This window comes from Hemicordylus capensis, chromosome 10 (assembly GCF_027244095.1).
Source record: "Hemicordylus capensis ecotype Gifberg chromosome 10, rHemCap1.1.pri, whole genome shotgun sequence".
Lineage (NCBI taxonomy): Eukaryota > Metazoa > Chordata > Lepidosauria > Squamata > Cordylidae > Hemicordylus > Hemicordylus capensis.
This window is the reverse complement of record NC_069666.1, coordinates 29,982,199-30,113,317: the sequence shown is the minus strand read 5'-3', so window position 1 is coordinate 30,113,317 and position 131,119 is coordinate 29,982,199. Positions and strand designations below refer to the sequence as shown.

Below are 131,119 nucleotides of genomic sequence, written 5' to 3'. Positions count from 1 at the left end.
CCTCCCCCAGCAGGGAGGGGGCCTGGATTAAGAAAGAAGAAATGGCCGGAGGCCAGGAGGAGGCTGGTTTCTAAAGGGAGCCATGCGCCCCCCCCCCGGTCCTCATTCTCCCCCCCCCCCGCCTCCCGTTAGTAATCTGGGCACTTCTTGCTGGGCTGCAGACAGCAATTAGTGGTTCACAGCATTGTTGACAGATGTCAGCCACGGAAACATGGAGCAGCGTTCGCTCCGATTCCACCAGGGAAGGCGTGTCAAGGGCAGAGGATTCATTGGGATCTCTTTTGTCTAATGTGAGCCAGGACTGATGAAAAGTCCCCCTCCCCACAGCCACACCGGCCGCTTGGCTTGGAAATCTCTGCGGAGGGGGGGCATCACTGCCCAGGGAGCCCCGTGCCGGGCCCTCCGGAAGGGCTGATGAGGGACGCGGGCTGCTTGGGGGGAAAGGGGCCCTTTGGCAAAAGGCCGGTGGCTGCTGCCTTTGGGAACTAAAGCCGCCACGTGCGAGATTCAAGCACCACAGCCCACCACGGGCCCTCTGGGTCTTGCACGGTGGTCCCTCCATCCTCACAGATCCAAAGTCTGGAAGCCGGGTGGGGGCCATTTTGCTCAAAGCCATGGCGGGGGGGGGCATGTTTGCCAAGAGGCCTCTCGGCTCCGAAGTGCCTTTCCTCCCCTTAGCAGCAAAAGGCCTTGGAAGACCCCCAGTGGCCCCTCCCTCCTCACTCACAGAGGACTTGTGCCCAGGAACGAGACTGACTTGGAGCCCCACCTGGCCTCTGTCAGGGTCTCGCCTCCCCCACCTTTTTAAACAGTGTGTATATTTTAGCAGTTTTACGCATGACATATACCAAGAGCGCCAATGACAATGTCAGCCAAGAGGTCAGAGTGCTGGACTCGGCCCGGGGAGACCCGAGTTCGAATCCCCATTCAGCCATGAGATTTGCTGGGTGACTTTGGGCCAGTCACTTCTCTCTCAGCCTCGCCTACTTCACAGAGTGCCTCTGTTTCTGCCACCAAAGAGGCTAGTCCAGCCTGGGCCGCCAGTCCCTCAGGGTGGCTGCTCTTCTTTGGTTTTGGAGTTTGCCAAATGCCTTGCCTTTCTCTTTACAAAACCTCAAGATGCTTTCTGTGAGCATCAGATTACAGAGAAAGGCTGCAATCAGATATACAGCATTTACTCCCAAATAGTCCCGCTCCGCCTCCCAGCCCCCCCCCCGAGTGGGCACATTTCCATGGCAGAAGAGAGGAGGACCAGTTCTCAGAAGAGGCCAGGCTGAGCTCCTCTGCACCCCTCCTGGCTGCTGCTTGCCTGGGATTTTTTGGTGGGGCGGGGAGGGGAGGAGGCCTTCTGACAACTGCCAGCCTCTCTCGGAGGCCCCGCTCCACTGACCAGCTCCACCCGCGCGCACCCCCCCACCACCACTGCTCTCCTGGCTGAAGTGTGGCGGTCAGGTGAGTGGCCGGGGGGGGGGCTGGACTCCACGTGGCGCTGGTGGCAGACCTGCAGCTTCTCAAAGGCACCATCTCCTGCCCCCATCACCCCCCCCGCCTTAGCCAGCGTCAGCCTCCCAGGAGGACTGTGGCATCCCCCCCCACACACACCTTCAGCTACAGTGGTACTGGGTACATCACAGGATTGACTGGCGAAGGGATGTGGGGCCGGGGCCCAGCCAGACGTCCTTTGCCAAGGGAGCCAAAGGCCGCAGGGCTGGCCCAGGGCACTTGGGGGTGCAGCAGCTGCTGCCTCTGCTTCCCAGGGGCATCTCTGCTTGCTTCCTTCCTGCCTGCCCTGCCCGAGAGAGAGCAGGTAGAGCTGTGCAGTTGACCACACCGCTGTGCTGCTCTCGGGCAGGGCGAGAGCCGTCTCAGCTGCTGCTGGGAAGCAGAGGCCGCCTGTGGATTTGGGGCTGGATCCGGAGGCTTCATGGGCCCCGGAAATGGCCCGGGCGTTTCTTAGCAAGGCGGCCTCTTCACAATCCGGAGGGGTCCCTCCAGAGGCCCTCGGACCACGCAGTGTCCGCAGCAAGTTGCAGCTGTGCAGCCCAGTTCTAGGCAGGTTTCCTCCGAACTCAGGCCCACTGTGATCAGTGGGGCTGACACCCGAGGAAGAGTGTGGACGGGTGCCCCTCATTTAGTCCATGAAGGGAGGAGTCTGATTGCCCCTGAGTCAAGGGGCCGGCATCCGGAGGGCCACGGTCCCAGCACAAGGCCACATGGGGGGGGGGGGGGCAGCAGCCTGGCTGGTTGCTCCCTGGGGTCTTGGGGGCTGCTGCTTTTCCCCCAGCAGAGGCTGCTGCTGCTGCTACTGCTGCTGCTGGGTGTTCCTGAAAGCCCAGCAGCCGCTGAGAGGCCGCAGTGTGGACAGAGCAGGCAGGAGCCCTCCCGGCCCCTCCCTGCTCCCCATCTCTGTTGACACAATCTCAAGATGCAGAGAAGCAGCTCTGTGTACAAAACAGCCGGGCCAGGAACAAGGAACCAAGAACAATGGCAGGCCTGAGAGGCCCCCGGAGGGTGACCTGTCCCAAAGTCACAGCGTGGCAGGACCCGGAAGGAGCATTAGGCAGGTCAGCACCTCATGGCTCCCCCAGCGGGCTGCAGCTCCGGAGGCGGAAGCGAAATCTGCCACGGAACACACACACACACCCCGTAGTCCCAGGCCCAGCTTGGCATTCTGGCCTTGGAGATGGGCTGCAGAGGCACTCTTACCCCTGGACTTCGGGGTCAAAGTCCAGGGCCCCCTCCACACCCCCTGGGGGCCCCCAAAGCCTCTTTAGTCTGCCCTGGGGGTGATGGTTGTGCCATGCCATGCGGCCAAGTGTGATTGTGACCTGCACCAGGTGCTTTAGAGATGGGGCCAGGGGAAGTGGGGAAAGAAATACCTGGGATGGGAATATGCTAAGTTGCATGTTGAGACGTTTCTGCTAATGGATATTTGCTTAAGTAAACTTGTTTTACAGCTTTACATTCAGTCCAAACAGAATATGGTGAAACAGACTGGTTCCAGATCGGCAAAGGAGTAAGACCAGGCTGTCTACTTTCTCCTTATTTATTCAATTTATATGCTGAACATATACTGAGAGAAGCTGGATTGGAAGCAGATGACCGTGGTTTTTAAGTTGGAGGAAGAAACATCAATAACCTGTTCGACGCTGATGACATCACTCTGATAGCTGAGAATGCAGATGATCTGCAAGCTGTAGTAATGAAAGTCAAGGAGCACAGTGAAAAAAATGGGACTATGACTAAACGTAAAGGAGACTAAACTAATTACAACCAGCCTCAGAAATGAGAATGAAGACATTGAAGTGGTGGATAGTTTTTGCCTTTTAGGACTGACCATCAACAGTAAAGGATCCAGCAGTCAAGAAATACACCACAGACTAGCACTTGGTAGGGTTGCAATGAAGGCCTTGGAAAGGATATTTAGATGCCGTGGTGTGTCTGTATCTACAAAGATTAGAATCGTTTGGACAGTGGTTTTTCCCGTGACACTCTATGGATGCGAAAGCTGGACTTTGAAGCAGCAAGATAGAAAACGTATTGACACATTTGAACTTTGGTGCTGGAGAAGACTTTTGAGGATACCATGGACAGCCAGGAAAACCACCAAATGGACCACAGAACAAATCCAGAATTTTCACTTGAGGCACAAATGACCAGGCTCAAACTATCATACATGGGACACATTATGCAAAAACCCAGCTCCCTTGAAAAGTCCATCATGCTGGAAAAAGTGGAAGGAAAGAGAAGAAGAGGACGGCCAGCAGCCAGGTGGATGGACTCGAAGACGACAGCAATGAATACACCACTGAGAGACCTTCAAGGCCAAGCGGAAGACAGATCATCCTGGAGAGAATCTATCAATGTGGTCGCTAAGAGTCGACACCAACTGGACGGCACTTAACCAGTTGATCAACCATGTTGGAAAACATTCCTTTTCTGTGGGGAAGGGAGGTGCGTTCTCATCACCTGGTAAACTGGGGTCCTAGTTCTTCATTGTGCTACCTGGAGTTATCATCATGAGACAGTTCTCTGTAAAATCCACCAGAGGTCACTCTGGCATCACTTTTCTGAGCTAGGTTTGAACCCAAATTCCCAGGTCAGACCTTCTGTTTGCCCACCAAATTCAGCTCATCGTCATTCTCGCCCCCTGCCCCACCCCCTCGCCACTTGTCTGGTTTCAGACAAGTTTCAGAGCCCAATTCACGGTCCTGGGGCTGGAGCCTAGCTGCTCCCGGCCATTCCAGGCGGATGATGAGGCCAAAATGGGCCTTTGGACCTCAGGGTTTGGGTCTTTGCGAGGCGGAGACAGCGGGAGGGAGACATAGGGACATAGGAAGCTGCCATAGACTGAGTCAGACCCTTGGTCCGTCTAGCTCACCATTGTCCACACAGACTGGCAGCGGCTTCTCCAGGGTTGCAGGCAGGAATCTCTCTCCACCCTCTCTTGGAGATGCTGCTGCCAGGGAGGGAACTTGGAACCTGGATGCTTTTCCCAGAGCAACTCCATCCCCTGAGGGCAATTATCTTGCAGTGCTCACACTTCTAGTCTCCCTTTCATATGCAACCAGGGCGGACCCTGCTTAGCTCAGGGGACAAGTCAGGCTTACTACCACAAAACCAGCTCTCTTCTTTGCTCCACACTTTGGGCGCCTCATTATTTTAGAGGCAGTAAGGAAGAGGCTCCTTTGCCCGTCTCGAAAGCTGGTTCGCAGGGAACAGGTGGCAGCCTCGGACCCCCAGACGCTGCTGGGGCAAAGAACTCCCTCCAGGATCCCGCAGCCGCCTCCACGGCCAAAGACGCGCCGGTGTGGTTGGGGATGGGGGCAGCTGTAGCCCAACAGTGTCTGGGTCCTGAGGCTGGCGCAAGCCCTGGGGCTCGTGAGGACAAGAAGGCCTCGCGGGGTGGTGGCCAGTCCGGGGCTGGGTGTCTGCATGAAGTCAGTGTCGGAAGTTCCCTCTCCTGAGCCAGAGGGACTGCTTGCAACTGGCCCACGTCCTGCTGCCGCCCGGTGCTGGGAGTTCCCATTTCCCTGGTGCTGCCATCCTTCCTCAGTAAGCAGCCACCTCCTGCAGCTCCAGGATCAGGCCCAGGACAGGGGAAGTGCCTCCTAACCTTCCCCACACACCACATAGCCCCACCCACCCCCACCGGCCCTCCTGGCTTGACTGGCCGTTTGCAGCGTCTGGGCAGCAGCATTAGGCCGGCTTGCAGAGCTGCCTGAACTGCTCGGTCGGGGAAGCCCCCGTCCCCCCCCCCCGCATCCCACCCCCAACCAGGTTCGGGCAACTCCTTCCTTGCACCTCAGATTTGATTGATTGATTTGATGTGATTTGTATCTCGCCCTTCCAAAACGGCTCAGGGCGGTTAGATGAGGCTGCTTTTCCCTCCCCGCCCCCGCAGGCTGAGACCAGAAAGATGCAGGCGTCAAAGGAAGAGAAGCCATTTGTGATCAGCAGCTCAGCCCCATAGAAACTCTCGCCCCCCAACTGGAGTGTTAACTTTTAAAGCCCAAAGCACTCCTGTGTGTGCACGTGTGTGTGCGCGCACACCCACCCACACCCCAGGAGCGGCTGGTCCTAGTGAGCTGGGGGTGGGGGATGCCAAAGGAAAGGAGAGCTGGTCTGGAAGTAGCAAGCATGAATTGTCCCATTTGCTAAGCAGGGCAACAACCTGGCTTGTATTTGAATGGGAGACTGCATGTGTGAGCACAGCAAGACATTTCCCTGCGGGGGTGGGGGGTGCTCTGGGAAGAGCCCCTGCCTGCCTGCTGGCGTGCAGAAGCTTCCAACTTCCCTCCCTGGTCTGGCAGCATCTCCAAGATGGGGCTGAGAGAGACGCCTGCCTGCCACCTTGGAGAAGCCGCTGCCGGTCTGTGTGGACAATAGTGAGCGAGAGGGACCAATGGCAGCTTCCTTGGTCAAGAACCTAAGAGCAGCCCGGCTGGATCAGGCCCGAGGAGGCCCATCTAGTCCAGCAGCCTGTCTCCCACAGCCGGGGCCCACCAGATGCCCTCTCTCCTGCTGCGGTCGCTCCCCTGCAACTGGTTGCCAGGTTCCCATGAGACGCAGCTGCCTCTCTCTCCTCCTCCTCCTCCTCCTGGCTGGCTCTTCTCCCCGCTAACTGCTGCGCAAAGAGGCGCCTTCTGCGCTTCTCTTTAAGGAGGAGAGCAGCAGCAGCAGCAGCAGCAGCAGACCATCCATCGTGGTGCCTCTCTGGCGTCCCCTTTGAGACTGTGAGCCCTTTGGGGACAGGGAGCCATTTCATTACATCTCGGTCAACCACTTTGCCGGAAAGCGGCATATAGATATTTGTCCCTGTCGCCGTCTCCCACTCTGCACGGCCTGCCAGCTGGTCAACTGTCAGGCAGAGCTGTGAGTGGACAGTTCAGCTCCACCGGGTGAATGGCCAGTCTGCAGACCGAGCAGTTCTCCTTGCTGCAGGGCAGGGCAGGGGAGAGAGGAGCGAGCGGAGCAGTGGAGGCAGCTGGGCCTCCTCCTGTGCCCCCCCCAGCTCCTTAGGACCAGCCGCTACACACACACACACACACACACACACACACACAGACACACACACAGGAGCTGCGTTTTCCTTGCCCGCATTTGGCTGAAATGTCATTTCTGGCCGCTAAGTCGAGAGAGCACATCCTCCTCACCACCAGGCCCGGGGGGGGGGGGGGCTGGGAAATGTCCAGAAGTGCCAATCACCGGCCGGGTTTTGTCTCCTGCCTCTGTCAAGAAGGAAGCAGCTCATCTCACCGTCAGCGGGGATTTCATGCTGAGCCTTACAGCCGATGAGGAATTCCAGGAGAATCAGCCCCGGCAGCAGGAAGCAGAAAGGGGCTCCTGGGTGCGCTGGAGGGTCGGTGTGGGGGGGAGGAAATTGGCAAGTGGAGGTGAGGATGGTGGGGGGGTGAAGGGTGGCCGGGCCAGGGTGGGGCCCAGAGGAGCTCCCTGGCCATCCCGGGGAAGAACCCTGGGCTGGGCAGCCGCCCCCGACTGGTCTGCAGAGAGAGGCTTGCCTGTGAGGCGGCTGCCTTTTGCCCGGGCGTTGGGTCCAGGGGCCAGGCGTGGCCCTCGGCGGGGGTCTCTCTCACCAGGCTCTCCCTGTGGCTGGGACCAGGGGATGGCTAAACAGGCTCGGGGGTGGCCAGCATCTGGAGGGGAGACGGCCCCAAAAGATTGAGGCGGGCTTGGAGTGGGAGAAGGAGCCGCCGCCAGACTTTGTCCCATGGAAGTGCTGGTGGCAGCAGGCCGGGGAGGGGGCTTCCCAGCAGTGCCCCATCCCGGCTCTGAGCCAGAGCAGAGGAGCTCCGCTCCGCTCCAGCAGTTCTGTGGCATCCACCCTGGAGGGGGGCTCTCCCTCACGAGGAGACCGTCTCTGCCGGGCCACATCCACCGTAGGGCCCAGCTTCCGGGGTGGAAGAGAGGGGCCCCTTCAGGACGGGAGGAGTCACCAGCTTCCTAGGGCCAGAGGGCAGCTCCAGCTTCCCCTCGCACCCCCTGGAGGGCCCCCAACCCAGCAGTCTCCCCCCCCGCACCCACAGACCTCCCAAATGGCTCAGGGGGGTCAGAGCAGAAGCAAGGGGGAGAGAAGCTCAGGAAAGGCCCAGCACGGCTTCTCTGCCCTTCCTCGGCCTCTCTCTCGAAGATGACAAGGCAGGCGGCGGGGGGGGCAGGCGGAGGGTCTCTTTCCCCAGCTGAGAGCAGGAGGGACCCTCCTCTGGGCAGCTCCGGCCTGCCTGCCCCTCCTGGGCCTCCTCTCTGTGGAGAGCTGTGGGTTGCTTGCCTGGGTGGCGCCATCTCAGCCGCTACTTGGGGTCTGGGCTGGGGCTCAGCTAGGAAGCGTGTGACTCCCCCCAGCTGGCTGTGGCAGACACAGTGTGGGTGGGGGGCTGTGGGGAGCACCTGGCAGAGAGAGGAGCCCTCTCTGCAGTGGGGAGGTGTCCCCCCCCCCCGCCTGATGGAAACACGACTCGCCTGCCTTTCCTGCTCAGAAGAAGCCGCCAACTGAGCCCTGGCCAAGAGAACTCTCAGCCATCAAGCTGGAAGGCCAAACCCAGTTGGGGCTCATGGGGATGCCCACATCTTGCTGCAGCCCCTCCAGGAATGTTGCAGTTCTGAGGAGGGGGCAGAGGGTGGGGGCACGGAGAGAGAGGCCTGCTGCTGCTGCTGCTGCTGCTGGCGGCAGCAAGAAGTCCAGGATTAAAGCCCCCCCCCCCCGTGGCAGTGAGAGGGAGAGAGAGTGTGTGGTGGGCAGGCAGGATGGGGCGGAAGGGAAATGACTGCCATGAGCCAGATGAAAAGCAGGGCACGGCATTGTCCATCACACCGTGTAAACATGCTGTCTGCATTTGGCTCTGCCGCCCCCCCCCCCCCGCCCGCCCAGCACCTGATCCACAAATAAATGACCTTCCAGCAGTTGCTCTTCTCTGGGGACATCTAATCAACTTCTCCGTGCAATGTCACTCTCGGGGAGTAGCCCGGCTCAGGGTCTGGTCTCCTCAGCTAACAATGGACTAACCCTTTCCGTCTTTGTCGTCCTCAGTGTTCTGCCTAATTTCCCTCTGACTGGAATCCAGAGCCAGATGGCAAGATTCTGTTCCTTGGCTGCATTGGGAATTTCCCTTCCTGGAACGCAAGGTTTGAAAAGCAGCGTTTCTCCCAGAAGTGGGAAGGTAGCTGCTCTCTGTCTTCATTATCTGATCTTCGCCTCCCCTGGATGTTCCTTGTCCAAAGGCAAGAGACGAGGACGTGTCGCCTTCTTCTTCTCTGGCTGCCGGTCAGGTAATCTGGCAAGGCGCCAAGGCAGAATCTTTGTGTGAGAAAGAGGAGAGGCAACCTCTCATCCAACCTGATCAAGCGGGGGGGGGGCGCAGGTGAAAGGCATTCTGGGATCAGCCTGAGTGGGGGCCGCTGCCATGCCCCCTCCCTCCCTCCCTCCCGGGAGAATGCTTCCAGTGCAACAGAGCAAGGGCCAAGGGCCGGTACTTTGCATGGGGCAAATGTGCTTGTGCAACCCCTGTAGGAAAGGGGGTCAACAGCAGAAGGGCGGCTGCCCAGGACGCTTCCCTGAGATGCTGCTGGTGGGCCCTTCTTGCTCTTCTGCAGCCAGCGAGAGGTCTCCATCTCCTCCTCCTCCCCCCCCCCCCCGCAAGGCTTTGGGGCGCTCTGGACGCCTCTCGTCCTCTTGTTGTGATGCTTCCAAGGACTCTGCAAGTCGACAAGTCAGCCGGTCTCAGTCAGCACCATGTGGCGGGTGGGGCTGAGGCTGAGAGAGAGGGGCTTGCTGCAGGGCGCCTCATGGGTCCACACAGCAAGACAGGGAAGAGCTCAGGGCTGGGAGGCTGGGGGGGGCTCCTGTGTCTAGGCTCAGCTCCACCTCCCCATCGTGGCTCCTCCGACCAAGGTGGGCCTGCCTAGTCCAGCATCCTCTGGGGGAAGCCCACCCGCGAGAGAGATGGAGCTGGGCACCCCCACCCCGCTCCCACCCTGGGCCCCCTGCCACTGCTCCTCTGAAGCAACGGCCTCTTCTGGACGTGGCAGTGCCACTTCGCCACGGAGAGTCTCCTCCTCCACGCACATGTCTGGTTATCCCCAAGCTGTTGTGGGAGACGCAGCTCCTGATGGCATCGACTCTTCGCGCCAGCAACCCTGTTGACCACGAGGGGCATTTAGGGGTAGAGAGGTGGTGAGCAAGGGAATCCCGCTTCCCCTCTCTGACCAGGCTCCCTCTCCTCTGCTCCCCCTTTGTTAGACCGTGATAGTCACTCTCAGGTTTCATGCTCTCACCTGGAGAGAGCGACTCCCCTCTTCTCCTCCCCCTCTTCCCCTCCGTAGCTAGCAGCAAGGCATGTAGGCCTGGTCTCTCTCTCTCTCCCGGACGGATTTCCTACTTGATTTGGAACGCTATGTCTCCAGACAACCTGAATGAGCAGTGCGCTCCGTACCTGTGCCCTTCTGCTGCAGCTGGGGCGGGGGGGAAGCTCCCCGCCCCCCAAGCTCCCTAGCCGTTCTGGTGTCCAATAGCTGCATCCACAGCGCTCCTTGGCTGCATTCGGCACCCGTCAGAGTCGCGATTCTGCCCCTGCGGCTCCCTGGGGAGGAGCCTTGAGGGCACCCAGAGAAAGAGGCGATGGCCACGGCCCCCACCCACCCCGCCATGGGCAGCTCTGCTTCTCCTTCAGCAGTTGCCCCGGAGGGTGTCTTGCGGAGGGCCTCTCACTGATTTGGTGCTCCAGACCTTGTGGGAAGGGCAGTTTGCACACCGTGAAGTGAACAGCTGGACTGGAGCATCGGTTCCAGACATAGACCGCCTCTTGAATGATTGGGGGTAGAGAGTCGGGTTGGCGAAGGCTTCCTTGAAAGAGCAATCATGACGAAAAAGGTCAGGATCCGATCCTTTATTTTACCAGTAGGAGATCATTGGTGTCAGAGACAAAAACTGGCAGGTAGAGACGCCCAGGGAGGAGACGTTGATCCCCACACCCCGGCCTCGTCCCTCCCAAGAGCTTTGAATGTTGCACATGCTCTCCCCCCCCCCCGCCCCAGATGCACGTGATCCTCACAACAGCCCTGCGGAGTCACAGATCGGCGGGGGGGGGAGAGACTGGTGGAGAGCTCCAGGGCCACGGGGGTGGGTGGCTGGCTGGCTGGGGCTGGAACCCAGGAGGTCTCCCTGTCCAAGACCAAGGCCGTCCACCACGGCACCAGAGGGCCTTTGTCTCTCTGTCCACAGACTGGCTGGGCCCAGCAACCCAGCAGGTGGGGATCAGGTCAGCGGGCCTCCAGCCTCCAGCAGCCTTTGGGCCTCCTGGACCGAGGGCTGCCCCTGGGGGCCTCTAAGGACAGGCTGGGCTCCTGCTCCGGGGTCCCCGCACGGCCTCCACGCACAGCTTCCTGCCCCCATTGCAGCCCAGGCACAGGAGGTGGCGGGGGGGGGGGGCATGGCCAGCCGGCATGTCCTTGCCTTGCCTGGGTTCTGCCTCTGGAAGCAAGGCTGGCCTTCGGGCCTGGCAAGCAGGGCGACCACCCACCCCGGGCCCTGCTCTCTTAACCCCCCGGAGAATTACCTGGAAGCCCCCCCCCCCGCCACTGGCTGATTGCCCCACCCAGCTCTAAGGACAGCCCTGTTTGGACGTCCCCAGCAGTGGTGGTGCCGGTGCTGCTGCAACTGATGCCAGCAATGGCCGAGCATCCTTTCTTCAGCCTTGTGATGTTGCCGCTGGTGGCGGCTGGAGCCTGAGAGGCAGCCGGCCTCTCCAAGTGGGGCAGGACAGCAGCTCCGGCTTCCCAGCAGGGCTCCTCTTCTGCCCAGCAGAGGGAATGCATTGGCTTCCCCCTGGAAGGTGGTGGAGGGCCCAGCTGGCTCTTGGGGGCAGAAGGAGCCGACTAATGAGCAATTAACCGGCCACAAAGCAGCCTGGAAGTGACCCCCCCCCAGACACACACACACACACACACAGAGCAGGTGGGGCCTGCTGCAAACCCGGGCCTGGTGCCTGCGAAGCCCCTTGGGGGGGAGGGGGGGATTGCTCTGTGCTCCCTGGCTGGGCTTGGGCAGTGAGGAGGCTGCCTGCTGGGTCTGCCTCTGCTGCACCCGCTCCTCTCCCCCTGCCGTTCCTGCTGCGTTGGCAGAGACCACCGGGGTCCCTCACCAGCAGGTGCCAAGCCTCTCCGCGCTCTTCCATGCAGGGGAGGGGGACTTGGCCGCCCATCTGTGGTGCTGCTGGGGAGAGGAGGCCATGACAACAACGACCACACGACGTGGCCTCTGCGGGCACAAAGGCATGGCTGGCCTCCAGGCTGCCCCCTGGACATCTGCTGCTGCTCTCCTGACAGCGGAAAGACTACTATGGGTGGGAGTAACATATGTCTGTGTAAAAAGGGTTGATCAAACTTTATTGGCATAAATGAGCAGTGAAAGCCACACAGAACCAGCTGTGTGTGTGTGTGTTGTTTTCTTGTTTCAGGCACCCACAAAGAAATGTATTACCAGAGTGTTCCTAGATAGCATTAAAACTGAACTGTGCATGTTTCACCTTCCTGTGTGCATGTGCAAGACTGAAGCGACACTGGACCTGTTTGAAGTGCAATGCAAAACTAGCAGTCTTTGATCACATTTTGATATGTAGATTAATATTCATAGATAATTGTTTTCTCTGCTAGGAATGTGGGCCATGCAGCAAAAACGAGCTAAGCCAGACCAATTCAAAAGGCAGGAAATATTATAACAGGCAGCTGCAATTTGGAGATGCTCAGTCAGTCGAGGGGGGAGTTCCATCTCCTCTATTGTGGACGATGTTCAGGTCCATTCGGCTCGAGCAGCTGTGATTGGTGGAGCCCCCCCCCTCTCTTCCAAAGCTGATCATTTTCAAGAAAATGAAATTACCCCTTCTTCATTTGTTCAGGAGGGAGTCGACTGGCCCGTAGGATTCGCTTTTGAGATATACACATTGATTATATCTGAGAATTTCAACGGTGCTGCCGAGTGATTTAGGATCCTTCAGCTCTGGCAAGTGCTTTTGAAAGGATCACAGAATGGTTCGCTGTATCTCATTTTAATGTGTTTTGAAATAAATGGCTTGGAGGGACGTTTTCATCCCATTTCGAAATGTGACTTGGCAATGCTATTGGATGAAAAGCCCTGTTGCCGTGAGGCCATGCCGATAGGACTGGGGGGAACTGACTTGGCATCATCGGTTCAGCTCTTCCGCTTCTGCTGGTGGCTTCCTCTGCTGGATCAGATGCAAAATGTCTCTTCTTAGCAGTTCCACTGTGTGTACACTGCTGGTCCCCCCCCCCCACAACCTGGCTGGGCCCGTTAAGTGTGGAACTGGTGCGTGGCCTTTCTGTGGCACATCCAAGATGGCACCCCAGTTGGACACCGACTGCTGGCGTCTAGAACCCACCCAGGAGAGGCGGTTGCAATCTGCCTCCTCCACCTCGGACGCCTTGTCTGCCAGGAGTCTGCTTCATCAGTGTAGTGCCTTACATTCAAAATATGTAGAGAGCACTTTTCAACTTTCAACTTTTAAATATTATTATTTAATAACAACAACAATATTCTCAGAGCGGTTCACATAGCAGAGGTATGAGAAAATGGCTCTCTGCCCCAAAGGGTCTCACAGTCGAAAGAGGAACTGCAGAGGAGGCCCCAGGAGCGACTCCCTGCTAGGCTCCCCCCCAACTAAGCAGAAGAGAGCCCCCCACCCTAGAAAAGGTTCCTTTTGGCCCAGTTGGGGGGGGGGAATAGTCAGCCTCAAGGGACCACGTGATGGTGAAGGTGTTATGGAGGAGGACGCAGAAGATGCTCTTTAGTTGGGCAGTAAAGTCGTGGGTGTTGGGTGGCACCTTCTTCTTCCTTGATGGGAAGCACTTCTACCCCACTCTTCAACCAACACGCCTCTCAGAGCAGCTGACATAAAAACCGATGCCCTCAAAAGGGCCTTTTTGCTGCTGCTGCTGCTGCTGCTGCTGCTGCTGCTGCTGCCGCCACTTGGGTTTCCTTTGCCCCTCTGGCTGCTGGGGGGCCCACTCCCCCCACCCCGCTCTGGCTCACAGGGAGAGCTGGAGGGGCCTGGAAGGTGGAGAGTGAGCGAGGGCCCCTCCTCAAAGCACCCCCCCACCTTGCCAGGAGACCTGAAGGAGGCCAAGGCGGGAGGGTTAGGGGGCCGAGGCATGCAGGCAGTCCGGGGGCGGGGGGAGAGCCAGGCAAAGGGCTTCCGGGGGGGGGGAGCATGCCCGGAGGGCTTGCAATGCGGGGGGGGGGGGCGACGACGCAGCCTTGAGGTGGGCTTGGCCATTCTCTGAATTGCTCTTTGGAGAGTGAAATTGGGAAGCAAGTCTCGCCACTCCAAGGGTCATGATGGGAAGGATCCGGCACCTGCGCTGGGCTCCAAAGGGGCTCCCTCCCTGCCCAGTGGGCTGCAGCCCCTCACTCAGCCTTGTCCTCCCTTGCAGAAGGGAAGGAGACGGGCCTGGAGGAGGCTAGCCTCAGGGGGGCCACCTCAGGAGACCCCTGGTGCTGCTTCCTTTCTAAGGGGCCGCCTGAAGAGGGAGGAGGACCGGGGGTGGGGAGGGAGGGGCTTCCGAGGAGCTCCAGCCGAGCAGCCCTGCATGGCCCGCAAGGGAGAGTCCCTCTGGGGAGACCCCGGCCCCCCTGGGAGTCCTGGGCTGGCAACGGGGCCTCCGGGGCCTCCGGCATCTGCCTGGCAGGAGGGCGGACCCGCTCCTGGGACCTTGACACACTGCAGGCGTGACTGCGAGCTGACAGGGAGGCTTTACTGTGAACTCAACCTTCTCTCCCCAAACCCGACACAAATAGTGGGGTTTTTTTTATCCCAGTATAAATTGGGCTACACATTAATGCGCAGTGAAAAGCCCAAATGGTGTGTGAACCGCTCCTCAATAACTCGCAGGGACGTTGGGGTGAATCTGGCCGAGATGTGAACTCAGCCCTTCCATTTCAGAGGGGATGCGAGTTAAAGGGCTTGAGACGCCCCTGTGAAAAACGTCCTGGTGGTGTTTCTGCCTGGATTTCTTTCCTTTGATGGTCTGGGAGATCAGCCCACGCTTCGCATCCTTCCTGTTTACATGCTCTCTTTTATAAAGATTTGTGGGGTGTTATTTATTGCTGGTTTTATGGCCAGTCAGTGTATTAGAGAGTTGTATGGCTCCCAAGGCAGATCTATAATTGAATTACTGGCTGTCTGGTGCACGTTCTGGATGGTTGACACTCCACGAGCAGAGCTGCTGTGGCAGTCGGAAAGGGTGCTGGGCCACCCGCCTGCCTTCCTGCCTTCCTTGCTGGGAAGCCGTTGGGATGTGCGCAAGGACCCCAGTGAGGTCAGCTTGCAGAAGGAGAGCCCACACCCCACACCGGGGGCATTCTGTGGAGGCTGCCCCATTGCACGCAGCCGGGGCCTCTCCTTGGGTGTCAGATCCAGCTCTGAGGAGCCCTTTGCTGAGCATTCGGGCTGCAGGGTGTGAGTGGACATCTCATCCTTTGGAATAGCAAGTGCTGCAATTCAGAACCCAACCCTGCGGACCAAAGGCACAGGATGTATCCAGTGCAACTGGAGCCTGTCCGGCTGGTGTGTTTGGTGGTCAGTGTGGAGCTGGTGCGTGGCCTTTCTGTGGCACATCCAAGATGGCACCCCAGTTGGAAACTGACTGCTGGCGTCTAGAACCCACCCAGGAGAGGCGGTTGCAATCTGCCTCCTCCGCCTTGGACGCCTTGTCTGCCAGGAGTCTGCTTCATCATTTTAGTCAACACCAGCCCCAGATGCAGCTTTTCCGTGCTTGGGGGCCTCTTCCAAAAGCACCACTCAGGCTAGTTCACACAGCCATTCACTGGGGAGGACAAGCCTCCAGTCTTGGGATGCGAGGAGGCGGGGGGGGGGCGCAGGGGTCTGAGAGGCCCCCGCTGGGTGGGGGGAGGGCTCCGTTGGACCCAGCAGCAGCAGCAGCAGCAGCAGTACCTGGAGGAGTAACAGCCCCATCCCCCCGCCCCCGCCCGCCAGAGCCTGGCAGATGACCATCACTTCCCCTGGACCTGGGCAGGAGGCCAGAGCGGACGGTGAGGAGCCAGAAGGGGGCAGAGCCGGTGTCTGTCCTGTGCCAGAGGCAGCCCCTCCCCCTGCTGCCTGCCTGCGCACACGATTCTCGATTCTCGAGGGGCTCTTTCCCAGTCTCACACTCAGACGGGGTACCAGGACTATTGTGGGATGTATGGCCAGAAATGACAAGCCGGGGCAGTGAGGTGGGGGTGGGCCCTGACTGCCTTTCCTGGGGCTTTGACTTGAGGATGCCAAGGATGAACTCCTAGCGGTCAAATCTTGTCGTATCGCATTGCATGTCAGCCATCCAAAATGGAATATTCAGAGAATGTTTGACTCACATTTGAATATTCCAAGAACGTCCCTCCCCCCCCCCCATCAAGGTCTGGCAGAGGCTCTCTTCTGGGAGCTGGTTTTGCTTCTGCTGCAGTGCAGGACTGTGGCGGATTCCCCCCCCCCCGTGAAATGCGTGAGGGTCCTTCCAGAAGGGCTGCCGTGGCCAAGGGGGTCTCTGCTGATGACGAGCTGCAGCCTCATGCAGCACCCCTCAGGATGTGGTGGTTAGAGTGCTGGACTAGGACCGGGCAGACCCGAGTTCAAATCCCCATTCAGCCTCATGAGACTTGCTGGGTGACTCTGGGCCAGTCACTTCTCTCTCAGCCTAGCCTACTTCACAGGGTTCTTGTGAAAGAGAAACTCAAGTATGTAGTACACCGCTCTGGGCTCCTTGGAGGAAGAGCAGGATATAAATGTAATAATAATAATAATAATAATGATGATGATGATGATGATGATGTCCACCATGTTCCTGCTGCTAGCCTCTCTGAGAGGAGTCCAGAAGACTGTTGCCAGTTTAGTTTGGGGGTGGGGGGGTGGGGGGGCTTGGACTTCCAGCAGGGTGATGGTTACCCAGATAATGCACCCCCTTGCGAAGAACAACCCCCTTCCTGGCTTTTATGGGAGGTAGGAGGCATTCGGCATGGCTGTGGTTTGGTTTTACAAATAGGACCAATATTTATATCCCGCTTTTCAACCAAAGTTCCCCAAGGTTTCCCAAGATATAAATAGATACATAAAGAGAATGATGACTCCCTGTGCCCAAAGGGCTCCCAATCTTAAAAGGACGCATAAGACAGGAGCCAGCAACAGCCAGTGGAGGGAGGCTGTGCAGCGACTGGAGAGGGCCACTTTTCTAGACAACCAACCTGCACCTCTCGCTGGCCATCATGAGAAGAGGGCCAAGCCAAGCCCGGGCACTCTCCGACGACCAGTGCGACAGGATGGAAGCGTGCACATGTCATCCTGTAGTTCTGCGGGTCGAAGGAAAAGGAGGAGGCGGGAGCCAGCCCGGCCCTGTCCTGACTGGGGGGCGGGGGGGGGCAGCAGTCCAAGCAGGCGGGGGGCGCAATTTCCCCTTGCGCTGCTGCCGCGTAATCTTGCCGCCTGAGCCAAAGTCCGTCTCTGGCAGCTTGCAAAGGCATTTGCCGCGGAGTGATGCCCTCTCTGGGGATTACGGAGGAGGAGGAGGAGGAGGCTCTCCCTGCTGCTGCTGCTGCTTCAGTTCTGTCCAGCTAAGGATCGGATCATGGGAAAGGGAGCTGCCTGCCTGCCTGCGCACACATTTTGCTCCACGTTTTGCGAGCTGGTGATGCTGATGAGGTTGGAAAGTTGTCTTTGGGAGTTAAGGACCAAGCGGCCTCTTCGTGATGCTGACAGCGGCTGCTTTCGGGAGGGCTGCAGAGCGGGAGGGAAGGCGCATGCATGGGTCTCCCCGCAGCCGCCGGGGGAAGAACCGATTCCCTATGAACTCCTCAGCCTTCCAGGCGAAAAAGTCAACGGAGTCGATTTCGTGTTCTTTACTAGCTGGATTGTGCTGCAACTGCAACATTGAACCATCCACAAGCCACTCGAAAGACTGGGTAGCAGCACAAACATTGCATGGTGCTCCATAAATACAGCTGATGGTGGGTGGTTTGTCCTAGGGAGCTCTGACCTAGATGCGTGGAGCGGGGCGGGGGGGGCATGAGAGGAGATTCCGCGTTGCCTTGCAGGATGTCTCTGGGCGGTGCAAGGGTTTGCCCTCCTGGGCTGCAGCCCTACACTCAGAGGAACAGAGGAAGCGGCCATATGCTGAGTCAGACCCTTGGTCCATCTAGCTCAGGATTGTCTTCACAGACTGGCAGCAGCTTCTCCAAGGTTGCAGGCAGGAGTCTCTCTCAGCCCTTTCTTGAAGATGCTGCCAGGGAGGGAACCTGGAACCTAGATGCTCTTCCCAGAGCTGCCCCATTATTCCCTGAGGGGAATATATTCCAGTGCTCACACACTTCTAGTCTCCCCTTCATATGCAACCAGGGTGGCCCCCCCTTGGCTAAGGGGACAAGTCATGCTTGCTACCACAAGACCTGCTCACAGCCCAGCCACTCACCAGGCGAGACACACCTGGTCTCTGCCAGTGGTCTCTGCTGCAGGAATCCCTGTGGCAGCAGCTCCAGGACCCAGATCAAAGGGAAGTGGGCTTTCCCAGAGAAGAAGAGGTCACCAGAGTGGGGGTGGGTGGGGGTCAAAGTCACCCACAACCTGCCCGCTGACTCAGGGCTGCTCAGCTTCAGCCCTCCTGCAGATGTCGGCCTACCGTTCCCATAGTCCCTGCTTATTGGCTACTGTGGCTGGGGATTATGGGAGCTGTAGTCCAAAATCAGCTGGGGGGGGGGCTAAATTGAGCAGGCCTGGTAGAATCAGCAACCCAGGACTGCCCATGAAAGTGGGTGAAAAGCAGTGATGGCAGCAGGCCAGATGCACGCTTAGCAGGTGGGCAAGCACTGTGTGTCTGAGAGGGAGAGAGAGAGGCCACGGGGTGATTGCTGAACCAGCTGGAAGTGATTCTCCTGCCATCCCCAATTGGCGGCCAGTAGTATCCAACAATCCCTTGCAGTTGGGTTGATGGGATATGCATTTGCCTTCAGTGGGGAGACTTGCCCCAGGAGAACAGGCAGAGATGCCACAGGTGCCCCCCTCCCCTCCGCCGCATTGCTGCCTGCTGTGTGGCAGGAGGCCAGGGGGGAACCTGCCGGAAGGAGGAGCAGCCCTTGGCGGGCCAGACCCCCCCCCCCCGCTAACTGAGCCCAGAGGCACCTTTTCCAAGCGGAGAGTCCCTTGACTGAGCTGGAGAGAGCAGCTGGCCCTCTCCACCCCCAGCCCCACATCCTCCAGCCAGGGGCTGTTGCTGGCCTCTCTCTGATCTCTCTGTTTATACTGTGAACCCTTTGAGGACGGGCAGCCATTTTATTTATTTCTATTTCTCTATCTAAACTGCTCTGGGGACCTTTCTTGAAAAGTGGTATATAACGACATGTAGTAGTAGTAGTAGCAGCAGCAGCAGCCGCCGCCATAACTCTGCAGGCATCGAGAGGCACACGGAAGCGCCCCCCCCCCAGTCCGGCCCTCCCGCTCAGTGTCCGCAGACAGGTTTGGACTGGGAGGACTGGAAGAGACAGCGGCACAGACCCCTCTTGGCTTGAAGGCCGCTCTCCGGGGAGGAGGACGCCCCCCAAGGCGGAGGGAACCTGCCCTAGAGATGTGCAGACCCCTTTGCTGCCCTGGCCTGGTGGTGTCCAAGGGAAACATCTCTCCCCCCCCCAGACGGTCACGGTCAGGTTGAGATATTTTATTGTGTACTTGGCCCCTCTGGGGGCTTCTCCGAGGCCGCAGGGGGGTCTCCCGAGGCCCCCCCCCCAGCCTCCAGTGTGTGTGAAATTGCCCTTTCCAGGCGGCCTGGGGCCCATTCCAGGCCTCACCCCTGCCGTGGCGGCCATTTTGGAGGCCGTCACGCATGCCCGGTTGGCCTCTGCCTGGCCTCGGAGACGCTCCCCGGACTAGGCGGCAAGCAAAGAAGGAGGAGGAGGAGGTTCAGGGACACACAGCCGGGAGTGAACTCGGGGGGCTCGAGGGGGCGCCCCACTGAAGTGGCCCGGTCGAGTTCGGAGCTGAGCGGAACCGGGCCCGCCGGAGCGAGGGCCTCCCCCCTAGGCTCTCCCCGCCGCGCCCCTCATGGGCGGCCAGGAAGGGGCCTCTGTGCGGGGGGGGCGGGGTGCGCGGGGCCTGCCTCGGCTGCCCCTCAGCAGCGGCGGCGGCGGCGGCGGCCTGGGAGAGCGGCCAGGCGCTTCCTGGTGGCGGGAGGCGCAGGGCGGCCCCAAGGCCTCTGCCCGCCTCAAGGCCTCTGGCCCTGCCGAGGGGTGCGGCAAGGACGCCCCCCCCGCACACCCCCCCCCTCCAGGAGCCCGAGAAACGGAGGAGGCGGCGGGGGGGGGCTGCTGCTGCCCAGAGCAGACGCCAGAGTCGGCGGGGCCAGTGGGGGGGCGGCAGCAGCAGCAGCAGCCCCCTTGGGGGGGGGTCCGCCTGGCCCTCCTGCTCGGCCCGCTCGCCGTGGGGAGGGCGGCGGCGGCTGCTTCCTGGCTCCCTCCCGCCCTCTGCACGGCAGCGCCCCGGGCGAGCGGGCCGAGCAAGAGGGCCAGGCGGACCCCTCCCCGAACTAGGCCCGGCCGGAGATGGAGGGAGCCCCCAAGCAAGGAGCGGCGCGGTCTCCTTCCAGCGCGCCCGGCCTGCGGGTGGGCCGCTGCTGGGCTCGGCGGAGCAGGGCCGGCTGGGCTGGGCAGGCGGGATGGTCGTCCGGGGAGGGCGGAGCGAGACCCCCCTCCCTCCCTCCCTCCGTCGCTCCCCCGCCCGGCCATCGCCAGGGATGCCCCGCCGGGGAGCTGCCTGCCTGGACCGACCGGCGGAGGCAGAGGCGCTGCGGCCAGCAGGAGGAGCAGCAGCAGCAGCAGCAGCAGGAGGCGACGAGGAGCTGCTGCTGCTGCTGCTGCGTCTGGGCGCCGGAGAGCTCCGCGGAGGAGGAGGAGGAGCCGCCGCCGCAGACAAGCACAGCCCGGCGGTCCCCGAGGAGGAGCTGCCGCCGCCGCCGCCGCCGCCGCCCGTTTGCCTTTCGAGGCGCGTCTCTCTCCGGAGAACTGATGGAGGCGCCTCCGGAGCAGCCTCGCCGAAGCACGTAGCCCAGCCGCCGCCCGCCCGCCCGCCCGCCCTGCCTCTCTCCAGCCAGCCGACCATCTCTCCATGGGGCCGGGCGGCGGCGGCGGCGGCGCTGCCGGTGCTGCTCGGACCTCGCCGCCGCCAGCGCTGCGCTAGAGCCCGCCCCGCCGAGACTCGCGCCTCCTCCTCCCCAGCCCGAGGGGGCCGCTTTGTCTGCCGCCGCCGCCGCCGCCCTACTTCCGAGGAGACCCGCCAGCCCGCCCAGATTTACCCGGTGAGTTCGGGGCGGAGGGCGCCCGGGGTCTGCCGCGGAGAGTCGCGGGCAGCAGCAGAGCCGGGGCGCGCGGGGGGTCGGGTTGCCCCCTGCCCGGGAGGAGCAGGCAGGCAGGCAGGCAGGCAGGCCGGGCAAGCAGAGTCTCCGCCGAGAGGCTGCGCCAGGTGAGCGCCTGCCTGCCTGCCCGCCTGCAGGCTCGGCAGGGCTGGGAAGGAGGCCTGATCTCTGCCCCCCACCCCACGGCCGGGCGAGGGCGGCGGGCGGCGGCTCCTCTGAGACCGGCAGTCGCCGGCGGGGGCCTGGGTCCCGGCCGGGCTGGCGCGGGGCGTGTGGCAGAGGCGGCCCCCCAGGAAACAGCCACTCTGCAAGGGGTAGCCCCCCCCGCCGAGCGGCAAGGAGACTCGACGGGCTAAGCGGGGGGCCGCGGGGCAGCTGGCCCTCCTCCCGCCGGCCCGAGCCAGAGGGAGTGGGGGCCACGTCGGGGCTTCAGCCGGCCGGAGTCTCGGAGGGCCAGGGCGGGCTGCGAGGCCGGGGGGGGGAGGGCTCCACGCTTCGGGCGGGAGTTCGCTGGGGCTTGGCCGGTGCTCCGGCTGTTCCCGACAGAAGCCGCCCTAACTCTCCTCCAAGGCGGGCAGAGAGAGAGAGAGAGTGCCGGGGGGGGGGGTTCCCGCTCCTCCGCCCCGTCCTGCTGCTGCTGCCCCCCCCACTCCCTTCCTCTGCGCGGTGAGCAGCAGCCGGGGGCGCGGCGGGAGGGCTCCGTGTGCAGGGCCTTCCCTGCATTTGCCCTGGGTGGCAAGTGCCCCCCCGACCCGACTCGCCCTCGGAGGCTCAGCTCCCAGCGTCGAGGGCGCCTTTGCTTTCGTCCGGGGCCGCTGCTGGCGCGCCTTCTGGGCTTCTTTCCTGCTGCTGGACCCGGCGCGCGCGGGCAGGATTCGGCGTCGCCAGCGGCGGCTCGCAGCAGCCCCACCAAATGCTCCGCGCTCTTCCTCCTCCTCTTGGATTGATGTTCTCTGCCGAACGGCAGCAAGTTCCGAAGCAGTCGGTAGAGCAGAGGACGTGAGAGCCAGCGCGGTGGAGTGGTGAGAGCGCTGGACTCGGACCCGGGAGAGCCGAGTTCCAATCCCCGTGATTCAGCCATGAGACTAGCTGGGTGACTCCGGGCCAGTCGCTTCTCTCTCAGCCTAGCCTACTTCACAGGGTGGTTGTGAAAGAGAAACTCAAGTATGGAGTACACCACTCTGGGCTCCTTGGAGGAAGAGCGGGATATAAATGTAATAATAATAATGAGGAGGAGGAGGATAACAAGCATGAATTTGGAAGATGGAGAGGCCTCCGAAGCACCCTTTAGAGTGGGCTCCAAAAGAGCATCCAGGGGAGCGAGGCCGCATGGAAACGCATCGCGCTGGCAACCGATGTATTTTTTGTCCTGACTTATTTCCCCTCCCGATGGAGCCTGGGGCCCTGGCCCCACCTAGGAGCAGGGTGGAGGGGAGAGCAGGCAGGCCAAGCAAAGGGAGGTGTGCACCAGGCCCCCAGGGCCGCAGGATGTGCTGGCAAGTGTGGGACTCCCTGCTAGGCAGTACAGCCCGCGTGTCAGAGGAGGCCTGCCTCTGCGGCCCGGCCTGCCACCGGACCTCAGGGCCCCCTTGGGCTCTGGCGCTGAGCGGCGGCTGGGCCCCAGGCGAGAGCAAGGGGCCACAGAAGAGGCACTCTGGCAGATGGGGGCCTGCCTGCGCCAGGGTGGTGGCGCGTTGCGCTGCAGGCTCCTGTTTCCGGATGACGTCTCTGGCGTGCTTGGACCAAGCACCGCTCCTGGCCACGGTGGTGGCTCTCTTGCCGGGGACCTGAGAACTTGGCTGGAGGCACAAATCCAGAGCGCAACCTGCAGCAAAGTCTGACTTTCTCTCTGTAGCGCCGGCCCAGCTGAGTCCTCCTGGATCGTGCCTGTGGCAGAAGCCCAGAAAGGTTTCCGTGAAGACGACTCTCTGGGCCTTTAACTGGGTGGGGATCCAGCCTCTGGGGAGGGGGCTGGGGCAGCTCAGCTTAGCGGGGGGGGGGGCGGCTGGGCTTCCTCCCCTGCCACTTGGAGGCACCTGGCTGATGGAGCTGCTGAGTGTGTCCGAGGAGCCCTGCAGCTGGCAGCCTGCTTGACGAGGCCCGGCCCCGAGTCCTGGGGCTCAGTGGGCAGCAGAGCAGCCCGGAGAGGCTTCTAGCCAAAAGGGTTGTCTCCGAGGCCCCCCAGACCCCTGGTGCCAGGCCCAGCCGCTTTGGCCAGTGTGGTGGGGGGATGTGGCTGCGGCTGGCCAGTGCTGCTGCTGCTGCTGCTTCTCGCCCAAGAGGCCTCTGCAGAGCCAAGCCCCATACCAGGCGGGCCCTGTGGGCACCAGCCAGCTCTTGGGGGGGCTCTGCAGCTGCCTTGAGGAGGGCTGGGGGGGGGCGAAGGAGATGGGATGGAGAGGCCGGCTGCGAGGCCAAAGGACCCGGGGCGGAGGGGCTGGGCGAAGCCTCCCTCTCAGAGAGCACCCCACATTTTTGGGTGCTCGAAACACTTTTGAGCTCTTCTGTGGCACTTCTGGCTATTAGGCAGGCAAGACAGAGGACAAGCAGGAACCAACCTCGCTTGCTTTCCCTCCGTGTGGCTCTGCCATGTCACTGTCAGGCGTGGGCATTGGAGGCAGATGGCGCCCCCCCCCCCAGGGTTGATCAGGATCCAGAGGGCCGTAGCAAGGCTGGGGAGCAAAGAAGGGGCTGGGCAGGGGGCTCAGCACCCCACGGAAGGGGCAGGGACAAGAGAAGGCCTCGGCCGGGCGGCACAGCAAGAAGCTTCCTGCTCCGGATCGCCCTCCTCTTGCTGCTCTCTTTTCCACGTGGGGAGTGCCCACCAAACCCCTTTGGCTTCGGATCTCCCCTGGTGCTCAGCTCTGCATGTCAGCACCACACTTGTGGGGTGGACTAGTTCCCCTTTCCTGGTCAGAAGGGACGTGGCCCTGCCCTGATCCAGGCCCCACCTCGTCTCCTCCTGTGCCCCCCAGAGCTCTCTCTGGCTTGCAGAGCAAGGGGGGCTCGGGGGGGGTGCGCTCTCCTCCCCGCAAAGGCCGAGAGAGGGGGCCATGGAGGAGGGCTTGTAGGGCGGCCAGGGGAGTCTTGGAGCAGCCAGGCTGGGCTGAGTCTCCAGACCTCTTCGCTGCAGACGGGATGTGCTAGTATACAAGGGTTTCTGACTCATGTCCCCAAAGCAGAGTACAAAGCATGACCCTCTCCTCAGTCGTCTGCTTCAGAACAAATAGGAGAATCCAGGCGAGGGCATACAAGAGGGGAGAGAGAAGCGGCTCCGAGCAAGGACCGGCTCCCAAAAGCGCAGCCAGCCGGCTTGTGCCCAGTGGCTGCCTGGCTGGCTTGCCCGAGAGCCGCTCTTCCCGGCCGGGGGAGCCATTGCATAACCGCCAGCCGCCGGTCCGTTGCCACAGGAATGGCTCCCTCCTTGCTCTCTCTCTCTCCCTGCATCTGACGGATGCAGAGGGCGGCAGAAGCGCTGAACGGGAGGAATGAGCAGGCAGAGGGGAGCCACGAGCAAAGCAGGCGGCCTCTGCCGAGAGCATGCAGGGATCTGGAGACTGCTGCTGGGCTGGGGGGCTTCGTTGGCTGCTTTGTGGAAAAGAAGCTGCTGCCGCCGAGTGTCCGCGCACACACAGAGGCGCTGCTGACATCTCCTGTGTGGCTCTGCAGAGCCGTTGCTTCGGAGTTGAACGTGAAGCTCCGCTCTGAAGTGAGCCCCCCTCCCCAAGCCGCAGCGTTGCCATTGGCAGCCAGAGGCGGCAGCTGCCCTCTGCGTCCTGACCTGGGAGCGGGAGCCCCTCCGTGGAGTGGGCTCTGGGGAGGAGGCCTGCTTTGGGGACTCCTCTGCTCTTTGCTGGGGCTTCCTGGACCCCGCCCTCCTCTCCACCCAGTCCCCCAAATCCTCTTCCCTTCGCTCCCTCTTCCTTCCTTCCTCTCTCCCATGAGGAGTGTGGCCATACAGAGCCACCTTGCACTGGGTCAGACAGACTGCCATGGCCAACTGCTTGCATGGACGGAGAGACGTCTCGGGGCCTCGGAGGCCGCCTCGCCCAGCCCGCTGCTCAGTGCAGGAATCTGCAGGGCGACGAGGCTCCTTCTGCAGACGGAAGCCGATCCCTCTTTTTAAAAACGGCCCGTGGCCCAAGGTCAACTGGGGAAGTTTCCAGCGCTGGGTGGGCATGTCTGGAAGGGGATGGGTTGGAGTTCGTCAGCCAAAGTCACCCCTTTCCCTGCTTTCTAGGTGCTGTGGAGAGTGATGGGGAGCAGGAGCGGAACTGGCCCCGGCTGTCGGCCTCTCTCCGGAGCGGCTTTCTAGCCTGCTGATTTGCTGCCAGATGAGACGGAAGCCGTTGGCACACACAACCTGTCAGTAGTCTCAGACGATTCATGGAATCCTACCTAAAAATTATGTTGGAAAGAAACAAATATGCTCATGGACAAAAAATGGCCGTTTTTGTGTGAAAAGGCTAATTGAAATTGCCCTCCATGGTTTCTGCTCTCTTCAAGAGCTTCATCTCGTCCTACATATATAAGATTTACAAAGGAATGTTTACAAAGAAATTGGGAAACAGTACAAAGAAGAAAGAGAGTTCCCAAAGCAAAAAGGAACAAGACACCCCCCAGGGTGGACTGCTAAAGAACCCCAAATTATCCAACACTTTGAAAAGCACGGTCAAAAAGATTGCCAAGTGCTCCTCTGCTCGCAACTTGTCAACGGAAGAAGAGGAGAGCAACCGAGAGTTTTCCTTGTCGCCAACTTTTAGCTACCGTGTCGCTATTGCAAATGGACTGCAGAAGCCCGTTTCCTTGGCAAGCCATGAGGATCCATTTCAAGACCTCTCTTCCAACGAGAGCTCCTACTCCGAGTCCTTGAGTGACACCAAGGGCCCGAATCGGAGCAAAGACTTTTCCTCACTCACGATGCCTGTGAGACGCAACCGGAAGAGTTTGAGCAGCCTGGCCCCCTCCGACGGCAGCTCCGATGGGGAACGCACCTTGCACAGCTTGAAGCTTGGCGCCTTGCGGAAGCTGCGGAAATGGAAGAAGAGCCAGGAATGCGTCTCTTCGGACTCCGAGCTCAGTACATGGAAGAAGACGTGGGGTCTGCGGAGCAAGTCTTTGGACAGGACGGCACGTCCCCAGAAGTCCAACACCCTTGAACCAGGCTTCAGTTCAACAGGCTGCATCAGTCAGACCCACGACGTCATGGAAATGATCTTCAAGGAGCTGCAGGGAATCAGCCAAATTGAAACGGAACTCTCTGAGCTCAGAGGGCACGTCAATGCCCTGAAGCAGTCCATTGACGAAATCTCCAGCAGTGTGGAAGTGGTGCAGAGTGAGATTGAACAGCTGCGGACTGGCTTCGTCCAGTCCAGAAGGGAGACGCGCGACATCCACGACTATATCAAGCAGATTGGACACGCGGGCAGCAAGGCAAGTCTGAGGTTCCTAAATGTGCCTGAGGAGAAGTTTGAGAATACCGAGCACGTGGTGCACAGAACTTTAGTCGAGAAAATGGGGTTCTCAGAGGCACACCATTCTGTCAGGCTTGAGTTTGCACACCGTGTGGGGCAGCACAGGGACTGCCCCAATGCCAAACCCCGGGCCATCCTTGTGTACTTTGAAACACCCCAGCAAAGAGATTTAGTTTTAAAAAAATCTTATAAACTCAAAGGAACTGGCATTGGCATTTCAACTGACATTCTTTCTCATGACTCAAAAGAAAGAAAAGACAAAAGTTTGCCTTCATCACAGACGTACGAAAGCATGGACATGAAACTGCTGGCTGCTGATCTAAAGGCTAAAAAGTGTGACTGGGAGTCCCCCGACAGTAGCGATAAAGAACCAGAACCGGATCTCAATCGGAACAGTTATGCAAAAATATCCAAGTCAGCCCCGCAAATGAAAAGAAGTTCTACCAAGGGGAGAGAGGAGTCTTCAAACATCCGGGTCCTTAAAGGAGCTGCAGATGGCAACAGTTTCCCAAATAAAATCAATTATGATGAAGAATCGCCAGGAGCAGAGAGCCTGCAGAGAGAATCAAAGGCGAGTGTCTACTCCGATGTGACCCCTCTCTGGCAATCACAGGCTGATTTTGCAACACTCAAGCTCAGCCGTTCGGAATCTGATTTTTCGAAACTCTGCCAGTCGTACTCTGAAGACTTCTCAGAGAATCATCAGTACTTCAACAGAACCAATGGCAGCTCTCTCTTATCTTCCTCCGATCGAGAACTATGGCAGAGAACGCACGATGACCCATCCAGCTGGTGTGGTGGTTCACAAGATCAGACATACCATCAAGAGGATCACCCTTACAGAGCTGAAAACGAAACTGAGAACACAGAAACGGTTGACAGTGGAGTCAGCAATGGGATCGTGTGTGTATCGGGAGACAGGAGTCATTATAGCAATTCCCAAGTCTCTTTGCAAGAGGATCTGTCTCCGTGGAAGGACTGGAATCAGCTAGATCAAAACACAGACCTGGGGCTTGACTCCTCAATGCAAGAAGTTTTGGCTTATGATCTGAGCAGCTCTTCTGACCAACAGATCGACTACGGCCAGATCTCTGACCTCCAGTATGACACAGAAAGCTATGACTTCACACTGGACGGTCACTCTCCCTCCAGCCCTGGGCACAATAGTGAAACCCAGGACCAGTGGAGTGGCCAGTACAATGACTACCAGGAGGCCAACGCCAACACGCTGTATCAGAACCAGAACAGGAAGCCTGGGATGTACCGAAGCCAGAGCGAGCTGCCGAGTGGCGACTCGGAGGAAGAGCCTCCCAAATCCTGGCACAGCAGGCTGAGCATCGACCTTTCCGACAAGACGTTCAGCTTCCCTAAGTTTGGGAATACTCTGCAGCGGGCCAGATCCGCCTTGGAAGTGGTGTGGAACAAAAGCACCCAGAGCTTAAGTGGCTGTGAGGACAGCGGGTCGTCTTTCATGGACCGATTCCGGACTTTGTCCCAGTCAACTGCTAATGAATCCAGCACAACCCTGGACTCGGATGTTTACACAGAGCCTTACTATTACAAAGCCGAGGATGAGGAAGACTACAGTGAGCCCGTTGGCGAGAATGGAACGGATTATGTGGAGGTGATGGAGCAAGTTCTTGCCAAATTGGAGAACAGAACAAGTGCCGCTGAAATGGAGGAGCAGCAGGCCCAGGAGTACGAGCAGGAGGAGATGATGACTCCCTACGAAAGTCCATATGCCGTTTCACAGGATGACACTCCTGATGGATATTTCGATGGTGAGGTGACTGGCAGCGACGTGCTGGAGCTGGTGGATGATACCGTGGTTGAGAGCGAAGTAGAAGTTCAGGAAGATGAAAACCAAAACATCCCAGAAGTCCCTGTTCAGGTGCCTGTAAAAAAAAGAGTCCGACCCTCTTTCAGAGAAGCTGCTTTCAAGGCCTACAAGAAGCAGATGAGCGAGTTGGAAGAGAAGATCCTGGCTGGAGGTAGGACATTTTCAGCCCTTCCATGTCAGCAGAAAAATGCAACAAGAAAGCTCTGGTGGTGGTGGTGGTGGTGGTGGGGCTTTCCCTCCTGGAATTCAGGGCCCCCAAATCCCTTTCCAACTTCCGGAGGGCGGGCGCTGGATACTACGGGGGAACTTGTGGCTGGAACTCAAGCCTGCGCTGCTGTCTTCGGCAGCCAAAAGGCTTGCAGCGATGAGGCCTCCTCCTCAATGGTCCGTAGCGCAAATGGGCTCCAGTCCAGCTCCTGTGGCTTGACTGCCCTGGAGATGGAGCTGTTAGAAAAGACAGTTGCCTGACAGGCTCTTCAGTCAGACACAGGAGCTGAAGTGTTTCTGGCTTTCAGCTTCGCCAAGTATTTGTTAAAGCAACAAAGCTTCCCTACAACAGGTACCCAGCGCGGGTCTGATATGGTGCTGGGGCCAAATACGAGTAGTATCGATCAGCAGCCTTTTATGTAGAGACCCGCTGTGGGGCCTGACATGCTGTTGTCAAGCTCTTTCTGGCCTGCCCCATCTGTAGCAGAGGCTGCGGGGGCTCCGTTGCAAATCAGGGGTGCAGATGCTGCCTTGGCATGCCACCAAGGGGCAGAAAGGGGTGGGTTGGCCTCTGGCCCTGCGGAAACCGAGGTGGCTTTGACTTCTCGGCCCTCTTTGAGCTCTCCCTGAGTATCTGGCCATGCTAAGAGGCTGTCTGTTCCCATGGGACCTCCTTCCAGAGGGCACGCGGGGCAGACACATGCATGGGCGCATGGATCATGTCTGATCTGCCAGTACATTCTGAGGCTGAGGTGGCTCACAGAAATTAGGGGTTTCCTGTCTCTTTTTCCTTTCCGGAATTCCGTGTCCTCTATTTGCTGTCCGGAGACATTGACGGCTGCCTTTGGCTATCCACCCAAGAGGCCCTCTTTCATGGGGCTTTTCTGTCTGGCTCTCGCACTCGCAACCCTCTGGTCCTGTCCCCCCCCGCCCCCGCCATTGTCACCGTGATGGGATCTTTGCTGCATTCCGACGACTGCCGGGCAGAAGCGTCTGCTCTCTTGGCTGGAGGTGAGGAGGGCTGAGCCAGGCTGGCCTTCGGAGCAAGCAGACCCTGTGGCCGGACCCAGAGGCAAATGGTGTGGGACGTGGCCCTGCATTGGCGCATCTTCTGAGGCGGAGGAAGCCCTTCGGGGAGGCAGGCGAGAGCTGAGCCTCCTTCCCGCTGAGGCAGGGCAGCTGTCCCAAGCAAGCAGGGCCTGCGGGCACCTCACCGCAGCTTCTTCCCAAAGGTGTCTCTCTAGAGCTCGCCCCAGAAGGCTTCACCCGCCACCTGCACTCGCCCAGGCCTGGCAACCAACCCCCCGGCTGTGTTCCTTTGGGGGCCAGCTGCTTTCCCCAGGAGTGGGGTGGGCCCAGAGCGTCCCCCCCGCCCGAGAGGGCTGCGTCTGAGACTCCGCAGTCACTGGGCTCCCGAGGCGGCTGTCCCAGCCTCCCGCGCAGGGCAAGGCAGCTCCCGGGGCTCTGGACATCTCTCCAGGTGAGGGGGCCCAAGAGCTGGGCGGCCGCTGCCCTGTTCTTGCCTCCCCAGGCAGCAGAATTGGGTCCACGGCTGGTGCTGCTCCAAACGGTGGAGGCCTCTGGTTGACTAGATTGGAATATCCATTCACCGGAGCGGAGAGCAGCCCGGGCACAAATGTCCGCGTCAAGGGCATGTCTGGGCTGGCTCTGGAGAAGAGCCCCTGCTCAGCCTGTCATGCCTGGGGGAAGCCGCCTCCTCTCCGGAGTGGCCCAGTCGGGAAGGGGCAGAGCCAGGCCCCCCTCCCAGCCCCGCCTTGTGCAGAAGCAGCAGACGCCGCCGGAGGCTTCTCCGCTCCCCCCCGACTGCCCTGCTGGCTTGACTGTGGTGTCTCTTGCTGGGGAGACGCTGGCCAGCCCCGAGTGGGCGGTTGGGAGCCCCCCTGAGCAGCCTTGCCTGGAGAGGTGGGGTGCAAAGGTCTGGAAGAGCAAACCAAAGAGAGGCATCTCCGCCCCCCCCCCCCGCAGGGGCCCGGCTAGGCGCTGCAAAGAGCTGGGCCCAGCGCCTCCCCTTGCAGTTCTGACCATTAACCCTTGGGGTGCTCTCGGAAGGCGTCCAGCCCTCGCTGCCCCACTCGCTGGCTTCCCAGCATCTCCTCTGCCTCCTGCCGAAGAGTTCTCCTGCAGTCAATATCCCGCCCAGTTGAGAGCCGGAGTGGACTAGTGGCTCGCCTGTTAAGACTAGGACTGGGGAGAGGCCGGTCGAAGCCTCTCCTCACTTCGCCAGGCAGCTCGCTGGCAGTGGCTGCTCTCTCCCCACACGATGGCTGTGAGCATCCAAGGGGGCAGGAAGAGCCACATGCCTGACAGGGCACAAGTGCCATCAGGCCACCCAGAACACAGGCATAGTGGTGTGGCCTCTTCGCCACATGCCCTCCCACCCTAAGCATGGAAACTCCACAGCGTGTTCAAAGAGGTGTACGTGGTATGTGGTGTCACCCCAGTTTCTTAGGAATTAAGGCTAAGGCAGCCTTTAAAGCAGATTTCTCATGATTTGATCGGCAGAGTCTTGTTCCGAAGCAAGTAAATAAAAGCAGACGGCAGAATAATGTATTGTGGCGAGGGGGAAATGCTTCATTTTCTATTTTTTGAAGAAGAGTGAAGCCACTTTGAAGGTTCTGGGAGTATCCCCCCCCCCACTACTAGCTTATAAATATAAATATATAAATGTATTTATGTATGAGCTACTGTTACAAGCACAAAGCAAAATAAGAGTCGCTAAGAGAAGAGGAGAGCTGGTCTGGTGGGAGCCAGCCTGACTTGTCCCCTTAGCTAAGCAGGGTCCACCCTGGTTGCATATGAAAGGGAGGCTAGAAGTGTGAGCAGCACTGGAAGAGATTCCTCTTAGTGGGGGATGGAGCCCCACTCTGGGAAGAGCATCTAGGGTCCAAGTCCCTCCCCGCCTTGCAGCATCTCCTAGAGAGGGCTGAGAGAGACTCCCGCCTGCAACCTTGGAGAAGCTACTGCCAGTCTGTGAAGACAATACTGAGCTAGGTAGACTCAGTATATGGCAGCTTCCTATGTCCCTATGTTAGGAGAGCTTTGGGGGGGCAAAACATGTCCCCACATCTTAAAGTGGTGTATAATAATATATCTGGGGAAATCCCCATCAGGCCAGTTTAGAACAAGCAAAAGATCTATGACTCTTCACTTCCCCACTCCCCATGAGCCAGAATTGTAAGCCATTTGAGAGCAGGGAATCCATTTTTTCTCAAATATTTTGCTATGTAAGCCATTCTGAGTCTGTTTTGTTGGTAAAAAAAGAACACAATCCACACTCGGGCCAGGATACTGAGGACCTGCTCTGCCCACCCCCCCTCCCATGGGGACTAAAAAACAGATCGGTCTTGCGACAGCATTTCTTCTCCTCTCTTTTCTTCTTTTTGGCGCTTTTGATGCTTCTGTAGTACCTAATTTCCTCACAAGAAAGTATTTTTGTGGCGGGGGTCTTAAATGCTTGTACTATAACAGCTTTGGTTTAACCTCGTTGGCCCCTTGGACTGTTTTGAAAATAACTCCAACCAAATAAGAGCAGTAACCAAGATCCCCCCCACCATCACCCCCCCCTTAGGGCTTTGGTGTCACAGAAGAAACCGTTTAAAAATCAAGCCAGACCATAAACACAAGTGTACCTTCTAAGGCTGGCTCACACACACACACACACACACACACACACACACACACACACACACAGCCCTCTCCTCCTCCTCCTCCTCCTCTTCCTCCTCCCCCTTGGGTGTGCTGCTTTGTGGCTTGCTTCTGCTGGATCCCATGCAAACTTGGCATCCTCTCCCACTGCTGAATTGCCTCCCAGACTCTGTGGAAGCCCTGGCACCCGGCAGCTGGGCTGCCCACGGGGGGGACTGGTGGGCAGGAGCACCCAAGTGTGGGTCGGAGTTGCAGGGGCTGTTCTGGGAGGGCAAAGGGCCCCCGGAGGCGAAGCTGCTGATGCTGCGCTCCGTCCCCAGGCGAAGGGGGACCAGCATGAGCGAGAGGGGAAGGGAACCGGTCTGGATGCTTGTTCACGGGGAGGCTGCAGATGACGAAGCCCTCCTGCCAAATATGGCCGCTGCCGCCCCGCCAGGACTGCACCGGGACAGGACCTGAGACGTCACCAGGTGCCAGATGGGCCGCACCTGCCTCGGGGTGGCACGCTCCGCAAGCCGCTCTGCCCGTGGCATGGCCAGGCTGGGGAGAGGCGGCCCTGGGCCTGGCGCTCTCTCCTGGGAGGCACGAGCCAGGCCCCAGCAGGCGTCAAGGGGAGCCAGCTCTGCCCGAGGGCCGCGGACCCCTGGTCTTCCCGCCGGCGCCTTGAGGGCCCGAGGTCTGGTGGCCCAGCAGTTGCGGGGGAGCCTTCCGGATTCCCAGCCAGAGAGCATGCCGCCTGGGAGGAGCTGGGGGGCTTTGCGCCCCAGTCACCTGCAGCTGGACGTGCAGGAAGCAGGGTGTGTGCGTGTGCGCATGCGCACGCACTCCGGTCCAGCTTTGGCGTGGCATGATGCTCTGTGGCCCGTGGTCTCGTGCAAGGGGGGGAGAGTCAGAACGCCAGCAAGGCCTGGAGCTGAGTGGGCATCTTGGGCGGGGGAGGTGCCTTCCCGGAGGGGATCCCGCCTTGCTCTTGATCCTCTTTCTTGTCACAGCCCTCTAATGATGGCCTCAGATGTGCTGGAGGGTCTGGAAAGGGGGGCGGGTTTGTGCTACTCGGTGCCTGCCTCTCGGCTCCTGCCTTTTCCGAGAGCCACAGGGGTCTCCACAGCCGGCCTTGGGCAGACTGGAGCCCAGCCCCTCCTCCTGGCGGGCAAGCCCCACGGAAGCCGCCACTGCCGTTGGGGACTTGTCTGGGTCTTCCTGCCCCCCTAGCCCTGCTTCCTTGCTGAGGAGGGGTCTGCACAGGAGAGGGCGTGTCTCTGGGGCTGGGCCTGCCCATGAGGAGAGCCCAGCTGGAGCAGTGCGGCCTGGCTTCGCCTTCACTCAGCAGAAGGCCGTGGAGAGCCGGGCAAGGCACCTCGCCACGCCTAGGCCTGGCCGGGGGGGGGGCCTGCTCCCTCCCCTCGCCCCTCCCCTCCGCTGAGGTGGAGCTGCCCGAATCCCCCCCGCACAGCTGGCTGCTCCGGCCAGCTCCCCGCTCCGTGCTGCTCTCCAGCAAAGGAAGGTCTCCGAGTGGTTTCCGCACACGGGGGGAGGCGGAGGAGCTGGTCCCCGAGGGGCCCGGAGTCTGAAAGGAGGCAGAAGGGAGACCCCCCCCCGACACCGCCACGGGAGGGGGGCCGGGGGGCCAGGAAGGGCAGAGCCCCACGGAAAGGGCCTCGGGGGAGGGAGAGGGCGGAGGAGCCTGGCTCAGCTCTGCGGGGGACTCCTTCAGGCCTCGTGGCCAGGAGATGCCCTGGAGCCGGGGTGGCCTCTCCCAGACCGCTGGGCCTGGCTGCTGGCTGCCACGCACAGCCGGGCAGGCGTCCTCCTCCGCCCTGCTGCCTCCCGAGTCCTGCCCCGCTCCCAGCCTCCCGCCTGGGCTGGGCTGGGCTGCCCCCCCCCCAGCGCCGCCACCCTCTCTAAGCAACAAGCGGATCCCGCCCTTGATGAGCCATTTACATAATCCTGGCAGCTCATGCTCAGATCACATATATATATATATATCTCTATACTCGACAGCGAACACAGAAAGAATGTGGGAGCGCAAGAAGCTGCTTGGTAGAGCAGCTGCAGTGGGAGGAGGGGGCGGCACGAGGGCCAGGGATGAGCCCAGTGGGCCCCATCCACCAGGGCTTGGACGGAGCCGGGCCGCACCGCGCGAGAGGACGGCTCCTCTGCTCTGCTCTGCTCCGCTGCACCTCAGTGGGCTCTGGGCGAGGGAGCGCCCTGCTGCGGGCGGGGGCCCCAGGGCTGCTGGGCAGGCCTTCTGCTCTGCGGGGGCTCCTTCCTCCCCCCAGAGCGGCTCCAGAGGAGCCCAGCGTGGGCAGCAGTGCCTGGCACACACCCCCACCCCGGCAGCCTCCTGCCCAGGAGACAGGCTGGTTCTCCTGGCTGGGGCTGCAGGGGCTTTGCCGGGACCCTGCCTGGGGGGGGGGCTGGGGGCAAGGCTTGCCTCTTCTGACTTGGCCGGGGGGGGGGGTTGGCCTTGCCGGCAGTCTGGTGGCTGGTGGGAGAGCCTTGTGCTGAAGTCGGGCACCATCCAAGGCTCGGCAGAGCTGGGGGGGGGAGCCCAAAGCCCTGGTGCCTGTGCAACCGCTGCTGCCCCCCCCCACACCGCTGGTGCACCTTCCCAATGCTCCCTCTGTTCTTGCTTCAGAGATGGGGGGGGCAGGGGGGCAGGGGGGCAGGGGCAGATTGAGCCTTTTGCCGCCCAAAGGCAGAGAGGCACCTCCTCTCTGGGGGCGGCAGCTGCGGGGCACATTGGGGGGGTGAGGGGAAAGCCCCCCCTTTGTCTCTAAAGCAATGAGCAAATGTGGAGAAAGGCCCATCACTGGCTGCTGCAGACGGGCCATGCAGCGGCGGACTCCATCCCCCGAGAGGGGTGGCAGAATTTGCCACTCCTCAGTCTTTGCTGCCGAAGGCCAGTGCCTGCTGTGCCTCTCCTTGAACCCGCCACTGGGGCGGGGGGGGGGGCTTCCCAGGGCTGCCTCTGGCTGACAGAGACTGGCGGCCTTTGTGGAGAGCGCAGGGCTCGAGCCAGAGCAGCAGTGGCCTCTCTCGGTTTTTTCCATCTGTGCGAGGAATGAACTTGGTTCTGGGGGGCAGGATCAAGGCAGTGCGCGCATGCGCAGGCGTATTCAGAGTGGAGCCTTCCTGAGCCAACCTGAGCGGGCTCTGCAACGAACTGAGTGGAGCTCGAAGGACTGGGAGCGCATGCACACGCGCCCGCCTTGGCAGGGACGCCCCCCCGACTCCCTTCCCTGCTTGTGAGCAGCAGCCCCCCCCCCCGGCTCTCCTCCCGCCCCGTCATCCGCTTCCCCTTCGCCCTCCCCTGCTCTGACCGGGGCGCCTCCCGTCCTGCTCCAGGCTGCAGAGCATCCCTGAGGAGGCAGAAGCGCTTGCCTCTCGCGCCTGCCTTGCTCCCTCGTTTGGGCTCCCTTGGGCCAGTCGGGCACCAGTTCGGGCCCACGGCTTCCTCTGAGCCAGCTCTCTCCCAAGGCCCCCCCCCCGCAGCTGTGCTGGGACCTGGCTCTGCTGCAACAGGCCTCAAACAGGCCCCCGCTGGCTCCAAGCAGCTCTGGCCACTCACAGCCTGGCCGGTCCCCGTGCCGGGAGTTGGGCAGGCAGAGAGCTTGCTGTGGAGGGCGGGGGGCCCTGGGCACTCCCTCGCCCGCCTGGCTTCTCCCACAGCTCTCCTGGCTGCCAGCCATGGTGGGGCACTGCTTCTGCCCACCCCACCCCACCCCTGCAGCCTATGACGGAGGGGGGCGGTATCTGGAGGGGTCTTGGCTGTGAGCTGCTGCTGCTGCCTGGAGATCTTCCACTTGATGTCAGGCAGGCTGGGCAGGGGCCGGGCCGGAGCAGGCAGCTCATTTGCTGGGTGCTGCATCCCCTCCACCCCCCCCCCTCCACACAGAGCTCCGTGCTCACAGGGGCTGGTAGCAGCCAGGCTGCTCCAGTTCCGTCAAAGGTGTCTGTTGTATTCTATCCAGTGCCTTTTATATTTGGTTGTTTGGAAGTTCGTCAAAATGGGGATCCTGTAGAGAATTGGGGGGGGGTGTTGGAGTCAGAAAGGAAAAGGATCATTTCGTGTTTGTGAGGGAAATAGCAATAAAACTTTTGGCGGCAGGATTTGAACCTGCAAAGCGTGTGAATGTCCCTGCAAGCGCATTCCGTGGCATCCCTGGGCTTTCACCCCTGCACTGCTTTCTGCTGTTGCTGCTGCGGACTCTTTTCTCCAGCTTCTTGACTTGCACAACCCCGGAAGGTAATTTTCCCTTCCCAGTCCTGGACTCTGTTGTCCACTGGCCGCCCACTGCAGCAGGGCTCCGATCCCCCCCCCCCCCCGGAGAACCTGCTCTTCCCTGGAAACAACGGGGCTCCTGTTTCTGCAATTAGCTCCTCACCGTACAGAGCCCGGATTTTACTCCAGCAAAGCAAAAGGCTCTATTGCTTCGCGGCCTGAAGGCCAGAGAATGTACAACCATCTGCCCTTTCCTGCCCACTTGGAAGGGGATGCCAATTCTTAGGAAGCTGCTCTTCAAGCCGTAGATGCGCATTTCAGCCCTACTTTGAATGTTACCACTTCTATTCTAGATCCCAACTGCCTGGTGAATCTATTGATCAGTATGTCACAGCATTAAGTGTAACCTGTGAGTCTGCCAACTTTACTGATCAGGGATCAGATTGTTATGAAAACAAATGGCTTCCAACTGTGTGAAAAACTGCTATTAGAGCAGAAACTTAAGTTATGGAGATGGCTAGGAGGGTGGGAAATGCTCTCCACTGTGGCAAACCACGCTCTTTGGTGCCTCAAACCCAGCTTCCTGAAATCCAGACTGATTAGTCCAAATCCTGCCAAACCCCAGAAAGTGGCAGCACAATAGAGGAGGAGCTGCCAGTGCTACCCATGTGGAGACTTTGCCCACACAGCTGAGTCATTGCTCACCGTCCGGCCAGAAGGTCACTTGCAACAGGTGCAAAAAAGGGGACACTTGGCTAAGAGTGGCAAGTCTGCTGTCCTCTCCACTGCTGAGTCACCGTATGAGGAGGATGAGGCCGCTGAACCACTTCCGGGCCGCATTTTGACAGAATCAGAGCCTGCTTCTCCACATTGTCAAGTCAGACTTAATGGCCATGAAGTGTGGATGCTGGCGGATTCTGGTTCTCCTTACACTATCATTTCCCATCTGCTTTACAAGAAACTTCTTACTGCGTCAGATCTGCACCTGCAGCCTTCAGACATCCACCCAGGGGGATATGGAGGTTTCCCTCTTGCAGTGGTTCCCAAACTGGGAGCCTCCAGATGTTGCTGAACTACAACTCCCATCAGCCCTAGCCACAATTTATTGTGGTATCCATAAATGAATACTTCACTGCTGACCTGGAATACACAGGACATATTGCAGAAGGGAAAGTGTGTGTGTGTCAGAAAAAGGAGTCTCTATATTGGGCTGGAACATCAGAAAGATCTACGGATCGTGTTAGACCCAAGTAGCACGGAACCTGTGTTACAGGTGATGAAGCATCCATATGCTGATATGATGGCTGATTGTTTGGATGTTTTTGCTGATACTCCTGGCACTGCCATACATTTGAAACATAAAATTCAGATGGAGGGAAATGCAATACCTGTACAAGACAAAGTGAGGAACATACCCATAACTTTGTGCCAACCACTTAGAGAGGAGCTCTTAAGCCTACAGCATGCTGACGTCATAGACATAATCAGAATGGGTCTCTCCCATTGTGAGGGAATCAAACGGTACACTTGGCATGTGTGTAGATTTAAGAGATGTGTACTCCAACATGGTAGTGGATTGTTGTCTGTTACCCAGTATCAGTGAAATGCTGCTTACTCTGAAAGAGGTCTCTGTGGTCACAACTTGGGACTTGTCTTTGACCTATCATCAAATTCCTCTGCTCAGAAGTTCTCACAAATACACAGCCTTCATTACCCCAGAGGGTCTTTTTCCGTTCAAAAGGCTGGCCTTTGAATTAGCCTCTGCAGCTTCAGTATTTCAAAGAACGATGCATGCAATTTTTGGGACTACAGATGAAATCACTTACTTTCACGATGATATCTTAGTGTATGGCAAAACCATCAAGGACCATGATGCTAAACTCACAGGAGTCTTAAAAAACTTCAACAGCACGGACTTACTATCTCTGCAGAGAAATGTCAGTTTTGTACACACTTGGTGATGTGCTTGGAACACACAATATCTCAGAGTAGCGTACATCCCAAACAGACTTGGTGAAAGCTATTCAGGAAGCACCAGAGTCACACAATAAGGATGCACTTTGCTCATTGTTAGGACTCTGTATTACTCTAAATTTGTTAGTTTGCCTCCAAAGTTGGTCCATTGCGTCTTCTTTTTAAAAAGAATGTAGCATTTCACTGGGATGCATCCTGCAAGGCTAGTTTTCAGACTAACAAATCAGCCATTGACACCAACAGCCACACTATTGTAACCCCTGATGCTTCTGGATATGGTTTGCGTGCTGTCTTGACTCAGCAAAAAGGGGATGGGGAAGTTATAGTTGCTTTTGCTTTCAAAGTGCTTACTGCATCAGACTAGATGTATTCTGTCATTGAAAAAAAGCTCTAGCATGTTTCTGGGCTGTGAGGCACTTCAGGATGTACTTGTGGGGCAGAAAATTCACTTTATGGTCAGACCATAAATCTTTATCTGCTTCATTTACTACTTGGGGATCAAGCCAAGCAACCCCCAGAATAGCCAAATGGCTATTATGGATTTTGATTTCCAGGCGGGATATCTTCCAGGTCTTCGGAATACAACTGCAGATTGTTTATCTCGACTTCCACTTCCAGGCCACTTCCATAGCTTCGTCCACTCATGGAGTGATCACGTCTTCTGAATGGAAAGCAGCCCGTGCTGATCAAGTGCTTACTGAACTTAAACCGTACCTAACTAATGGATGGCCATTCAAAAACAAGGCACAGCACCTGAACCTTTTCAACCGTACATGCATGTAGCAAGTGAGCCGTCCCTTCTCAATGAGCTGGTGCTGAGGACTGATTGGTGGTGCCAACCTCCTTACAAGCAAAAGTGATCAGAATTGCCCATGAAGGTCACCTGGGCAAGAGCTTGACTAAAAGGTGAATCAGAGAAAGTTTTTGGTGGCCAGGTATGGACAAACACAGTGATCAGGCACTGTGTATGGCTTGTGCTGTATCTGACAAGTCTCGGAAGACTTTTTTTGTCACCTCCTTCACTCCAGTAGAATATCCCAACGGTCCCTGGGAAAAACTTGCTCTGGATATAATGGGGCCTTTTGATAATGAAACCACAAATCAAAGATTTGTTATAGTGATGGTGGATTACTATTCTGAGTGGCCAGAAGTTTCATTTGCTGACAATATTAGTACAAACAAGGTGATCCAATTCATGGCTGCAGTTTTTGCAAGAGAAGGTCTTCCTGAAGAACTGATGACTGACTATGGGACACAGCTTACTTCATTTGAAATGGAGCAATATTTGCATAACCATGGGATAAAATACAAGACTATTTCCTTGTACCATCTTCAAGGGAACGACTTAGTGGAAAGAATGAACAGATTAGTGAAAGAAAGTTTACAACTGGCTACTCACCTTAAGTGGCGCAGTGAGGAAATGCTTGACTAACAAGCAGAAGGTTGCCGGTTCAAATCCCCGCTGTTACTATATCGAGGAGCAACGATATAGGAAGATGCTGAAAGGCGGCATCTCATACTGTGCAGGAGGAGGCAATGGTCAACCCCTCCTGTATTCCACCAAAGAAAACCACAGGGCTCTGTGGGGGCCAGGAGTTGAAATCGACTTGATGGCACACTTTACCTTTACTGTGCAACAACAATTCTGGTAAGAGGCAATCCATGAAATTTTATTTGCTTATTGAACTACTCCTCATTCCACTACAGGAAGATCACCTTTTGAACTGCTGATGCACAATGGCAACAACTGATAAGGCTTTCCATGGCATCTCACCCTGAGGATGCAGAGATCTGTGATTGGGTAAGGGAGAAGCAACAAAAATACACATTGTATGTGGATCAGAAATGGAGTGGGAAACAGCAAACTTTTTTTTTTGGTGGGGGTGGGGAGACTTTGTCTGTGTACAGCTGCCTTATCAAGGGATGTTCCCGATACTCTGGGCCAAAAATTCTGAGGAACTTCTGTCATATTGGATGACGGAAAGAAATGGATCCGTCCGAGCCTTCAGCTCCTGTACCAGAAAACCCAATAACTGGGAGAAGTGTGTGTGGCAGGAGACCCCCTAGAAGACTTCAAGACTATGTCATGGAATTTAGATCAGTTGAATTCTGGTTGTTCTACAGAGGAGGGATGTGCTGCATTTGATCCAGTATCTTTTATGTTTTCCTATTTAGAAGTCTGTCCCGGTGAGGATCCTGTAGAGAGTGTGCAGGGGAGAGTCAGAAAGGAAAAGCGAGGGGAAGGAGGAGGAAATGGAGTCATTTCTCAATAAACTCCTAGTTAAATCTATGTAAGGTAACTTTGTGAGGGAAGCAGCTATAAATCAGTTTCCGGAGGCGGGGAGAGCGCTTCGATGTGTGTCCTCAATTAAAGCATGTAATTTGTAGTGTAATGATTCTGTGTACAGAAGCCTGGAGAATGTTTTCCAAATGCTGCAAGATGCCTGCTAAACTCCTTATCACGCGGCCTCGCTCACCACACCCTGTTTTGTTGAAGGATCAGTTGTGTGAGCCTTTATTAGGGGTCTCCCCCCACCAAAGGGCGCAGCAGGGAAATGACTTGCCTAGTGAGTGAGAGGTTGCTGGTTCGAATCCCTACTGGCATGTTTCCCAGACTACTATGGGGAACTCCTCTATCGGGCAGCAGCAGCGATATTGGAAGATGCTGAAAGGTGTCGTCTCATACTGTGAGGGAGGAGGCAAGGGTCAACCCCTCCTGTATTCTACCAAAGACAACCGCAGGGCTCTGTGAGCGCCAGGAGTCGACACTGACTCGGGGCACAACTTACCCACCTTTCTTAATTGTGGGCAGACACTTTCACCCCTTCTTGGATTAATTAAACTGTTGCAATTGAATGGGCTTGTTCCCGTGGCCAGGAGAAAGCGTTTAATTCCTGCAATACATCTGGATGACTTATATGGGTCGTTTTGCCCTTTATTGATAATTGCTTTATTAAAAGCCTGGAACTTGGGAAAAGCAGAACATCCCCTCGGGCTCCTGCAAGAAGACCTTCCCTCGGACCTCTTCTCTTTCGAAAGTGCCCACCCTTGTACAGCACAGGGTCTGAGGGGAGGGGGCACAGCCCCCCGCAAGTGCATGCATGCCCCACTGCAGAGACCCCACACATCTGCGCTGCCCCTCCAGGGCTTCTGGCTCCAGCCTGCTCCCCTTGAGACAGGGCGCCTCTCTCCTGCTCCAAACCAGTTGTGGAGGAAGGCCAGCTGAGTCCCGTCCTCCAGCAAGGGCTCCTCTGGCCACGGCCGCTGCTCTCCTGGAGCTCCCCTCTCCTCCAGCAAGAGGAGCCAGAGAATCCTGGAGTGGGAGGTGGCCTGCGAGGTCCAACATGACCTCCTGCAGGCAAGCCAGAGCTGAGGGAGGCCCAGCAGACGGCTGTCCAGCCGAGGGGAGTCCCCAGCCCACTGAGGCCACTCAGGGCCCCATTTCAGAGCCGCTCTTGCCTGAGTCTCTCCTAATCGGCCCTCCTGGGATTTCCGCCCATTTGGTCTTGCCGCCCCCCCCCCCCCGGCTTGCCACCAGTCAGGTGCCCAGTGGCTTGTGTTCCCCAGGTCTGTTGACTTCGCAGCCGAGGAATCATTGGAGGCGGGGAAGGGCTGGAGGTTGCGGAGGCAGCTGAGCCGTCTCCGCTGAAAGGGCTGCAGCCAGTCCCCCCTCAGGCTCCACGTTGCCAGGGGGTGGCCGGGACGGCTTTCTGGCGGCTTGGAGACTGGCTGGCAAGTCACTGGGAGGGGAGGGCACACGTGCCCAGAGAAGCTGCGGGTTGCCTTTTGGTCCTGGGAGTCATACTGGCGAGGTGGGATTGGTCAGGCATGGGGGTCTCTCCCAGGCTGCAGAGCCACCCCGGACGGAGGGTGCTGGGCCTCTCCCTCCACTCTTTCTCCGAGTCCCAGGCCTGCTTGGAGGGGAGGGGGGCACCGGGAGCCCTGGCCGCCGGGGCGGTTAGCTGGACCACCCACCACCACGAGATGGAAGTGCTTTGCTCAGACTGCAGAATGTGGTCGGCGCTAGAAATGGCTCTGGCTTGGTTTTGCGAAGGCCCACCTACTCCCCGACCCACCTTGGTCCCTGCAGATTAATAAAGCCATCTCTCAGAGAGAACCATCTCGCCTCTTGGGGGCGGGGGGTGCTCAGAGACTCTGGAGGGGCTCCCCGTGCGCTGGCTGAACTACTTGTAAGAGGGAAACATAGCAGAACAGCCAGCCCGGGCGGCAGAGGCCAGGCCAGGAGACGGCTGCTGGAGAGAGCCTGCCGTGCTTCCGGCTCGGGCCGCTGGCCTCCCGCCTTTGGGGCTCTTGGGTGGCCCCCGGGCTGGAGCAGGTGCCGCGGCTGTGCTGAGGGGCCTCCTCTGCCTCGTGCTGCCAGAGCAGCACCTGGGAGGGATGGGCCTGCCCGAGGGGCCTCCTGGGAGCCAGCCGGCTCTGCCCATCTTCGCCTCGGCCCACCGGCGGGGGCGGGGGGCCTTTGGGATGGCCGGGGTCTCGCGGCTGGCAGCATCTGGAGTGTGTTGTGTGCCCTGAGGTCGCTTTGGGGGTCGAACCCAAGGAGGGCCCTCTCTGCATCGGAGGAGGGATGGAGGAGCTGGGGGCTTTTGGCAGGAAGTCTTTGCCGAGCGTGGCGGCTGCTGCGGCTGCATTACAAAACTGGCAGTGCAAAGCACATCTCCCCCCCCCCCCGGCCCCCGTGGTGGAATCGGGCATGTGTGCGGCTCGTCCTCGCGGTGTCCCCTCGTGTGCTGGGCGTGCAGCCTCCCACAAGCCTCCCTTCCAGCCCTGGTGGGGACTCCGCCCGAGGGGCAGGCGGCAAGAGGAACCTGTCCCTCCGCTGCCCGCAAGGCCTCTCTTGCTTTTGCCTGGTGGCCCATCATTCCATGGCCGTCTTTCCGAGGAACGAAGCAAAGCTTCTTCAGGCGACTTCAGGGGCCTGAGGCTCCTTCCCCTCCAGACATCCACCCGCATCCGGATCAATAGCCCTTGTTTCTTCTGCAGAGAGGGATCCCGTTTCAGAGCAGCGTGGCCATTTTCAGCCTGACGGTGGCTTTGGACAATGTTGCATCTGTGGAACATTGATGAGTTTACATGGAACTCACTTTACAATGTTAGCGAGAAGGCCCCACTCGAAAGGCAGCCCACTCATGGTGTACTGTCTCTTTTGCAAGTTTTCTGAGCAGCAGATCCGTTGAAGCAGAATTCAGTTTGGGAGTCTTAATGATGCCAAACAACCCCCCCCCCCCGCAAGCCAGCAAGCCAAGGCTCCCCCTCCCCCACCAGACCTACAGGCATGTTCAGCCCCAGTGGTGCTGAGAACAGCTCGAGGCCTGCTCAGGATGGCAGCCCCTGCTCTGAAGCTCTGTGGGCAACCTCTGCACCCCTTGGGCTACCTGTCCAGCTGAAGGCCTAATTAGGCCCTTGGGCAGGTGGCAGCGGGGCTGATTCCATGGTAGCCAAAAGGCCCTTTGAAGAATAGGAGGGTTGGGCTGCTAGCGGGTTGCCCAGCACCTGAGAAGCCCCTGTGGCCACCACTTGCAGCCCTCCTGGGAAACGGCCACTTCGACAGTGGCAGCAGAAGGGGCCAGGGTGGGGGGAGAATGGAGCCCCCCTGTGCTTGCAGGAATTGCCCTTCCCAGCGGGGCGGGGGGGGCCACGTGGTTTGCCCTCTGGTGTCCCCGTGCAGTAGTGGTGCCCGGCTGCTGTGAGCGCACCATGGACTCCCATGCTCTTCATCCAGGAGTGGCCTGCTCTGGGCATCCTCCGTGCTAAGGAGGAGTACGGATGTGCCCATCCTGCAAGCGAGGCCAAGCCAGCGTTCCAGGCCAGCCTGTCAGTGGGCATCAGCACGCACACAGAGACCCACGTTTCTGAGAAGGGCCCTTTGGCTCTGCCAGAGCTGGACAGGGTGCTGCAGGATGCCGCCTCGTTTCCAGGGCATCCTGAGGGCTGCCTCGGGCAGGCCTGGGTCAGAATCCCTTTGGCAAGCGCCAGGCCAGGCCGGTCCGTCTACCGCCCCCCGGCCAAATCCCGCCACAGTCGCCTCCAGAGTTGGGTCCGTCAAGCGGGATGCAGAGGGGGTGCGGGACGTGAGGAGGGCAGGGAGCCCCTCCTGGTCTGCTTCCTAGCCAGAAGCACATGGCGGGGGGAAGCCCCTGCCTGGCGCCCTGGGGGGGGCTGTGTCTGAGCTGTGCATGCGGCCGCCTTGGGGCCTCTTCCGTCTAACCTCTATTCCCGGTTCTCTTTCAGATAGCAGTTCTGTGGATGAAAAGGTTCCAAACTCACATATTTCCTTCAAGGGTGGTGTCTTTTGTGTTTGTGACTCAGTTTCCCTGTTTTTGGTACCTCCATTTGAGTTGTGAGACCTGCATGTCCCCAGCTGCTCAATGCTTCCTCCCTCCCTCCCTCCGCCCCGTGTTGATGTCTCCCAAATTACTTCCATTGCAGGAGCGGCTGGCCCTATGGGGCCTGGCAGCTGGGGGGGGGCACCCAAGGAGGCAGCTGCTGCCGCCGCTCTCGCCCCGCCCAAGAGCCAAGCTGCCTGCAGGCTGGTTAACTCCACAGCTCTACCTGTTGAATGGCCAGCCTGCAGGCAGCCCAGCTCTCAGGTGGGCAGGAGCGACTAGCGCTGTTGCCGGAAAGCAGAGGCGCCCCCCCCCCCACCCCGGCTCTTTAAGACCAGCTGCTTCTGCCCCATTGATCTGCAGGGCAACCCCCCCCCCCCGGTGGCTCCCTTCTGTCCTACCTTGTGCCAGCTCAGGGGTCTGCCAGCTCCCTCCCAACCGGCTTTCCGGTTTTGCTGCCCTGTGGCAACCGGCCGCCTCCGCCGCCCGCTTGCACTCCAGGATTTAAAGGGAAACCGCCAGCGGGGTGGGGGGGGGGGGGCGGCGGCAGGGTTTCTCTCTCAATGCGGACTCTGGCTCGGTGGCCTTTTCCGACGAGAAGGACGGCGCAGCTTTGGCCTGGAGCTGGCTCGGCTTGGCATTCTCATCGTGGGTGTTCTGTGTGTGGCGCACGGGGTCCTCTGCCTGCGGCCCCGTGACGGAGCTTCTCCTTCCTTCCTTCCTCCCCTCCCTTCCAGGCTCGCATCGTCGCTGGAGGCTCGCTGGAGGCTTCCAAGCTCGCCATCCAGGCCTTTGCCGGGTAAGTACCTCTCCTGGGCACCCCGTGCTCTGCTCTGCGGCTCCGGTTCCCTCCCAGGGCACTGCTGAGGGAGGGGGGGGCGGCCCCCGGGGCAGGCCTTGTTTGGGGGGGGGTTGCTGCTGCTAGTGCAGAGGCGGGCCAGGTGAGGCCAGGGGTTGGGGGGCCCTTGACGGCACTCCTGGGTCTTGGGAGGGAGGGGAGAAGGCGGTGAGGATGTGCCAGTCAGTGGGAGAAGGTGACCCCGGGCTCCACTGCTTCCTCATGGCTGATGCAGGCTGCAGCCGGCAGCCACCGTTAGTGGTCACCCCACTTGCAGCTGCCAACTGAGCCTGGTTCGCCTGAAGTCAACTGACTCACCTGCCCCCATCGGCTGGCCCCACCCTGCGGATGGCCGTGAGCCTCTTGCAGAGGTGGGAGGCCCTCCCAGCCCTCGTGACTCTGCAGGCTCCCAGGAGGCGTTCTGGCCCCACAAGCGGGGAGACAGAGGCGCGCGGGGGGGGGGGAGCCACTGGTTGGTCCTGCAGGGAGGGGAGGGGAGGGAAGTGGCCAGGAGGGGGCAGCAGTGAGGGCTGCAGTGTGGCAGAGGTCAGGAGGAGCATCCTTCGTGGTACGGTGGCAGGAGACCCAGGCTGTGACCCTTGAGAGGTGGCCATCCAGTTAAAGGGTGGCAGTGATGTCTGTGAAAGAGCCGGCTTCCCTCTGGAAGTAACACCCATGTCTCTTATTTTCATTGGGCAGCATTGGCCAATGATTGGTTTGGCATTTTTGCCCAGAGGCAGCTTAGAAGGCTGCTGTTTGGGGGGGTGTCTCAAGAACTGTGTTGCCGCACCGATCGCAGAGCATGGATAATAATAGAGAGAGACGATTTTGCTAGCTAGGATTTGAGATCTACTATCAGGAGGTAGTTTTCTTGAGACACATGACAAGATAATCCCTGTTTTCTAGTGTGTGGAGGTGTCCTTTAAGCAAGGTTCTTTCGTTCTTTAACCCAACAGTGAGGTGTGTTGACATGAATTTGGCATTTCTGTTGACTCCAGTGAGTCCACGTAAGGAATCTCAGGGAGCAAGGGTGGGAAAGGCCTCCCGGGGGTGGGGCCTAAGCGCTACTGCCAGCCCGAGTCCAGGGCTTGATGGACTGATGGTCAGACTCCACAAAAGGCAGCTCAAGATGCTCATATCTCCATTTGTTCAAGCAGATTTTGTGAACGTGCCTTTCCCCTCCTCCTTTGTTGTTTATCTATGGTCTTGGCTTTTACCCTATTTTTGTCTCATGTTTTATGTTTAGTGATTTGCACATTTTGAACCCTTTTTCTTTTCTGGAAATTTTTATATCAAGCCCCCATTGCTGATGTGCCTCTTCTGTTTATGACTTGCTTTGGGTAGATGTGATCCCAACAACTGAGTAATGAAGTTGTCTTGCAGAGTTTTATTACTTCTCAGTCAGTACTTATTGATGATCAGGGTCTGTGTGTCTGGGCTGGGGACCCGGGGGTGGGGGCAGGGTTGGAGTTAAGTGATGAAAATGTAGGCCCTTGAAGCGATGAGGATATACTCGTAACGGCACAGTATGTAGTAACGATCCAGAGTGCTTTTGGAAACTAAAATGGCAAAATACCTATTTACCCCAAGTGAGGCAAACCATGCTGCTTGAAGGGTAACACTTTCTTCCCAGTGTACCTGAAGAGTCTAAAAGCCAAGTAAAGTACAGCAAGGGAGGCAGCATGCTGACTTTTTGCCATGACCTGGAGCCAAGGGCATAGTGGGGCTGGGCTGCTGCGGGGAAGGCAAGTCCTCTGGCTGCTCCTCTGCCCTTCAGGCTACAGAGTTGCCTGTGCAAAGTGTGTGTGCGCCCCAAGCCGCGCCCCGGCGTGTGGCGTCATACCCGGCAGAGCCTCCCTCCCCCAGTCAGTGCTTGGTGGGGTCGCTGACTGGGAGCGCCTTTCCTGCCTTCTTGAGAACCTCTTGACATCAGCCCCCCGGGGGGGGGGTCCATTCTGAGCCTCTCCCATCCCTTCCCAGTCAGTGTGTCATTGCAGAACTGGCTGGCTGGGCTCCCCCCACTCCCAGCACAGACAGTGGTGCAGTGCAACGCTGGTTGGGAGGAGAGGGGTGTACCTCAGGCCCCCAGCACTTTGTTCGCAAAAAGTTAGTATTTTGCCTTCCTGGCTGTGCACTTTACATGGCTTTTTTGCCCAGAAACTATGTTAAAAATATTTTTTCTTCTCCAAGGTAATGGATATCAGGCAATTTGTCACCCCCTCAAAAGGGCATCACAGTAAGAAAAGGGAAGTGCAGCACAGGTTGCTCAGGGTGATCTACCAAGAAACCTGAAGCATCAAGTGTATTATTATTGTGTATATAGCGGATTAAAGCTTTGCCTCAGAGCAAGCTCACATGAAGGGAAGAAAAATGCTGAAGCATCCCCACTGAGCTGCATGACTAGGCTTCTCCTAAAACCTTTCTGAATTTTTTGGTAGGTTCAAAAGGCTGCCACCACCCACTTATCAACAGAGCTTAAACACCCACCCCGCCCCTCCGAGCTTGGGGTGGAATCCCAGGGAAACTCTCTTTCCTTTGTTATTGGGAAAGTACAAAAATCTTTCACGTCAAGCCTACACATGGTGAGAAAACTGATAGCTGTTGACCACCTGAGGCATGTTTGCACCAGAGTAAACCCCCTTTTCAGCCCGCCCCCTTTCTTCTCCTGAGTTAAAAACCCACTCGGAGAGTCTTGTAAAAGAAAAGAACAAAAAGAAAAACAGGTTTGTTTCCAGTACTACAGACTGCTTCCGTCTGAGGCTTTCTTAGCTTTTCTATACAGTTAAGAATACTTAGTAGGTTACAAGAATACTTCAAAAAGGCACACTGAATGATGCTGGGACAGCATGCTTTAAAAATTGTGCTTACCCAGTTGCAAGGAACAGGTAAGTAGGGAAATACAAAAGCAAACCTAAAAGCTTCCAGTCTCTTTTGCGCTGCCCTGGCTGGATGGGCGAAGGCTAGTGAGTTTAGTTAGGTAAACGATAATAAACCAGTATCTGGGATATATAAAGCGCACACCAAAGAAACGGAAAGTCTAACGCAAAGTTTGACTAAACAAACTTTTCCCTAGACTAACTTCCTGAAGCCAAAGCCCAGGCTCCCTTTTCTTGAACTCACCTGGTTGAGAACTCAAGCTCCCTGCCCTCCTGGCTTTCCAGGACCTACAGAGACATTTCTCTGCAGCCACACCTCATGGCCACATGTCCTCCTCTGCACCTCCAGCCAGCTTCTTCTAACAAAGAACTCCTTCCTCCCAGTGGCTCTCTAGGTCCCACCCACCTAGTGTGCTGATTGGCTGAGCCCTGGAGTTCATCAGCCTGTCAGTCAGGACAGAGTTCACTTCCGGTTAACTCTTTAGGGTTGGGGTGGCTGATCACTGTAGTGTAATATCATTATTGCATAATAATAACTCTTATTATATTATAATAATATAACAGTTATTATGTCCTTGGAGGAAGGATGAGTGTAAACATAAATACAAATTAAATAAAATTGTTAAATATTATTGCTTATTATTTATTGATAATTTCAAAATAAGTAATAAGTGTTTATTAATTTTGCATATAATCATATCATGTTGCTGTGTGGCTGCAGCCTCACTTAGTGAAGACAGGCCATGGCGATTGGACCTTTGCTTCCCCTAAACTGTGCCCCTGACTCGCTGCCTCCGGTACAGGGCCATCTTGACCCCTCTTCCAGTCAGGGGCAGTTATGTCAGTCATAGCAGGTATTTCCTTCTGGTGGACCTTTTTGTCACTGGGATCCTCTCAGCCAGGAGGAGGGTCTGCTCCAACCACAGGGGGCCTCTCATCTCCTGAGAAGGGCATTTGTCCAGCCATGCAGAGGCAAGGGTTTGCCCTGGAGAGGAACTCTGTATAGCCCTGAAGCTGCTTGCTGTCTCTAGTGCACCTCACTCTGGAGAGCTTTGCAGTTCCTTTGGGGAAGGAGTGACGAACAGAAAGGCAGACCTGTCCATGTGTGGTGGTCACACAAGTGCAGCAGCCTCTCTTCTGTTGGAGAGCCTGGGTGACTAGATTCAGAGTCACTCCGGATGTCTGTGGAAAGAGTAATCAACTGGTCACCTGAGGCTGCCTTCCGCCAAGTCAGACCCTGGTCCATCTAGCTTGAGGGCTGCCAGCACGGACCGGCAACAACTCTCCAGGGTGCCAGGCAAGGCTCTTTCTCAGCCCTTGTCTGGAGGTGCTGCCAGGGGCTGAACCAGGGCCCTTCTGGTGCTCTGCCGCCCAGCTATGGCTCCGCGTCCTCGTCTAGACACCCTGGGTCCACCCTGTGCCTCCCCCTTTCCTGACGACCCCCCCCCCAGATCCCTGAGCCGGGGACCCCCCCCCCTCCACCCACAGTCTTCAGGGCAAACGTGTCCCAAGTCACTCTCTAGGGGTGGGGAGCCAGGACGGGTCTGGGAAGCTGAGTGGGGCAGAGACCTGACTAGCTGGAAAGCAGAGCGGGAGGGAGGGATGCTGGGCTGGCAAGCCAAGTCCCTGTCGAGGCATCCCTGAAGAGCAGGCGTCCCGCGGGGATCATCCCGGCTTCCTTCCGCAGCTCTTCCAGGGTCCAGGCGCCCTCCCCTGGGCTTGCTGCCGTTCAGCTTGTGAGGTGTGGGTCTGCCACTGCCTTCCCCCCTCCAGCCCCCACCGGCTGCCCTGCCCCATCTTTGCCCGGTGTGTGTGGCCCCTCTTCCTCCTCCTTGGCCCTTCCTCTGAGTTGCACAGGCTGCGGCCCTGTCCTCTCTTCTCACCCAGCCAGTTCCAGGCTCCGGGGCCTCGCCCTCCTCCTCCTCCGACATGGGGCTCAGAGACTGCCCAGAGGCGGGGGTCCCTCACTCCCCAGTCCTGACCCTAGCTGCCCTCCCTCACCGTGCCCAAGAGCGGGTCTTGGCCGCTGTGCAGCGGCATCGCGGTGGCGCTCTGAGTTGCCGTGTGATTGGCCAGGCCGGCAAGAGGCCTTTCCTGCCCTGCCCTCAGCCAGCCAGTCTGGGCTTCGGGTTCGGGTTCTGTCCTTGGTGCTGAATGCCGCTCGGCTGCTGGCTGAGAGCCCTTGGGGGTCTGTGCCTGCAGAGCCCTTGGAGACTGGGAGGAGGAGGATTGCTGGCCGTGGGGCAGTTCGCCAGAGGGGGCTCTGGGCCTGTGCTCTGGCCCCGGAAACCACATCCGGGGCCAAGGAGCTGCCTTGGCCTGCTCGGGGAGCCGCCCAGGGCCACCGGACCTTCTCCAGCTCCTGCCTGAGCAGACAAGCAGGGCCCTCTCAGCATCCTGCGGGACGGTCCCAGCCAGCACCAGCTGGGGTGAGAAGAGTGCAGACGGAGGGCACCCAAGGGGGGGCTGGGGGTTTCCCACCCGCCTTCCCAGTTAAGCTGGGGGGGGGGAGCCCCGTGCCCCTGAGCGTGCCCTTTGCTCTCTGAAGGGCCAGCCTTCAAGCGGAGCCCTCCCTGCCCCGTCCGGCAGCGTCCGAGGCCGCTTCTCAGTGGAGAGGAGGCTGCACAGGAGCCAAGGCGGCTGCTGGGCTGCAGAGGAACTGAGCTGATATTTCTGGCAGCCGTTAAAGCTTCTTTAATCCCTTTGTAGAATCACTGTTAAGCCATCACTGTGGTCGCATTTTAATCTAGACTCAACTAGCAAAGGCGGTAAATTCCATCCTGTGATCTTCTGCCGGGTTCAGTGTTTTCTCCCAGTTCGGCATTAATTATATGGAGTACAGAAAGTACCCAGATAGCCCGATGATCTGGGTGGAAATCCTGACTGCTAGCTTGTTTGTGGGACTCGCTTTCTTTGCAGACCTGAGCTGCAAATTGAGCTGGAGGGGGGCATGTTTTGCAGGATATTTTATCTTCCCCATGGAACACACACACCCTAATTATTCAGGGGAGTTGAAAATGAGGAAGACAATGTTTGCCCATTCAGAGTGAGGGCAGGAAGGATTGCCTTGATTCTGATTTGGCTCCTTGATCTCATCAAATAGCCAAACCTGACTGTGCGACATCTTTAGAAAGCTTATTCAGAGTGAGGGAAATGCTCTTTATCCTCATTCTGATTGCGCTTTGTGATGTTTCCACATAGCCAAGTCTGACAGCAAATAATAGGTTTCTTTTGTAAGTTGGGATTTATTGACTTGCTGTAATTGCTACACTAATAAAAAAGTTTGGGCAGAGTTATCTGGATTTGAATTACAAAAATTGGCTATTTATTTTGGGATTTTGTTTTCATTTTCATTTTGAAAACTACTATGATTCTGACTTGGATTGGGGAGAATGCTGAGACTACCCAGCCCACCTCTGTATTTGGATGACTGGAGGGTTTGGGCCACGCTCTCCCCCCACCCCTGCCCCCTTTTCAGCCTTGGTTCCACCCATTGGTTGCAAATGGAAGTCGCCGACCTCCCTTTGCAAGGCTGGTGAGAAGGGGAGCCAGAGGAGGCCTGGAAGGCAAATGGCCGTTTGGCGATCTCCGCAAGAGCCCCCCCACCGCACGCCTTCTGGACTGGGGGGGGGTGGCGGCTTGGCTTTGGGGCTGCAGGGTCAGCTGCGCAGCCTGGAGGGGATTTTCAGGGCAACTGCGCCTACAAAGACTTCCCACCCTGCCCCCTTGGCTCTCTGTGCGCTCGTTGTTGATTGACGGTGACTGGTTGTTTCCTTCCGTGTTGAATTCCCCTTTGAGAAGAGTCAGTAGGAAGCAGAAGGAAAGCAGCCGGCCACCAGTTGCCCCACTGGGGACCAGCCGCTGGGGAACGGGCTCTGGAAGCGAAAGCCAAACACGAGACGGGCCGGCCTGTGCACCGTCCCGCCTCTGGAAAGGCTGCCGGGGGTCAGGAGCCAAGCTGGGCTTGGCCTCAGCCCCGGCAGGAAGGGCCCTCCTGCTCTCGGCGGGCCCCTTTGGCCACTGGAGGCTCCTCGTTTGGCCTCAGCAAGAAGCCTCCTTGGCTCGGGTGCGCCCCGCCCATGGCGCCTGGCCGGACCCCTGGCCAGCCCATCCCTCTAGCCAGATGGCCGGCTGGCCTCCTGAGCCGTCCTCCTGGCATTGCACCGGGGGGGGGGCAGGAGGAGGCAGAGGCAGCCGCTGCACCGCCTTTGCCCCCCCCCGCCCTTGGCCCGGGAGGAGGGGCTGCTCATCCCGAGGGGGCTGGCGCTGGTGAGCCAGGGTTCCTGCAAGCCCGTCGGCGGCTGCTTTGACCTGCCTCTCCTTTTCTCCAAAGACCGGGCAGCGCGCTCTACGGAATCGACAGCATGCCGGACCTGCGCCGTAAGAAAACCTTCCCCATCGTCCGCGATGTGGTGAGTTTCTGGCGACGCACTGAGGGCGTGCGACTCCCCGGGGAGTGGAGTGGCTGCTGTTCATGGGGGCGGGGGGGGGGGGCTGGCCCCTCTGCCTTGGGAGGAGCAGCGGGGCAGGCGGATCTGGGCCAGTCTCCAGCCAGCAGGGCCCATCGCGAGGGCCGGGTCACGACACACTCAGAGCTCTGCTTCCATGCAGCAGGCTCGTGACGTTGGGAGGAGAATCCTCTGGCTGCCTCTGGAATCAGGCCGGACAAGGCTGGGCTGGGCTGGGTCTGGAGAGGGCTGGCCGCTGGGCCACTTGCCCCCGTCACTTCCAGTGGGGACCTGCAGGCAGGGCATCGTGCAGCCCAAGAGGGGGCTGGGCCAGCACGTCCCGTGTGGGGCGGGGTCTCAGCCGGGGGGGCAGTTGCCCCCCTCCCCCAGATCCTTTGCACTTCCCCCAGCCCGTCGGGTTGAGCCCCTGGTGCTGTGGGGGGGACGCCTTTGCTCTCCCTCACATTTCCTGCCCCCCACCCCAGGGGGTGACGGGTGACCAGGGTGCTGGCTTCCATGGTGCGTTGTGTGGCCTTGTGGCACGTGGCATGGCGCGCACCTCTTCTGCTGCAGGAAGGCAGCTGGCCCGTTCGCTCGCGGAGGAATCCTCTGCCTGGAGGGGCATATTCCAGCCCCGGGGCGGGAGGGGGCTCCCCTGTGGTGCCCTCCGCTGCTTGGCACCTGGGAGGGGAGCTCCGTGCCATCAAGCGCCCAGCTTATGCCGTTTGGGGCAGAGCCACTGCAGGGCTGCCAGAGGCCCCCTCCACGCCGCCACCGCCACGCGTGGGTTGTTAGCCGCAGGAGCCACTCCTTGGCCACACGGGGGCGGTCGCCAGAGGCAGAGACGGAGGGCAGGGCCCCCCGCCCAGGGCTTGTTTCTGAGGACCCCCCCCCACTTGCCTGCCTGGACCTTCCCCAAAGGGGCGTCGTGCCGGGAGCCAGCGTGGCTTCTGTGGCACTCCAGGCCCGTCAAGGGATGCCCCCCAGAACACCTGCTGACTGACGATGCCTTCTCTCCTTCCTTCTCCCTCCACGCTGCATCGGCCAGGCCATGGTAAGCACTTTCCTGCGGCTGGGCGCTTGGGAACGGCCTCCTCAGCCTCTCGGGCGTGCAGCGGCCTTTCGCTGCCGGACGGGGCTGGCCATTGGCCCAGCGCCTCTTTTCCAAGGGGGCCGCGGCTGGCTGAGCTCCAGACGCACCAGCTGGGAGGCGGGTCCCAAGGGGCGCGGCAGGATTGGTGCCCAAGTGGGGCAGCTGGAGAGCACTGACCCGGGAGTAAGCACATTGTGCGGAGTGGGATTTCCTAGCCGTGGGGCGGTGCTCCCCCCGCCACCAGTCATGTGAGGGAGGGCTCAGCCAGGAGTGCGGAAAGGCCTCCCTGGAGAGGAGGTGCCAGCCACGGGGGGGGGGCCTGGGGTGGGGGGGGCTCTGCCGCCCATGCGCTCAGCCCCCAGCCCTGGTGGGGATCAGCACCGCGCGTCCTGGGCTGCAGCAGCTCCATCCGGCAGGCCCTGCCTCCGCCTCTCATGCTGCCAGGGGCTCAGTGGGGCCTCTTGCTGCCCTCCAGTCTGGCCCTGGAGGAGGCTGGGGGCAGCACACTCTGGCCGGGGAGGGGGCTTGCTCCTCCTGCCCCGCCCCGCCCCGCCTCGGGTCCCGCCTGAAGCCTCGGCAGTGGCCTGAGATCGCCCGGCCAGCCTCTGTGCCTCCTGACTCTAAGCAGAGGGCTCTGGGTGTGCTGCCCGGTCGGTCAGGCCCGTCCCTCAGCTCCAGGGAGCCTTGCAGCCCGCGGGGGGGGGGGCGCGGGGGGGGGTCAGCCCAGCTCTGCTGCTCCTTGAAATGCCAGCAGGCGGCTGCCTGGGCTCGAAGGCAGGGACCAGCCCCTCCCCGGGAGGGGGCAGAGGCAGGCGGCATCCCTGCCGTGGCCTGCTAGTGGGCTGCCCCGCTCCCTGCCCCCGCCCAGTCCAGGCCCAGCAGGGTGGCGCATCCGCCCAGGTGCAGGGACCCGCCATCGGCACCGCAGCCGTGAGTGGTTGGCCAGACAGGAGACCCCACTCACGCCACTGCGGGGTCTAGCTCTTTATTTATCTGTACATGCACCTGCTGCTCTTCCTCCAAGGAGCTCAGAGTGGCCGGCATGGCTGTCTTTGCCCTCACGACAACCCTGCCAGGTAGGGTAGGCTGCCAGAGAAGGGACTGGCCCAGCATCACCCAGTGAGTTCCATGGCTGGACGGGGATTTGAACTCGGGTCTCCCCAGTCCTAGTCCAACCCTCTAACCGCTACCCTGTGCTGGCCAGAAACAGAACTGGGCGGGTGTTTCCCCCTTGCCAGGGCCAGCTGCTGGGAAGGTCTTGGCCCGGCCCCTCCTGCAGAGAGGCAAGAAGGTGGCTTGGGAGCCCCCTGGCTTGGGGGTCGGAAGGGGGGAGCTCAACAGGAAGGCCTGAGCAGCTGGGGCCCGCCTGGGGCCTTTGGAGAGGCGCCCCAGCCCCAGCATCTCGCCAGCGCTTTGTCCCTGCAACGCTTTGCAAAGCAAACGCTGCTCGGCTTGTTGTCTCTGTTGAAATCCAAGAGAGAGATGGAAGCGGACAAGCCAACAGGATCGTCTCCTCATGACTGACTAGCCAAGGAAACGAATTCTGAATCAACCCCTCAAGCCAGCTAAGCTGCTGGGCGTTTGTGCAGGACCACTCGTGGGAGGCCTGTACGACCCGCTGCCCAGCCCTGACGAAGTGGCCCCCCTTGCCCAGGAGGCCCTCCCTCCACCGCGGGAGTCACATCCCTCCCCCTGCAGGGCAGCGGGGGCCCTGGATGGCGCTGCCAGGCCGCCCCCCCCCAGCGAGAGCATCAGGGCCCCAAGCAGCCCCTCGGCTCTGGGCGTCCAGACCCCCCGGCTGATGCGGTGGACGGAGCCCCTTCCTTCCATGGCGAAGGGCCTGGGGGGAAGGTCCGGCCCGCTGGCCCAGGGAGGCTGCCCTGAGGCGGAAGGGCTTCTTTCCCTCCTGAGGGGGGGGCCTGGCTGTTTGCGCGGGGGGGGTCGAGGGGGAGGGGGGTCCCGGGCACGGCCCCTCTCCACACGGGAGCAGGCCCTTGGGACCCCGCGGTTCTCGCCATCCGTGCTGCAGCAGCTTCAGCCCCCCCGCCCCCCCCGCCCTGCAGGGCACGGAGCTGGGCTTGAGTCTTTGGGATGGAGGCAGGAGCCCAGGCGAGTGGAGGGCTGCGGGGGGAGGCGCGCTTCTCCTGCAGGCTTTTTGAGCCGAGTGTCCAGAAAGATCCACCTCCAGGCTATGGCCTCGTTGTCCAGATGCGTCTCGTCCTCTCTTGCCCCGCCCAGGAGTCCTGGGATGCTCCTGGCTGTGGAGGTTTGCCGGCAGGAAGCCCGTGGGGGAATCCTGGGATTTGGCCAGCTGCCCCTCAGAGGGTTCCCTTAAGGGGTCCCCATCCCAGCGCAAGGGCTGGGGAATTGGGGGCTGTGCCGCGGAGGCCTTCCGCCTGCCCCCGGGGAGAGGCTGCCCCCCGCGGCTGCTTTCCTCCTGACACGGTGGTGCTTTTGTCTTGCGCAGACGCTGGCTGCCCGCAAGTCCGGCATCTCCTTGGCCATGGTCATCCGGACGTCCCTGAATAACGAGGAGATGGTAAGGAGAAGGTGCCTCTCGGCGGTCCTTGGTGGCAGCGGGAGCAGAGCCCGAGTCTCCGCTGCTGCTCCCTTTCTCCAGGGGCGGTGGGGCTTCATCCGAGTGGTGGAAAGTGGCTCAGAAGCGTCTGGGTCCTTGTGCCCGATGGGGAGCTTCCCCGTCTCCATGTGCGCCCTTTCTGCGGGCGAGAGGGCGGCCCTCTGGATGACGCCCGCGCCTTGGCTGTGGTCCTCATTCCTCACCCCCATGTTGGGCCCGTGAGGTCGCGCAGGAGGCACAATGACAGGGGAGGCTTCTTAAAGAGGTTTTTTTCTTGGAGGCTTTGCACAAAGCTGTAGGGAGCAAATGAAAGCTGAGAATTGCACAAACCCCAGCAGACAATTCTTTAAAAAATGGTGGTTAGAAGCTGAGAAAACTGAGAAACGCTCCCTGAGGGCACCCCCCCCCCCATGAAGCAGTCGGAGGGGCCGCTGGCGGGGGGAGGCCGCCCTGCTGGGTCTCAGACTTGGGCGGCTTTGAGGCACCAACCTCAGACCTCACCCGTGAGGCAGCCGGGGGGGGGCCTCCCACCACCCCCCCTCAGCAGAGCCCGGCCTCTCTCCATGCTGCCCCTCTTGGGCAACAGTCCCAAAACCCTGAGAACGGAGCCCCTCCGCGAGGCAGTGCTTCCCTTCAGAGCCTCCAGCAGTTGGGCCTCGCACCTCTCGGGGGGGGGAGGAAGGGAGGGGGCACGAGGGGGCCGCCCCCCCTCCACCCCCCCCGGAGAGGCCTCCAGGCCGCTCTTGCTGGCCGCTCCTGCCCCCCCCCCGGCGGGAAGCAGCGTCTTGACTGTGGCCGGCCCAGAGAGCGGCATGGCGTCGGTTGCTCTCCTTGCTCTTCCCTGGCGAAGGCGCTTTGTCAAGAGAACGCCCGCCTGCTTCTTTCTTGAACGCAGGCCTCTCCCTCCGCTCTGCCCCCGTTGCCTTCCCCCTGGCGGTTTGAGCCCTTCAAGCAGAGCAGGGCCCTTGCTCAGCACCCCCCAGCGCCACCCCCCAGCGCCCCGGGCCCCTCTGCCTGCCCCTTGCGGGGGGCTCTGGGGGGGGTGGCTGCCTCTGGATCCAGCTCTCTCTCCCACCCCATTCCGCCCGGGCATTGAGGAGAGCCCTGCTGCCTGCAGGCTGGCCATCCATCAGGTAGAGCTGCACAGACTGAGCTCTGCCTAGCAAATGGCCAGCCTCCAGGCAGCAGTGGGGGGGGGGGGGAAGAGAGGAGTCGCCCCCACGGCCAGAAACCAGAAGCAGCCCAGCCTCCCTTGAGCCCCCCCCCCCCCGCTCCTTGGTCGAAGCTGCTGCCGCCGCCTGCACATTTGGTCACCCGTGAGTGAGCACAACCCCCCCCCACCCGCCCGGCCTTGCAACAGCCCTGCCAGGGCCTCGCCCGTCTGCTCCCCCTCGGAGGGGGGGCTGGCCCAGGAGGCCTCTGCTGCCCTGAGCTCCTTGGAGGGAGGGGAGGCGAGCCCTGCAGGGGACCCTCCCTGGGCCCAGGGCTGCCCCCCCCGCGGTGGAAGGTGGCAAAACTGCCCCCCCAGTTAGTTACCTGTCAGGGGGCTCCCTCTGGAGGGAAGGGGCGGGGCGGGTGGCAGGCGGGGCGGGGCTGCCTTCCCAGGCTTCTCCCACCGGGGCTCGGCCGAGAAGTTCGCTTCTGAGTCCCTGGTGCTGGCTGGCTGGGCAGGCTTGGGAGCTGCTCTGGGGCTGCAGCTGCCCCCCAGGCCCCTTCGAGGTCCCCCCTAGCACGGGGTGGGGGTGGGGGTGCACAGCTCCAGTGGGGTCTCTGGACCCTCCTCTGGTGGAGCCTGGAGGGCTGGCAGAAGAGGGGGGCCCCCATCTCTCCATCGCAGCCCCAGCAGGCCGGGCGGGCCGGTCTCCGCCTCCCTTCAGGCACCTGCGACCTCCTCCCCGTCACGCTCATTGGCTCTCTGCTTCAACAGACTTGACCCACTTCCCAAACCTAAAAGCCAGACGTCCCTGTTGGGGCGATGCCCCCCCCCCGCTCCCCACTTGGGCTCTCCAGGGTGGTCGGACTGCAGCTGGGCGTGGCAGGCCGGCGGCCACCAGCAGGAGGGCTGCTGTGCCCTGGGAGGGGTTTCTCGGTCCTGAGGACTCCGCCGTCCAGGCAAAGGTTCCGTGAAGATGCCCCTCTGGAGCGCACGCAGCCGCTGCTCCTCGGCAGGCCTCCTGAGCCCCATCCTCGCCTCCCCACAGACGCTGCGTTTCCTCCCCAAGAGCAGCATCCCTCACGCCTCCCCACCCCCCCCCCCCGCCATTGCTCCAGGCTTCCCAGGGTTGGGGGTGGTCAGAGGGCGATTGGGGTGAAGGGGAGGGAGGCAGGAGCGGAGAGGGCAGGCAGGGGCCCCCGGGCAGAGCGCCCTCCGTCACAGAATGTGGGGTGCCATTGAGCAGGAGGGGGCTGGCCGGGCTCCGAGTCCTGCCCTGCAGAGCGGAGGGTTGCCTTCTGCCTCCGTCTTCCGTGGCCTCCACTGGTGTACAGAGTGTCAGCCGCTCGGGGCAGGGACCTGGCCTCTCCTGCACACACACACAGTGCTGTAGGAATACTTTTCCGTGTGTCCCACAGAAACATTGCCAGAGTCCTTTCGCCTCTGGAAGTATTTGTTTCCTACACTAAAGTAAGGCTCAGCGTTCACTTGGACACACGATCCGAAGAGGCTGTGCTGGGCCCTCCAGAGAGAGGCCGTCTTCCTCATTTCGGGGCTTCGGCCCTCCGTGCAGGCAGCGCCACAAGGCCCAGGGAGGCCAACTGGCTGGCCGTGGCCGGGCTCTGCACTGAAGTCCCCGCCACGGGAGGAGGGCGAGTGAGGCCGGGGCTGAGGGTGGGGCCGCCGCCGTGCCCGGCAGGCCTGGGAGCAGGAGCTTGCCGGAGCACCAAGGGGAGGTGCCAGGCGGGGTGAGTGGGAGAGGGCCCCCCCCGCGCGTCCTGTGCCCCTGCCTGACGCTCTTGTGTCCCCAGAAAATGCACGTCTTCAAGAAGACCCTGCAGGCCCTCATCTACCCCATGTCCTCCACCACCCCACACTACTTTGAGGTGTGGACGGCCACAGCCCCCACCTATTGCCACGAATGCGAGGGGCTCCTGTGGGGCATCGCCCGGCAGGGCATGAAGTGCACCGAGTGTGGGGTCAAGTGCCACGAGAAGTGCCAGGACCTGCTCAACGCCGACTGCTTGCAGCGTGAGTGGCTGGGGGGCTGCTCTTCCTCAGGGCAGGCGTGGGGAGGGGGGCCCAGGGGGCTCCGCGGAGGGTGGGGAGAGGGGAGGGCCGCTCCCGGGGCGGGGCGGCTGGGCGGGCTGTACACAAGGCAGCAGGGAGTCCGTGGCGGCCAGGGGCTTCGGAGGGGAGCTGGGCAGCCGAGGGCACCTGATCGCAGGAGGGGCCCCGATGGGAGGTCCCCCCTTGGGGCCCTTTGCTTGTCCTTGGGCAGCGGTGGGTTTAGAGCAGGCCTGCTCAACTTAGGCCCCCCCCCAGCTGTTTTTGAACTACAACTCCCATAATCCTCAGATACAGTGGCCAATAGCCAGGAATTATGGGAATTGTAGGCCAACATCTGCAGAAGGGCCGGTTGAGCAGCCCTGGTTTAGAGCCACCACCTTCCCAGGCTCTGCTTCATGATGCACCTCAGGAGGCCAGCAGCCCGATGAGGGGCCTTGCCACGGACCCCAAGGGGAGGAAAGGCCCGTAGGGGCCCCTGGCTAGATGGGGTGCCTGGGTGGGGGTCGGTGGTCTCTCCTCGTCCTCCCCGTTAAGGGGCGGCCCGGCAGGCTGACGGCCGGCTGGCCTCCATCATAGATGTGCCTGGGTAACCCAGCTGCTGCTGGCCTCGGCTCTGTCTTCTCAGGGGCAGCAGAAAAGAGCTCCAAGCACGGTGCTGAAGATAAGACCCAGAACATTATTACCGCCATGAAGGAGCAGATGAAGATCCGCGAGCGGAACCAGCCCGAGGTCTTTGAGCTGATCCAGGAAATGTTCCAGATCAGCAAGGAGGACTTTGTGCAGCACACCAAGGCGGCCAAGCAGAGCGTGCTGGACGGCACCTCCAAGTGGTCGGCCAAAATCACCATCACCGGTGAGTGGCCCGGCTGGTTGCAGGCAGCCCGTTCCCCGAGAAGAGCTCCCCTCCCTGCACAGCTCCTGCTTGCCCTCTAGGCCAGGGGCGGTGAAGGGGCATGGGTGGGGTGTGGGCTGCCGGGGGGGCTGGGGGGCCAGCGGCCTGTCCGGCAGAGTCTGGGCCGTGCACAGCAAGACCGGCAGGGCCTCTCCCTGTCTGCCGGGGGCCTTGGAGAGCAGCCGCCGGTCGGCTCTGGGCCCCCCTTCCCTGCGGGACTCGTGTGGCTGGGTGCCGGGGCGCTCCCTGCCCACAGATGGCTCCCAGACCCTGAGCGGTGGCGCCAGCAGAGCCCCCAGCAGAGTCACGAGCGAGAAACTTCTCCTTGCGGACTGCCGAGCTGGCCGGCCTCTGGCTTCCTGCTCGGGGAGGCGGAGGGCCACGCAGGAGCCCGGGGGGTCGAGCTGGAGAGGCCGGCTTGCTAGCAGCCCCCGGGGCTCAGCCCCCTTGCCTGGCTCCAGGGCTGGCAGGGAGGCTGGCTCTCTTCGCCAGGCCCATCCCCGGAAGGAAGCCCACAAGAGCTGCTGCCCCCTGGGCTCTCCTCTTCCTCCCTCTCCCGGCTCCTGACTGGGTCTCTTTCGGCCCTGCCTTTTGATCAGAGTCCCCAAAGCAGCTCACACTCGTGATAAGGTGGAGCAGAGGAGCCGCTAGGTGGCTGCCTTGAACCCAATGCCAGCGCCAGCCAACGCCAGCGCCGCCGCTGCTGGTGACTTTGCCTGCCTGCCTCTCTTCCTTGTCTGCTGGTCTGTCTGGCCCGATATGGCCTCCACAGAGGAAGAGGTGGGGAGGAAGGCTGTGTCCAGGCCGGGGGGGGGGGTCCATTTGGTGGCTCCTCCTTGCAACGCCCCACCCTCACCCAGGGGGCCCCTCTGGCGAACAGCGGGAGAAGCAGGGTCAGCAGCGTTGCTCATGAAGTCCCTTCGGCAACCATGATGTGCAAAGCGAAGGAAGTCCAGCGGAGAGGCCGGAGAAGCGGTTAGGGTTAGGGTCCCTCCCTCCCTCCGCCTCCCCATCAGATTTGCCTCGCGACCAGCCCCCCGCACAGATGGGCTGAGTCACAGACTGGGGTGGTTTCCCATCTCTCGGGTTCCACCCCTTCTCTGGACGGGCAGCTAATGAGCTGGGCTACCCCTGAGAGCAGCCAATTGCCACGTCTGGAGGCTTCCCGCGAGGCGGACTCACTAATAAGGCAAATCTCTGCTTCTGGCGGCGGGGGAGGGGGCTGCTGGCACGCAGCGGCCCCAGCAGGAGGTTGGCCCCGTTATGGACGGGGAGAGAGGAGGCCGCTGACAAGGATGTGTATTTGTGGCGGCATAAACACACATTCGCCGTCATAAACGCTGACATCTGTTTTCTGGGCTCCCGGAAAGCTGCCGCCTGCCTCTCCTGCTGCAGATTCCCATCCAGGCCACGGCTGAGCTAGGGGGCTGCAGGGGTCCGGGAGGGCGGGGTCTGGGGCTGCAAGGTGGGTCTTGTTCCCTGGCAGCACCAGGAAGTCCCTCTGAAGAGACGCCTCGTGTGGTGTGGGAGGCGATTTGCCTGGTGGGAACAGCCAGCCAGAGGGCAGGAGCTGGCAGCCGCCTTCCCTGGGGGTGGGGACGGGGAGATGGCTTTAGAGTTGCTCAGTCTTCGAGTTGCAGCGGATTCTGCGCTCTCCGGAACCGTCTTCTGAGAGGGCACAACAGCAGCCCCTCTGGAGGTGGTGCCAGAGCTCCGTGTCCTGTCCCGTTCCTCCATTTCTGGCCTTGGAAAGCTCCTCCCGAGCCCCACCGCCCGCTCAAGGGGTCATCTCTCTGCATTGTTTGCACCGAGTTGTTTCAGAAGGTCTCCATCATCGGGTTGCTGCGAGTATTTGAGGCACATGAGCCCACCATGCACCCCTCGTTTGGGTCTCCTCTGCAGAGGGCAACAAGCATACGACACCCCTGGAGATCACAAAGCGAGAGTCTACACGTGGCTTTCATCGCAGGAGGAGGAGTTCAGTGCGTCTGGCCAGCTCCCCGCCTTGGAGACCCAGCCAGAGAGTTGCCAGCCAGTGGCAGGAGATGCACCCGGTAGCCTCCGCATGCCAGTTTCCTCCTCCCACTCCTCCTGACAGATTGTTGCACACTCTGCAATATGTTCAGCCCAAACAGCCAGTCCCTTGTTCACTGCGGAGAAGGGTGCAGCTTCGCCCTGGATCCAGCCACCTAGCAGGTCTCTAGAGGAGCAAAAGCTGAGAAAGGTATCTGCTTAGTGCACCTGTCGACTGATCCCACATGGAGCTTGTGTGAGCCTCGCCCCCTCCATCGGCAGACCTTCAGAAAGCACACCCTGAGTTGCTGATATGTCTCCTCCCTTCCTTGCAGTGGTTTGCGCCCAAGGCTTGCAGGCGAAGGACAAGACGGGCTCCAGCGATCCCTACGTGACCGTGCAAGTTGGCAAAACCAAGCGCAGAACCAAGACTATTTTTGGGAACCTGAACCCAACATGGGATGAGAAGTTTTATTTGTGAGTACACCTTCTAGGTGTTGGCTGTCTACAGGTCAATGTTTGCAGTATTTCCCCCACCCCTCACCACTCCCCTCTGTGGCATCTGGCTGAACAGCTGAGAAAGAAAGAGAGATTTCTTGTTGATTACTGTGATGAGCTCCATGTCTGGCCTTGAGACCAACTTGTGCTTCACTCACTGCTCTAGTCTGCTCTGCAATCTCTTGTATTCCATCATAATGTGGCTCAAGTTGCTCTAGTTGATCTTCTGGCTATGTTTGCTGCTAAGAAAGGAAGCTGCTGTGGCAGCTGTTGCGATGCTAGGGAGTCATTATGTGAGAGAGAGCAACTTGTGCCAATAATGTTACTGCAGTGAAGGCACTGTGGCTGGCAGTGGATTCTGGGTCAGTGATTCTTTTTTGGCCATTTTTGGACTGTGTTTGAAATGCGTATTCTGGGTTGGGAAGGACAGGATTCCCTTTTACTGTGTTTTTCAAGGCAGGGTCGCAAAATGTATTGCAGATTGCAATGCAAAACCTGTGTGCAATGCACTCTGAGTGCAGGTTGTTTTGGCCATCGGGAATGGGGAAACTCGAAACACCCCGTTGTTCCCCATGGGTAGCTCCTAGGGACACCAAAGTGGGTTGGGTGGTAGGGCGTGATGGGTGCTATCTACCACCCAACCCACAAAAGAAATGGGCAAGCAAGCAATTTTTAACAAAATTTTAACCTTCCCCCCGCCCCAACCCCCTGTATTTTAACAAATTTAAAAATGTGTTTAAAATCTCCCGCTTGCCCATTTCTTTTGTAGGTTGGGTTAGGTGGCGGCTAGCACCTATTATGCCCTACCACCCAACCCACCTTGGTATCCCTAGGAGCTATTCTTGGGGGGAAACGGGGTGTTGCCCCATTGTTCTCTATGGCCCAAACACTCAAAATGTTTGGAGGTTTGTTCCGGTCGGCCGCTGTTTTGACAGAGCATTTTGGCCGTCTTCATTTTGCTTCAAGCTCGAAACAAAAGACAAACTCCATTCCGTGCACATCCCTAGGACTCTCCGCCTTGCAGGCTTGTTCTCCTCCTCCTCCTCCTCCTCCTCACAGCTGGGGGTGACGCTCCATGCTGCGCAGTCCTGAGCGTGGCTTCTCTGTTCCTGGAAAAGCTCCTTTCTGAGCGTGGGCGTTGCTGGGAAGGAGAGCCTCCGGAAGTCATCAGAGCGCTGGCGCTTTGTGTTGTAAAGCGGGAGGAGCCGCGGCTGGCTCAGCAGCTCTCCGCAGGGTCTCCATCAGAGCCTTCCAGGAAGGGCGCTGCGCCTGGAGGAAGAGAAGTGCTTTCACCCAGCAGGGATGCACTCTAGAGAACCATTTTTGCAGGAAGAAGTGCGGAGCCATTTGGGGATGAGTATCTGGGTGACTCTGGCGGGATGCTTGTGTAGAAAGTGGAAGCAGAAATCTTCTGTGTGAATCTGCCCATCTCATGGGTACCCTCGGAGAGGCCTCTGTGTGGATGCCCCCCCACTTGGGGCCCAGTGAGGGAGCGCCTTCTCAGTGGTGGCCCCGCCCTGTGGTACTCCTCCCCAAAGGATTCGGCTCCCCCCCCCCCCCCCGGCGCGCCATTAATATTCTGGCATCTTGTCAAGGCCCTCTTCCTCCAGCAAGCTCCTTTCTGGCCCCAGCTTCGGCTTCTGGGGTGTTACTCCGTGTTTCTCTTTAGAGACAATAACTGACAGATTTTTCCACAAAACACAACCAAGCAAACGTTGCGATGCAAGACACCATTTAGCGTGTCAGCTGAAAGCACTTCAATACAGAAGTCGAGAACCAAAAGCAGCAAACCGACAGGAGATCAGCCCAGGGAGGGGAGAGCAGGCGTCTTGCAGAGAAGAGACTGGCCCCACTGGCAAATACAGTCAGCCCTCACCAACCGCTCGGCTTCCGTTCTGGCAAAACCTCACCACTAGCAAATGCCCGGTTGGCGAGGCACTAAAGTCTACGGGAAATGGGGTTAGGGGACCCATGACCACAAGAAGACCTAAAAATAAAGGGGGAATTACCCCCCCCCAAAGCTTTTAAAATAATCACAAAAAACCCTGTAATATCGCCAAGAATCACCAAGAAGAAGGAGCAGACTAAACCTTGGGGGGGGGAATTGAAACCCCCCTCCCCGCAAATCACTCAAAGGCCTTTTAAATTGGCAAGGGACAGCAAGGTCAGCAAGGGTCACCAAGAGGAAGGAGCAGATCGCAATTCGGAACTCCCCCAAATCGCTGGAAAACCGCCACCCCCGGTCACGAAAAAACCTCGCCCACCGCGGATACTCAGGTCACAGTTGGCAAGACCGGTCACGATTGCCTAGTTGCATGTACTCAAAACCGCAGTTGGTAGAACTGCGGTGGGCAAGGGACGCATGTCACAGCAGACCCGAGGTTCATTTCCGTAACCTTGAGTGACATCACAGACGTGGGTCCAGCCATGGCCCGGCAACCTCTGGGTTCAGGGTGGGGGAGCTCCTCCTGCTTCCTGGCCCGCCGAGGCCACCTTGCAGCAAACTCTGCATCGTTCGCGTCGCCAGACTGTGGGCAAAGCATCAGAATGTCTACAGGGCGGCAGCCATTGGCCACGACCTCAAAGGGGGGGGGCGGGGGTGCCCAGAGCGGTTGTGCCTTTTCAGAATGGCCTGCCTGCCCACAGCAGGCAGAGGTTCTTTCCATGCCTTTAAATGACCTGTGAGCAGTTGCACCACTGCCCTCCTAAGACCCGCGGACCAAAACAGTCTTGCACGAGAACAATTCCTGGCAACGAGAGGATGCAGAGGGACCCTATTTTCCGGTTACTCCGGGGAGGGATCCGGATGACTTCCTAGGAGGAAATAGGTCTATGCGGGAGGGCAAAGGCCAAGGATGTGGCCAAGGATGCCCTTGTGATGGCAAAGCCCCCAAGCACACTCCCGCCCCCAGGCTGGCTTGCCTGCTGGGGACTCAGCCTCCCCTGAGAAAGCCAGTCCACTGGGGGCGGGCGGGCGGGAGTCCTCCTCCAGGCTGGGCCCTCAAGAGTGAGGCCATCCACATCTAGCAGGGCCCGCTTGCTTGCATGGGGCCCCTGCTCTCTCTGGTCAATCACAGGACTTGAACCCCGTGGCCACCTCCTCTCCAGGCAACCCTTTCATACACTAGCCGCCGCCGGTCCCCACCCCCCAAGCCACCCCCCGCCCCCGATGTCAGACGCAGGGGCATGGTTGAGGTGCCAGGCATGGCAGCCCGGGTCCTTCAAACCCGCTTGCACAGTGGCTGCTGCTGCGCCCCTGCTTTCATACTCCCCCAGGAGTAGCAGCCGCTCCATGTGAGACCGTGGCAAGGTCTTCACTCGCTTTCAGATTTCCTGGTTTGGACCGGCATGGCAGAGTGTGCAGATCGACTGCTGCGGGGAATGTTTCAGCATACATTTGCGGGGAGGGGAATCTGTAGTTATTTCAATATCTTTTCTGCATTAAAGAGATCAATTGAAGTTTGATTTTGGAGCAGTGCACTGCGTAGTTCATTGCGGGTATATCATCTTATTGTTCGAGGAATTATATTCCGTATGAGTTTGGTGGTTTTAAGAGTGTTGCATGGCATCTTGAATCCAGATGGAGACAGGAGGGATATCTGCCTATATAGCAAAGAAACAAAGAAGTGCTTTGCTGAGATGCTTCTGAGGGGCGGGGGGGGGGGGAGAGGCTCTGCGGCTTCCCCACTTGGACTGGAGTCCATCCACGTGACTGATGGGGCCTGGAGCCTTCCTCCTCCTCCAGGAGGCGCCTTCTGTTCTCAGGCCCTCCTCCGGGTCTTGCCTTCAATGGGGCGGGCACACGGCACGGCCTTCTTGGTGCTGGCCCCTCCCCTTCAGGCAGCCTGCCTGCCCGCCCTGCCCTCCCCACCCGCTCGCCTTTCTGGCTGGCTGTGCGACTTGGAGCTGCTGAGTAGTAGGAATGTGCCATGTGTCTCTGGGCGCGTAGCGTTTGTGGTTTGTGCTTCATGTTTGTGTATTCCTTCCGGGATGCGTTTGCGTATGCGCGGATGGGCATTCCTCCCCATGAAAAGAGTCACGAGCAAAAGCAGAGATGAGCGGAGCGGGATCATTGGCTCAAAGCACAGCCAGGTCCAGGGGGTCCTCCTTAGAGCTGCCGGGATGGGGGGGCCCGCAAGGTGCTAGCAAAGAAGCCAGCGGGCGGGGCGGGGCGGGGCGGGGTGTGTGTCCAGGCGGTGACCTGCAAGGCTGCACCCGGCTCCTCCCATCCTGTAGTTCATTGACTCCGTCTGGATGGGAAACGGGAAGCCGCTGCTGGCTGCTCGAGAGGCTCTTCCGCAGGGCCCGAGGGTGCCTTCCGGGGCTCCGCCCGCCCACCCACTGCCGCTGCGCCTTCCCTTCCCGGCGTCATGCAGGCTCTCTCCTCCGCCACGTGGAGAGCATCCTTGGCTGGGAGGATGGATGGCCGGCCCTCCGCAGGCTCTGTGGGGAGAGACTCGGCAAGACTCTCCCTTGTGCTTGGCTCTGCAAAGGCCAGTCGGGGCTGGGGTGGGCGGGCGCTTACTCGCGCTTCACAAGGACGCGGAGGCGCGTTTCCCTTTTCAGCAAAGTGATGCCAGGAGATTCAGGAGCTGCCAGAGGCACAGAAGCCCTCCTCGCTGGGCCTTGAGCCAGCCCCTTGCCCCACAGGCCTGCTGTTTTCACAGCTGTCAGCTGAGTGAGCCCCATTTAGCAGGCAGGCTTCTTTCTGTGCAGCCCAGTGGGGCGCCTGCTGGGTGGGCCTTGGGGGCTTCCTTGTTGCTGCCCAGCCCCAGAGGGAGGCACCTTTGGCTCGGCCTCCTTCCGCGGTGGCTCTGAATCTGCCCCGCGGGGGCAGCGACGGCTCCAGCCTGGGAGCTCCAGCCCAGCATATGGATGCTCCGGCATGCAGGCGCTCCTTGCCCGGCCGGGTGGCTGTTTCCCTCCGACTCCCTCGCCTGCCAGCTGGCCTCAAGCGGCCGCTTCCGCCCCGGCCGGCTGCTCCCTCCCAAACGGGCACATCAGTGTCGCTTCCCCCAGACAGCAACGCAGGCAGCGGCCCTTTCTGGAGCCCAGACGTGGCTGCTGCTGCTGCCGGGCCTCCGCTCTGGGCCAGCGGCAAGAGGGGCTTCTTCCTCCTGGCAACCACCTCCGGAGACGGGCGAAGCCGGGGAGTCAGGCCGGGAGCGGACACGGGCAGCCCCCTGCCTGCGCCTGGCCGGGCCGATGCTGGGAGGATTCCCAGGGCAGCCCGGAGGCGTGCCCGTCCCGGAAGGCCCGCGGCTGGAGGCGGAGCGCCTGGCCAGGGAGGGCTCCTGAGACCTGGCAGGCCGGCGAGGGGGCCAGGGCCGTGGAATGGGTCTCTGCGCTAGAAGGCAGGTGCCAAGACGCCACCTCTCCTCCCCGGGCTGCGCCTGGGGGCCTGTGCCCGCGGCAGGCGCTCGGGGCTTCTGCCCAGCCGGAGGCTGCCCCCCACCTCCTCGCCCTCCTCTCGGCCCCTCTGCCAGCCGCTCGCCTCCACCCCCCACACCCCAGGCTGCCGGGCTGCCTGCCTTCCTCCCTGGCCGCGTCCGCCTTCCCAGGGCCTTGGGGCTTTGGGGCTTTGCCAAAGATGGGGCTTGCACTGAGATCCCGCAGAGGGGCCAGCGTGCCCTAGTTTGTGGCATGTCCCTGAGGATGCTGCCAGACAGAGCTGGACCGCAGCTCCTTCTGCGTCCGAGTGTGGCGGCACCACCCCGGACCGACCCAGCCCTGACCCGGTGAGCCTCTGGGCTCTCCCTCCCTCCCTCCCTCCCTCCCGAGCCCCCCCCCCCCCAGTTCCCACTGGGCAGTTCAGAAGAAAGAGAGGTGGCCCCTCCGGCTGTCCCCCCGCCAGCGAAGGGGCCAGTTTCGGCCTTCCGGCTCGTGCCGTCGTGGGATTGAGACCCACCGGGACGGCTTCCGGCCACGGCTGCAGGCTGCCTGCCTCTACACGGGGCCCTGGGAGCTGAGCAGAAGTGGCCAAGGATTGCAAGAAGTAGGGCTTTGTTGTCCATTACGCAGATTGCTCCGGTGAGCCTGCCAGGGCTGGGCATAATCCTGTTTGCGTGGGGGAGGCTGGTGGTGAGCAAAGGGCCCCGCAGGCAGTGGGGGGGGTGTGTGGGGGGGGGCTGCAGCAAAGGGGTCGCGGCAGGCAAGAGGGGCTGAGCCCTTCCTTCGTTCACTCCCTAGCGCTTTTCGCCCGCCAGGGCAAGGAGTTGGGGGAGCTGCCGCAGGGGCAGCACTCAGGACCCATCCCCTGCACACCCGGCTGGCTGGCAGAATCGGTCCCCAGGGCAGGCTGGGCACGAAGAAAGCACTTCCCGGGTCACATAGAGATGGCGCCCGGGGGTGGGGTGGGGGGTTCTGTGTTCAGACCCACAGCCTTGCCCGGGTCACATCCTGTTTGGCCCTCAGTGCAACCGTGAACGTTGACAGGCGAACGCGGAGGAGGCCGTGGGACAAAGGCGCCTCCACCCCCTGGGGCTCTTTCACCCAGCAGGTTTGACCACGAATTTGCAGGGAGGCTCTACTGCGAACTCTCAGTTGTCCCACAAAACCGACACCCAGCGTTGGTTTTTTGACCCCGGATTTAAATTGGGTTACACTCTAATGCACAGCGGAGTGCTCCCCGATAACTCGCAGGGGACTTGGGGGCAAATCTGGCCGATATGTGAACGCGCACCCCCCCCCGGGCGGAAGCGAGGCGTGAAAAGCTCCCCCCTCCTGCTGCTGCTGCTGCGGCGTGGCCTTTGGTGGCCACCCTGGCTCTCTCCCAGCAGTGCTTGTGCAAAGCGAGACGCCCGAGGCTCCCTAACCCCAGGCCGTCAGAGGGAGGCGCCCACTTTGGGGCAGATGGCGGGACTGCCTTTTGCCTTGGCCCAGCGCGGCACGGAGCCTGCCAGACAGCCCGTGGGTGACCCTGCCCGGCCTGGCAGGGGCGGGCTGCAGGAGAAGACTCCGGACCCCTCTGCACAGCCGAGATGGGGGGGGGTCTTTCTCCTCTGGCGGGGCCAGTCTCTCCCATCGGCTCTGCCTTCCGGCCTGAGCTGCTGGGGGAAGCCTGACGCCTCGGTCCTCGAGAGGCCCCATGCTGGGAGGCGGCAGAGGGCAGCAGCCCCGCCCCCCCGTGAGGACCCAGCTTGCTCATCTCTGGAGGCACAAGCCCCCTTTTCTGTGGCTCAGAAATGGGTGGCGAAGGGGGGCCAGGCTGAGGTCAGCACCAGCCAGCACAGCTGGGGGGCCCTGGGGGGCGCTGGCTGCAGAGAAGCGGGGCTCCTCCAACTCCGAGGCAGCAGGCAGCTGCCAGGGTCTGACAATGCTGAATCGAGAATCCGCTGGAGACGCCCCGTTCTGTGGAGGGCGTCGCTTCGGTCCCTGCACAGCCCATGCTCTGAAATCCTCTTTGACGACCCCCCTCCCCACAGCAGTGGGGCTCCGGCAGCCAGTGCTCCGGCATAGATTTTTTGGGGGGGGGGTGCTTGGCTCCTGCATTCATCTAGCAGGGGTGGGGTGGGGGCCTTCAGCTCACCTTTGCTGCTGTGTGCGGAGTGGCAGGTGGGAGGTGCAGCCATCCCTGCAGGCAGAGCCATCACCATCAAGCATGCGAAACGGAGCAGATCCCTCCGTGTAAACAGGCCCAAAGTCTGTCTGGGAGCCGATGTGGCCTTCCCAGCGGAGGAGGCTGCGTCCAGGAGGCTGGCAAGCTCAGGGGTGGGGGTGGGGGGCGCGTGGCATAGTCGGTCTCAGGGGGGCGAGCCAAGGAGAGGAAGGGGCTGCCCCCACCGCCTGCCCGCCCAGGGCGGAGAAGAGGCAGGGGCCACCCCAGACGGCTCCCCCGCGGCCTCGGCCGCTCCCAGGCCGATGAAGGCCGCTCCCTGGCCGCCAAGGCAAGCCACCTGGGCCGCTCTGAGCAGCCTGGCCTGGCTGTGGGTGGGGGTGTGCGCGAGGCGCGTCCCCTGCTAGCCTGCCACTGGAGAGCCCGAAGAAGCCTTGCGGGTCTGGGAGCAGCAACGGGCGGCAGCATCCCCGGCAGGCCCCTCTGGGGCCCTGGAGGCACCACTCCCGCCGCCCTCCCGGGTCTGCCTCCGGGCTCCTGGGGCACAGGAGGCAGACCCCGCAGGCCAGCCGGAGTGGCCCCAAAGCGGGAGGAGGCATTTGGCCCGCGTCCCCCATCCCCCTCCACACACCCCTGGCGAGGGGCTGCGGGTGCCCTGCCCCCTTCCCCAGAAGCCCGACTCGTCTGGGAAGGACCAGGCCGGGTCTCCTGCGCGGAGGACCAGCCGGGACCCCGGCTGAGCACGTTTCCTCCTGCAGGATGCCGGGAGCGAGGGGCCAAGTCCAGCCAGCCCGGCTCACCAGAGGTGTCCACGCCAGACCTCTGTGCTCCGGTTCTGTGGAGCAGAGACTGCGAGGGGCAGATACCACCGCCCGCCCCCCCGAATTTGTGACGTAGCTGGCAATCCGCGAGAAAGTTCCTATCGAGGAGGTGCGTGGTGGGGAACCAACCATTGAGTATGAAACCTGCTCGTTACTTAGATAAGCTGACAGTAGCGAGATGCCGGCCGAGAGGCTTCATGCTCGCACCCTCTGGCGTTTCCCCTTCTGCTGTGTTTTGGAGGCAGGATTTAAAACGGCCCTTGCAAAGCCGGTGCTGCTATTGAGACATCGTCTCATGTGTTGTTATACGGGAGTTTCTCCAGGGACCGAATCAATCGTGCCCCTTCTGGCCGATTGCCCTGGCCGCCCAGGTGAATTCTCTCTCCGTCTGATAGCAATGGCAGAATTTCTCTTGCAGTCGCTAGGTTTGGCCTCGTTGCCATTTGAAGTCGAAGGCTGCATCCATATAGTTCGATTCTGTAGGGCTTCTGAATACCTGGGTTCGATGGTTTTGACTGTCTATATCCCTCTGGTCAGTGCCCGTAAACAAACAGCACTGAACTGGAACGAGGCATCGCCACAGCCGTGAATGCGGCCCACGTGAGAGGGAGACGCCTCGGGCTGGCGGCCGGGCGACAGGCATCGATGGGGGGAGGCCGGGTGGGTGGGGGTTGCTGGGGCGGGGCGGCCACGCCATACCAGCCAGGCAAAGGCTGTGGCCCCCTCAGCTTCCGTGGTTGACCCCCCCCCCGTGGCTCCGGACGTGCCAGCCGAGGGGGGCTGCGGGAGGGTCGGCGGCTCGCCTCCCACCTTCCCTGGCTCCTCTCGTCAGCTGGGCAGCCGGGTTTGAGGTTCGGGAGGGAAACGCGATTGTCAGCGGAGAAAATAGCTGCTTACGGCTGGAGAAACCCCGTTGGCGGGAACGCTGGTAGCTTCTGCAGTGACCTAGATTTGCTCCACATCTCTCTGGTGAGGCGGGGAGTGTCTCTTTCCCCAGGAACATGCCCCCCTGCACACACAGCCATGATTCTTCCCCCGTGAGAGATCCAGGCCAGGCTTGGGATTGAAACCCAGCACTTTGCTGGGCTTTTGTTCGGCTATTCTTGTCTTCTGAGTTCTGCAGTGCATTCACCTAGATATTCAGAGGAAGAAGTGGAAAGTTCGGGTCTCCTGTCTGGTCCCCAGCACACGTTAAGTCCGTCTCCGGGGAGCGGCGACTCAGAACCGAGCCTCCTCGGCCGCTTTTCCGGGGCTGTGGGATGCCCTCCTTGCTGGCCTTCAAGAGAGCCCTTAAAACCTATTCATTGGCCTGACCTTTCAGGGTTTTTAATTTGTTTTTAAGTGTTTTAAATCGTTTAATGGTTTTAAACTGTTTATTTGGTTTTGTATTGACTGGTCTTAAATGAGCGAGTTGCGGGTTTGGTTTTGTTCCTGTGCACCACCCAGAGCCTTTTGGATGGGGCGGCATAAAAATGTAATAAACAAGTAATCAATCAGTTCTAACAGATGCAGCTTGCTCAGGACGTGGCAAGTCCCTCCCACCCCGCCAGACCCCTGGAGGTCTCAGCTGTGGGTCTCCCTCTCCTCTCCCTTCTCGCTGCCGAATAGAGTCTCTCGCTCTCTGTTTCTGATGTTGGCATTCGCGTCTTCCATTCCCACATCTCTTGACACGCCTGTGGCCAGATGGTCCTGCAAAACGTCCCTCTTCTTGCCGGGCTGAGGAGTGGGGAGGAGAAGGGCGCGCCTTCCTCCCCAGGGGACGCTTGGCCCCGCCTCGCCCCCCCCCCCGGCACCTTTTGCAGCTTGCTCCTGAGGCCAACAACGTCTTCTTAGCAAAGGCAGCAGAGGTGGCCATGATGAGCCTCCGCATGGGGCGGGAGTGGGGCTGGGTTCCTTGGCCCCCTCGGCCACAGGCATGGCCCACACAGTTCCTCACCCCACCGGTTTCCTGGTGTCCCTTTGCAGCGAATGCCACAACTCCACCGACAGAATCAAAGTCCGGGTTTGGGATGAAGACGACGACATCAAATCGCGGGTGAAGCAGCATTTCAAGAAGGAGTCGGATGACTTTTTGGGGCAGACCATCATTGAAGTGAGGACCCTCAGTGGAGAAATGGACGTCTGGTATAACCTCGGTACGGGCCCCCTACCCCTCCCGGAAGGTCACGGCAGGGCGGGGGGCGCTTGCCCCTTGGGCTCCTTAGCAGGACCCCTTCCCAGAGCAAAACAAGCACTCCTGTGCTCTTGGGAACCGTTACAGGGATTTCCCTTCTGCCGAAATGGCCGCCCGCTTTCCCCTCAGCCATCACTACCACCTGGGGGGCTTTGAAGACCTGCCCCAGCGCCTCCCTCCCTGGCTTTCGGCCCGGGGCATCCCAGAAAGCCCCCGCCCCCCCCCGGTCCTTCTGTGCCGAGTGCCGCTCTCTGGCCTGCTGGCCCCTCGCTGGGTGTGCCAGACCTCCTGGCAGGTCTCCCCTTGCTCAGATCCCAGGGGGCTCCCGCAGGGTCCCCTTCAGGCCCCACCTTCTAGAGGTCCCTCTCGAGGCAGTGAGGCAGCACGGGGGCTGCCCTGTGCAGGATCGGGTCCCCTGGCCCCACGCATGTCTGGGGGCGAAGCGTTGCGCCTGCTGGGCTGGCCGGACCGGCTTCAGGAAGTCTCCAGGCCCCTCTGGTCTGCCGGCCCTCCCTCCGCCCAGCCCCGCTCCCTGGACCCCTTGGTGGCTGGCCGGCCGGCCTGCCTGCCTGGCCCGCCTTGGGAGTGGAGGTGCTGCTGGCTGCCGCCCCTCTCCTGGGGAGCCCCCCTGGCATCGGCTCCCTTGGGGGCTGCCCGGGGCTAGCTGCCGAGCTGGCTTCCGGCAGCCTCCGCCTGGCCCTCTGCAGGCCTGGAGCTGCCCACCCACCCGGGGGCTCCTTCCTTCCGCGGGAGCCGGTCTGGGCCAGCCGCCTTCCCTCGGGATGTGCAGGAGAGCGTGGGGCCTCTGGGCGGGGGGGCGCTCTGCCAGGGAGGGGGGCTCGGGCCTGGCGGCATGGCCTCTGGGGCTGCCAGGAATCCATCCTTGGCAACAGCCAACCTCTTCCTTCCCCCCCCCCTTCAAAGACAAGCGGACGGATAAATCTGCCGTCTCTGGGGCCATTCGACTGAAACTCAACGTGGAGATCAAAGGGGAGGAGAAGGTTGCCCCCTACCACATCCAGTACACCTGTTTACATGAGGTATGAGGGTGTGGGGGGGGTGGTCTCTCTGCATGTAGCCAGGGCCACACGCAGGGGCCCAAGGATGCCTCCTGAGGCTCACCCCCCGGCAGAGCAGGCCCTCCCTCTCGCCCTCTCCTGGCTGCCTGCTGAGGGGGTCGCTGCCGGGCTCCTCCAGGGTCGGGCAGAAGAGCCCCTCGAGGGCAAGGCGAGGGTGGCCCCCACCGGGCTGTGCCTCCCACCCCCCAGCGGCAGAAACTGCCCATCCTGGGGTGCTCCTTGGCTGCCCCCCCCCCGGATCTCTCAGCCCCACGTCCGCCCCAGGTGGCGGCGGCTGCAAGGGTGAGGGTCTCCCCCGGTGTTGCTGGGAGCGCCTCCCGCCTGGGATCCACAGGCTGCTCCAGCATCTCTCCGCATTGGGGGCTGAGGGGCACCCCAGAGATCCCGGAGCACGGCCAGGCTCCGCCTTGAGCTCTGCCGGCGTGTGGAGCTTCCCATGCGAGGGGCGCCATCTGTGTCCCCCTCAGAACCTCTTCCACCACTTGACCGAAGTGAAGTCGGGCGGGGCTGTGCAGATCCCTGCAGTCAGAGGAGACGACGCCTGGAAGGTCTACTTTGAGGACGCTGCGCAAGAGATCGTGGATGAGTTTGCCATGCGCTACGGAATCGAAGACATCTACCAAGCCATGACGTGGGTACCGCCCCTTTCGCCCGGCAGCGAGGGGGGGCGGCTCTGGGAGAGGCGGGCTAGGCCCCCCCCGCCTGGCTTGGCTCTCCAGAAGCTGTTCCGGGGGCCTCTGGCCAACTTGGGCAGCAGCAGGCCACGTGCCGGCGAGGCCCACAGGTGGGCCAGGAGGCCTTTGGCAGGGGCCCCGAGAGGAGCCTCTGAGCAGCCAGCTTGGCAGCTGCACGCCCAGCCCGGGTGCCCTTGAGAGCATCTGGCCCCCTTTCCACAGCAGCCCCGCTTGAGCCCGTCGGCCAGCCCCAGCCAGCCCCCTCCCTTGCCCGAATCGGCCGCTCTCCTCCTGAGCACATGCAAAGGCTCCCCAGTCCATTTGGGGCCCGTCTCGGAGGCCTGTGAGCAAGGAAGCAGCTCAGCCAGCCAAGCAGAAGGGCCCCAGGCGTCCGTGGGGTGCCTGGGAAGGGCCCCGGGCAGGGCTGGGCCTTCTCACGAGGCCTGCCAGCCCTAGAGCCCAGAGCCTCTGGGGGCCCCTCTGCTTGGCCTCGGGAGGACAGGTGCGTCCTCAGGGCCAGGGAAGGCACCCAGGCTGCTGGCAGGGCCCACGGCCTCCGTGCACCAAGCAAGGGGCCAGGCACGGCTGGGCAACGGGCGTGCCGGGAAGGTGGCACTTGCGTGGCAGGCAGGGCCCCTCTCCAGCCATGCACACAGCACTTCTGTGCGGCCACGTGGCCACGGCGGAGCTCCTGCTGCAGGAACGCTGCACCCGCCAGCCCGGGAAGGGAGAGCACCGCCCCTTCCAGACAGTTGTTTTGACACCAAGTTAATTTTATTCCAACACTGACATGCAGATGCGGGATGCTGCCCCTTCAGCTGTGCCCAGGGAGGGTGCAAGCCTTTATCGGGCTGCCAGCAGGGGGCTGTTGGCAGGCTAATGAGTGCTGCTGCTGCTGTGCCAAGAGGGCCTCCCACCCCCCAAGGCAGCCAAGGGCGAAGCCAGCCGCCGGCTCTGCGGCTGCAGAAAGCCTCTCCCAAGGGGGCAGCTGGGACTGCTCTGTGGATGCCAGTCTTCATGCCGGGGGGGGGGGGGCGGCTCACACGCAGCCTGGCTGCCTCCCTTGCAGTGCACGGAACGGGGGGGGGCGCCTCTTGAACCGTGGGGCGCTGCTGCTGCTCCTGGAGCCTCTCGACTCTGCCCTCCCCAGGATACACAAAACGAAGCTGGCCAGAAAGTGGTTTTTCCTACACCCCTTTGGAAGAGTGCCTTGCATTTTAAAAGGCCGCAGATCCGTCTGTGGCATAAGACACTCCACAATGATCTTTCAGGGAGCTGCTGCACCCCCGGTTTCTGGCCTGGGGAGCTTTGTCCTGCCAGAGGGCCCCTTCCTTTGGAAGCAGGGTGCCTAGCCTCCCTAAAGGCCTGGTGGGAAGCGAATGCCAGGGTTGCACTGAAGGTGCCTTCTGGGTGTTGGCTTGCCCGCCGCGCCCCCCGGCTGCTCTTCCTCCGCCGAGTTCTGGAGGCTGTGCGTGAGTCCCCCGCCTCCCGTTTCCTCCTTACAGCCACCCTGTGGGGTAGGTGGGGCTCCCAGAGAGTGACTGGCCCAAGGGCCCCCCAGTGAGGACGGAGTCCTCGTCTCCCCGGCCCTCGCCTAACCCCCGTCCACAGCCTCAGGCTGGCTGTCAGGGCTGTCCCTGGGTTTCAGTGGTCACAGCAGATCCTCTGATCCTTTCACCAGCCCTCAGCGTACCCGCAGATTAAAGTCTTGCTCACTTTCCCCCTTGCTTGCCCACCCGCACATGGGAGGGGCGTTAAGCAATCCTCCGTGAAAAACAGATCATAAACACAGTAAGTCCTTGGACTGTCCACCTGGCCAGCCGTTTGCTTACAAGGCCGAGTTGCGGCCTAGAGGGTCTGGATGCAAAGGGGGGATGGGGCAGGCGCCCCCAAAGCGCCCTCACCTCTCCCCACCCAGCATACCTCAAAAGGGCCTCATCCAAGGATCTCAGGGTACAGGGGGCTGTAGGTGGCCTTTCAGATCTTTCAGGAGGCCTGAAGTTTTCAAAACACAGTCCAGGCAGTGATGGTCAGAAACATCTCTGAGTGCCTCTATACAGCATCCTTTGGGGCCGGTAAGTCAATGATCATAGTCTTAGACCATGTGGCCACATTTAAGAACGCAAGAAGAGCCTTGCTGGATCAGGCCCAAGGCCTCTCTAGCCCAGCACCCTATTTCCCACAGTGGCCCTCCGGGGTGCCTTCCAGACGAGACCCTGCAACGGGGTCACGACGAATCTCTGAAGTGTGCTTCCACACTTCCTGTGTTGTGACACCGCAGTCCCTGACACCAGCAGGGTGCTGTTCGTATTCCCAATGCCTTGTTTCAAATTTAATCGCTGCGATATAATGCTATAATCTTGTATATCCGGCGTGGGCAAGTTGCTGTTTTTTGGGGTGGTTAGTTTTCCTGAGAGTGCTCCCCCTGCAGCACACTTTGCTATTTACGTTTTGAATGTGCTTTGCCTGAACGGAAGCATTTTGCCACTGTTGTTGAGTGGCTAATCTGGAATGCGCTCTGATGCCCCCGAGAAGCCCAAGAAGGCGAGAGCTGAGGGCAGGGAGACCCCCTCTCCTGCTGCTGCTCCCCTGCAACTAGTATTTGGAGGCATCTTGCCTCTAAGGCTGGAGGTGGCCTATAGCCACCAGCCGAGTCACCAGTGATAAACCTCTCCTCCAAGAATTTATCTAAGCCTCACTTAAATAGTTCCGTGTCAGCTGCAAATGTGGCTACCTTGCTACTTATCTCAACTTCTCAATACAACAAATATTTATATATCACTTTTCAAGAAAAGTTTCCAAAGTGGTTTACACAGAGAAATAACGAATAAATAAAGATGAAACCCTGTCCCCAAAGGGCTCACAATCGAAAAAGAAACACAAGATAGACACCAGCAACAGTCACTGGAGGTCCTGTGCTGGGGGTGGAGAGGGCCAGTTACTCTCCCCCGCTCAATAAAGAGAATCGCCACATTAAAAGGTGCCTCTTGGCCCAGTTAGCAGGGGCTTGGCTCTGTAAATCATTTATGAGTACATTAAAAATCACTGCCCCAATACAGAGCCCTTGGAATCTGTATTATCCACAATACAGAGCCACTTATTATTGTGAAAACTGTCCACATATTCCCACCCTCGTGTTTCCTGTCCTTCAACCAGTTACTGGTCCATGAATGAATCTGTGCCCTAGCCCCTTGACTACTAAGTTTGCTCAAGAGCCTTTGTCAAAAGCTTTTTGGAAGTCCAAGTATCCTGTGCCAACTGGCTCATCACATGCCTCTTGACACTCAAAGAACTCCAAAAGGTGCGTGAGGCAGGACTTACCTTTGCAGAAGCCATGCTTGTTATCTTTCAGCAAGGCCTGTTCTTCACTGTGTTTATCTTTAGTGGTGCTTTCCATCCATTTACCCGGAGCCAGTTAACTGGCTGGTGATCTCCTAGGTTTCCCGCCCGGTCCCTTTCTTCTGTCAAGGGGTGTTCAAGGCCCAGTCCTCTCTCACAGAGCATTGGCCCAGTCGCTTTCTGCAGAGTCCCCTCTGCTTTGAGCCACTCTCGGTCTGGTTTGCCCTGCAGGCACTTCTCCTGCCTGTCCTCGAAGTACATGTGTCCCAGCGTCCCGGCAGTCATGAGCACCTTGCTGGCCAACATCAACGCTTTCTACGCTCACACCACGGCGACAACCAACGTCTCGGCCTCTGATCGATTTGCTGCAACCAACTTTGGGGTAAGCCACGCCCCTTCCTGCTGCAGCCTGTCCTCCTTCACATCCTGTCAGGGTCCAGGGGTGGTCCAAAGGGCCAGAGGCAGCTCCAAGGCAAAGCAAAGGAGCCTCGCTGCGGAGTGGGGCAGCAGAGTCCAGCCACTGCAGAGCGGAAGAGCCAGGCCAGCCTCTGCCCAGCTGGCAAACTCTCCCAGTGATGATGGGAGTTGGGGTCCAAGAACAGTTGGAGCTCCTCAGGTTGGGCACCCCTGAGCCCAGGTTCTCACAACCACGTCCATCCTGGTTAAATGGGGCTGGCTGGCATTTGTGTGGTCGCGAGAACACACACACAGCAAGAATTCTGGCTAGGTTCTGTGTTGTTGGCCCGGATATTTCATCTAGGATCAGATCTGGGCTGGACATCTGCCCAGAGGCCCTGACCTGGATCCTGTGGACCTGTGCCCAGCACCCCTCCTGGCTATCTGCACATGCTCTGCCATTACCTGCACACTGCCCATGGACTCCCACGCAGAAAATCCCCAGTTCAGTCCCTGGGAGCATCTGCGGATCGGGCAGAGAAGGACTCCTGCCTGACAGCCCTGGTCAGTGCAGACAGTACTGAGCCTATCAAGGGCTGGGCTCTGCAGGAGGCAGCCCCCAGCTTCCAGGGTGGACCAGGCCCACCGGCACGCTAGCCTCCAGCCCACACTCCACGGCCAGGCGGCCCCAAGCCCTTCAGCCAGCCGTACTCGGCCTGGCAACGCACCACGTCGTCCGTTACTGCCGCACCAGCCCACACCTGCCTCCACAACTCCCCCCCCCCGCCTTGTAAAGGGCGATGCTCTCACACACCCCGCCGGCACCTCCTCGGCCCAGACCCGCGTCCTGGATCGTGGCCTGTGCACACAGTACCCGCTCCATGCCCCTTTGCCCGTGATCCGCAGGAGCCACCCCCCCCCAATGTGCACGCATGCAACCCACCCCCACGGACAGAGAGAGACCCGGCGAGCAACATCCCCACCCATGGATGCGACACACACACACCCCTCTGCAGGGGGCTGGCAGAACCCCACCTCTCCGGGAGCCCCTCCCTCGCAGCCTCACCAGGGAGGGCTTGGGAAGACCCTGGCCGGGGACCTTGCGGAGCGGGCCAGTCTGCACAACTTCAGCCCTCCTCCGGCGGTTCTCGGCCGACGCCTCCCTTCTGTCTCTGCCGCAGTGGACAGAAGTCAGGGATGATGGGAGTTGTAGTCCACCACCAGCTGGAGGGCCCAAGTTGTGCTGGCCAGGTGGGGGCAGTCCCCAGCGAGACAGGCTCGGGGTCGGACAAGGACTCTGCCGGTGTCCCCACGCAACGGCAACACGCGGCTGCTCTGCAGCCCCACCTGGGCTCCCCAGAGATCACCCACAGCCGTCATCTGCCAAGGGACACATAGGAACCTAGGGAGCTGCCTTACACCGAGAGTCAGGCCCTGGGTCCCTCTCGCTCAGTATTGCCTGCACAGACTGGCAGCAGCGTCTTCTCCCAGGTTGCAGGCAGGACTCTCTCTCCGCCCGCTCTTGGAGCAGCTGCTGCCAGGGAGGGAACAGGGAGACACCTTGGTTGTGCTCACAAGCCGCCCGGGAATGGGAGCCCTGTGGGGCCTGGCGGCACCCCACTGCTCCCTCCCGCCCCACGGAATTCCCTGGTGGGGTTGCTGCCGCTGGCGGAGCCTCCCTCTGGCCTCTGCTTCTGTGCAGGGCTGAGATGAGTCTTTGCCATTTGATCTGGGCTGGGGGGGGGGCGGCAGGGGCTCTGAATTGGGGGCCCCCGGATGTCGTTGGGCCAGAGCTGCAGTGGCCAGACGCACTTGTGGCGGCTGCGGGTGACGAGGGCTGCAGCTCAGCATCGCTGGGAGACCCCAGAAGACCCGGCTGGGGGGCAATCCGTGGGTCTTCTCTTTTCAACTTACTGGATGTGTCTGCTTAGATAGATTTGCTTCTTAGAAATCCCCTCCTCCTCCTCTCCCCCCCCCCCCCGATCGAGCTGCCCTACTTGCTGCCCTGGCCACGGTGTGGGGCTCTTCCACTTCACTGCTGTCGCTTCCTGGGAAACCCGAGGAGCCTTGGCGGGGGCAGAGAGGCCCCTCCCTCCCTTTGCCCCAGGTGGGAAAGCAGCCGGCTGGAAGAGGGACTCTTAATGGACCGGCAGCAGGTGGCCCTTCTCCTGCTGCCGCCCCACCCAGCACACTCTCCTCTTCCGCCCGATTGCAGCCCCCCCCCCCCCGCCACTGCCATTTTTAATTAAACATTCACGCCAGGAGATGGTTTGTCCTCCTCCTGCTCAACGCCTGGCTTGGCTTTCAGACAGCCAGGCTGAGGCTCCGAGATCTCCGCTGCTTGCTAGAAATCCTCAGGGGCCGTGACTAATGGAAGGGAGTTGGCAGCACCCGTAGTGGGATATCAAGGAAACTGGGCACCCCTCCTGCCCCCCCCCCCGCCATGCGCCTTGCTCCAACACGGACCCCCCACCAAAAAAAGGCCGGAAGTCCGAAGCGCTGGGCCTTGGCCAGGGGAGGGGGGCATTCGGCTAGATGGGCTTTTAAGTGGAAACCAGGTCAGATGCGAAATTTGGGTATGAATTACGGGAGAGCGAAAGAGGCAGAGAATGGAGATGCTTCAAGGAAATGCGAAGGAAATCCAGACAAGTCGCCCTTGTGTGGGAAGGAAGAGAACTGTGTGTCTGACCGGGGGCTGGTGGGTGGGCAGAGGAGGCTGCCCCGGCTTCCCTGGGAGACCTGGTGGGCGTCCGGAAATGGCGACTGCAAGCCAAGGGAGAGGCAGGAGCCCCCCCCGCCCCCCCCCCCCCGGTGTTTCCATCCCTCGTCCCCTTTGGCCTGTGGTCCAAAGATGTTTGTCTTCATCTTCCAAGCCAAAGTCCTCTTCCCGAAGTTAATGCTCATTTACTTTTGACGCAAATTCCCAAATCCAATTTGTGGTTGAACAGATGGATATAGTGCAAGAAAAGCCGCGCTTTGAGGCCAAACAGTCAGGCTCTTGTTTTTTTGGGGGGGAGGGGGGTTGCCCAGAGAAAAGAACCAGACCGGCGTTCTCTGGAGGGGGCAGCCTGAAGGTGGCCGGGAAGGAATCCCGCCGTGTGTGTGTCCTCCAGACGAGACTGTGCCTGAGAGAGACGGCAGGGCCTTGGGAGCGAGCGGAGGCCAGCCTGCCCCTCGGAGGGAGAAAGGGCCCCTTGCCTCAGCAAGCCCACCGGGGCCAAGGGGGGGAGGGGGCCTCTGCAGGAGGGGGCTGCTCTCCCCCCAGCACCCACCCCACCCACAGCCAGCACTTGAGCACCCACACCGTGGGCAGAGCAGAAGGGCAAGCAATGCCTCTGCCCCCCCCCCATCTCCCGCAGACCCCCAGGCCTGTTCTGCTTCCGGCCCCTTCAGGGGGCCTTCCCCACCCCCACCCCATCCCACCCTGCTTCTCTCAGCTGCACCCGCATGTCCCTCCTGCCCAAGACCAATGCAGCGAGAGGCCATCATGGGTCACGTGCAGAGGTTCTGCAGCCGTGCAGGAGGGGAGCCGGGGAGGGGCAGTGCCAGTGGGGTACTTGGCGTGTGCCCTTCAGACTTGCCTGCCCTCTTGAACAGCCCAGGCAGCTTTCTGGCCGCGAGGCTTGACTGCGAGTTTGAAATTGCACCCCCAAAGTGGCTGATTTTACCCTGGGTGTAGATCAGGCTGCACTCTGACGTGCCATGACCAACCCAAATCGCGTGTGAACGCACCCCCTCCCTTCCGGTGTGAGAAACTTCCAGGAGGGGCGGGGGAGACCCGCGAGGAGCAAATGGGCCCCCAGAGGATGGTCCGGAGGTGCACTGCCTGGCTGGCCCTCTCGGCTGCTGCCTGGGCGGGAGAAGCCCTTGGAGGCTGCTCTGTGCCCCCGGAGGGAGAGAAAAGGGTTCCCGGCCAGTGCGCCTGCCCCCCAGCAAAACCCCCCCACAAAGCCAAGCATAGCAGTCAAAATGGGCCACACGTTGCGCTGCCAGCAGGGCCTCTTCCCGCATGAAGACCTTGGGGGCTTTCCATCTGCAGAGGCTCTTCAGATGCAGCGTGGGGCTGCCGATGCGCCTCCCTTTCTGAGTTGGCCCTGAGTCCGTCTGTTCCGCCCCCCCCCGCCCCCCCGCCATGGCCCGGGTGGCAGGAGCCCGTCTGACCCTGCTCAGCCCCCCTCTGGATAGGACCCCTCCTCCTCCGTCCTCCTGTTGCGTCAGCCAGCCCGGTGCTGGGGCTTCCCCGGGAGGTCTTTGGGAAGGGAGCCTGGTCTTCATTGCAGGAGCCGCACAGGGGGGCACGGGGGGGGGCAGTAGCCCCTCCCGGGCCTGTGAGCCAGCCAGAGAAGCTGCCCGGGGCTCGGCCGCCGGGGATCTCGCTGGCAGCTCTGGGCTCTTCTGCTGCCGCTTCCGACCTCGGAACTGGGGGGGGGGGGCGGGGGGGCCTCGCGTACAAAGCAGGGCCGTCGTGGCTGGCTGCGTCTCTTGCCCCCTGAGACGTGTCTGTGTCGTTTCCATGCAGAGGGAGAAGTTCATCAAGCTGCTGGACCAGCTGCACAACTCCCTTCGGATCGACCTCTCCAAGTACAGGGTACGTCCACCCCTCCGGCTCCTCCCGGGACAGAGAGGCGCTGAGCTGAGCTGAGCTCTGCCCTGGCCAAGCCTCCTGGCCGGGTCTCCGTTCCTCAGCACCCGGCGCAAAGCCACTTTCCTCGAGGGGAGGGCAAGGGGCAGGATTTGGCCGCACGGCCGAGGGGAGGAGGCAGCCGCTGCAGGCGCCTCACACAGAGGGCGCCCGAGTGGCCTCGAGGCTTCCACGGGAGGCGAAGCCCATTTGGGAGGGGGCGTTGCAGGGCAGGGTGGGGGGCCCGTGGCCAGGGGCCCCGCCTTGGGGGCCACTTTTCTTTTTCGCCAGCAAACAGGGCGGCTGGCCAGGCAGGATCTCCCTAGAGAAGGGAGGGGCCGGGAGATCCCCACCTGGGGCGGAGGCCCCCCCTCTGTGCCTTGCAAGGCCTGGCACCTCGGCGGGGCGGGGGCCGGTTCCCTCCTCGTGCTTCCCTGCGGCAGCGGGGGGGGCGGCTTCTGCTTGCCAGCCTGAGTGGGAGTTGCTTCTTCCCAAGGGAGGCCGTCTTCCTGGGGGCCGCCTGGCTTTCCGCCCTCCCGGGCCCAGCAGGAGCTGCTTCCTTCCCCCCCAGGCCGGAGCTGTGAGCAGGGCCTCAGCCGGGCTCAGAGGCCGCCTGCAGCGGGGGGGGGGGGGGGGCTGGCCGGGCTCTGCCAGGCCACTGCCTGCTTGGCACCAGAGGCCGTCCTCTTCTCTTGCCCTGCTAGGACAACTTCCCCGCCAGCAGCCCGGAGAGGCTCCAAGACCTGAAGTCCACGGTGGACCTCCTCACAAGCATCACCTTCTTCCGCCTGAAGGTCAGTGCAGTTCCCGGCCGGCCGGGAGGGCTCTCGACTCCGGTGTGCTCTTCCCGCTCTCAAACTGTAGGCTCTCAGTGGGGTGTCGAGGGGGCTGTTCCCCCTGGCAAGGGGGGCGAGCACAGGGGCGCTTTTTAAGTGGGCCTCCCCCTCGCAGGGGGAGAGCAACTGGCCTTCGCCAACCCCAGCCCGGCTTCCCTCCAGGGGCTGATGGTCGTGTCTGCTGCGGGTTTCTTTTTCGATCGTCAGCCCTTTTAGGGAAGGGGGCCGCCTTGTTTGTTCATGATATCTTTTTCTATGTAGACCGCTTGCTGAGCGCTTGTTGACAGAGTGGTAGATACATGTTGGTTGTGGCTGTGGTCCTTGGGCTCTTCTCGCTGCTCCTGCCATAGACTGAGTCAGCCCCTTGGTCCACCTAGCTCAGTATTGTCTTCACAGACTGGCAGCGGCTTCTCCAAGGTTGCCGGCAGGAGTCTCTCTCCCAGCCCTGTCTCGTCATTGGAGATGCTGCCAGGGAGGGGACTTGGGACCGAGATGCTCTTCCCAGAGCGGCTCCGTCCCCTGAGGGGGAATCTCTTCCAGTGCTCACACTTCTAGTCTCCCGTTCCTCTGCAACCAGGGCGGACCCTGCTTAGCTAAGGGGGGGCAAGTCCTGCTTGCGACCACCAGACCAGCTCTCCTCTCCGCGATCCAACCTTTGAGCCAGGAGGCCGCTCAGGCGGCTCCTGTCTCCTGTCGTGCTGCCTGCAGGCTGGCCGTTTGTTAGTTAGAGCTGTGCAGTTAACTATGCCGCTCGACCTGAAGACTGGCCAGCCTGCAGGAGGCACAGCTCTCAGGCGAGGTGGGAAGGGGGGGGGAGCAACCGCCGCTGCCTCCTTTGGCGCCCCAGCTCATTAGGAGGGGCTGCTCCTGCTTTGGAGTTGTGGTCCAGGGTCATCTGGGGAGCCAAGGCGAGAACCCCGGCTCGGAGGCTCCAGACATCGGTGGCCTTCCCGGTTCGGCAGTGCGCATTGGGTGGCTTCCCAAGCCCCGCCGTTTTTGAAAGGGGCAGAAAGCCAAGGGGGGCCTTCTGGGTGCTGAGGGCTCCAGGTCCTTCCCAGGGGCCTTGTCCCAGTGCCCACATGGCCCCGCGGTCTGTCAGGTGCAGCAAGTGTGGGCAGGCACCCGCAGGGGCTGCTGGCGACACGCACGGACTCTGCTTTTCTGCCCGGCCAGGTCCTGGAGCTGCAGAGCCCTCCCCGGGCCAGTGCGGTCGTGAAGGACTGTGTCCGGGCCTGCTTGGACTCCACCTACAAGTACATCTTCGACAACTGCTACGAGCTCTACTCCCAGCTGATGGACCAGGTGAGCCCCTCCCCCAGTGTGGGGGACCCTCCAGCTGGCCGGGCTCCGCTTGGATGGCCGTCTCATGATGCTCCCAGAGGAGAAAGCGCCGATCTCGCAGGCGAGGGTTGCTGCCGGGGTCCCAGAGGTCGGGAGGCACACCCAGGACCTCTTGGCAGCTGCCTTCAGCTCGTGCCAGGTTCTGCTGGTGCTCAGCAGCCTTGAGGAGGGGACCTGGTCCCTTAAGGCAAGGGTTCTCCAACTTGGGTCCTCAGGTGCTGCTGGACTACAACTCCCATCATGCCCAGCCACCATGGCCTTAAGCTGTTCCTGTCCTGGGGCCCTCTTTCCTGATAGCTGAGTGGAGCCTGCATGGTCAGTGGCAGTCTCCCTTTGAACCACACAGAAGGCCCATCGCCTGTATGCCTTGAGGATGAGCCTCCAGCTACTCCCAGCTTGCACTGCGATTAGCATCAGCTTGAAACTGAACCTGCCTCCCGTTGCCTGAGGCCCAATGGGCAGAGGCGTCCGGCGTGCTTTTGCAGACCACGAAATGAGGCCAGAGACGTGTGCTTGGGGCCCTTAAACGAGCGAGGGCAAAGCAGCTCCTCCGTCCCGAGAGGCCGCCTGGGTCTCTCCCTCGCCCAACAAGAAGGGGCAGGTGGCAATCCCGTGGGCCCTTGCTGGGCCGGGGCTTCCTTCCCTGCAGGCAGCAGCCGCCGCCGCCGCCGCCTCTCTTGGCAGCTCAGAGGCCTGTTGCGGGTCCAGGAGGGAGACTCTCAACTGTCGTCATCGCAAAGGCTGGGGGCTCAGGTGCACCCCCAGAAAGCAGGCATCGAGGCATCAGCCGGTCTCTGGAGCCCCCTTCCCTCTCAGCCTGATCTCTGGGTGACACCCGCACATGTGTCCTGCGCTCGCCTCTGCCATCAGCTCGTGTCGACAGGGAACAGGCCTCCCCCAGGGACGCTCGGGCCGGCTGGCGCTTGTGCCTTGCGGGTGTTGAGCGGCGCCTGCCCCCAGTTTGGCAAGAGGGAAGCCGCATCCTGCTGGCTGGGCCGGTCTCTCCTTGGGCATGTCGGAGGCAGCTCGGAGCAGCGAGCCGCACGTGAAGCCCAGCCGTCTGCCGCGCACCGTGGCTGGAGCCTGGCAGGGCAGGGGGTGGCCGGCTCTCGAGGGAGCAGGACGGTGGCGCGAGCTCCTGGAGGCCAGCTTTGCCGGAGGGAGGGAGATGCACCCCCACCTCAGCAAGGGACTCCTCCCCCCCCCCCCGGGAGACCCACACCCTCCTGGAAGGACCAGAGACGGCGCTCTCGGGCTCACGGGCCCACTGAACTGGCTCCAGGGGACAACCCCCCCCAAGAGGCCCCCAAGAGCTCAGGTGTGGAGTGGCCGAGGCTTTGCCAGTTTGTAAAGAGGGGGGTTTGGGGTGGGGCTCGTCTGCTGAAGCCCAGCGACAGCCCTCAGGTCGGCACCAGTGGGATGGGTGGAAACTAGTGGCACGAAAGGCAGAACCCGGAGCCACCAGGGGCTGCGGCCTGTCGTGGGGCCAAGTCCTTCTGCATCCCTTCCGCTTCTAGGGAACTCCACGAAACCAGTCTGACATTTGTAGGATTAAACTTCAAACATGACGCATTCTACTGAAACATCTCCATATGCAGGTGGGCCCCGTCATCTGCCGAGGTTCCCTTCCTGCAGACTTCTGTGGGTAATGAAGCCACACCTGTCGAGGCATTGGGGTGATGGGAATCGGGGGCTAGGTTCCTGCGTCATGGGGGGAGGAGTCCAAACAACGGCAAAAATCATGGGAAGAAAATGCCACGCCCTGCTCTGTTGGTCTCCATCTGTCCAGCAGTGACCCCCAAAACCATCAAGTTGGTGAGCTTTCCACACAAAAACCAGCCCCAAAATCTTTATTCAACGGAAGAGCCACAAAATGGCTCCTTTAAACAAAATGGTGGCTGGAGGTCATGAAATGAATTTGGAGGTCATTTCTGGCCATCTAGGAACTGCGGCAACATGGGAATTAACCCTTTCTATACCCGCGTATGCCGAGGATGGGTGCCTATCTCCAGACTGCAGATATGCAGAACCACAAATAGTAAAGTCCATGTGTATGGTAAACTTGAATCCTAGTAAATCTGAACCCGGGAAAGTGCTTTTCTTGAGCATGATGTCATTTTTTAATTTTCGATCATAGATATTCAAAACAATAACCATGAAAATCTGATGCATATTCAGCATTGCTTCTAAAAATACCAAATATATACTGTATATATTTAAACCTTTTCCCCAGGGTAAAAGGTAGTGCATTGAGCTAATTTCAGTGGCAGGATTGTTCATGCAAAATTTGATACCTTTTATATCAGAAGTATGATATTCAGAATTTCTTCTTTAAAAATACCACCACCACCCGGTCAATTTTCAGTTATCACCAAACACATTCTGGTGTAAAAGGTGGTGCATTCAGCTAATTTCAGTGGCAGGATTGTATATGCAAAATTTGGTATCAGTGGGTCATTGGGAAGTATGGCTTTATTTCAAACAAGGAAAGGAAAGGTTGTGCCATCGAGTCGGGGTCGACTCCTGGCGGCCACAGACTAGCCCCGTGGTTGTCTTGGGTAGAACCCAGGAGGGGTTCCCCACGGCCCTCTCCTCCCACGCAGTCTGAGAGGGTGACGGTGCCTCTCAGCACCTTCCTAGATCGCTGGTGCTGCCGCCCGATAGAGGGGTTTCCCTTATTCTTGGAAACACACCAGCGGGGATTTGAACCCACAGCCTCCTGCTCTCTGGGCAAGTTATTTCCCCGCTACGCCAAACAAACAAACAAATTATTCAAAACCTAGCATAGAGACAAACCTTGCCAAAGAAGAATTTGCCTGGTTTCTGGAAAAGGAAGCTCCGCATTGCCAGCTTCGTAGCGCTCAAAAGGTTGGGGGGCAGGTGCAGTCCGGAAGGCACCGTATCCTTGGACAGCTTTTGGCCAAAAGGTCCCTGGCCAAGGGCTGACTTTGCAGTCTGGGCTGGTGAGGGGCCGAGGCGAGCAGAGAGGCGGGGGGCGGGCGGGGGGGCTGTCTTGAGGGAGGGGGGAGGGAGAAGAGGCTGGCTCCAAGGAGTTCAGGGTAAGGAAACCCCGGGGAGTGGTCAAGGGCTCCCCCCTGGCGACAGGGCCAGTGTACATAAGCAGCAAGCGCTTCACGTTGGAGCGAAAAGCCCCCTCTGTGCCGATGATGGGAGGAAAGAGCTCTTTGGGCTGCGGTTGGGAGCAGCATGGACGGTCCACCCCGCTCTGTCCCTGGGAGGCAGTGGCCGGTTCCACGCTGGGGACGGACCATGACAAGGGAGGCGCTGGAGTGCCAAGGCAGAGAGGTCTGTGGCACAGTCACTTCCGCAACCCCCAGGACAGACCACTTCTCCCCCCCCCAACAGGGCAAGAAGCAAGACCCTCCGCGGGAGGAAGGGCCCACGACCCAGAACCTGGATTTCTGGACTCAGCTGATCACCCTCATGATCACCATCATTGACGAAGACAGGACAGCCTACACGCCCGTCTTGAACCAGTAAGGCCCGGCGGGGGGGGGGCTGGGGGGGCAGACCGAGCCTTGGCGGCTTGAGACGCAAACGGCAGGGCCTGGAAAACACCCCTCAGAACATGGCGCAACCTCAAGGCAACCTCCTGCCTTTCAGCTGCTGCTTCCTGGGGGGCGGGGGGGGGGGGGCGGCGTGTGCTTCTTCAGAGCTTTGCATGCTTCCCCCAGCAGCGCGTTGTGCCTCTCTCTACCATCCTGCCTCCCTTCCTGAGAGAGGCACGGCCAGCAGCCTGGCCACTCATCGGGTCGCGCTGGGCAGGCTTAGCCCTCAGAGCTCTACCTGATGAGTGGCGGCTCTCGTTAATGGGGGGGGGCTGGGAGAAACAGGCCCAGTGGAGCTGCTGGACGCCCCCCGCCCCGCCCCCGGCTTCTTAGGGCCAGCTGCGGCTGATGTCCGCTCCCCACCCACCCCACGCAGCCATGAGTGCCTTTCCCAGGATCTGGGGCCCTGCCAGTTCGGGCCGGGTGAGGGGGCTTGTCATGGCCGCCTTGGCATGCTGAAGCCGCTGCTGCTGGCAGCCCCCCAGGGAAGCTCCAGGGCGCCTGGTGATCGGCCGCTGATCAGCAGCTGGAGCACAAGCGGGGTGGGGGCCGTTCCCAAGGGGGGTCGCCACGTGGGGGGTGCCTCTTTACCGCCCCCCATGCCGCTTCCTGACCCCCCCTTCCCTCACATGCTTCCCTCTCTGTGGCTACTGTCAGCTGGGGCAGGGCGGAGTCTGTGGGTCCTGGCAGATTGGGAGGAAGCATTGGAGCCCCATGATGCAGCTCAGCCCCCCGGCCCCCGGCATGGCACCTAGTTTGCCCCACTCCTAGCCAAACCCCACCCATCCGCGTAGGGAGAGAAAGAAGCCTCCCGAAACCCTCTCTTGGGGAAGGGCTTCTGAGCCCGGGTCCTCAGGGGCCCATTGGGCCCAGCACCTCAGCTCCCAGGGGGCCACCAGAGTCCAGGTCCTAGAGCCACCAAGGGCTGGCTGACCCCCCCTTGCCCCCCCCCGCCGGCTGCCGCCTCTCTCCAGTTCGGCACTGCGGATCCTTGACCTTGTTTGCAGCACAGTCAGCCTGGAGGGGGCCCCACATCTTCCGAGGGGTGCTGGGAGGGGGAGCAGCGGCCTCTTCACAAATGGCCACCCAGGAAGCGGTGCAGAGCGGCCTAGAAGCTCGCCACCCCCCTGCCCTGTGGAGTCCAGCCGGCTGGGGGCCTTCCCCCCCTTTGCCCTCCACCTTCTGCGGGAATTAAGCTCATCGTTTTGAAAACATCCGAGGGGCGTCGTGTTTGCACAAAGCAAATAATCCGGAAAGCCGATCTAGCCCGGAGAGGCAGGAAGTCCATTAAAAGCTTGCTCCTGCTCTCCGCGTGCCGCTCCGCTGCTGGTGCAATCAGACGCTGAGCACCTCCAGGCCCTGGATCTCCCACTTAGTGGATCCACACAGCCCCCCCAGCCCCCTGCACTGCGGCCAGCAGCTTTTCCTGGTGTTTGACAGGGAAACCTGATGTGTGAGCCCTGGGAGGTATTTCCCTTAAGGGGGAAAAAAAAAAGTAGCTGTTGTAGGGACATTTTCCCCGTCCTGGGGATTGTTTTCAATTCGATCCTGCCAAGCCGAAGCATTTTACCACCGTCGCAGTGGGTGATCTGGAAAGCGCCCTGCCCATCCCAGCCCCAATCCCGATTCTCGGCAGTGACGGGCACCGTCTGGCCCCCCTCACGCTGGACCCCCGGTGGGCACGTGCGGCGTCCTCTTGCTCTCAGAGGCACTTCCGTGGAGGGACGGGATGGTGCTGTGCACCCACCCACAGGGAGGGCCAGCTCGCCTTCGAAGGCTTCGGCCAGGGTGAGGAGCCCGGCTTGAATCACCCACGGCTCCAGCCACATGCTGGTGCTCCAGGGCTGCTTTTCCTGTCTGTGCCCGGGGCGGGGCGGGGCCGGGCCAGCGCTCCCCTCTGCTTCAAGGCCCTTCTGCTTGACATGCAGCCAGAGGGCACGTTCAGGCTCCGGTTCCCTCTGGGTGCGGTGTGAACGGGCGTGTCACTCTGGGTCACATCCAGCAGCCCCCCCATGCAGAATGCTGCGGCCAGCCTGCTCCCCGCCCCACTTCTCCCACGTCTTCTCCCAGGCAGCCTCCTCCACTGTCTGGCAGCAGCGGACTTTGGGGAGGGCAGCGGGAAATGGGAGGAAATAACCCGGCTGCTGAGGCTGCATTGCCCGTCCCCCAAGTGCCTGGACTTAGGCTGAGCTTCTAAAACCTGACGACATGACGAAGATGCCCCAGATTGTGATGAAAACAGGGAGAGCAAGAGCTCTGCTGTTGCCTGGAATTGTGGGGTGTGTTTGAAAGGGCAGCCGGGGGGGGGGGAGGTACAACTATGCCTGGACAAAAATGCTCACAAGGCGGGGCGGGGGGGGGAGGCAGCAAGAGGAAAAAATTAACGGGTGTCTCTTAAGTGTTTCTGACTAGATCTGTCTGGCATTTTGCCGGCTTCTAGCACTCAACAGGCAGACACTCTCTGCCAAATTTCAGACTGTTGGGGCACGTGGTCTGGCTTCCATTCGCAGCGGGGACATCCAGGGTTCCTGGCGGTGGCGTGCTGGCCAAGGCCCTGCCTGCCTGCAGAGCGAGGGCCTTCCTTCTTCCCGATGCTTCTCGCTTCCTGCCCCTCCTTGCGCCCTCTCCATGGTTAAGGGTTCTCCCCACACATGCAGCCTGCCTCCAGGTCAGACAGCGCTGCCGAGCGGGGTGCCTGGGAAGCCCTTGCTCCAGACCCTGGGGCCTGCCCAGAGCGCTGCATGCCCTCCGGCGAATTAATGGGGTCTTCCCCAGCCCCGGCGGAGCACGTGGAGCTCCCTCACTGGCCCCCGAGAGAGCCGGTGCGCCATCTTCCTGGCAAGATCCCTGGAGGGGCCTGGTGCTGGAGGGGGGTGTCCAGCCCAAAGAGTCACGGCTCCCCTCTGATTGGCTGCAGGTTCCCTCAGGAGCTGAACATGGGCAAAGTCAGTGCTGAGATTATGTGGACCCTCTTTGCGCAGGACATGAAGTATGCGCTGGAAGGTAAGGAGTGCCGGTGCTCCCTGCCGCTGCCGCTGCCGCCGCCAGGGTGGGCTCCTGCCCTGGGGAGGGGAGGGGGCTCCTGCCCTGGAGGGACCTGGGAAAGGGACAGCCCCTGCAGAGCGGAGGCGCTTGGGCCAGGCTTGTGGTCTCCTCGGTTACATTAGCCAGCACAACAACATGAGTCCTGTGAATTTGGAATTCTCTCCAAACGGGGGGGTGGGGGGAGGATGCTGAAACTCGGAGGGGGAGGACCAAACCTGCTGCCTTCAGCGCTGAGTGGTCTCTCACCAGTGATGGCAGGGGGTCTCCAAGGGCCTGGGGAACCCGTGCCAGGGTGACCGGGGGGGGGCAGGATCTCCTGCTGCTGCTGCATTTGATGTGCTCCTTGCCCCCCCCCCCACTGGGCAGTATCTCTCCGCCCTCAACCCTCCCTCTCGCTTGCCATGGCTGGGCAGGGCGGTCTTCGTTTGCAACAGGAGCTGAAGGCGGGTTCACTGAGTGGCCTCCACTTTGCAAAAGGGCGGCCCTGAAAATGCCCCAAATTCCGGCGGGGGGCGGAACCCTAACCCTAACCCTGATCTCTGGAGGCCTCTGAAGCGCCCAGCCAGGCCTCTGGCATTCGCTTGCCCAGCAGCAGCAGCAGACGGATGCATCGGAAGGACCTTGGCAGGCCCCGGAGGGCTGTGCTGGGGGACGTGGCATTGGAAGAGGCCCCGATCCCGGCTGGGAAGCAGCAGCGTGTGGCATTTGGACCACCCTGGCCTCTCAGCAGGGACCCGGCTCCACTTTCGAGCTCCAGACGTGTGGTTTGAGTGGCCAGAGGCTTTCCGAAACAGTCGGCCTCTCTGCAGAAAGAGTGTTTCCGGCCAACAGCGGCCAACGCCCATCGGGCAGGATTCCCACTGAGCTGCCCCTCTAGCCCTGCCAGCCTGCTGCAGGGGCCAAGCCCCCCCCCCCCCCCCGCCCGCCCCCCAGGCCTCCAGAAACCAGCCCCACGAGCAGGACTCTCATTTCTGGGAAAGGAGCCCAGCGGCAGCTTCCAAGCTCAGCGGATTCCAAGGTTATTCAACATGTGGAACGGCATCAAACCAACTCCTCCTGCAAGTGTGGCGTAGACGGAAAGAAGACCTTGTGCCCAGCGTCTCAAAAGCCGCCCAGGGATGCCTGGAGCAATGTGCACCACGGTCTGGAGAGTGGAGGATTTCCGCTTGGTGGGCTGGATTGTTTGTGCCCGCAATCCCATTAGGTATTAACGGATTAGCATTTGTGTAGACATCCGAGAACTGGAGCAGAACTTGGTGGCTTCGGGAGGGAGGGAGGGAGGCGCTTTGCTTCTGGTTAAGGATGTTGCTCCGCAGTTCCATGCGGGAAAAGCACGCGGAGTCAGTCCCCCCAGACACGTCCCTGTGCCACGGAATTCCTTCGGAGAGAGGCAGAGTCGCCTGCGTCCACCTTGGGGGACAAGCTCGCCCAGCAGTCGTCCTTCCGCCCTCGTGGCCTTCCTCACAGGAGGCCTGCAGGGGAGGCCGTGGCTGCCAGGCCGGCCTTGGAGGGCCCCAGCAGAAGCTCGGCTCCAGGGGCCCCGGCCAGGACGCGGCGGCAGGAGCCGGGGCTCGGAGAAGCCACGTCGGGGCGGCCGGGAGGCAGACCCCCTCGGGTGGGGCTTTGGCATTCCAGGCAGCTGAGTTTCCCGGGACCCAGCGAGCAGGAACGTGGCGGCCTAGGGAAGGCCCCGCTCTCCTGTAATCGTGGCCTAACCTATTTTTTTCTGGCGCAGATTTCACCGTATCATTATCTCCGGCTGGGAGTGCTGTGAAATCGCTTGTCTGCTGGGCCTCAGGAAGTTAATGCTGCTTTGGTGGGAGGGCGGCGGCGGCGGCAGCAGATGTTACCCCACCCCCAAGGCACATCCGGGGAGGGGGCCTGACTGCATCGTTCCAAATTGAGGGATTAGCGGGGGGGGGGTCGGTTCTAAAGACAGCCACTCGTTCCGTCAGTGAGGCTGCCGCCGCCTCGTTGATTGAAAAGGGCGGTCTTTAGAAGCCCCCGCAGCCAGTAGCAGCCCGCCCTGGTGAGCCAGGGAGGTGCCAAAGGAGGCGCAGCTGCCTCTGTTTCCCAGCGGCGGCAGCTCGGGAACCTCCTGCCTCTCCTGCCCCACCTGGGAGAGCTGCGTGGTTAACTGCCCAGCTTTACCTGATGAATGGCCAGCCTGCAGGCATTGCAGCGCTCAGGTGCAGCTCTACCTGATGAATGGCCAGCCTGCAGGCAGCACGGCTCCCAGGCAGAGCAAGAGAGAGCGGAGCAACCTGAGCCGCTGCTGGGAAGCAAAGGCAGCCGCGCTCCCCCCGCTCCTTCGGACGGACTGCGTCTCTGCACGCCAGGAGAGCGAACCGGCCTCCGTCTCTTTTGCCTGTGGGCTTCCCGGGGGGGGGGGGGCGTCTGGTGGGCTGCTGTGGGGAACAGGAGGCCGGACTAGGCAGGCCTTGGGCCTGACCCGGCAAGGCTGCTCCTGCATTCGCAGCCACAAGCCCCACCCAGCTGGGCTGACTGAAGGAGGCATCTCGGGGGGGGGGGGGGGGCTGGCTGGCTGAGGTTCCCCGGCTGCTTCCCATCATTTCCCACCAGGGAAAGGGGGGGAGACTGGGGAGGGGCCCGGCCTCGGGCAGCTCTCCCAGCAGAAGCCCCCCCCCCCCGAGCTGGGCCCAGGCAGGCAGTGGCCAGAGCTGTGGGGCTGCTGCCCAGGCACTGCGTGGATGGCCCTGCCTCTTGCTCCAAGGGGCCTGGCCCCACGTCCCAAGCGCTGGCTTCGTCTGGGCTGCCAGGCTCTCCTCTGAGTCTGCGGATGGAGGCAGTGCTGGATCCCGGGGCTCCCTGGAGATGGGCAGCTGCCACGCAGCACAAGGTGGCCGGGGGTTGGGGCCTGGGGGCCGGCGCTGCCGCTGCCGCTGCCGCTGCTCCTCTGGGGCGGGGTGGGTCAGGACCCTCGGCTGGTGGCCAGTGTGTGCAAGGAAGCGGCTTTTACGGGAGAGAGCCCTGAAGCCGTGAGCTGAACCGCAGCCGCCTGAGGAGGGCGATAGCGGCCCTTGCCTAGCTGTGCAGGTCTGCCCTCCGGGGGACCCCCCTCCTCCTCCTCCTCCTCCTCCTCCTCCTCTTTGGAGCGCAGACCCTCTGCGGGGAGCCTGCTTCTCAGGGCCATCCCGGTGTGAAGTGGCTGGAGGGGTGCTTTGGCCCCCAGGGCTGGGGCCCTTCCTCTCCGGCCCCCTCACCCTGGCGTCAGGTTCTGTTTCGCTGAGAGCCCCGGAAGGAGGGGGCCTCGTGGCCATTTCCAGGGCATTTCTTCCAGCCCGGTTTGCGCCTGACCCCTCCTCCTGAGATCCTTCCCCGAGTGACAGATTTGTGGCTGGTGCTGCCCTCGGTTGAAGCCTTCTCGCGGGGGGGGGGGGGGCGGGAACAAGCAGCAGTCACCTTGGGAGGGTGGGAAGGAAGCAGCAGCCTCTCCAGTCACCTTGAGAGTTGGCGCCAAAGACTCTCCTCCGCGGCTTTTATTCCGGAAGCTTTGAGGCTGCCTTTTCAAGGGGACTGTCAAGGGATCCTCCAAGCAATTTGGCATGGCTACCAAAGCCAGCCGCTCGGCCCTGTGTTGCGGCAGAGGGGGGCCCCTCCTCGCGCCCTGTTTGCCTGCCTAGAGGCCTTCACAGCAGAAGCCTCCTGGATAGCAGAGGGTGCCGGCCATCGTCTGGTGAGTTTCCAGGGCTCCCCATCTTTTCTCTTTCTTTTAACCCAAGGATGCTGCTTATGATGCATCTGCACATCCGAGTCCTTCACCGCGGGAGGCGGGAGGGAGCCGGGCTCCTCTCTAGCTGAGCGTCAAGGAGGAACTGGGGCTGAATGGCTGCCGTGTTCCTTTCCGTTCCAGCCACGGTGCCTTCAAACCCAGCTGGAGAAGAATCCAGTTTTGCAACACATTTGTGGTGGTGGGGGGGGTGGTCCTGGAGAAGCCTTCCTACCCCGCCCCCTCATGGCCGCCCCCAGCCCCCCTTTTAATGGGACGTGGCCTCAGTGGCGACTGGCCATGTGGTTCTGGGGCCCCACTTCTCTTTGGGGGGAGCCCCAAGAGGCAGGGCTGCATGGAGGAGCGCTCAGCCACACTGAGGCAGGATGAGACCCCTTTGAGATGGCAGAGGCAGGCAGGAAGCTCCAGCACGGGCAGCCATGTCTCGCTCCAGGCAGAATTGGTCCCCTGCCACGAAAGGTGGGGAGGGCCAGCAGCCGGGATGGCTTGCCAGTAGAGGCAGCGAGGGGAGTCCCTGCAGGACCAGCCAGGAATGGCTCCTGGCCGCTTTCCAGATGCCACGAAGCCAAAGCCGAAGCCGTCCCAAAGCCGCTGCAGGTGGGGCCTCCTCCTGGACATCTGCCCTCGGCCGCCGTCGCCCCTCCTGAAGAGCCAGTAAAGCCCCCAGTGAGGAAGAGGAGACGGCTGCCGCTCTGGAGGCCGCAGGGCATGCGGGGGGGCGGGGGGGGCTGCCCTTCACCAGCGGAGGCCTTGGAGGTGCTTTGGTGTCAGGCTGGCCTTTGAATTGGCTGCAGCAGGCAGGAAGCTGTTGCTCGGCTGCCTCAGGCCACTGTGCCGATTGGAAACGCTGCACAAGGAAAGCCGCCGCCAGGCGCTCCAGAACGCCGGCCTTGGCGCACTCGGTCCCTCCTGGGCGGTGCGGCAGTCGAACGGCTGGATGGCGCCGGCCCGTCTTGGCTTGCCAAAGCCGGGCTCTTGCCCTTTGAGTCCCTGGGGGTCCCTCAGCTGGCCCTCCCCTCCGGCAAGAGCAGCGACCGCTTTGGCCTCGGGCCCTGGCTGTGGGCAGTGGGGCTCTTGGCCTCCTCCCAGAACTCGCAGCCCAGGCTCCTCTGCTTCGTGCTGCACCGCTGAGCGGCCCAGGAGGCGGGGAAGCTAGCCCAGCGGCCCCCGCCCACTGTGGGGTGCGAAGAGGAAGGTGGCGCCCCGTCTCCCCAGGGCTCCTGGTCTAAGAAGAGGCAAGCACGAGGGCGAGGCCAGCAGCAGGCCCTGGGCGGGCGGACTGCGCAGGGCCACTTGCTCTCCCCCGCGAAAGAGAAGCGAGTCCACGCCGTGAAAAGGGCCCCTTGGCCTGCTCGGCAGAGGACTGTGCGCCCCCCCCCCCCGCCGCCCCGCTTCTGTGGCAGCCATTCAACAGCCGGGAGGCTCCTTCCTCACTCCATCTTCTTCTGCACAAACCGCTCTGAGCATTATGTGGCAAAGAGGGTCGGTCAGTAACCACCTCACTGGGGACTTCCCGCGAGAGACGCTTCAGCAGCCTGTGGGGTGCCTTGAAGAGATGCTTCGTGTGGCCCAAGAATGAGCGGCGCTGGGCTCCCTTCCTCCGGAGTGGGGCTGGCAGCAGGATTGCTGGCAAGGTTCGGGGCCGTAAACAAAGGCCTTCCAGAAAGGTGTGAGCCGCTTTGGAAGGGGTGGGGCTGAACCACTTGGCCATCTGTCTTCATCCAGCGTAGCTCTTGGCGGTTCACGTCCAGAACGGAGAAGGCTGCTCTGGCCAAAAAGAAGAAGAAGAAGAAGAAGGTCTGCCAGCACAGCCTGGAAAGGAGTCCTGGGCCGCCCTTCTTTGTATGGGGGGCTGGGTGGGAATTGGGCAGAGGAGCGTGAGGCTCATGGGCAGGGTGCTCCTCACCGACACAGTCTGGTCTCTGGTCTCGAACATTCCTCATCCCCAGAGCTCCGGGTGGGTCACAGACCTCTCTGTCCTCCTTTCCTGGAACACGCCGGAGGAAAGAGGCGCCCTCTGCTCCCTTCGCAATGAGGCCCCCTTTCAAGCGGGGGCTGCTCTCCCGTTCATTGTGGGGGAGCAGCCAGCCAGCTTCCCCGGCCACGTCCCCCCCGGCGGCTGTTGCTGGGCCCTGCTGGGTGGTTCCTTTCCCACTTGTGAGCCCCTTGGAGACAGAGAGCTGTTTTTTCGTGCTTCTGCTGCTGGGCGAACTGCTCTGAGGCCTTTTGGGCTGAGAAGCAGCCACCAGCAAACGAGCCTGCCTAGCCCCGCTTGCATTTGGGAGGCTGGCTGGCGTCCTTGAGAGCTGTGAGGTGTCTGCTTGAGCTTGAGGTCTAGCACCATGACTCGATTTCCTTCCATGCCAGGCCCCGGGGCCGGCATGTTTCCCCACAGCATGGAGGCCGTAAATCAATGAGCACAAAGCCGTTCCAAAACCTAGGCAGATAATGGCTGTCAACGTCCAGCATGATTTATTTGGCTCAGGCGGAAATGTGCAGCAGGACGTTGTGACTTTATTTACCGCTCGAGCTTCATCATATATTTTCTTTTTATTTTCCTGTGTTCCATTACAGAGCATGAAAAGCAGCGGTTATGCAAGAGCACAGATTATATGAATTTGCACTTCAAAGTGAAATGGTTTTATAATGAATACGTGAGAGAGCTCACCACGTCTGGAAATGCAGTGCCCGAATACTCTCTGTGAGTTCTGGGGAGGGGAGGACGGAACATTCGGGAGCTTTTATCCTGCTTGTTGAGCTCAGCTTTCTTTAAATATTCGTCCGGCACATCCTGGGAACCCGGGCCCATTCCGGCTGCAGAGCTCTTCCCACTAGGAAGTGCCTGGGTAGCCTCTCCTGGACTTGCATGGCAGAGAAAGGGCGATCCCTTGTCAGTTGGGTTGAGCAGAAGCATCTTGCAACACTGTGGAGAGGAGGCCCCCCAGGCGGGGAGGCAGGCCAGGCAGAAGCAGCTGCTCACAAGGGCCAGAGCCTCTCCCCTCGGCTGGACCCGTGACCCGGCTCTGCCTGCCTCTCTCACTCCCCCAGACACCGAGCACGGGCATCGCCGTCAGGCTCCGAGGCCATCGCTGGGCTTTGCTTGAGCCTCTTTGCTAGTGCCGCTGGCTGGCTTCTGGCCATGTCCTGCCCCCCCTCCCCACGACCCCACTGCCACGCACAGGCCCCTCCCACCAGCCCCACTGCCTGCCGGGGTTTCTCTCATACGGCTTCGTGGAATGTGGGCTTCTTCTCTCCTCGTGGCAACTGCAAGGAAGGGGCAGGCGGCCGCTCTTTCCTGGCTGGCTGTAAAATGGGGTCTGGGCAGGGGCTGAGCCCAGCAGGGCTGGAGGCTGAGCAGGATCTGGCCGGGAGCACAACTTGAGCAAGACTGGCGAGGAGGGAAGGCGGAGCAGAGGCCAGGCCAGGAATCGGGGCCGGCACAGGCAGCAGCAAGCAGGCTGTCCCCGGCACAGTTGGGCAGCAGCCACAGCAGGCAGGACTCTTGGGACACCCTGCAGCCTGGAGGCCCCATCACAGGACCCGGGGGGGGGGCTTGTTGGCCAGAGCAAGGACCGCGGCTCCGTGGAGGGACCAGGCAGTGCCGCCACCACCGCACCCCCTGCAGGGTCACGCATCCACCAGCCTCTGGGATTCTCTCCTGCCTGCTCCAGGGCCCATGAGACGGCAGCCCCAGTCGGGTTAATAGCCACGGGGCTCACCCCCTGCACTGCCACTGGGGGCGGAGAAGGGGCCTGAGAGGCATCCGCGTCTTCTGTCCTTAGGTGGTTTGAACCATTCGTCATGCAGTGGCTGGACGAGAACGAGGATGTCTCCATGGAGTTCCTCCACGGCGCGCTGGGAAGAGACAAGAAAGATGGGGTGAGAGGAGCGGGGGACTGGGGGCCATGGCGGGGGGACCCTCCCATGGGGGCCTTGGAGGGCCAGACCCTCTGGCCGCCAACTTGGGTGCGAACAGACAGCCGTGGCGGCCACCTGCTGCTGCTCCTGGTGGCCCTCCCGCCCCACCGGTGGCCCTGCCCCCTTCCCCCAAGGGGAGTGGGCTTTGTCTGGCTCCAGGGAGGCTGAGGAGGCCTGCTGCCCCCTCCCCAAGTGCTCCTGCTGCAGGGCGTTGCTGCCTCGCTGGGTCTTAGCGAGGCAGCCGGGAAGGGCCTTGTGAGGAGGAGACCACCAAGCTCGGCCGGCCGGCAGGGAGCGTGTCCTGGGAGACAGGCCAGGCTCAGGGCAGCCCCCTGCCCAGCCCAGAAGGGAGAGCTGGCCAGGCCCTGTGGTGTCCGCAGCCCCTTCTCCATGGGGTGTGTGTGTGTGTGTGTGTGGTGCTTCCAGTGCCCAGCACAACCCACTGAGCAGCCAGGTTGCTGCTGTTGCTGCTGCTGCTGCTTCCTGGGCCCAGCCCGGAGTGGGGGGCAGGGGGTGGGGGGAGAGCTCCAGAAGGAGCCTCTTGGAGGAAGGCAGGAAGAAAGCAGCCAAGCCGGGGGCCGGGAGGGGAGCCGAGCGGAACAGAGGCCCACCGGCTGCCCTGGCCATGCCGCTCCTCCCCACAGCAGCCCTCTCTGCCCCCCACCCCCCGCAGTTCCAGCAGACCTCCGACCATGCCCTCTTCTCCTGCTCGGTGGTGGACGTCTTCGCCCAGCTCAACCAGAGCTTTGAGATTATCAAGAAGCTGGAGTGCCCCAATCCGGAAGCGCTCTCTCATCTCATGAGGAGGTTTGCCAAGGTAGGCTGCCTGCCTCGTGGAGGCATGTGGGGCGGGGGGAGTGGCCTGCTGCCCTCGAGAGGCTCCTCTCCGTTCAGCCTTGAGCATTCAGCCCCTGAGCGGGTTCCCTTCCCGGCCCTGGCCAGACGAGGCCCTCCTTAGCTGCAGCAAGATGCAGGCATCACCTGCCTTGGGAGGGGCGAGCGCTCAGGGGCCAAACGCTTACTCTTTGGGCCGGAAGAGCTCCCCTTGACTGGCCTGGAAGGGTTCGTCCTGGGAGTTCGGCAGCGTGGAGGCTTGGCTCTTCTGCCGCCCTCTCCGCGGAGGCCTCACGGCGGCTCACAGAGGTTCCCAGCACTTTTCGGGCTAGTCCTGCTCCCCAGCGCTGCAGCAAAACGAAACGAAACAAAAGGAACCCGTTCTTTTTTCCATTCCAGACGATCCACAAAGTGCTTGTTCAGTATGCTGCAATTATAACAAATGACTTTGGCTCTTATTGTGACAAAGAAAATCTGGTGAGTAAAACGTTAATTGTTGGGCTTATTTAATGTGCTCTACTGCAGTCATCCTCTCGTCCAGGCAGCTGCCGACAGAACCAGTCCTGGGGGGGGGGGCTGCGGGGGGGCAGCTGGACTCCTCTCCAGGGCTGTGGGTGGGTGCAGCAGCTGGTGGGGCTGTCTCTGCTCCCTCCACTCTCAAGGCGCAAGGTAGGCGGCCCTGGGATGGGGGTCTCCCTTGCTGGGGCTCTTTGGTTTCTGCACTAATGACCCTTTTGTGGCTGCTGTGGAAATGGGGAGGGGCGTAACTCCCAGTGCTCCCTCCACGGCGGATGTTAATTGTTTGCCCTGAAGCTGCAATTAGCGTGGGGGGGGAGGCCGCAGGAGGAGAGAGAAAACACATACAACGCCCCCCCCCCGAGCCCAGCCCCCCCCCCCCGCACGGCTCAGGGTGACTGGCAAGCTTTGCTCCCTGCAAGTGGCACCGGAGGGAAGGGCTGGACTCTCGCGGCTCTCACCGCTGGGGCATCGGGGTCACTGCTTGGGAAGCCAGGAGGGCCCGGGCCAGCCCCATGGGCCCCTGCCTGGATGCTGAAGGCCTCCCGGGGTTCTGTCTGGGCGGGGGGGCCAGGAGGGACCTTGGTGAGGGGCTGTGTGCAGAATCAAGGCCCTCCCCTGGCCCCGTCTTCCTCGGGGCCAGTTCCACCACCCGGGGAACTCAGCTGCCGCGTCGTATTCAAGCTGCCGCCTGCCCTCCTGGATGGGCTCCGACGGACGTCTCTGGACCGCACTCCCCTCCCTGCCCCCCCCCTGGTTCTGGCCCAAAGTGCTTGCCGTGGGGGGAGGCTTTTGGCTGTCCCTTGGGGCTGTAGTTAAGCCCTGGAAACCCTGCCTGAGTGTGCGGGGGGGGGGTGATGCAACCCACGGCTACACCACAGAGTTTCCCATCAGCCTTTGCAAGAGGGGAGAAGACGCTTGTCTGTATTACTGTTCAGATCTGAGGGATGCTGTTCTGGGGATACAAAAGTGAGGGATAAACAAAATGGGAGGGACATGGCCGAGGGGGCGGCTCAGAGCTCGACTCGCCACCCAGCACCACGTGGCCTTTGGGCAGGAGGTGAGAGACGCAAAACAGCCACTTCCTTGATATAGCTGCCCCATAACCAACTGGGCGGCTTACAGAATCCGATTTCGGAACGGCCTCCCCGCCCCATCTCGGAGCTCCCCTCCACCCAGTCGCTCCTCCTGGTCTGGCCTCAGCAGCTCATCTTTTGTTTCTAGCCCTGTATCTTGATGAACAACATCCAGCAGCTGCGAGTCCAACTGGAGAAAATGTTTGAAGCCATGGGAGGGAAAGAGGTGAGTCCCGTTTGCCCAGCTGGACGCGCTGCTCTCCGCTCAAAGGAAACCCAACTAGAATGAGGCAAAGCAGGACTCGGGTGTATCCGTGGGGGGTCCGCAGACGCCTTGGGCTACTAGGGGCTGCTTCCAGGGCGACTCTGGGCTGACAGGAAGGAGAGGCAGAGGCACGCTCTGGATGTCAGGCGAGCATCACTCAGCCAGGAACTCAGAAAGGCCGCCCTGGCCGCCTGTGGAATGGCTTTCCCGGGAGAGAAGGTGGCACATTGCCGGGGCGGGGGGGGGTGTCCAGGCACACGCAAGAGCCGCCATCCCACTGGAATCGCACCCACCCCCGTTTTGTGGAGATGGACAGTTTTCTCTCCCTGGCTGAGCTCGGGGGAATCCTGTTCGCAGCTGGTTGGCTGAGTGCGGTGCTGGTTGGCTGGCTCTCTGTGACGTCATGAAGCCACTAAATCCCTACCACTCTCCAGAGCTGCACTTCAACTTCTCTATAATTTGATTTTGGTTTTTTAGAACATAATGGGAGGCTCAGATGTGCTGAACTAATGCCCATGTGGTTCATTTTACGAGCTTTTAAAAAATGGGGCGGGCATTTCCTTGGCTGAGTGGTACACCGGTCTCTGGCTGCAGTCCAAATGTGGAGGGAGAAGGAGGCCTCCCCCTGCTGGGGGATCGTGCCTCACAGCTCCTGGTATTTGGGTCCTCTGGATAGGCCTTCTCTGCACCAGGACATCCCGGAGGGGTCATTCTTTGAAGCAGCCCATGGCAGGGAAGGGGAGGTCAAGGGCTGGACTGGCCCCAGGCGGCTGGTCTGGAGTGTTCAGCTCCTGCGGATGTTGCGTCTTCCCTCCTCCTCCTCCTCCTCCTCCTCTGCCTCCTTCCATTTGCCTTCTCCTCCTTCCTCCTTCCCTGCTCCTCCTCCTCCCATTTGCCTTCTCCTCCTTCCTCCTTCCCTGCTCCTCCTCCTCCCTCACCACCACCTCCTCCACCTCCCCTCCTTCTCCCATTTGCCTTCTCCTCCTTCCTCCTTCCCTCCGCCTCCTCCCTCCTTCCCTCCTCCTCCTCCCTTCCCTCCTCCTTCACCACCACCACCTCCTCCTCATCCCCTTCCCTCCTCTTTCTCCTCCTCCTCCTCCTCCTTCTCCCATTTGCCTTCTTCTCATTCTCCTCCTCCTTCTCCCATTTGCCTTCTTCTCATTCTCCTCCTCCTCCTTCTCCTTCTCCCATTTGCCTTCTTCTCATTCTCCTCCTCCTTCTCCTCCTTCTCCTCCTCCTCCTTCCCTCCCCCTTCTCCTTCCCTCCTCTTTCTCCTCCTCCTCCTCCTCCTCCCATTTGCCTTCTTCTCATTCTCCTCCTCCTCCTCCTCCTCCTCCTTCTCCCATTTGCCTTCTTCTCATTCTCCTCCTCCTCCTTCTCCTTCCCTCCTCTTTCTCCTCTTCCTCCTCCTTCTCCCATTTGCCTTCTTCTCATTCTCCTCCTCCTTCTCCTCCTCCTCCTTCCCTCCCCCTTCTCCTTCCCTCCTCTTTCTCCTCCTCCTCCTCCTCCCATTTGCCTTCTTCTCATTCTCCTCCTCCTTCTCCTCCTCCTCCTCCTTCCCTCCCCCTTCTCCTTCCCTCCTCTTTCTCCTCCTCCTCCTTCTCCCATTTGCCTTCTTCTCATTCTCCTCCTCCTCCTCCTCCTCCTTCTCCCATTTGCCTTCTTCTCATTCTCCTCCTCCTCCTCCTTCCCTCCCCCTTCTCCTTCCCTCCTCTTTCTCCTCCTCCTCCTCCTTCTCCCATTTGCCTTCTTCTCATTCTCCTCCTCCTCCTTCTCCCATTTGCCTTCTTCTCATTCTCCTCCTCCTCCTCCTTCTCCCATTTGCCTTCTTCTCATTCTCCTCCTCCTTCTCCTCCTCCTCCTCCTTCCCTCCCCCTTCTCCTTCCCTCCTCTTTCTCCTCCTCCTCCTCCTTCTCCCATTTGCCTTCTTCTCATTCTCCTCCTCCTCCTCCTCCTCCTCCTCCTCCTTCTCCCATTTGCCTTCTTCTCCTCCTCCTCCTTCTCCCATTTGCCTTCTCCTCCTCCTCCTCCTCCTCCTCCTCCTTCTCCCATTTGCCTTCTCCTCCTTCTCCTCCCCTCCTCTTTCTCATTCCCTCCTCTTTCTCCTCCTCCTCCTTCTCCCATTTGCCTTCTTATTCTCCTCCTCCTCCTCCTCCTTCTCCCATTTGCCTTCTTCTCATTCTCCTCCTCCTTCTCCTCCTCCTCCTCCTTCTCCTCCTCCTCCTCCCTTCCCTTCTCCTTCACCACCACCACCTCCTCCTCATCCCCTTCCCTCCTCTTTCTCCTCCTCCTCCTCCTTCTCCCATTTGCCTTCTTCTCATTCTCCTCCTCCTCCTCCTCCTCCTTCTCCCATTTGCCTTCTTCTCATTCTCCTCCTCCTCCTCCTCCTTCTCCCATTTGCCTTCTCCTCCTCCTCCTCCTCCTCCTTCTCCCATTTGCCTTCTTCTCATTCTCCTCCTCCTTCTCCTCCTCCTCCTTCCCTCCCCCTCCTCCTTCCCTCCTCTTTCTCCTCCTCCTCCTCCTCCTTCTCCCATTTGCCTTCTTCTCATTCTCCTCCTCCTTCTCCCATTTGCCTTCTTCTCATTCTCCTCCTCCTTCTCCTCCTCCTCCTTCCCTCCCCCTTCTCCTTCCCTCCTCTTTCTCCTCCTCCTCCTCCTCCTTCTCCCATTTGCCTTCTTCTCATTCTCCTCCTCCTTCTCCTCCTTCTCCCATTTGCCTTCTTCTCATTCTCCTCCTCCTCCTCCTTCTCCCATTTGCCTTCTTCTCATTCTCCTCCTCCTTCTCCCCCTTCTCCTTCCCTCCTCTTTCTCCTCCTCCTCCTCCTTCTCCCATTTGCCTTCTTCTCATTCTCCTCCTCCTTCTCCCCCTTCTCCTTCCCTCCTCTTTCTCCTCCTCCTCCTCCTCCTTCTCCCATTTGCCTTCTTCTCATTCTCCTCCTCCTTCTCCTCCTCCTCCTTCCCTCCTCTTTCTCCTCCTCCTCCTCCTCCTTCTCCCATTTGCCTTCTTCTCATTCTCCTCCTCCTTCTCCCCCTTCTCCTTCCCTCCTCTTTCTCCTCCTCCTCCTCCTCCTTCTCCCATTTGCCTTCTTCTCATTCTCCTCCTCCTCCTCCTCCTTCTCCCATTTGCCTTCTTCTCATTCTCCTCCTCCTCCTCCTTCTCCCATTTGCCTTCTTCTCATTCTCCTCCTCCTCCTCCTTCTCCCATTTGCCTTCTTCTCATTCTCCTCCTCCTTCTCCTCCTCCTCCTTCCCTCCCCCTTCTCCTTCCCTCCTCTTTCTCCTCCTCCTCCTCCTCCTTCTCCCATTTGCCTTCTTCTCATTCTCCTCCTCCTTCTCCTCCTTCTCCCATTTGCCTTCTTCTCATTCTCCTCCTCCTTCTCCTCCTTCTCCCATTTGCCTCCTTCTCCTCCTCCTGCTCCTTCTCTTCCTCCTCCTCCTCCTCCTCCCTGATGCTTTCACTGGGCCGCCCTGTGATGCCGTCCGGTGGTTTGTTTGTTTCCAGTGGTTGTCTCTGAATGCACTGAGAATACTGTGAGGGAACCGGGTGTTGTGCCTTGCCTGTAATGTGTGCTCCTGTCTTTGTCTAATGCCTTTAACTTGCCCTTCCCTGAGCAGAAGCAACAAGGAGAGCGGTTTTCTTATGAGGTTTGTGCTAGTAAGCATCTTCTCTTCTTCCCGACCACTTTTCCGGGCGGAGGCGCCACTGGGCATTGGCGTGGCAATGCCGAGGCACTCTGGGCCCCGCTCTGGGCTCCAGATGTCAGCTTCCCAGAATGCGCACACACACGCGCGGCAGCAACACCCGTTTCGGGGCAAGGCCTGCCACTCAGAACCCAAGCGCTTGGCTAGAAGCTGGTCGAATCCCCCGGAAGCCCATCGGAGAGGTGGGCCAGGCTGGGTGGCTGCAGCTTGGCGGTGGGGGCTGTTTCCCAGACCCCAGTCCGGAGGGGAGGAAGAGGAGAGCCAGGAGAGGGCTGCTCTCGCCTGCTCAGAGGGGAGACGGGGGCACCCCCCCCACACACGCACGCACGCACTGCCCGAGAGAGCCCGTCCCTCCGTGGCACCCCTGCTCCTGGCCCCCACCCAGCACGCATCTGCATCCATTCGCCTGCAAGCCCCGTTCCTTCCAGGGTTTCTGACGCACGTGAGGCTCGATGCTGGATTGTGGCCAGTTTTTATACACCAAGTGCTTGACTGTCTGCGTTGTCACCCTCATGACAGCTCCGAAGTAGAGCCCTCCCTCCCCCCCCTTGTCCCCATTTCACCTCTGGGGGACTGAGGCTGGGAGAGACGCCACCCCAAGCCAGCAGCCCCTCGCGGGCTGGTGGGGGGCAGGTGAGTGTCAAAGGAGGCCCAGCGGCCTCTGCTTCCCAGAGCGCCATTTGCTCCTCTCTCTCACGTGCTGCCTGCAGGCTGGCCATTCGTCCGGTAGAGCTGCTGCACAGTTAGCCACACAGCAGCTCTACCGGACGAATGGCCAGCCTGCAGGTGGGGGAGAGAGGAGCCTATGGAGCTCTGAGAAGCAGAGCCAGCTGCCTGGGCCTCCTCGGACCCCCACCCCGCCCCCAGCCCCTCCGACCCCTTGGGGTGCAGAAGCTCCCGGGAGCTGCCTGTCCTGCAGCATGGAGGAAGCTGCTCCCCACATGGGGACGAACGGGCTGGCCTCTGTGGGCGGCGTCTCTGCCTCCGGAGGGGCGAAGGAGGGCACCAGGCTCTTGGCCCGGGGGGGGCCCTGCTTGCCGCTCGTTCCTCCGCCTCAGGGCCAGCTCTGATTCTCAGGCCTCGAGGACATCAGCAGGCGGCCCCCAAGCCCAGCATGTACAGCACGGAAGCGCCTCCTCGCTTGCCCGGAGCGGGGCCGAAGCAAGTGCTGGTCGGGGCCCCTGCGGCTTCAGCAACCGACTCGTGCCTGGAACGGGCTCAGGAGGCCTGGAGCGCAGGGGCTCGCTCAGCTCTTGAACCCGGGCCCGGCCTCTCCTAGCGCTGGGGCTACTCAGGGCTCCGCCCAGAAGGCGAATTACCCCAGGGAAGCAGCGCCTGGACATCCCGGGGGGCGGAGGCGGCTGCAGGGGCCGGTCGATGGAGCTGCAGCGGCCACCCAGCCAAGCCCGGCCCGGCCCTCGCTCGGCTGCCTCCTGGCGACCAGCACCGCCCCCCCCGGCCCCCCCGGCCGAGACAGGCTGCCCAGGACTTCACAGCCGGGAAGCGATGCTGAGGCAGCCATCTCGTCAGAAGGGCCAGGGCGGGCCCTTTGGGTCCAGCATCCCTCCTGCTCTCCAGGGAGCCCACAGGCAGGGCTTGAGGGCAACAGTTCTCCCGCCCCAGCAAGCAGTATGCAGGGGTATACTGCCTCTGAACATGGAGGCTCTGTGCAGACCTCGTGGCTAATGGCCCCTGAGGGCCCTCCCCGCTTTTCTTCTGACCAAAGAGCCCCCAACCTGTCTTCGCTTCCCCAGGTCTCCCCAGGAGGGGCTCTGAGGGCAAGGGCTGCAGCCACCTTGCTGAGGCTCGGCAGGGCTAGGTCTGGGCGGAAGCCGCCTCGCGCTGCAGCATGGGGTAGCAGATGGCGGCTTCCTCTGTTCCTCTCCCTGCAGCGAGAGTCTCGGGACCCCCCTGCCTCCTCCGACCCCTCGGAGGGCTGCCCAGCCTCCAGCCTGGAGTGGAAGGCGTGCTGGGCGGGGCCGGGGGGGGGTCTGTGGGGAGGATGGTTTGGGAAGAGTGGTGAGCGGAACGAGGCCCCCTTCCTGCTGCTCGGCTTCCCTTGCGCCAAGAGGGGGCGCCCCTCCGCGGTCAGTGCCTGTGCATGGATCCCGCCCTCCCTGCAGGGGAGGCCTGTGTGGATCACGAAGGCTGCTCTCCCCTGCACACCCCCTCCCCGGCCAAGATGCCCCCGGCACATTCCAGAGCCCCCCCCCGCCCCAGTCTGTGGTCGCCCTGGGGCCCAGCATGCCTGCCCTCCTCTGGATGTGCTGAGGGTCAGGGTTGCTGGGCCCAGCTGTGTCTGCCCGGCCCGGACCAGCGGCCCCTCCCCTCCCCTCCCCTCCCCTCCCCTCCCCCCGGGAACCGCGCATGGGCCCTGAGAGTCCGCCTCCTTGCACTTCTCGTTGCTGGGTGCTCTGCTTCTGTCCACACTAATGCAAGACGGCATGGAAACCGCTTTCCGTCCCCAAGGAGAGGCGCTCCTGCCCCCTGCCGGCTGCCTTCCTCAGACCTGCCCCACAAGCCCGTTCAGCAGGCGGTGCTCAGAGGGGCTCGGGAGTGGCAGGAAGCCGGATGCCGGGGCAGGGGCGGGCCAGGAGGCCGCCTGCCTGCCTGCTCCCTGGTGCCCTTGCAGAGCTGCCTGAGTGGCACCTGGACTGGCCAATGGGCCCTGCCCGCCGCCTGCTGCTCCTGCCTGTCTTTCTGGAGGCAGGTGGCCAGATTCTGGCCACCATCGGGCCCGGGGGCCCGTCCAGCCGGGCGTTCTCCTGCACAAGGGCAATGCCCGCCCGTCCCCGTGAGAACCCCTGGGTGGGTGGTGGTGTGCCCCGGGGGACAGGAAGCCCTTTGGCTTGTCGGCCGCCGGCACCAACTGCCCGCTGGGTTTCCACGTCTGTTTTTCATTAATGTCCCTCCACCAATGGATGCCCTGCCCCCTCCCCTCGCCATGGTGCAGAGCAGCCGCTCGTGGGGCTGAAGGGCAGACTGACCCCCCGGGTGTCTCTCTTCAGCTGGACGCAGAAGCCAGCACGGTTCTGAAAGAGCTTCAGGCCAAGCTCAGCGGCGTCCTGGATGAGCTCAGCGTGACCTACGGGGCCAGGTGAGACGCCAGCCAGCCTGCCCGCCAGCCCCCTGCCTGGCCCTCCCAGCCCTCGGCCCTCCAATGCGGCCCGAGGGAGGGCAGCTCTGCAGCCACCCTGGGCTGCCCGTGACCCTGGGCTGTGGGCTCACCACTGCTGCTGGCACGGGGGGGGTGCGGGGGGGAGACGCCTCCAGGCCAGGGATGTGCCCAGCTCCGAGGCCTTTTCGGAGGGGCTCTCAGGGGCCTGGGGGCCGCCACACAGGAGGCGCATCTGCAAAGCTGGGGCCAGGCTGGTGGCGGGGGGGGGCCCTGGGTCGGCCTCCCCACCCCGCTGACCTCCCCGCGGGCTGCTTTCCAGTTTCCAGGTGGTGACAGAGGAGTGCGTGAGGCAGATGAGCCTGGAACTGAACCAGATGAGGGGGAACGAAGCCGCGGCCAATAAGAACAGCAGCGCCGTGGAGGCCGAGATCGTGCTGCGGCCGCTGATGGATTTCCTCGACAAAACGTAACTGCTTTGAGAAGCTCTTGAGACGCCCACGTGTCGTGTTTTTATTACCCCAATGAACCAGAGCTGCCACCGTGATCCTTCCAACGCTCCTGCAAGGCAGGCCACCCTGTCCCCACCCCTTGGCCTCTTTCTTGCTCCGCCCTCCTCGGGCTGGAAGCGCTTCTTAATCTGAGCAGGCTGCCCCAGCTTGGTGTGGCAAGTGCTGGAAGGCGCAGTCCCCGCAAGTCCTGTGCTCACAGCAGCTGCCCACCCCAGGAAGGCTGCCGCTGGATCAGGCCCCCCCCCCCACTCTCCCACACCAGCTTCTCTGTGGCTGGGGATGGCCTGCACCGGGGGGGGGGTCTGGCACATGTCTCCTTGGATGCCCAGGGATCTCTCTCTCTCTCTCTCTCGGGGGGGCGGGTCTGTGGCAACCCACATTGTGCAGCCGGCTGGGGGGAGCTGCCAGGCGCCTGAGGTGTGGCGCGAGAGGCTCCTCCTTTGGAGTTGGGCTGGGCAGGGCCTGCTCTTGGCCGGGCTCCTCTAGCCAGCCGCAGCAACTGAGCCTCCCTGCAATGGCGCAGGAGGGTGCCGGGTGCTCTGCCTGGCAGGCGGGAGGGAAACCCTTCCCTCCCAAGCGCCGGAGGAGTAAGGGAAGCCGCGCTCATTTCCCCGCCCAGCAGCCGGCCAGCCCCTTCGTCCTCCACTTGCCCACTCCCACGGTCTTGCCGGGTCAGCCAAGAGCCATCCCACAAGTCCCAGCAGTCTGCTGGCTGCTTCCCAGGCGCCCCCCCCAACTCCCCCCAGGGTCGCAGCGGCTCCCTTGTGCCTGCTTCCGTATTGCCCCTGTGTGGACACGGCAGCCCCTGCGCTGGGAGGAGGGTGCCGTTCCTATTTCCGGTGCCTTCCTTCGGATTGGATTGCCGCGTCACAGCCCTACGATAGCTGCGTCTGCCCGTTGTAGGCGGCTTGCCCCCTTACCATGGATCCCTGCTACGGTTTCAATTTGGCGCCCCAGAACGTTGCCGTTTGCACTGCTTTTTGCGTGCGGTGTAAGGCTCGCAGCCTGGGAAGTGCAAGGGAATTGTGCAGGAACAAGGCCTCCCACCCCTTGCTCCAGAGGGGCTTGTGGCCAGTGGGCTGTGCCCGGGCATTGAAGCCAAGCCTTGGGCAGGCTGCATGAGGCCCTGAGAAGCCGGCTTGCTCTCTTTGCCCCACCTTCTGCTCAGGGCCATGCGCTGGTTGCTGGCATGGGGCACTCCGCCCCTCCCTGAGAGCCCGACTGCACGCAGGGCTTCCCTCCCTCAAAAGCTTTGCTGCTGCGGTTTGGGGGACGAGTCTCCCGCCCCCGCCACTAGGCTGAGCTGATCCAGGGAGGGAGCGCTGGGGGTCTGGGCACCCCCACTGGAGCTTGTTCTGTGCTTCGTTCTTCCCCAGCTTAAGTCGCTCAGCGAAGATCTGTGAGAAGACGGTTCTGAAGCGGGTCCTGAAGGAGCTCTGGAAACTGGTCTTGAACAAGATCGAAAAGCAGATTGTGCTCCCGCCACTGACAGACCAAACGGTAAGCCCCGAAGCCACACTGGGCGCCCCGAGACGCTCCTGAGAAATGCTTGTGGGACAGGCAGGTCTTTGCAGCAGATCTGCTTGCAGGCAGAGGAGACGGGGCACACCGTTGAGCAGGGACACCCAGAGGATGCAGGACTACTACGCCCCTCTCGGCCTCTGCCCCTGCTCACTAGCCTTGCGGCACAGAGGCTGCTCGGCTCTGGCAAAAGACCGGCTCTGGCGACCGTCTCCCTGGCCACTCCGGCCGCTCCACTCCAAGGAGGCACAAAGCTGGTGGGGGTGAGAAGCTGCCAGTCAGTTCCAGGATGAAGCAGCCAGAAGTGGAAGCCCAGACGCGCTCAGGAGGCCGGGGCTCAAGGGAGGCCAGCTGGGGGCCACTGGAGGCCTCTCGGGGTCCTCTCAGGGAAGAGCAGCAGCCCCTCGAGTGGAGGGGTTGTTTCGCCCTGATCAGCCTCCCCCCCCCCCGCTTCCAATTAGGGGAAATGGATTCCAGGATCTTATTGAGGACAGCAAATTGCTGCTTTCCCAAGACATTTTCCATTTCAAAAGTTTGAGGAGGGCAGGATTGGCGGATGTCATGTTTGGGTCTGCATAGGTTTGGAAGGGATCCTCCAAGGGGAGCTGTAACTGAACAGTGGGGAGAGGAGACAAATGCCCCTGGGGGTCGGCTTGCTTTTTGCTCTTCCCCTCCCACCTCCCTGATTCAGTGCCGGCTCCTTATCAGAGAGCTTGTTTCAGCTTCAAGCAGGGCAAATCGTCTCCAGAGAGAGGCAGAGGAGGAGTGTCAGGCAGCAGCGTCCCTCCTCCCCCTCCTGACTGGCTAGTGCTCAAGTCCAACCCCTCCTCTCTCATCCTGACTGACAGGCCCAACAGCAAGGAGAATGTCACTGAGCATCAGCCAGCCAGTCACAAGGAGCAGAAGAGGGCAGGATGCTGCCTGACACTTTTCTCTCCTCCCCAAAGCTGAGACAGAGTTAAAGGAGCCTAGGGATGCTTTTTGAATCCCATCCTCATAAAAAAGGACAGGGAAAAACATTCTATTCCTTTCCTCTGCTTTCCCCCACTAAAGATTCCTTAGGAACTGAGTTCAGTTTAGCCCTATATCCTGGGGCGAAATCTTGGACTCAGTTTCCCCTGGGTGTTTCTCACTCAGCAGGCTTTACTGTGAGACTTTACTGAGAGTTCAAAGTTGCCCAAAAAAACCCGACACCAAAAAATGGATTTATTTTAACCCTGGATGTAAATTGGTCTGTACTCAAATGCTCAGTGAAAAACCTGAATAGTGTGTGAAGTGCTCCCCGATAGCTTGCAGGGATTCGGGGGTAAATCTGAACACACACCCTCCATTTTGGAGGAGATGTGAGGTGAGGTAAAAGCCCTGTGTGGAAAACACCCTGGAAAGCCGTGTGTGTGTGTGAGAGAGAGAGAGAGAGAGAGAGAGGGAGGATGAACAGGCAATGAAGAAAGACAGAAGCCTTGTTGACGCATGTGATAAGTGAAAGTGTTGGAACTTGCTTCTGAGCCAGATCCTTTGTTTCCTGATCACAGGGTCCCCAGATGATCTTCAGCGCTGCCAAAGATTTAGGACAATTATCCAAGCTGAAGGTAAGCGAATATCTGCGCACCCAGATGAGGTGCCGGCTGCCACCTTGGCAGCCGGGAGGAGTTTGTGTGAATTCCCTGGCTGGAGGACCCAGTGAAAGCCCTCCTCCACCCTGGCAGGGCATTGATTCTTGGGCTAGTGGGTGCAGCGACCCCGTGGGCATTCCCCACACTGCGCCAGGAAGGTGAGAATGGCAGGGTCCATCCACCTATGGCGCTGCAGGGAAATGACTTGACCAGCAAGCCAGAGGTTGCCGGTTCGAATCCCCGCTGGTACGTTTCCCAGACGATGGGGAACTCCTCTATCGGGCAGCAGCAGCAGCAATACAGGAAGATGTTGAAAGGCGTCATCTCATACTGTGCAGGAGGAGGCAACGGTGAACCCCTCCTGTATTCTACCCAAGACAACCACAGGAAGGCTCTGTGGGCGCCAGGAGTCGGCACCGACTCAGCGGCACCCTTTGCTGTCCCTTACATGGGGCTGGTGATGGCCTTGGGCTCCAGCTGCTCCCTGCAAGGGCCCGAGATTCTTCCCCTTAGTGAAGGGGCTGCAGCCCAGAGAGATGCAGCTGCTTGGGGTGGGCCCCGAAGGTGTTTGGTCTTCCTCGGGCCAATGGACAGGCCTTTGCTGCAGCCTGTGGCGGAGGCTGGAAGTGAGCCTAAAGTCGGACTGAAACCTTCAGGAGCAGTGATCAGTCACAAGGAACGCTGAAATGTCACCTCCTCACGGTCCTGGGACAGGGCAGGGCAGCCCCCTTCAGACATCTTCCCTCGATAAGCTCCCGTCTCTGCGTTCTCCTTCAGGACCACGTCATCCGAGAAGAGACGAAAAGCCTGACCCTGAGGCAGTGTGCCATCATGGACGTGGTGCTGGCCACCATTAAGGTAAGCGGGGGGGGGGGGGGGACACACGTTGGTGTCTCTGTCAAGACGGAGCGTGGCCTGACATGTGGCTTGGGGGGCCGGGATCTCCTTCGTGCACGGCGAGGGGCAAGAGAGCCTGGAGGGCGGCAGCAGCCCCCAGGAAGTGCTCCTGCTCGGGCCTCACAGAAACCAGCCACTGTCCTTTCTGGGTAGGCCTGTGCAGCAGAACAGCCCAGGTTGGTGCTCCTTGGGGCGTGTGCAGAAGGGCCTGCCCTGCCCGCCCCCCGCCCCGCACCCCTTGGCTGGAGCGTCCGCTCTCCCCATCCCATGTGGCCGAGGACATGCCAGAGAAGGCCAGGCCACACAGTGCCCCGTAGATCCTGAGGAGCTCCCCGCACCAGAACATGGGAGCAAGACTCCCACATAGAAGGGACTTCCTGTTTTGTTTTGTTTTGACTTCCTTGGTTTTCATTTTTCAAAAACAAGTTCTCTGGCCTTTGGGAATCCTTCACCACATGCACAGGTGGCGTCCGTGGACTCCGTGTTCTGTTACCCCACCGCTCTCTCACGCACACGTGTTTAAGAGCATCTCGGGACCCCTCTGCAGCTGAGCAACCTTCCCACTTCCCCTGCCCTGGATGTGCATGAAGACGTGTCATCCAGAGAAGGCAGCCCACGAGGCCAGCTATTTCCTCGCCCCTCCTCCATCTGCGGCATCTGCTAATTAACTGCCACCTGGGCATAATTGGATTGTGCTCAACAAGAGTGATGAATTATTCTCTTCACTGGTCCCCAGTTTGCCAGCCAGATGTTTGAGAGCCCAACTGAGTCAACTTATTCATCTCCGCCACAGCTGCTGCTCAGCTCCTTCCGAAAATGTCACTGCTGAAGGAAGTGCATGAAGGGAGCAGGAGGGACACAACCACCACTTAACAATATTAGGAACAGAGGAAGCTGCCATTTACTGAGTCAGACCCTCGGTCCATCTAGCTCAGGATTGTCTGCACAGACTGGCAGCGGCTTCTCCCAGGTTGCAGGCAGGAGTCTCTCTCAGCCCGATCTTGGAGATGCTGCTGCCAGGGAGGGAGCTGGGAACCTTCTGCTCTCCCCAGAGTGTCCCCATCCCATCAGGGGGGAATATCTGACAGTACTCACACACATCAAGTCTCCCATTCATAGGCAACCAGGGTGGACCCTGCTTAGCTAAAGGGACAAGTCGCGCGCACTGCCACCAGCCCAGCTCTCCTCTTATTCTTTTCCCTGGAGGGAGAGTCCCAATTGCTGGATGCAGTGCAGAAGGGGCACCCTCTGGATTTCCACCCCCCGCCCAGTAAATGTCTTTGGATTTAGAATAAATTAGAATAGGCCCAGCAGATCTACAACAAGCAGACTGTGGTCCAGAGCCCTGTGTGGGTGTGTCTTTGGGAGTGTCTCTGGCCTTGGGAGTGACAGGTAGCGGCAGCCTGCGACATCCTTCCTGCGTGAAGGGCGTCCTTTGGGCGTCCTTTGGCTGAGGAGACCATCCTGGCCTGGCTTCCGGCCCGCCATTCCTGGCTGTGAGCCTTTCCGCCAAGGAGTCCGCTCTGCCTGGTCTCCAGGACCGCCTCTTCCCGGCCCACAGAGCGGGAGAGTTCAGGCGTGGACGGTGGGCTACGGGGGGGGGGGGGTGCCCGGAACCGATGATGGCGGTTGAATTCAGACTGGACAGCCCGTCCATGAGCCGGTTCGAATTGAGGGTTAGGGTTAGGGTTAGGGTGGTCGGACCAGTTCAGAAGCGGTTTGATTTGGTTCAAGGGGAATGCCTGCAGATCCAGTGAGGAGTCCCCTTTACAAGCCAAGGGGAAACCCCGCCTCCAAAATACTTCTAATGGCTGCCGGGGGGGGGGGCAGTGGCGAGGGAGCCCCTTGCCGCCCCCACTGCCACCGCTTCCTCTGAACGCCGCTCCTGGCCTCTGCGCAGGCGTCATCACACCAGTGGCCTCCGTGCATGTGCAGAGGCTGGAGGGCCCAATCCGGCCCGGCGTTTAGAGGAGCTGCTGCCACCACCACCAGGGGTCAGGTGCCTTCCAGCCCCCCCTTCCCCACCAGCCCCCATTGGGAATATTTTAAAGGGTTAGGGGCCCCCCCTTTGGGTCCAAACCCGTGAGGATTCGGATCCTCATTCAAATGAGGGTTGGTTCAGTCCACACTTGGAATGGCACCCCTTGGGGGGGGGTGCAGACCAGTTTGAGTTTGAGCTGGCTGAACCGGCCCTGTTTGAACAGAACCGCTTCCGCACATCTCTGGTGCAGGCTGAGGGACGGAGCCAATCCAGGGCATGGCGGCCTGCCAGGCTGGCGCCCGCTGCCCCCGTTTGCACCTCCGTTGGGGGCTGGGCTGAGAGGCCATTCAGGGCTTTGAGGCAGTGGTGCTCGTCAGGATGCTCCAAACACAGCAAAGACGTTCGGATGCAATTTGCTTTCTCAAGGACACTCGGAGGCCGTAAACTCCACAGCTCCATTTCTCAGCCGCTCCTCTGTCTAGAAAGATACATCTAATTGTGGTTTTTTAATTCCATAATTGCTACCTAATTAAGTCTTGCTTCTGGCCATTTAAGTCTCTTGGCCACCATCCAACAGGCCTAAGGGGAACTGTGCCAGCAGCTGGAGGTTTCTTTGACGGTTCCACTGCGGCCGTGTGCTTTGCTGAAAAGGCAAGGCACATTTTAAACCGAAGACGACTTGCCTCTTCAGCAGTGGAAGCGGCTGTGGGGGGAAGGGGGCTGGCACTGTCCAGCCGCCCCCCCCACACACACACACACACAGGCTCACCCTTCTGCTGGCGGCACACGGAGCCCTTTCACAACCATGCTGAGCACAAGGATCCTAGGAGCGTGGCCAGTGGCCATGCTGCGGCCAGGGGTGGGGGCCAGCAGGCACAGGACCCGGGCCCTCCCACTTGCCTTCTTCCACAGGCTGCCGTGGGGCGGGGTGGCTGGCTGGGTGAAAGCGCATGGAAGCCGCAGGAGGCCTCCAGCCAGCCAGGGGTTTCCCAGCCAGAGCAACAAGCCGCCTAGCAAGGGCTGCTGGTCTTGGTGGCGACTGGTGGCCTCTGGGTCCTGGTGGCAGGGGAGCCGTGGCCAGAGAGGGGGCAAAGGCCTGCATCAGCTTTCCGCAGCCGGCTTTTAGTTGGCATCTCCTCCAGCATGGAGGGGTGCCTTTGCATATTGGCCAGATTCACCCCAAAGTCCCTGCGAGCTATTGGGGAGCAGTTCACCCAAAAACTTCGGGTTTTTCATGGCACGTTAGAGTGTAGCCCGATCTCTATCGGGAGTGAAAACATCCACTTTTGGCCTCGGTTTTGGGGGGCAACTTTGAACCCTAACCCTCGCAGAAGACCCACGGTAAAGCCTAGTGGGCCTCCCGGAGGTATCTGGTGGGCCACTGGGGTAAACAGGATCCTGGACTAAGAAGGCCTCATCCAGCTGTGCTTTTCTGATGTTCGGATGCTGGGCAGAGTAATAAGTCCTGGACCAAAGCTCAGAATGGATCCGTTTCCGTCTAGACCTGCTTTGGATGGCTCCTGCTGGTCCTTTGAGTTTGGGGCAAGTCACTTCCTTTAACTTTCCCCTGATTCTGCACTGGCAGCTGGAGCTGGGAGGAGGCGGCGGCGTTCTGTTCCAACAGAAACTTGGCAATCCTGGTTGAGAGCTGGCCTCGGGGTGCTGAGCCTGAGCTGTCCCCTTTGCTAAGCAGCAGGCAGGGTCTGCCTTGGGGTGCGTTTGGATGGGAGACGGCCTGCCAGAGACTCCCCTGAGGGGATGGTGGGGCCGCAGCGCCCGGGAAGAGGGCTGGCTGGCCGGAGGGAGGGAGGGAGGGCCCAGCCTCCACAGCAGCACCCAGCAGCCGGCCGGCTGGGTCCCAGCGTGGCTCAGGCCCTTCTGGCCTTCTGGAAGCAGCCCTGGTTTGCTCTGCGGTTTGGTGCGGACTCCCGCCTGCTGCTGCTCTGCCAATGATGTGCCTGACCTGTTGGGGCCATTTGCATAATCACCCTCATTTGCATAGTAGGGTGTTTGTCATGGCAACAGGGTGGAGTGGAGGAGCTGATTGGCAGGAGGAGGATTCCTCCCCGGGATGCGGCATTTCTGCTTTCCACGGCTTGCCGGTGGGGCTGAGGCTGTGCCCCCTGCTGCTTCGTTGGCTTCTCAGCCATGAATCCCAAACACCATTCCTGCTCCAGGAGCAGTTTGATCCTTGGCCTCAGAAGTCACCTCTCTGCAGCAGCTTCTGTTGCCGTTTAACACATTTTTGTGAACAAAAACAGGGCCCCCCCAACCCGCTGGAGCCTGGCAGGGGTTTGCCCCCATCATCACCCTGCCTCTCCTCAGCCCAACTTGGACCTGCAGGTACACAGGTATTTCCCCCAATTGCAGGCTGCTGAACCGCCGCCCGGTGCTATATGGCTCTGAGCAGTCTCGGTTCGGAGGCTGTTGGCACAGCCTGGCCTCTCTCTGTCCGATTCAGGTCGCCCACCTTGAATCGTACAGCTGCCTCCTCCCAGGAAGGAATTTTTCATGGATTGCGAGGGAGGGGGCAGCCCCTGTACGATTCTTGTCCAGCTGATGAAATTGGAAACCCAAAGGAGCTGCCATGAAGGCACCACCAGAATCCAAACTCAATAAGACACTTTGGGAATAAGTAATCCAAAAAAGGTAAAAAGTAACACAAACTTGCAAAGGTGACCCTAACTATAAACTGATAAACTGTGCTCGGTCAGCACTGGTACAATATAATAATAATAATAACAACAACAACAGCAAGAACATTGACAATAAAATTCAGCCATCCCAGGTCCTTGGGAAGGACTCGATGTCTGGATAAAACAAACCAGTCAATAACACCTGTCTGACTGTGTAAAATAATAATAAATAATAATAATGATTCGATTTCTATACCGCCCTTCCAAAAATGGCTCAGGGCGGTTTACACTGAGAAATAACAAACAAATAAATAAGATGGCTCCCTGTCCCCAAAGGGCTCACATTCTAAAAAGAAACATAAGATAGACCCCTGCAACAGCCACTGGAAGTCCTGTGCTGGGGGTGGAGAGGGCAGTGACTCTCCCCCTGCTCAATAAAGAGAATCACCAGGGTAAAAGGTGCCTCTTTGGCCAGTTAGCAGGGGCAAATATAAGCACCTGGAAGTGGAGAGAGGTCCTCTGTGTGGCGCTCTGGATTTTGCATTTCATTACTTCACCAGTCCTCAGCAGGAGGCATCCAAAAGACGTCCTGGATGCAAAGAAGCCCCCTGAGGAGGCCCTTGGGGGTGCCGATGTTGAGCCCTTTCAGATGGCAGCAGAACTGCAAGCAGAGGTTGGCCGAAAGGAGTTTCCCTTCCTCCGTGGGGTGGCTCCATGGCCAGCACCATGCAGAGTCTTCGGACTCCCTAAATAGCCCTGCAGTATTTTGGCCAAGGAGGGGGCGGAGGGGGGTGCAGAGACAGCAGCTCTCCGCTCTGCTGGCTGGCCGGCTGAGGATTGGAGGAGCTGGCAGGGGAGGGGGCCTCTCCACACCGTCCTGCTGCTCCATGTTGGTGCACACCAAGTAAGCTTCAGATGAGGGCCTCCCATCACAAGGGGCCTCTGGGTACTAAAAAGCAGTGACATGTCAGGTTTGACATCGTGCGTTTTCACTTAAAGCTATTTCTAATGAAAACAGACTTATTGCAAGATCACTCTTTTTGTTAGATGATTCTTTTTTAAATGCATCTTCACCAAGTAAAAATAAAGCTTTATTATTTCTACTTTCATTGTCCTTTTTGTTAGAATAATACTTTTTTTGTTTTTTGCAATGCTATGGGGCCAGAGGTACATCTAGGTAATTTTGGAGCATGGCCCTAAAGGCCTTTTGTGCCCCCTCCTACCGCCGCCACCACTGCCAGATAAGCTGCAATGCACTATTTTATTTTCACACCAGAACATACTCAGGGAAAGCTGGAAAAACTTTTTATTTTTAGAAGAGAATCTGAATAAGATACTCCCCACTGACTTGCAGAGGGATGCCACATTTTGCATGCTCAGCGTTTGGAGCTCACCGCACACACACACACCCAGGCCTGCAGGAGACTGGACCTCTGCCCAGAAGTCCAGTCCAACGAGCACCACTGTATGTGGCTCTTTGTAATAGCCTAGGGCTGCTCTCAAAGTGTCCTGCTGCTGCTCCCTTTCCAGCCACGCCATCAGGGACTTCCTCTGCTGGGCGCTTTCCAAATTACATGCTGCAAATGGGGTAAAATGCTTCAGTTTGGCAGGATCGTATTGAAAACAATCCCCAGTATCTCAAATGGGGAAATGCAGCTACTTCTTTGCGACATACATGCAACGTTGTAGCACTTTAACACAAAGATAAAACCCGAAAGAAGGCATCGGAAATCTGGACAGCCCCTTGCTGTCAGCCCAGGGACTGCAGTACTGAAGCACACTTAGCAGATCCGTAGTAGTGACCCTGTGGGTTAGGGTGTAATCTGGAAAGCGCCCTGGTTCAAGGTGGGCAGATCTTTTTGCACCAGCTGATAAAGTCCCTCCTCTGGAGCAAGGTGTCATTGGAGAGCTCTCCTCTCTTCTCTCTGCTTTCCTTTTTAGCAATATTTCCATGCTGGAGGAAGTGGACTGAAGAAGAACTTCTTGGAGAAGAGTCCAGACCTCCAGTCTCTGAAATACGCCCTTAACCTCTACACTCAAGCGACCGATGTCCTGATCAAGAAGTTCATTGACACGCAGATGTCTCAGAGTAAGTGGAAGGCGGGTCCTGCCTGGGTGGTTGAGTTGCAGGCTGTGAACAGCCTAGCAGTCTTCAAGAGAAGCATGGAGTGGCGGGGGGAGGCTCGTGGGCCTGAAGCCCCTTGCAGAGTGTGTGTGTGTGTGTGTGTGTGTGTGTGTGTGTGTGTGTGTGTGTGTGTGTGTGTGTGGTATCTGCTGCAACAGCCCTTCAACCTTTGCAGTAAAACAAAAACCCAGTAGAGTGGAAAGGCTTGAGGCATGGGGTGGAGAAAGGCAGACAGAAGCGTCTCAGCTTGAAATACAAGCATTTTCACTTGGGGGGGGAATCAGTCAATTTGAACAGTCTTTGGTGTCTTGGTACAGCATAACATATTTAAAAAACAGTGAGCGTAAGAGCGTAAGGGTAGAAATAACGTGGCTGGGGAAATGCATCCAGCTGACCTCATTCTGGGCCCTAACTCTGTCGAGTCCTCTGTCGTGAGGTCAGCCTGTGCAGCAACCTGGCTGGTCCCTAGTGCCGCCTCAGGCCCTGACCTCCTTCGCAGTCCTGGAGGCTCAGCCCAGACGGGCCCTTTTGGCCAGGGAGAGAGATCCCACTCCGCTCTCTTTAGCCCCAGGAGTAGCCCTCTCCCTCTGGGCTAGCAGCCCCTGCGCTTGGGTGCCTCAGCTCCACACTCCTCCTGGTCTGCTGCACATCACGGCACTCCTCAGACTCTGCACACTCCAGACTGATCAACTCTCTCTTCTGAGAACTCTGACTCTGACTCTGAGCTGAGCTTTTCTGAAAGCAGCCCTCGTATAGACACAGAATTCTTCAACAACTTTTTAAACAAACCAAGCAGCACAAGTTCCCTCCGTTTTCCACAACATAACCTATGAGAGCAAACCTCCCCTTCCATCCGAAATCCAACCAGTACATTTCATCACCCTCAGAAACGAAACTGCTTAGCAGAAGCCCTGGACTTTTGACCCGGTCAGCTTCCTTAATACAGAGACTTGCAAGGCAATTTCCAACAGGCAATCTTATTTGCAAAGAGAAGAGGTTTCGGCCTCGTTCCTTCACAAGGGGACTCCTCTCCCTCATCCAGTCTCACTTGGGGGGCAATTCCCTAACTGATGTTTAAGAAAGAAAGAAAAGGTCTGCCCCAACCTCTCGTCTGGAGGAAGCTTCAAGATTAAAGAGGCAAACGTGCCGAGAAGTTACTTTCCTTTGCGACAAATCCAGGCGGCTGGCTGGCTTCCTTGCTTGCTTGCTTTGGGTAGTGGCTCTTACAAGTGACACCCAGAGGCCGCCTTTTGCCCTGGCTGGTCTTTCAGCATCTCATTAAGATGGTTTTGTTCCCGTGGGCATATCTGGCTCATGGGACCAATGAACTCTCCCTCATCTTATGTTGGACTGAGTTTTGGCTTCTGACACTCCTTTAAGGTTTTTTTCTTTTTTTCAGTTCTGTACAAATCTTTCCTGTAAATGTGTGGCTTATTCATGCAGCAAAGTGGGATCCAGATGTTTTTCAGCAAACATAGCTCCCCAAAGTTTCCCACAAGCTGATTCCCCTCGGAGCTCACTGTCTGCTTTGACTTGAAGTTCCAGTGGATGCTCATCTGGGCGTTTTCCAGACTACAAGATTTGCAACAGTTAAAGTGTTGCAAAGTGCAGTGGAATTAGGCAGTGGTTTGAAACCACAAGCGCAGTGGCTTTGATGCCTTTTTCTATGCAATGTGACAAGATTTGGGCCGTCTGCATTGCCCTCCACGGCTGCGGATTTTCCAGGCAGGAGGTGTCCATATTCTACCTGGATCGCATTCACTGCTCCCTCCTCCTCCTCCATTTCCAGCCAATAGGGTTGCGGGGGCTGCTGACACAACCCTTAAAAAAAAATTTCTCTGTGCTTTTGTGCAAAGGTGCAAGAACTTTGCCCAAGCAGAGGCACCGAACATGTGGGGCATGAGACCAATGGGGTCCAAAGCCAAGGACAAAAGCAGAAATGAAACTGAGTGGAAATAGATTAGATATATATCTTAAAAGGAAAAAAAATTGGCTTTACATACCAAATTCCAGAGACAAATGTGACCAAAACATAGGGCCGCAGGCAGAAATGAAAAACCGAGAGGTGACACTATAGTAAGAAAAATATATGGTGCGGCTTTACATATCAACAGATCCTCGATCTGCCGAATGAGCCAGCAGATCATGGTAAGTGGGGCAAGGCAGAAGCCAGCTGCTCCACGTCTGTCCCTCCCCAGCGCTAAGACAGCGGCCTCCCTGGACCCCTGAGCTTTGCATCCCTTCCATCACATGCCCATTACTGAGTGGAAATATTGTTTCCTAGTAAATGACTTTCATGCCTCGGGAGGGAGGGGAAGAGGGTGAATTAAACCGTTTGAGCAGAAGATCTTTGCATTGACAGCTCTGGGGGAGAGCTGGAATGTTCTCCCCCAGACGGTGTCTTTGCCGTTGGAGTGACATATGGCCACGAAGCCCCTTCTTTTTCCAGAGTGATGGTCGGAGCTGCCCTCGGGGGCCCCAGGAGTGCCGCCCGCCACACCTTCAGAGGACTTTCCCTCTCCCTTGGGTATCGCCTGCCCCTGCTGTGCTCTGGAGCGCCTCCTGTGGCTGGGGGGAAGGATTCCCGGCATGTCTCCTTTGCCTCCGGGGGGGACGGCATTTCCTGGCCTTGGTGGAGAGGGAGCGCTCTTCAGCGCAGCCTGTGTCTTCCGCCCATTGAGGCGCTCACTCACTCGCGGGCTCCGATGAAGGCTTCCTTTCCCAATTACTTGTGTTTGTACACAAACGGGGGAGCCTAATTGAAAGCTGCTCCAGTGTTCATCTGATTTAATCGCTCCGTTTCCGGAAGGCAGATTAAGCCTCCCCAGTGGCTTGCCTTCAGAAGGCAACCTGCAGAACGCATTGCAGCGAGCGACCCTGACGCAGCCCAGATGTCTCCCCTCCCCCGGTGTCGCAATGCCATCCCTCCCAAGAGCACGCCCCGCATGTGGGGCTCACGCGGTCCGGACAGCCGAGGCCTTCCGGATCTCGTGGGGCTCGGGGCAGGCAGGGCGGGCCGGGTCTTCTGGGCAGTCTCTCTGGGCTGATGGCGGCAGGTTCGCATCCAGCCAGACTCTGGGCACGGGAATGAGAGGCCGCCTCGAGCCGGCAGCATCTGCAGCTGCAGTGCAGGAAGAGGGCAGAGTCACGGGAGGCCTCTGGGCGCGCTGGGGGGCAGCTCACGGGCACCCCTTGGAGCTGCAGAGAGGCCCGGGGGAGGGGCTTCAAAAGGAGACCCCCACCCCACCCCACCCCTTTGGTCTGAACATGCAGCCTCTTGGTCCAGATAAAGAAGGCATTTGCTTCAAGTCCAGTTCTGCCCCAGCTGAACATGGGCACCACGAGGCCAGCCCTTGAACTGCTAGCGCTCTGCTGCTTCCTGCTCAGCCTGCGTCTCGAAAACAGAAGAGCCGCTGGTCTCCCCGAGAGGCAGGCTCTCGCCCTAGCCTGGCCGTGGCGAAGAATCCGGATGGCTGAGAAGCCAAACAGGCCTCTCTCTTGCCCAAAGCAGGCCCCGCTGCTGCCGCCGCTGCTTTCAGTGGTTCTTGTGGCCAGTTACAGCCTCCATGGGGAGCAATGTATGCCCCCCCACCCCGGAAGAGGAGGCCTTTCCCTTCCCCGAAGAGCCCCTGACAGGGCCGTGGGCCACAAGGAAGGGGGGCTCTTTGGCCGGCACCCTCCTCAGCACACCCCCAGGATGCAAATGAGTGGTGGGCTGGCAGGGACTGTGGCCCCCTGTTGCCGGGTGGGGTGGGGTGGGGTGGGGAAGGCCCCTGAGGGAGGGGGCCCCCTGGCTGGAGACTGCATGCTCTCCAGGCCCCCTGCTGGCTCCTGGGGGGAGGGCTTGGCTTCCAAAGAGATGAGCAGCCGCTTTCGGGAGTGTGCATGGGGGGCGAGAGGCTGCTTGGCTGGTCTCCCTGCCCTGACCCACCTCTGTAGCAGCAGGGGGGTGGGGGGCCCTTCTTCACGTTGGTCCCAGGGCCCGGCCCGGCCTTGCTGTGCCCCTGCTCTGGAGCTCTTTGCAGGAGGCCTTTTGGAGGCCACGGGGCACGGGCCGTGTGCCCTTTCAGCAGAGAGGCCTCTCCGGACGGGACGGGCCTCTTTTTGCCGTCGCTGAGCCTCACACACACACACACACACCCGCCAAAGTCTGACACGGCAGCCTTGCTCAAGAAGACGCGCAGAGTGTCAGATGCAATCAGCGGGGGCTGCCTGCCCTTGACGCGGGGGGGGGGGGGCTGCCGCTGGGTCTTCCGGACATTTACTTGACACGGCGTCCTGCATGCAGTTTGGCACCCCGCTCCCCCCCCCGCCCCGGGGCATTGTCTCTGTTAACGGATGCTGTCTGGACAGTGATGGATGGGTTCTGGCGCCCGCTCCGTCTCCACAGATGGAGAAACCAGCTTGGAAAATTCCACCTCTGGATTAGCAGCAGCATCAACTGAGAGGCGGGGGGGGCCCTCCTCAGGCAAAGCAGCCCGGGGGGATGGGAGCCCATGGAAATCCTGCGGGGTGCGGGGGAGGCCTGCCCCCCATCCGAGCCTCAGCCCTGCCCTCTTTGCATGGGGGGGACGGGAGCTCTGCCCCACGGGCCGTTCCTTCCCAACTCAAAGGAAGGGGGGGCCGTGCAGGCCAGGCAGCTGGGCAAATAGCCGCTTCTTTCCAAAGTGAAGTAGGCTGCTGGGCCAGCCCACTAGCCCCCACTGGGCTACGGAGGGCAGTGCCTGGGCAAGCAGGCAGCCCCCCCCCCAACCAGCCTGCAATCCCCAGAGGCCGCCTGGGGTGCCATTCCTGCCCACTGCCGCTGGGGGCTGCTTGGGCAGCCGTGTGGCTCCTGGTCATGGGCTACCATTGGGGTGTGCTCGGGGGCCACGGGCGCTGGGCTTGGTCTGCCGTGAAAATGTGGGCCACTTCAGCAGGCAGGTCTGGATGCCTTTTGGGGGCCGGGTTTGTTTCTTTCCCCCCCTTGCCCTGCTTTTAGTATTTTAATTGTCTTGCTTTTATTGGTTGGTAAATACATCCATTGCCGGGGGGTCTTTATGTAGCAAAGTGAGTCGGGAATGACTTCAGTAGAGGTTTGCCCCCCCCGCCCCCCACAAACAGAGCCCTGACTGGCCAAGCACCAGCCCCCCCCCCCCGCGCCCCACCCCCCCGGTCACAGCACCTTCCCGGCCTGGCTCCGGGGCATCCGCGTCTTGACCTCTTCCTTGCCTCCACGCAGGTCAAGCGACCAACAACTCGGTCGGGGAGATCAGCCTTCAGGTGGACCTCACGACACAGCCGGGAAGCGGAGAGCACAAAGTGACCGTCAAAGGTCTGTTGACAGGACTGCCCACCCCCCAGGTGACCTGCCACCAAGGCGGCGGGGGGTGGGGGGGCGGGCTGATCTGAGCCATGAGGCCCTATTGAGATGGGCTCTCCCTCTCAGTGGGGCTGCACAGAACGTCTACTGCTGGCTTGTGCCCCCCCTTCATTCATGGGGGGTCATGGATGCTCACCTCAGGGCAGCTGAAAGGAGAGGATGTGGGGCAAAGCCCCCTCCCCCCCCCATGTTTGGACTTGGCTGCTGCTCTCCTCAGCCCCCCTCCTGCCTCTGGCCTGCCCTTGCCAAGTCCTCCATGCCCACATGTGGGGGGCCTCGACTGCCCCCCCACCCAGGGCCATGTCCTTCCCTCCTCCACTAGGCCAGGGTCTCCCGCCTTGGGTCCCCAGGGGCTGGAGGCAGAGGCTGCAGTCCTAGACCCACTGACCTGGGAGCAAGCCAGCCCCATGGCAGCTGCCCCCCTCCACGCCCGCCATAGCGGTGCAGCCCAGTCAGCGTGTCCCGATGGGCGTCCTTCTGCGGGCAGGAAAGAAACATCCTTGGGGCGCCTGCCTGCCTGCCTGCCTGCATGTCCCTCCTCTTGTGAGCCAGCCAGAGGGCAGCTTCTTATGGGGCGGCTCACAAATGAAGTGGGGGTCAACAGTGGTCAAGGCGCCACGGCGCTGCCTCCAGAACGCGTCCCTCCCGGAGCTTAAGGGCAGCTCTCCTCCTTGCTTCCCAGTGGTGGCCATTAACAAGCTGAACTGGCAGACCGGCTCCATGTTCCGGCCCTTCGTGGAGGTCTGCCTGCTGGGGCCCAGCCTGAGCGACAAGAAGCGGAAGCACGGCACCAAGGCCAAGAGCAACACCTGGTCGCCCAAGTACAACGAGACCTTCCAGTTGTAAGTGCCGCTGGGCACCCTGCCCCCCGCCCCGGCCACCACGCTGCCCCTTCTCCCAGGGGCGGCTGCTCCTCTGAGCCCGCAGGGAGCACACAAGCAGGCCGCTGGGGGCGGGGGGGGGGCTCCTCCCTCTCCCCGGGAGCCCCGCTGCCTGCAGGCCGGCCATTCGTCAGGTGGAGCACACAGCCCTACCTGCAGGCAGCGCAGCTCTTGGGTGGGCTGGGAGAGAGGAGTGAGCCCCCTGAGCTGCTGCTGCCGCTGCCGCACCTCCCTTGGTGCCCCCCCCGCCCCGCTCCTTAGGGTGGTCTACTCCTGAGGAAGCTGCCTCAGCAGTGTCTGTGCTGAGGGGCAGCAGTTCTCTGGGCGGGCATCTTGGGCAGAGTTGGACCTCTCCCCGGTCTACAGCTCCGCCTCAAGGTTTCCCTCCCCTGGACCTCAGCAGGAGGGGCCAAGGGTCTCCCGTTGCCCCTCCACGCTTGGCCCCATTTCCGCCTGCCAGTTCCCCCCCCCACCTACCCCCCCCCTCACACACACACACAGACCCTTCCTTCCCCCAAGCCTTTACTTGCAGTTTGGGAGCCCAGCTGGTGGGGAGGGACCTTCTCAAGCATCCAGGGAAAGGCGACTTGAGGGGCGGGAGAAGTGTCGGACCCCCCCCCCACTTCCTGATGCTCCCCTGCAGATGTCCTCCAGCTCCCCCCTTGAGTGGGATGTGAGTTCCTTCCGAGGCACTGGGGGCTTCTCTCCCTCTCTCTTTTATAACATGTTTATAACATCCGCATTCTGGGTGGCTTCCCCCGTGGCTTGCATTCATGCCGTTACCCATTCACAACGACCCTGCGAGGGAGCCGTTGGCCCACCACCCACCGATGCAGGGAGCCCTGCGGGACCGGGGTGCTCATGCGCCCACCTCTGTCTGCCCTCCCTCCCTCCCCCCCCCCCCCCAGCCTGCTGAGCAGCGAGGAGCGGCTGACGGCCTACGAGCTCCACCTCTCGGTGAAGGACTACTGCTTTGCCCGGGAGGACCGCGTCATCGGCATGGCCGTCGTCCAGCTCCGGAGCTTCGCCGAGCAGGGCAGTTCCTGCGCCTGGCACCCCTTGCTGCGGAGCCTCTCCGTGGACGAGACGGGGCTGACCATCCTGAGGATCCTTTCTCAGAGGACCAATGACGAGGTGGCCAAAGAATTCGTCCGGCTCAAGTCAGAAACACGGTCTGTTGAAGACACCACCTGAAGCTCCTCCTCGTGAGTAAACGCAACGTGTCAGCGCCAAGATCCTCGACCCAGTGTTGTCAACGTCCGAATCATGCATGTGTGTGCAACTCCGTGGGAATGTTTAACTAACTCTGTTTCTGTGTTTGCCAGAACATCCAGTACTACTAGATTTGCAAGGTATGGCCAAGAGCTCTCTACCTTTTCTACGTTTTTTGGTCTTTGAAAAAGAAGTGACTGTTCCAATGAAGTGCCAAAACTGCAGTGAAGAACCACTTAGTTAATGGCGTCCTTTGAAGTGTGGATTTCGTCTCATGACACATCCCGCCCCCACCCCCTTCACCAGAAACATCTCCTGAGGACCTGTCAGTCTCCTGGGTTGAGGCGTCGGCTGTCTCCCTTAAATGCCTAACATGAGTTGCCCTCCCTTCCTCTGCCCCCACCCCCCCACCCCACCCCTCTCATCATGGGACGTCTGGCCTCAGGGCCTGTCTCCATTTTATGCAAACTCCATTTAAGTCTTCTGTCCCAAGACCTTTTTCTACCATCACTTACAGATGCAGTTACTTCAAGAAAGGGTTTGTAATTTTATAACTGCTGATACAAAGAAATGATCTTTTGCATACAAACTTTAAAACAAAGGGTGGAAATGTTTTATGCTGACCTTTTTTTCCAACCTTTCATATATATCACTGTGAAGAAAAGCTGTCCTGTTACTGACGTTGGCTATCTTGGGGTAGCTTCCTTCCCCCAAACTGCCGAGGTGACATCCTCTGTGTATTAGGAGGGTCATTCCATCCGTGATTTGCAGCAGGCAAATCTACAGGCAGGAGCGGGCGCTGGCGGGGGGGGGGGGGCTTCCTCGCCCAGAGGGCCCCACCTGCAGAGGAGCACCCTTGCCTGGCCCTGGAGTGGGGAGGCGGTGCTGGCAAAGTGTGCAGGCAGTTGGGTCCGGGTGCTGGGGGCCCTTCGGGGGGCAGGGAGGGCCCTTTCCCCAGGGCCTGCGCAGGAAGAGGGCCCCCCCCCGCCCGGGTGGGCGTTCTGGGCAGGGTCTTACCTTTACAGAGTGCTGCTGTGTGCAGTGCAGTGGGCGATACAGGGTTCCGGGAGACGAGAGAGGCGGGGAGGCGGTTTCCACCGAGAGATCCATCCGGAGAAGCAGCTTAGCTGCGGAGGTTTTTCACTCCGGCCATTACAAATGTTGCTCTACATGCTTAGCTGCAATCCCAGCTAAGTGCTTTCCCCCTCTTCTTTTTATTTTCATACAAGTTCAAAGATTTATACTTATGCAACATGACTCTGTCCTGCACTGAGGCAAAATCCATGTGCTGTAAATATATTTCGTGAGAAGTTGTAAAATAAAGCAAGAAGAAAGTGCTCTCTGGTCTTGCCCTGGCATCATTTGTGCTGCTGCAGGGATAGCGCTCAGTCCGGGGGGGGGGGCGTGGAAGGGGGGAGTAAATGAGTCTCTGTTGCCTGAACCTCCAAGGAAGCCCCAGAAGCCGCTGTGGGCCTGCACCAGAGCGCAAGCGACACACACACACACACACCCCGCCCATCGGCCCTCCCAAAGCCACTTGCCAGGAGCTGCCCTCCAAGCCTGCTGCTGGGCCTTTCAAAGAGCAGCCTCCCCAGCGGCCAATTCCGGGCGCAGAGCCTTTAGGAAGCGGACTGAGGAGAAAACTGCGGAGCTCACCATGCCTCCATGCAGACCTCTGGTGCAGCCACGTTTGGAGCACTGTGTACAGTCTGAGTCACCACATCTCCAAAGGGACGCCGTAGAACTGGAGAAGGTGCAGAAGAGGGCAGCCACCATGCTCAGGGGCCTGGAGCACCTTCCCTGTGAGGCAAGGCTATAACGTCTGGGGCTCTTTAGTCTGGAAAAGGGGCAGCTATGGGGAGACCCGATCGAGGTGTATACATGGTGACAGGAGAGTAGATAGAGAGAAGTTCTTTCCCCCTCTTGCAACACCAGAACCCAGGGGTCATCCCACGAAACTGACTGCCAAAAACTTTAGGACCAACAGAAGGAAAGACCTTTCCTCTCCGTGCACCATCAAACTGGAATTCTCTGCCACGGGATGTGATAATGGCCACCAGCCTGGATGGCTTTAAAGGAAGTTTAGACCAATTCATGGAGGACAGGTCTATCCATGGCGACTTGTGCTGAGGGCTATAGGCTACCTGTAGGGGTGAGATGTCTCTGAATACCAGATGCAGGGACCAGCAGCAGGAGGAGGAGAGGGCACAGGCCCTCCCCTCTTGCCTGTGGGCGTCTCAGAGGCATCTGGTGGGCCACTCTGGGAAACAAGAGGCTGGACAAGAAGAGGCCTTCTTGGGCCTGGTCCAGCCGGGCTGCTCTTGTGTTCTTGGTTAACTCTGGATTCTCAAGGCTTTTACTCCAGAAAAATGGCACCTTGGGAAGATTGCAGCCTCTTGCCCAGACAGCTGTGACCTCACCCTTGCCTCATTTTGGCTTTGTTTTTAAATTGCCCTAATCAGCAGTGCATTTGTTAAATGTTTGGTGAAAGGGGAAACTTGGGATGTCCCCCCCTGATCCGAAGGATGCTCACAGGCCCAGGAATGCAGCAGCTCCAGATTCTGGCAAGGGGCATCCTGGTCATTCCCTGCAGCAAGACTGGCAGGTTGCCCAGCCCTCCTATCTGGTGGCCCAGCTGGCACTTGGCTGG

At 60.4% G+C, this 131,119-nt stretch overlaps 1 protein-coding gene across 2 annotated transcripts; it reads left to right on the top strand.

Moving 5' to 3' along the window:
- The first annotated feature begins 20,087 nt into the window (after positions 1 to 20,087).
- Positions 20,088 to 129,806, top strand: UNC13C (unc-13 homolog C). 2 transcript variants are annotated; one of them, XM_053272550.1, is made up of 33 exons: positions 20,088 to 20,856; positions 25,154 to 28,378; positions 44,552 to 44,574; positions 45,384 to 45,445; positions 52,694 to 52,772; positions 56,369 to 56,440; positions 59,444 to 59,663; positions 60,328 to 60,555; positions 62,943 to 63,084; positions 73,447 to 73,616; positions 74,579 to 74,694; positions 75,201 to 75,364; positions 78,978 to 79,128; positions 83,662 to 83,730; positions 84,468 to 84,557; positions 85,773 to 85,901; positions 89,307 to 89,437; positions 92,427 to 92,512; positions 98,880 to 99,006; positions 100,088 to 100,184; positions 100,897 to 101,040; positions 101,457 to 101,534; positions 102,798 to 102,875; positions 106,528 to 106,557; positions 109,623 to 109,711; positions 110,052 to 110,198; positions 111,618 to 111,741; positions 113,295 to 113,351; positions 114,153 to 114,233; positions 120,831 to 120,978; positions 126,236 to 126,328; positions 127,059 to 127,218; positions 128,166 to 129,806. In XM_053272550.1, the coding sequence occupies exons 2-33, from the start codon at positions 25,399 to 25,401 to the stop codon at positions 128,449 to 128,451; spliced, it is 6,651 nt and encodes a 2,216-aa protein (XP_053128525.1). In that variant the 5' UTR covers positions 20,088 to 20,856; positions 25,154 to 25,398; the 3' UTR covers positions 128,452 to 129,806. The 2 variants fall into 2 exon arrangements, with proteins under 2 accessions (XP_053128525.1, XP_053128526.1); XM_053272551.1 differs by lacking the exon at positions 106,528 to 106,557.
- Positions 129,807 to 131,119: the final 1,313 nt, after the last annotated feature.

Excerpts from the sequence above, each read along its gene's own strand:
- UNC13C (XM_053272550.1), top strand. The coding sequence starts at position 25,399 with ATGGTTTCTGCTCTCTTCAAGAGCTTCATCTCGTCCTACATATATAAG. Across the intron at positions 113,352-114,152 it reads GACAATTATCCAAGCTGAAG|GACCACGTCATCCGAGAAGA; the intron begins GTAAGCGAATAT and ends GTTCTCCTTCAG. Across the intron at positions 127,219-128,165 it reads TACAACGAGACCTTCCAGTT|CCTGCTGAGCAGCGAGGAGC; the intron begins GTAAGTGCCGCT and ends CCCCCCCCCCAG.